Genomic DNA, 140,372 nt, shown 5'->3' on the forward strand with positions numbered 1-140,372 from the left:
AACTTAGCTTACAATTCAGACTTTTTAGCAGCCTTGGCAAGGGTTTTGAAGAGCGTTTGCTGCTCATAATGCCTCTTGCTCTGATGAAGAAGGCATAGCTGTCAACTTTTCCCTTTTCTTGCGAGGAATCCTATTCGGAATAAGGGAATTTCCTTTAAAAAAAAAAAAGGGGGGGAAGTTGACAGCTATGGAAGAAGGGCAAGGTGGCTCCCATAATGCTGGAAGTGGTTACGTTTGCTGTGGTGGCATTGGGCAAAAAACTATTTTAAATGGTAAACTGGGGGGGGGGGTCCTTTGTAGAGGATAGGTAAGAGTGGACAAGGTGTGATGGGAAGCAGGAAGGCGGTGGTCCCAGGCAGACCGATAAAAGCAGCTTCCCATGACCCACAAGAGGAGAGGGGGCTTAATATACAGGCGGCGACCATTTTGGGTGCATTCAATTGACGTACAACCACCACCATCACGTGGGTCCTTTTGGACCCAGAAGGGGGCACAATGGGGGGTGTAACAGGGGCAGAACGTAACGGGGCTTGTTGAGCTGGGCTTACGCACACTCCACCAAGGTGCACAGGGGCCAGGAATGGAACCTGGCACAAAATGGTCGTTGTCTGTATTAAAACTGCAGTCAAATGTGCGTGCACATGCCAAATATTTTTGCAACAAAAAGGTGCAAAGACAGCTCTATCAGATGGTGAAATAAGTGGACAAAAGAAAAAAGGAAAAAAGCGCAACAAATTTTACCAGGGAGGAGTACATGAATCTCTTCCTCCCCCATTTTATCTTCACAACAGCCCTGTGAAGTTGGTTAGGCTGAGACACTGCAACCAGCCCAAAGCCATGGGCTGAGCAGGGATTTGAATCCTGGTCTCTCCCAGGTCCTAGTCCAACACTCTAACTGCTACTTCATACTGGCTCCCAATATACCTGGGAATCATCTGCAGGATTATCTAAAAGCGATTTTGTGGATTCTGCATTTTATTTTATTTTTATTTTTCTCTTTCTGTTTTGTTTTAAAGATTAGTTTGTTTTTAATTTAAAATGTTATGGGGGCGGGGCGGAGAAAGTGATTGTGGCAAACCCACTGGCCATGGTACCCCTGAATGAGTAAGTTGAATGAACTCTTTCATGAAAAAACAACGAACAGGGCAGACAATCACAATTGGCTTTGTTTTCAATTAATTAGGTACTTTTTAAATAATTTTAAAAAACTCACAATATGCTGAATCCAAAAGAAACTGCTCTTCCAAATTTATTGGATTCCTCTTTGCCCCCTCAGAAAAGAGATGCTGGTTGCATCAGCTGTTTATTGGCAGTAACAGCATAGCTCAAGCAAGTTTAATATACATTATTTACATATGCCCCATTGTCGGGGTATGGGTGCTGGAGCTCCTCGTGCACGGCCTTGGACTGGTTATGCACGAGGTACCAGTTGCGGGGAAAGCGGCCAGCGTTCCGCGTGCTTTTGAGCACGGTCGCCGGCCAAGCCTCACAGTCTGAAGGATAATGAGTAAGCCAATTGAAGACTCTGATGGTGTGTGAGTTCCTAGTTGCCTTCTTTAAAGAAAAGTTGCCTCGTGAAATAAAATATATACCCTGACTCTGAATAGGCGGACCCAATTAAAGAAATTAAAAATTTTACTTTACTCCCCCCTTTAACCCCAAAGGAAGACAGACACCGGTTGTATCTTTAGTGGCTTCGGCAGAACCCGCGTAGGCTCGTCCCCTAAGCTAAGTTCTCCTAAGCTTAAAGACCCTGCGCGCCCGATCTTCCGCGAGGCTAACTAAATAAACTAAAACCGAAATATCTTCCGCGGGCCTAACCCTAGGTTAACCTAAAAGAACCTAACTAAAACTAAAACCGAATGATCTTCCGCGATCTAACTCTAACTAAAGAAAAACCCATCCAACCCGTCCAGCCCGCTCCTAGCCCCTTAAACTAAACTTGACTTCAACTAAAACCCAACTAAAAGACATAAACGAACTTCTCCTAAAGAACGTGCGGTCTCGTGCCTAAGCGGGGTGCCTCTGCCTTTTATTAGGGAACAAACGTGACATCATCATTAGTACTTTAACCAATAAAATCACTGTTGCTGCCCTCCAAAAAGGCGGGAAGCAAGTTTAACGCTCATTAACAACTTTGAACATGACCGGATCTACAAAATAAAGGCGGATTAATCTCATAAGTGAACCACACTATTCATACATGCTTTCACTTTCGCTTTTACGCGCAATTATACCAAAAGTAGACCTCGAAAAACTTATGAAATAACCAAATAAATATGAATCCATGGCGGATCCGTGAAACGTATTCCGACATATCATCTTTCTTTTTTTGTTTTAAATTAAATTATTTTTGATTTAGTTATATAAAAAAAGAAGGTTAGAGATATCATAAGCATTTATCTGACACAAACATTACCATTTGTTTAGATATAGAACTCGACATGAAAGGGCAGAGCATCAACAGTGCCAACAGTGTCCACATCAAAACTGTGATATAAACACTAGCAACACCATCAATATCCATCCCCTTCATCGGAGGAAATACTTGTACAATAATGTAGCAATAAAGTCATGAAAATAACAAACCACTAGCCGAACATAAAAAGTGATCGATCCGATACACTGTAAACCTTTAGGCATATATAAATACTTCAATATGTAATGTAACACAACAAATCACCTTATAAGCATGTATACTTTCGCGTGCAGCGTAAAACAACAAATTACTCCCCAAACACAAGAGAGGACCTGATGCAGGTCCAAAATTAAAAATAACGAATAACGACTGCCCAAACATAAGAGAGGTCCCGATCCGGGACCCAAAATTAAAATATAACTAGAGCTGGGGCTATATAGCCTACCCAGACCCCTCCCCCATTTTTTTTAATTTTTATTTGGAAAACTGAGGAAAATGGATAAGGAAACATAAAAGGTGTGTGGCACTGAGGCTACAGAATCGAGGGAACTTTCAGGAAGACAGATTCTGGACTTACCACAGCGACCACAGGTAACGGGGAACTAGGGTCCGATTCCAGAAAGGGGATTTAAGGCACCTAAGTACAAGTGGTTTGCGCCACCAGAGGAGATTTAAGCTACCTATATAAAGGTGTCCCAGCCAGGATGAGGATTTAAACCATCTACGCAAGGGTTTCCAGCGAAACGAGATGGGAATTAAACCAACTACATAAAGGTCTCCCATGAACAGCAGGAAACAAGGTGAAGGGAAAAGCTGGGAACCTGGTTTACTGCCAAAGGTAGCATATAGAGGGGAATTTTTTCAAAGAAAAAGGGGTACCAAGAGGGTAGGATACCACCAGACTTGACATATATATCTTGAACAAATCCGAGAATGACCAATACTTTGACCAAAGGAAATCATTTCAAATAAAGTATATAAATGTTACCACATTTTGAATTGCAACTTTTGCAAGCACAACGAGGAGATTTAGGATCATTGAAATAAAACATATATACATGAATATGTCTATGACTAGAACTGCACAAAGACGATGCTTTGACCTTACATAAACATTTCCATATCATCAAAATTGTGACGCTCTAAATGGAAACCATTTCAGAAAAGCTTTGCATATATAAACATCCATGTCATTAATTATCAAGCTATAAGGAAAACACATGTAACATGCGAGGCGGATATTTCAAGAAGCATACAAAGGTAAATATGCAATTTTTACAAGTACAATATAAAGTACAAGACAGGTTTAGAACTGCAAAATGGTATTGGAGAGGAGGATGAAGACGATGAATGAGTTGCCGGTCGTCTTCTTCTCCGAGTACACACGACCATGTAGAAGAAATAGTCCTGGAACTCAGGAAAAGTTCATGGAGCTCAGGAAAGTACTGAAACATCGAGCTCTGAAGAAACAACGATACCTGTAGAAGAAAGAAGGTTAAGCAAGCAAATCAGGGTGATCTGCTAGTGAATGCAGGTATGGGAGTAACTGGAACAAATCCAGGCAGCCAGGAACCAGAGGCCGCCCAGAGGCAAACAAAAGGCCTAGGCAGTAGGAGGGTAAGGCAGACTGCCCAGAACTCAACTGGTGCTATTAGTGGAGCACTTTTGAAGAGTTACTGCATTTGACACGAAGTTGAGAAGTTAGCGAGTAGCTAACAACCAGAGTTGGAAATCACGGCTTGCGATGAAAAGGGAGCATCGGATTTCACGCAAAGTTTGACCAGCGTGTCTTCTAGAGAGGAACGAATGTTGAACGCACAAACAGGCGTGGGAGGTAAGGGTTTTTTCCACAGAAGCAAGGACAGTCCTCCGCCGAGAGGATTAAGCAACAAGGGGTTGTCGTTGAAGATGCAGGCTGGCAAGTACCATGCAGGGCTACATGACTCGACTTTCAGGTGAAAAGTTCCTTGCGGAAGACAGTACTTCTGAGCACAAGGAGGAACCGTCTGAAGAGCCTGTAGTAGAGTTCTTGGTTGATGCAGGAAAAGATACTCCAAAAGAATACCTGGGGAGATGCGGAGCATATTTGCAATCAGGTAGAGAGCAACAGAAAGCAGGTGAAAAGGGTTTGCGGTTTTGGTTGGAAACAGGTATGCTGCAAGAAGTGATGGCAGCAACCCGTAGGCACGGTGAGTACCATTCAGAATCAGCCAACAGAATGCCCATGCGAAAGACAGCACGGAACATAGCAAGGAACGTCCCATGGTTGGCGATTGGATCACTGAAACAAAGGAAAGTTTCAGCGGTGTGAGAGTGCTTGAAGATACTGCTGAATAGAACTTGTAGACAGGAGAATTCACCTTACCAAGCAGTGAAACTTTCCAGGAGAACTTTGCAATAGGCTTACTGCAAAGGACAGTTTTAAGACTATCAAGGGAACGCTCTAAGGCCAATGACTGTGGAGCTTTATCCATGAGGTACTGACGGAAAGTAAAGGGTTGCATGCGATCCTGGTGTAGTAGCTCTTTGATTAGGGCCTCTGCTGCAGCGAGCTTTTCTGACGTCAGCGCCCATTGGTCGACCCATACAGGGGGTCCTTCCTTCCATGTGAGTGGAAGAGCATGTACTGGCGCTGATGCAAAGGCCCACATCAAAAATGTGTATGGACAACAGTTCTTGCTTTAGACAATAAGTCTCTACCCCAAAGGGTGATAGGCACATCCATAACAAGTGGACGGAGCTGCACCATGGAGCCTGAGTCTGACTGGAAGGTAATCGGATGTACGCTCTGGTGGGCGGGTTCGAAACCTCCGACTCCGAAGACTTCCTGGGTGACAGTCGTTGCCCACTGGTCAGGCCAATCTTTTCTGGCGATCACTGTAACATCTGCGCCTGTATCAAGAAGACCCTTGATCTTTCGTCCACCCATTTCTAAGACGAGATGAGGGCGTTCTTCTGTAATCTTGATTAGCGCCATTGCTGCCTGAGGAGGCAAAGAGTCTACAGGAGCTGTAGGCGTAGAAGTAAGCAAATAAAGTCTGGCAATTTCTAAACCTTTTGTCAGGACACAAGGAACAGTTGAAAATCCTGGAATCAGCAACTGCGATGAATCTGTGATTCGAACTAGGCCTGCAGTCAGTGTGACTGTGGCAGGGAGGCGATCCATCCTAGGCAAAATAAGGCAAATTGAAGTGTCTGGGAATGGACCACGAATGGATGTTGGCAATTGCTGAGCAAACCATGGATTTGAAAAGTAACAGTCCTCTGTTAAGAAGAGTGGTATACCTGGGACAGAAGATTCTTCTTGTTCTTCGTTGGCAGTGTTTGAAGACATCTTTTTGGCTTCGGGTTTTTTGCACTGCTGAAGTTGGCAACTCTGAAGCTGCTTTGCGTTGAGTTGGCAAACTTGAGGTTCTTCCGTTGGTAAGAGTTGCTGATGCTGTCGAACCTGTTGGCATTCAGTCAGTTGTGCATCAAACTGGCAGGATGGAACTTCTTCTTTGATACAAGACAGTTGAAGTTGTTGTCCATGATAATTATTTGGTTGTGGCGGGCTGAGCTTAAAAGCTGGAGGTGACACAAAGGTGTGGACATTGTTAACTGGAGTGATGTTTAAGCTTCCACAAGAGGGAGCTGTCTCACTCACTTGCGTTCTTTGGCCACATGGAAAGTGATCATCAGCTGGGCTGCTACCTGGATATTGCTGTTTCATCAAGGGCAAATGTCCTTCAATGACAGATTGACCTTGACTCAAAGGTGAGTAAAGCTCAGGTGCTGCGAGGTTGACCTCAGTAGGATGTTTTCTCAACGTTGAAGGCAATTCTGCGATCAAAGACTTGACTGTGATTGCTTGTTGTGAAGCGGGGGTTACATCAGCAGGAACTGAAGGGCGGTCAGCAGAAGGTGAACTGAATGCTGTGTTCTCTACTGGAAAGGCAGATGATGAAACCTCTGGAACCTGAATGCTTGATGAGGTCACATCTTTTCTCTGGACATCTGGAGAGTAGATATCTCTCTGGATCACTCTCTTTTCCTGATGACCTGGATAAGGAGTAGCGTTGTTCACCTTTCTGGGACGATTGACCTTCATGATGTTCTTGAACTTGCACCCTATTGTTTTACCGGGGCCGGGGCGCGGCCCGCAGAACCGTTTCCCTGAACTGGAGATGAGGTAGGTGATGTATTTTGTGGATTCAAACGACAGTCGTTCGCCCAATGAAATCCTTTCTGACAGATGGGACATCTCTCTGGCGGCTTGGCAGAAGGCCTTGGCGTTGTTGTGCACTGCGACCGGAAATGCCCATCGCCTCCACACCCATAGCACTTCTTGACTGGCGTAGAGCTGTCTTGACGTGGCATCTGTACCGCAGCTGCCAAGAGCTGTGCTTTGTAGGAGTGGGTACCGACATTCTGGCAGACGCGTAGCATCTCAGTCAACGTGGCATCTGGACGAGCTGCAACTGCTGTTAGGGCATTCTTGCAGTCATCATTGGCATTTTCAAAGGCAAGTTGTTTTGTCAGCATGTTTCTGGCATGACGATCTTCTATCTGGCGTTCCACTGCAACAATCAGGCGATCCACGAAGTCCCCATAAGGCTCCTTTGGACCTTGCCTAACTGCAGCGAATCCTGATACTGAGCTAGCATCTGTGCGATTGGGTAGTCTGCGCCAAGCTTTGACCACAATGTCTGCTATGGTGACAAGTGCAGCATCAGGTATGGCTAGCTGTTGATTGAGATTGGAGTAATGTCCTGATCCTGTGAGCATATCTTCTGTGGCGAGTGGCGTTGCACGTCTGGCTGCTACTTCTTTCCACTCTTGCAGGCACAGAAGAGCATCTGTAGGCGACAGGAAGGTGCGAAGAATCAACTTCCAATCAGATGGCAGAAGTCTACTAGTGGACAGTCCTTCAAGTAAACTTCTAGTATAAGGAGCTTGAAGTCCATTTTCGCGTATGGCTTTTCGCAGTTCACGTAGTGTTTCAAAAGGGATGGCTTGATATCTTGCAGGTTGTCCTCCATTAGCACGAATCACTGGAAAGATGTGCATTGGATCAGCACTAAAGTCTATTTGTCCCAAAGCTGCTTCTAAAGCTTGAGTTCTGCAAATGGGTTGCATTGCTGTAGGGTCTGCAGGTGGCATCAGTGAGTTTAAATCTTCTTGATGCTTTCCAAATGATGAGCCACTAGATGGCGCTAAAGAGTCTTTGACATCTGGATGCCTTGAAGATGGCTGACTATGAAGACAAGATGGCTGACTTGAAGTTGGATGAAGACAAGATGGCTGACTTGGAGTTGGATGAAGACAAGATGGCTGACTTGGAGTTGGAGCATAAGGTTGTTGGCTCTGTACTGCAAGTCCTGGCATCTGGATCATCATTGTTTGGCTTTGCTCTTGTCTTGGAATCTGCAATGGCATTGGAGGTGCTGAAGGGTTGGTAAATTGCTGTTGTGCTGCTTGCATTGAAGCTTGGATTGCTGTTGATTGGAAATCAGCTTGCTGCAAAACTGGAGCTGCTGGCTTGAGCGCGGCCTGCAGGGCAGCAGGGTTTGCTGGCAAAAAGGCTGCTTGCTGCTGCTGCTGCTGGATCGCTGGCAAAAGCGCGGCTTGCGATGGAGGAAGCGGGACCGTTGCTTGGAGCGAGGTCCGCGGCTGCTGCTGACTTGAAATCGCTGGCTGGTAAAAGGCCTGCGATGACTGCTGAGCGACTGGCGGTGGGGCAGTCCGCGGCGGGGCTTGAAAGGCCGACGGCGTCTGCTGCACCGGCACAGGCGGCAATGAATCTGGCAACGACAAATTGGACAAGGGCGAGTGCGTGTACGACAACGGGGCCTGAACTGGCTGCTGCGAGGGGGCCGAAAATGGCACAACCGCAAGCGGCAGCACAGGGGCACTATTAAAAGCAGTATTTCCTAAATTCACTGTTCCATTAAGCAAAACATTTCTTGGAGCGATTTGTTGAAAGCAGTTTCTTACTTTGCTCCATACTAATTGTACAGGAATTCCGATTTTCGGGTTGGCCATAAATTCTAACCCGATCCTTTCCCATGAGGCTAAATCTTTCGTTCCTTCCTTAGGGACCCAGGGACAAATTTCCCCAATAGTTTTAACTAAAAGCTCTACTTCTGATTCAGAGACAGGGTGACCATTTCTTTTCAAAAGGTACAATAAATCTTCACAAAATTTTACTTGAGCAGTTGAGAGTGAGGAGCCCATTTTTTAAACACTTTTCCAAAACTTTTCCTCCCCCACCCGTAGGCTTCTACTAGGGGACACCGGTTCTACCCGTAGGCTTTAACCGAAAAACCTGGCACCCGTAGGCTTTAGCCAGAAAACCTCCGCCCCCACCCGTGGGCTTCTACTAGGGGCTACCGGCCCTACCCATAGGCTTTGACCGAAAAACCTGGCACCCGTAGGCTTTTGCCAGAAAACCTTTCCCTCCCACCCGTAGGCTTTTTCGGGAGACACCGGCCCTACCCGTAGGCTTTGACCGAAAACCCTGGCACCCGTAGGCTTTTGCCAGACCCTGGCACCCGTAGGCTTTTGCCAGACCCTTCCCACCCGTAGGCTTTAGGGAAGACCTTATCCTGCCCGTAGGCTTACACTAAACTCCTTGCCGCTCTACCCGGGGACCCCTTGGGGCAAAAATACACGCGCACAATTTCTATTTACAGTACTTTGGGCAAGCGGTGGATTCGCGCTACTGCAGCGAAATCCTGGATAAACCGGGCCGTTATACCTCACCTCTCAATGTCTGTTTCCGAGCCACTTCCGATATGTTGCCTTCAACCGGAGTCTTCGTGGAAGCGATTTTTGACTACGCTTTGCCTCACACGGGGCACCACTTGTCGGGGTATGGGTGCTGGAGCTCCTCGTGCACGGCCTTGGACTGGTTATGCACGAGGTACCAGTTGCGGGGAAAGCGGCCAGCGTTCCGCGTGCTTTTGAGCACGGTCGCCGGCCAAGCCTCACAGTCTGAAGGATAATGAGTAAGCCAATTGAAGACTCTGATGGTGTGTGAGTTCCTAGTTGCCTTCTTTAAAGAAAAGTTGCCTCGTGAAATAAAATATATACCCTGACTCTGAATAGGCGGACCCAATTAAAGAAATTAAAAATTTTACTTTACTCCCCCCTTTAACCCCAAAGGAAGACAGACACCGGTTGTATCTTTAGTGGCTTCGGCAGAACCCGCGTAGGCTCGTCCCCTAAGCTAAGTTCTCCTAAGCTTAAAGACCCTGCGCGCCCGATCTTCCGCGAGGCTAACTAAATAAACTAAAACCGAAATATCTTCCGCGGGCCTAACCCTAGGTTAACCTAAAAGAACCTAACTAAAACTAAAACCGAATGATCTTCCGCGATCTAACTCTAACTAAAGAAAAACCCATCCAACCCGTCCAGCCCGCTCCTAGCCCCTTAAACTAAACTTGACTTCAACTAAAACCCAACTAAAAGACATAAACGAACTTCTCCTAAAGAACGTGCGGTCTCGTGCCTAAGCGGGGTGCCTCTGCCTTTTATTAGGGAACAAACGTGACATCATCATTAGTACTTTAACCAATAAAATCACTGTTGCTGCCCTCCAAAAAGGCGGGAAGCAAGTTTAACGCTCATTAACAACTTTGAACATGACCGGATCTACAAAATAAAGGCGGATTAATCTCATAAGTGAACCACACTATTCATACATGCTTTCACTTTCGCTTTTACGCGCAATTATACCAAAAGTAGACCTCGAAAAACTTATGAAATAACCAAATAAATATGAATCCATGGCGGATCCGTGAAACGTATTCCGACACCCCATCATTGCTTTTTTCTGGGCAGGGGTTATTAATTTGGTATCAAGTACGTGCTTTAAGGTTTAATTATACCCATTTAATTGTAAAATATATTCCAGTGTTGTGAGAGCCGACTGATGGACAACGTAAGGGGTTTCTGAGAGCCCTCACAACTGCAAAGAGACTGACCCTAGAAAACTAGAAGGAGAAATCCTCACCAACAGATGGGCAACAAACTGAGGACCTGTATTTGATGGTGCAGCATATCAGAGACAGCTGCCACCAGAATAATACAAGTATGTGTGGCCTACAAGGAGAGATATATGTCTACCCTGGCATTCTGTGCTAGCCGTTGTACCATTGTGAATATGTGCATCTCAGGAGCAAGTACCTCTACTCCCATAGAATCCTGGGAACTGTAGTTTCTTGCAGGTACTGGGAATGTGAGGGATAAACCACAGCTTCCAGAATTATTTTGTGGTGTGTGTGCTTTAGGTGTGTTTTCAATGTGCGGTTTGTATGCTACCTGTGTCTGAAGTATCATTGGTATCTGGGAAATGGATATAAAGCCCTATTTCTCTTTCCTCCCCAGTGCCTTTTCCCCTCTCCTTTCCCTGTGTCCTATTTGGCCAAAGGGGGGGGGGGATGAGGAAAAGTATTCACAACAGAGAGAACTGGTGGCTGAGTTTGTTTTTCCTTCTCCTTCCTAATCCCCTTTTCCTTTTGTGTCATGTCTTTCATATTGTAAGTCCGTAGGAAAGGGCTGACTTATTACTGATCTTTTTGTAAGATGCTTTCTCAGCAGAAGAGCAGGGTAGGAATGCTTCAAATAAATAAGTCTCAACCGTGGTTATTATTACATTGGTTGAGAACATGTGGGCTTTGTGATGTCATAGCTATGACGTCACCTCAATGTAGGCCAAGGCTCCTTTTTTCCAACCACAACAAAGCGTGATGCCTTGGCTAGTGTTTTGGCTAATAGCCCAGGACATTGCAGGATCTCATGGATGCCTGCAATGTAGTGCAGATGCCATGGCAGCTGTGAGGGAATTCAAAGATACCTACCTGGACAAGCATCTCTTCTGGAACCCACAGCTCAAAGCAAAACTGAAGGAAGACTTGGATAAGTTCTTAGAAGAGCTCCCTCATCAGGAAATCGATCAAAAAAAATACATGGCTGTTATTGGTATGGCTGCACCCATCCCAGTGCTCCTGCCAGGGAACCCATTTGGGTTTTTTTTTTTCGAATATTAAGAATTCCAGGGTCCAAAGGCACCACCCTGACCTCAGCATACCCTAATAGGATCTGCATGCATATTTTTTTTAGCACTGGAACTTTCATTGTGCAAGTTGTGGGTCGGATAGCATCAGTCAACAAAACCTAGTAGCTTATGGCATATCCTAGATGCTACGAAATAATACAGAGACTGCAGAAGGCAGTTTGGGCTGGGGAGCAAGCCAAGAATCAGCCTCAAAATCTAGAACTCTGAGGGAAATTATTTCCTGCCAGGTAAGGCCTGAATAAAGGCCTCCCTGACAGGTAACCTCACCCCCCCCCCTCACAGACAGTCACTTTGCTAGGAAAGAAGGATATGAATCAGCTAGGATGACTTAAGCAATATATTTTCAGAGTGTGTGTATGTGTGTGTGTGTGTACCAGGGCAGTGGAGGTTTAATTTAAGGAGATGCTGTGTCTACTCACCACCTGAAGTTTGGCAGGTACAGTAGATAGGAGATAGTAGAATATTTCAGTCATCAAAAAATCCTCCCTAGGCAGACCCACCTGGCTTTTTCGTCCTTGAGCTCTTACCGTTTGGCTAAAGAGGGCTAATCCCACAGTTAAGTTGTGGAGGGCAGAGACAGGTGTTCGTGGCTTGGCCTGCCATGTGCCCCCTAAGCTACTCTGATTCAGCTCATTTTATTGGTTTATATAGGGCTTTTTACCAGTATCTGTAATATGTGTCTTTTTGATGCCATGGCCTGTAGGCTACGCAAATAAAGTTTGTTGTTGTTAAGCTAGTCTGTGGTAAATGACTTTGTGTGTGGAACTGAGGAGAGCGGCCGCCATACTGGCTTTCACCTCTGGCGAGAAAGTGTCCTGACTGAGGGCCTTTGGTTTAGTAAATTGACAGTTTGATGACTGGTGGCCATCACTGCTGAATTTTTTATTTTACGGTGATTTTGTGTGTGGCGTGCTTTCAGTCTGGGTTTAAATCTTATTGTTCTTCTCTTGATGCTGTGTTCTAAATCTAATTTGGAGAATTTCTATTCTTGAAAGAAAGATGGGGCGCCAATCTTCTCCAGCATATTCCTACGCCTTTTATTTGAGTCAGAAGAAGTTAGTTATCGTTGAGTTCTTATGCTCCTATAAGAGGCCACGTGATAGCAGTTTATACAATCGTGCATGGCATGGGAAAAGCGGGAGGGACTTTCTCTCCCTCTCTCCTAACATTGGAACTCATGGACATCCAGTCAAACTGAATGATGGACTAGGCGATCCATTGGATCCCTTCCAACTCTGCAAATCAACTCTGCAATGGGGGTATTTTTACCTGTGATTTCCCAAAAGTACTTTTTCACACAGTGCGTAGCTAAACTGTGGAACTTGCTCCTGCAGAAAGCAGTGAGGGTCACCGACTTGGATGGTTTTAAAAGAGGAATAGAGAAATTAATGGAAGATAAGACTATCAATGGCTGCTAGCCACAACGGCTATGTTCTGGTCAGCCACTGTGAGAAGAGCCACTGGCCTGATCCTGCAGACAAACTGGAAGGGGTTAATTAGCTAACCTATATATTTACCTGAATGTATTGTTAGTCCAGTGAATGTATTAAGTATAAAAGTGCCCCTGTTAAGCTTTTCTGTATGAAACTGCTCTGTAAAGCTGTGAACTTTGATCTGCATTGTACTTCTCTCTGGCAAGCTTTGCCTTACTAAGTGTCTGGAGATAAGAACAGTAGACCTTACGCAGAGAGTACTGTAGCTGTCCTTCATTGAGAGGAACTGTTGTCTAGGTCAAGAGATAGGATGGCCTTGCTGGAGTGCGCATGAACCAACTCTGGCTAAATGTCATTTGCCTTATATGTACAACAGGAAATGTTCCTTATATGGACAAGAGGAAGTTTTCTGGGGTGGGAAGAGAGCCAGAGAACTGTCTATAAGAACTGTCTGAAATTTGACTAGTTTTGTACTTGCTTGGCTATCTAAACACCCAGGTACCTCTGCATGCAGAAATTAAATCTTTCTCTCTCTCTGAAGCCAGAAGCCTCAGGTTTTTTTTTTACTTCCATGTTCTCTCACCGGGCGCAACAATGGGAACCCGTAGGGGCAAATAAGGCTCCATAACGTGGTGCATTGGCCGGGAACCCTTCGCTGTTCCCCGGGATTGAGAAAACAGGGAGTCCGAGGCGTCGCTGCACAGCAGAAAAGGCTCTCCTGGTCTGGCGTTTGCTGGCCCCAAGCGCGCTTCCTGCCTGTTTGTGGGAAGGGACTGGCTCACCCCAGGGGGAGAGCCAAACTGCACCGTGGCGACGGGAGAAAGAGAAAGCGGCCGCAGGGGGGAAGGGAAGTAAGATCTGCAGAGGACAGGTAAGCTCCACAGGGGGAGCAGCTTCCCAGGGAAGGGGAAGCGCAGGATGCGATCGATCCTGCAGCGGCCGTGTGCCGTAGAGGGCCGCCGCTAAAATCCGGTAGTGTGCAAGTGGATTTGCCACCGGAGCCTGGCCGTGAGCCATAGAGGGCCGCCAGGAGCCTGGCCGTGAGCCATAGAGGGCCGCCAGGAAGGAGCCAGCAGAGAGCAAAAGAGTGCCGTTGGCTGTGGGGAAAAGAAGGGGGGTGCCCTCTCTGAGGAGAGAGAAGGGGGTTAAGAATTTTTCAGAGAGAGAAGGGGGTTAAGAATTTTTCTGTGATTTTACTCTGTGTATGGGAATGGTGTGTGGGGACGCTCCAGTGGATGTATTGAGTGAATGAGACGCAGGAACTCAGTGTCCCTAGCGAAGCGGAGAGTGTGTGCATGAAAAAAGTCTGGTTAGGTGGAAGGAGTGTCCCACTGTCCCAGGTTGAACCTGAGCTTGCTGAGATGGGGAATTGGAATTTTTGTTGCTGTGTAAAAATTTATGACTTGTAATAATTTTATGATTTTTCCTTCACTATGTGTGTGTTGTATGAGTTCTGTGTTTGCAGTGATTGTGCATTGTGATTTTTGTGAGTTTGTCTGTATCTGTAGTGCCTGTGTGTGTGTGTGTGTGTGTTGGTCCCTGCTTGAGGCTTGCATTCATTCTGGAAAGGTGGGGCAGAAAGCAGCCCTAAAATGTGTGTTCCCAAACTCTGTGTTCCCAAAATTGTTTCATTTCTTGCTGCATTGCCAATGAAGTCTGGGAAGTCTGTTTTTTTCCGTGTAAATGTGGCTGCACAATTTGTATTTGTTGTTTTGTTTTGTTGTCCCTTCAAGGAATCTGTTTGAACCCCAGGGTTTGGTGAGTGTGTTTTGGAAATTGTTTGTGTGCCAAGGTATGTCCCTTCAATAGAATGGGCTGTAAAAGTATTTCTCTGCAATGTTAAGGTGAATGTAAAAGTGTGTCTGAAGCATTGAAAGGAGGGCTGCTCTTGCAATCAGGAATGTTTGTTAGTTTGTTTTTAAAGCTGGTACAGTCTTATTTTGTTTCTTAATTGACCTTTGGTAAAGCAATGAGAGTGGGGAGATGGACAGAAATGGAGAGAAGCCTTAGTTTAAACAGCAAGGATTTTTCTCTTTGCAGCAGTGAATCTTGCAAAGGAAGGGAATTTGCCTCCCACAAGGGGGGGAAAGAAGATTATGTCTTCTGAGCAGTTTGATTGTTTCCAGCAGAAGTTGATTAGAGGGAAAAGTTTTATTTTATATCCCAGGTTTTAAGTTTTTCAGGGAAGGTTTTGAAACAGAAGAAATGGCTTCTTGGCAGAAAGTTATTTGGGAATGTAGATGTAGGTTTGTGGGATGTAGAATGAAGGAGAAGAGAATGTTGAAGTAGAATGGGAAGGGGCTCATGGTTAGCAACTGACAGTGTAGCCCTGACAGTGTAAGTTAGGATTTGGAGTAAGTTTGAACCTCAGGAGGAAAAGGGGGCAGAAATTTTTGGAATGATTGGAAGGAAAATTGATGATAAAGTGAAGGTATACAGAATCATAGAATCATAGAGTTGGAAGGGACCCCAAGGGTCATCTAGTCCAACCCCCTGCCCAGCAGGAAACAATATTGAAGGCAATACACCACAGTCCATGCCAAGGTTGCAGAGCACATCTAGGGGGGTGAATCCATTGTCCAAACCATGGAGAGGACCGCCAGGTTGTTGCCATGGAAGCGTGAGACAATGAGAGAGGCCTGAAGATGGCTCTGCTTCAGAGGTGGTATATATAGTAAGCCCTTCAAAGATTGTTTTAAAAAGACAGGAGTTTTTCCTATTGCCCTGTCCATAATTTGTTGTTACCTAAAAGAAACCTGAAAATTGTCACTATTTGAATGAGCACATCAAGGGTTCAACTCCATTGTCCTAATGAAACACCGTTGTGAGGAGTTAGCAATTTTGCTAAGCTGGCCGCCAAGTGTGAGATGATGAGAGTGACCTACCGATGGCTCTGAAGCGAGATAGGCCAAGTTCTGTTCTGTCTGACAACCCAACTCTGTTAGAATTTGTTCCCTACTGCCCTGTTTCCACCCTAAGTCCTCCTGAGGGTCAAAAAATAGGTTGGTGGTTGTACGTTATTCTTGGACACTAGGTCCTGATAGGCTTGGTGAGGTGGTAAGTAAAAAATTAGGTACTGAGGATCAATGGCTGGTGCTTGGATGCAGGAAAGAGAAGAGGAGGGAAAGTTAGTTTCTGATATGGCTGTTGGAACTGGTAATATAATTGGGATGGAGAAATGGAACATTAGGAAAGAGAAGACAGTAAGGAGAAAATAGCTATACCCAAATACCCTAGATCATTTGTACAATGTTATATTGGAGAGGATTAGTTGCTAGGAGAATGTTCTGAAGGATGTCAAGATAGTGAGAATTGCAATGGCTCTAGTAGTGTGTCTGGAAGGTGATGTTGAAGAAATGGATCTTATTTGGGAAAAAATTGTATCTTTCTGTTCCCTGACATTAGCAGAGTTTTATGTTAAATTGGTCTGAAATTGTGGTGATACTAATGATGATATTGTGTATGATTGTATTGTGTATTTGTTTATATTTGTGTGTATTCTAAGTTTAGAGTGTTTGCATGGATTGGAAAAATGAACTAAATTATTATTCTGGGCCAAAGAAGTAGACCAAGGAGCTATGGGATAATTATTGCGGAAGAATATTGTATTTCGAGGAGATAGTGATTCGGCATGGTCAGTAATATCTTGTGAGTGTATGGGAGGCTGTCCTTATTTGATTGGGTTATTCTAGCTTGCCTCCAACAGGGAGGAGGACTGAGGTGTGATCAATATCGATACCTGTGAGGTTAATCTGTGAGGCAAAAGAAAGGCTGGAGGGGCCCAAGACACCACCCTCCAAGGGCAGATATAATCTCTGTAACTATCTCCTATTCTTTTAGCAGGTGCCCTAATGCCATGTAGCTTTGCTATGCTAGTTTTATCCCTATGCAGAGACTCTGAAACCTAAGTGGCATAGATCCTACAGTCTTTTTGACAACACTGCCAGTGGTGAAAGTGGCTGGTGTCCGCCTCCTCATGTAGAGACAGGACCTGCCACAATGTGCTGAAACATCCCTTGAAGCTGAAGATCCAGGGAAGCAACAAAGGCCAAGAAGCAACAAACCTGCTGCCAATGCACAGGGGAGGGGCCATTGACCCTGTGCACGCCAATAGAAGAAAGGGAAGGAAAAGAACACTGAATGGGAGGACTGAATGATCATATTGCCTTAATTTGTGTTGACCAGTTACCAGATAATGTGACCAGTTGAACAGTTTCTGTAATTAGTGTTAGGAATATTCGAAGTAAAAGATCCTTAGTTGTATTTGTTGTATCTGTTGGTATTGTATCCCCCATTGTTATTTTGCCTTTGTATTTTCTGTTTAATGCAATGCATGCATCCCTTGCTAGAGAATATCAGTCATTTCCCAGGGACGCGCTGGAGAAAGAATTCCAGCGGTCCGAAGAAGAGGAGGGAATGGAAGGGGTTAATTAGCTAACCTATATATTTACCTGAATGTATTGTTAGTCCAGTGAATGTATTAAGTATAAAAGTGCCCCTGTTAAGCTTTTCTGTATGAAACTGCTCTGTAAAGCTGTGAACTTTGATCTGCATTGTACTTCTCTCTGGCAAGCTTTGCCTTACTAAGTGTCTGGAGATAAGAACAGTAGACCTTACGCAGAGAGTACTGTAGCTGTCCTTCATTGAGAGGAACTGTTGTCTAGGTCAAGAGATAGGATGGCCTTGCTGGAGTGCGCATGAACCAACTCTGGCTAAATGTCATTTGCCTTATATGTACAACAGGAAATGTTCCTTATATGGACAAGAGGAAGTTTTCTGGGGTGGGAAGAGAGCCAGAGAACTGTCTATAAGAACTGTCTGAAATTTGACTAGTTTTGTACTTGCTTGGCTATCTAAACACCCAGGTACCTCTGCATGCAGAAATTAAATCTTTCTCTCTCTCTGAAGCCAGAAGCCTCAGGTTTTTTTTTTACTTCCATGTTCTCTCACCGGGCGCAACAATGGGAACCCGTAGGGGCAAATAAGGCTCCATAACGTTATGCTCTTATGTCTGCATAGTTGTGTGAGCTGCCTTGTGGTTTATTTGGAAGGATTCCATAGAGATTGACTGAATAAATATTGACTCCAGTGGGATTTAACTCCCAGGTTTACATGGGATTGTATGCATAATGAATACATATTAACATGCATACATACAATAATAGGGAGAAAAACAATGGAAGGAAGAGGAAAACAAGCTGCGATTGCTCTAAACAAAAACTCCATGTTCAAAGGCAGTATACACCTCTGATCTGTGGAGGTGCCTGCCTTCTGCAAGAAAGCTTTATGGGGAAAGAGGCACACAGCTCTCATTGATTTGCAAGGCAACTCAGAATAAAAAAAGATGGAATGAAGCGGGCTACTTTTTTCCTAATTATATTTCCTCTTCCCCCCCCCTTCCATTCTCTTCAGATGAATTTTCGCTGTCAGACTTAAGTGCCCACTTCAAACGCTGTTTGAAACAGATAATGGACAATGAAGTTAAAGGTAAGAGATATGCTAAAATGAATGGTATCAATGGGCAACAGGAATATATGACTGCTTTCTTCCAAATGGCTGTAATATGTTGCATGTATGTATATTGGCCCCTTCATGGATCACTGCCTTGTCGTGGCGAAGGGGCTTGAATTACTCAGGGAAGCTATGGACAGGTCAAGATGGACAGGTCTTAGTGGAGAGTTTGGACCAAACGTGATCCACCTGGAGAAGGAACTGGCAAGCCGCTCCAGTATCCCTGCCAAGAAAACTCCATGGACAAAGACAACAGGCATATAAAAGATATGACGCTGGAAGATGAGCCCCTCAGGTCGGAAGGTGTCCAACATGCTACTGGGGAAGAGCGGAGGACAAGTACAAGTAGATCCAGAGCTGATGAAGCGGCTGGGCCAAAGCCGAAAGGACGCTCAGTTGCGGATATGCCTGGAAGCGAAAGGAAAGTCCAATGCTGTAAAGAAAAGTATTGCATAGGAACCTGGAATGTAAGAACCATGAACCTTGGTAAGCTGGATGTGGTAAAAAATGAGATGGCAAGAATAAACATTGACATCCTCGGCATCAGTGAACTAAAATGGACAGGAATGGGCGAATTCAGTTCGGATGACTATCATATCTACTACTGTGGGCAGGAATCCCGTAAAAGAAATGGAGTGGCCCTCATTGTCAACAAAAGAGTGGAGAAAGCTGTACTGGGATGCAATTTCAAAAATGATAGAATGATCTCGATACGAATCCAAGGCAGACCTTTTAACATCACAGTAATCCAAGTATATGCACCAACTACCAGTGCTGAAGAAACTGAAATTGATCAATTCTATGAAGACTTACAACACCTTATAGAAATGACACCAAAGAAGGATGTTCTTCTCATTATAGGGGATTGGAATGCTAAAGTAGGGAGTCAAGAGATAAAAGGAACAACTGGCAAGTTTGGCCTTGGAGATCAAAATGAAGCAGGGCAAAGGCTAATAGAGTTCTGTCAAGAGAACAAGCTGGTCATCACAAACACTCTTTTCCAACAACACAAGAGACGACTCTACACATGGACATCACCAGATGGGCAACATCGAAATCAGATTGATTATATTCTCTGCAGCCAAAGATGGAGAAGCTCTATACACTCAGCAAAAACAAGACCTGGAGCTGACTGTGGCTCAGATCATCAGCTTCTTATAGCAAAATTCCAGCTTAAACTGAAGAAAGTAGGAAAAACCACTGGGCCAGTAAGATTCAATCTAAATCAAATTCCTTATGAATACACAGTTGAAGTGAAGAACAGGTTCAAGGATTTAGATTTGGTGGATAGAGTACCTGAAGAACTGTGGATGGAGGCTCGTAACATTATACAGGAGACAGCAACGAAAACCATCCCAATGAAAAAGAAATGCAAGAAAGCAAAGTGGCTGTCCAATGAGGCCTTACAAATAGCGGGGGAGAGAAGGCAAGCAAAATGCGAGGGAGATCATGAAAGATACAGGAAATTGAATGCAGATTTCCAAAGAATAGCAAGGAGAGACAAGAGGGCCTTTCTAAACGAGCAATGCAAAGAAATAGAGGAAAATAACAGAATGGGGAAAAACAGAGATTTGTTCAAGAAAATTGGAGATATGAAAGGAACATTTCGTACAAAGATTACCACAATTAAGGACAAAAGTGGAAAGGACCTAACAGAAGCAGAAGACATCAAGAAGAGGTGGCAAGAATACACAGAGGAATTATACCAGAAAGATATGGAGGTCTCATACACCCCAGGTAATGTGGTTGCTGACCTTGAGCCAGACATCCTGGAGAGTGAAGTCAAATGGGCCTTAGAAAGCCTTGCTAACAACAAGGCCAGTGGAAGTGATGATATTCCAGCTGAACTATTTAAAATTTTAAAAGAGGATGCTGTTAAGGTGCTACACTCAATATGCCAGCAAGTTTGGAAAACTCAGCAGTGGCCAGAGGATTGGAGAAGATCAGTCTACATCCCAATCCCAAAGAAGGGCAGTGCCAAAGAATGCTCCAACTACCGCACAATTGCACTCATTTCACACGCTAGCAAGGTCATGCTTAAAATTCTACAAGGCAGGCTTAAGCAGTATGTGGACCGAGAACTCCCAGAAGTGCAAGCTGGATTTCGAAGGGGCAGAGGAACCAGAGACCAAATTGCAAACATGCGCTGGATTATGGAGAAAGCTAGAGAGTTCCAGAAAAAACATCTACTTCTGCTTCATTGACTATGCAAAAGCATTTGACTGTGTCGACCACAGCAAACTATGGCAAGTTCTTAAAGAAATGGGAGTGCCGGATCACCTCATTTGTCTCCTGAGAAATCTCTATGTGGGACAAGAAGCTACAGTTAGAACTGGATATGGAACAACTGATTGGTTCAAAATTGGGAAAGGAGTACGACAAGGCTGTATATTGTCTCCCTGCTTATTTAACTTATATGCAGAATTCATCATGCGAAAGGCTGGACTGGATGAATCCCAAGCCGGAATTAAGATTGCCGGAAAAAATATCAACAACCTCAGATATGCTGATGATACTACCTTGATGGCAGAAAGTGAGGAAGAATTAAAGAACCTTTTAATGAGGGTGAAAGAAGAGAGTGCAAAATATGGTCTGAAGCTCAACATCAAAAAAACTAAGATCATGGGCACTGGTCCCATCACCTCCTGGCAAATAGAAGGGGAAGAAATGGAGGCAGTGAGAGATTTCACTTTCTTGGGTTCCATGATCACTGCAGATGGTGACAGCAGTCACGAAATTAGAAGACGCCTGCTTCTTGGGAGAAAAGCAATGACAAACCTAGACAGCATCTTAAAAAGCAAAGACATCACCTTGCCGACAAAGGTCCGTATAGTTAAAGCTATGGTTTTCCCAGTAGTAATGTACGGAAGTGAGAGCTGGACCATAAAGAAGGCTGATCGCCGTAGAATTGATGCTTTTGAATTATGGTGCTGGAGGAGACTCTTGAGAGTCCCATGGACTGCAAGAAGATCAAACCTATCCATTCTCAAAGAAATCAGCCCTGAGTGCTCACTAGAAGGACAGATCCTGAAGTTGAGGCTCCAGTACTTTGGCCACCTCATGAGAAGAGAAGACTCCCTAGAAAAGACCCTGATGTTGGGAAAGGTCGAGGGCACAAGGAGAAGGGGACGACAGAGGATGAGATGGCTGGACAGTGTTCTCGAAGCTACTAACATGAGTCTGGCCAAACTGCGAGAGGCAGTGAAAGATAGGCGTGCCTGGCGTGCTCTGGTCCATGGGGTCACGAAGAGTCGGACACGACTGAACGACTGAACAACAACAACAACAACATGTATATTGGAATGTATTCAGCAAAGTGTCTGAGTGCGGCCTCTGAAGTAGGGTTGCCAGGTGTCCACTATTTGAGTGGACAGTCCACTTTTTTCACATTATGTTCACTATTTTTTTTCACAAAATAGTGGACTTTTTTTAAATTCAAAAGCTTTATGATGAAATGGTATTTTAATATGTGTTAAAATGTTTGTAAGAAAATATATAATTTAATTTAATTTAAACCCCCCCCCGCGCGCGCGCGCTTGTCCGCTATTTTTTGGAAGCAGACCTGGCAACCCTACTCTGAAGGCATGCTCCTCGAATGTAGGTCAAGATAACTTTGCTTTGGCTGCCCAGCTCATTCATATATCTGACCAGTTGTTGCCCAGCCTTTTACACTGTAAATCTTTCAGAGCCTTTTACCTCACAATCAACTAGGCACCGCCATCTGGTGGTTTCTTCAATATAGTGCACCACTATCTCCTGGGTAGGTACTGTGTTGACAAATCAGTCTATGAGTGCTTCCAGATGGGACTTTAAAATTCCAAGTGGGTTGTTCATAACATTAAAGACAAGCACACAGAGGGTTTCCCACCGAAAGGGAAAATCTGAATTAAGCAGGGGAGAAATGCAGGCTGGCATCATGTGCATAACATCAAAAGTACTCAACTGAGGTTCAGTTGCCCCCCACCCAAGCAGATGCCTGCCCCCACCCGGAAAGCTGGATCTCTGCAATGGGGGTATTTTTACCTGTGATTTCCCAAAAGAAGCTCAACAACTTTGGCTGCCCACCTAACAAAACTCCTGGCTTCTTCTGAAGCTCAGAACATTGTATGGACACAGTAAACAATGTGCATCGACTAAGAGCTCCAATCTCACAATAAACACATTCATCAAAACTCTGCTTACAGCCCATTCCCACTAGAATGGAGTAGGGTGTTAGCCTGCATGTATACAGACACCTCCTTGGATTAATTTTTGCGCTATTCAGTTGCTCATTTAAATTGGCCTTGCTTGCCCTCGTTGACACCATCATCCAGCCAAATATGATTCATTATATGGCCTCATGACATTATATTCACTTTAGGATTCTTGATTGGGTGGGCTCGCCCCTGTAACTACTCGGGAGGAAGGAGAAAGAAGCAGCATCTTGGGAGGGAGAGTGGGCGCCAGAGCAGTTGCCAAGGGAAACAGCGGATCCGTAAAATGACAAATAGGCACAGAGTCTTTAAAAAAAACCACACTTTTAGAATAAATTTCCACTCCACAAGCTCTTGGCTCAAAAACAAACGAAATTATGACCCCAGTCCTATTTCCCATAAAATGGAGGGTGTCTGTGTAAAATGTGGCTCAACAGGTCATGCTCAGATACATGCATGTTTCTGATCACAGTGGCTGACAGCAGGTTTGTTCATATATATGTAGCTCTGTTGCCTCCTAACTGAATTATAAGCCTTTATTATATAGGCAATATAGTTGTTGGGTGCCCATGCTGGAAACCCTGCTGTTTCTGTTGTTATCTAGGTCTTTGGGGAGGAATTTGGAACTGGAAGAAGCATTTCCTTCGACTCTGCTCTTCCTGCATGCTGTTAAACTTTGTTTAGAGGATAGATCGGATGAAAAACTATGGGGCGGGGCAGAGCACAAAAATGATGCTGTGTGTGTGTCATGTAAGCCACCCTGTGATCTCCAGGGTGGCATATACATTTAATAAATAAGAAGAATAAATAAACAAATTTTTAAAAAAGAAAAACCCGACAAAAGTCTACATTTTAAAATGCGCATTTCCAAACATTCTGGCACTCCCACAGTTGGCCCTTCCTCCTTTTCAACATCACAACTCATCGTGCAAAGGGACAGCGCCAGGGGTCCACATGGTAGGGCATCTGTGGGGGTCTCTGGGCCTGCTCCTCCTCTTCGTCCACTGCTTACTTGTTTGCCCACATCTCTCTATGACACAGAAGTGCTGAAAAGAGGAGGCAGGTGCCACTGCCTGCCTGCATTCTCACTGGCTCTCTGCCTAGCAGGCAAGCAAGTGGTAGCAATTCAGTGGTGGCCGGTGCCCTGTGGGACTGGTGGGTGAGAAGGCTAAGAGCCCAAACAGTATGTGGAGGCAGAGCCAACTAGTCCTAGTTTTGTCCCCATCCTCCTCCCAACTGAGTTCTACAGGGACAGCGCTTGCACCAAGGAAGTAGGAAGCTGATAGGCAGTGCCACCCCCACCCCCCAGATTGGTTATATGTAAGAAGATGGGAAGGGTGGGCAGATTGAGGTTGGTAGGGCAGTGCCCCATTAGCCTGAATGGGCCAGCCTCCGTTGGCAGCAACCATGGGGAACAGAAGGAGGAGCTAGTGATCATGACCGTGAGGAGGTCAGCTTCCTGACAGAGGTGCCCCCAGGGCGGGTGTCTTGCCCAAGGGCCCTATGAAACATGGAGCCCACCTAGACCCCCTGCTCTTACTGTTTGCTTTTCCTTTGCAGAGGCTCAGCTTCATAAAGAGATGGATTCGTGTTTTCAGAAGCTAATGACTGTTTTTCACGAGCTATTGCCCAGAGTTGCAACATGTAAGCTGTGCATGGCCTGGCTGAACTATATGGGTGGGTTTGGCGAGGTTAAGGAGCAGGTGGGTGTTGGCAGGTGAGGCAAGCAAGGGTAGCAGTCCCTAGTTAGTAATAGAAAAATAGAATGAATAGTAGTAGATAGGGGTTTTGGTCCTTCTTTCTCCCTTTGGCCCATGCAAACACCCGCTCGTCCTCTGTAGTTAAATAGATGCTGACTAGATCAGCTGTAAGGGAAGATCTGCAGGGGTCAGGTCAAAAGTTGGCAATCCTAACTGGGTTACTGACAATGGTGTGTGGGCGGTGGCGGGGGGTGTACAGACACACGCAACTGCCAACTTCCTTCCTTCTTTCTCTTTGCAGATCAGTGCAGCAATGAATGTGGTGAGTAAAATGAACTTGGAGAGTTCATTTTTTAAAGAAACTAGTTTGACCTGTTTCCAAAGGAACTAATTCTAGTTCACGTTCAGCCCTTTGCGAAATGAACTAGTTCGGTTCACATACAGGTCACAGTTCAATTCATGTCCATCCACACGATCCTCTGCAATTTTCTCTCACACACCCCGCATTTAGATTTTGTGTGTGTGTGCATGGCCAAAGGCCTTTACAATGTACAGCAGAGAGCAAGGCAAGGCTTTCCTTTGAAATCACACAACATACCCTATAAAAAGTTTACAGCAAAAAAAAATTAAAATTAGAGAGCATTAATATATCCAGAACGGAGCTTCTTAGCTGCCAGAGCAAATTTGGCTACCAGGTGTGTAATCTGTAGATCTTTTTCAGTTAGCTCAACTGTGACCTCCTGTGGGGATCAGCCTGAGAGACAGTCAAGAAGAGGTGATTAAAAAAATTATCTGAGTATTGAATATAAGAGGCAGAGCAGAATGTAATGCACAACATCCTCAACCTGATTGCATCCATAAATGAAAATGTGTTCTATATGGGGAATTCCCAGGTATTTCCCCTCCAAATATGCTGAGGGCATCTGTTGGAACCTTAGTTCAACAAATGCCCTACGCAGCTGCAGGAAAGTCAGTGTCTCAAGGTAACAGGGCCTTGCGTGGTTGATCGTGATTTGAGGGTACCAAATAGAATAATGGGCAGCCATAATGGATGCTCTATCTTGGATGGCATCCTGATCAAAGATCCAACTTCTTAGGTCATGTGGACTGAGGGCTAAATATTTATCCATTTGGAGATTGTAAGCCCTAAGCTTATTGTGACACTTTTGCACCCAGCCACCTGAACTTAGTTGCTCTAACCAGCAGAGCATAGCAGGAATATGGTCCTTGGAGGCATTTAGTCTGTGCCAGTATCTGAGGTAGGCTAGATCGATTCTGCATCCCTGGTGGAAGCCCCAATATCTGCCGCATGAATTTGTTTTGCTGGACTTCTAGTTCAGATTTAATACCACTTCCCCAGATCTCAGTCCCGGAAAGCATCTTTCATGCAATGATGCGTAGATCTTGATGACTGGATTGGTAAACTGCCCCCCCCCTTTGAATGGAAGAACCTGAATAGCTGCCCAATAAAGTGGGCAGATAATAACTTGGTGGCATCCAGGTGGGGTTTCCATGAAAGCTTTTCATCCATAAGTAATGCTAGGTATTTAAACCTATGTACTTGCTCGAGGGTATGATCATCTAATGTCCACTTGGATTTGGAAACCCTCTTAACAAATTCGACAACCTTAGTTTTGACATAGTTAACTTTTAGATGTTCTTTTTTTGCACAGTTGGACAAATTTGGCCAGCATACGTTTAGAATGTTACAAGCTGCTGTTTTGAAGGATGAAATATACTGTACTTTAAAACACTAAGAAACCATCAAAATGCACAAAGAGTGGAATGTGAATTGCTTAATATATTTTCCCCAACAACTATGATCTTAAAGCTTAAAGCGTCGAAAGGATGAGGTGGGGAATACATGTAAGAAAATGAACTTGAAGATGAACTAAAAATTATTCAAAGTTCTACCCCAAAACAAACTTCATTCACATTCAGTTCTCCCGGAAATTGTGGGAACTACTTTCAGGCATAGTTGAGAGATTCTTGAACTAATTCCATGAAACCAAACTAATTCATTCCAAGCAGTGAGTAAATGTCAGTTTGGGGGAAATGTGTGTGTGTGTGTGGAGGGTGGAAGGGAGAGGGGGAAAGGGTTAGGGTCTGTGTAAGGGGCACTGTGTCTGATCAAGACTGGAGAACACATTTTTCTCCGTCTTCCCTCTTTCCAGTAAGTTATCTTAAGCAAAAAATATTATTACTAGATCCTGAACTCAATAACAAGCCATCAAAAACAGCCAAGAGTAGCAGCAACCAGTGCAAAAATAAAATAGCTGCAGAGATTGGTTTTTATTCCCAGTGCATGCCAATATATAATATCTCTTTTAAGTGGAAAAAGGTCTGATATTCATTCTTTAATAAGAGCTGCTCAAAAACCTTTCACAGCTGCAGCCAACTCAAGCAGACGGTTGAATTGTAGGCTATGTGCACACAACCTGTTTCAAGAACAGTTGAAGCACTTCCTCAAAGAATTATGGGCCCCCGTAATTTGTTAAAGGTTGCTGGGAATCTTAACTCTGTGAGAAGTAAACTAGAGTGCCCAGAATTATTTGAGGGGTGAAATGTATTTTGAATGTGCTTTAGAAGCATAGTATGTATACAGCAATATAGCTGGCAGAGAACTCAAAGGCCATTTAGTCCAACTCTCCTCTGAGGCAGAAAATCTGTTATTTCAGCATCCCTACTCAGTGGTTATTCAGCTTCTGCTTTAAAATCTCTAACAACAGAGAGTCCAGTGCGGTCCATCAGCTTGTATAATCAGGACAGTTTTTCTAATTTTTACTTGAAATCTGTTTTCTCAGAACTTGAACCCTTTCCCTTGAGTTTGGAGAAACTGGAAACAAATTTGCTCCGTCATTTGCACGGCAGCCTTTTAATTATTTGAAGACTGGTACCATAGTACCTCTTAATAACCTCTTCTCCAGGCCAAACAGACTCAGCTCCTTCAGGTATCCTTCAAGTGCAGACACACTCTGTAGGGTTCCCCAAACTGTGGTCCATCAACTTTGTTTGGGTCTGTTAAAATACAAATTTAAAAACATACAGTGCATCACAATTGCTACAAGCAGCAGGAAAAGTATTAAGCAGTCCTCCAAGACCCTCAACAATCTTCAGGTGGTCTGTTGGGGGAGAAGGGTTTGGGAACTAGCACACATTTAAAGCACATTCAAGGCACATTGTTTCCTTCAAGGAGTTCAGGGCACTGTAGTCTTCCCCTCGCAGAGTTACAATTCCAAGAAGCCTTTAAACTGCAGTGCTCGTAATTATTTTAGGGAAATAATGTGCTTTCAAAGTATTGTGTGTCTCTGCAGCCATACATCTTCAGGCCCGTAACAATCTTTTTTAGCGGTTTTGACTAAGGAAGTTGGTATGTCCTGGATTTCTGGTTCTCGCCCATACCTGGACAACAAGACAGGTATGGCGCCTCCTTTATAAGGAAGAGATCCTGTTGTAAGTGGGGCAGGGGAAAAGCCATTTCCCTGTCTTTCAAGACTTCCTTATCAGAGAGGGGCTATTGGAGAAGTGTTCTGACTTTCTTCTGCCAGATGTTGGAGGGGGAGGTAACACCTGCCAGATGTCTGGGGTAAATGGATCAATTCCTCCTACCCGAGAACAAAATGGCTGCAAATTGATGCTTACATGCATAGGCTTCCCTGGTTGTAGGAAGCCTTACCTGAGGTACAGTTGTTTACATTCACAGGTAGCAGCTCTCCAGGGTCTCAAACAGAGAAAAGTCATTCATTTCACATGTGATTTGATTGTTCTAGCTAGGCATGCCAGGACCAGATCTGGAGACATCTACATTCAAAGCATGTACTCTGCGATTGAACTATGGCTCCTTCCCTCAGGAATCTCTTGAGGCCTTTTGCTGCCAGAGGCAGAAACCCCAAATGATCCGCCAAACCCTCCCACCTAGTTAATACAGGAAACAAGACCCAGGAGAGTTCTGCGCTGTGCTATTAGAGCCCATAGCTTATCAGCCAGCTCCTGTGGATCTGCCATTAACAGCAACATGATGTTACAGCGTGACTATGTCTACTTATGTAAAGGGATGCCCTTGTCCACGTGTATCCAAGTGATATGCTCAGAGTCAATGCACCCAATGGGGCAAATTAAACTGCTGCTATGGTGATTTAAAACCAAGCAACAAACCAAAGCTTAGAATAAAGAAGGTAAAAAGCCAAAATGTTTTGCTATAAGAATTTAAAATTTCTGTTTTGTTAGTCTCTCTCTCTCTCTCTCTCTCTCTCTCTCTCTCTCACCCACACACACACCCCAGTTGGACTGGTGGCTTTGGGGTTAAATCTAAAAATCCATAGGGATAAGAGGCAGTTAAGTGAGAGGAAGGTGTTGAGTGCCAGATAGACATGAATACAGCTCAGCTAGTTTAGAGTGGGAAGTTAGAACAGAATAGAAGCAGTGCTGGCTAGAAGCAGCATAGCTACCCCGGTTGAGAAATTAGAGAAACAGAAAGGCAGAAACAGAGAGGTGGCAGTGGAAGAAATGGGCACCGAAGTAACAGAGCACAGACTTTGTTCTCAGTACCTGAACTAAGCTCAGCATCCTTTCACCTGAAACTCCATTCCATGTCATTTTCCAAGCGTTCTTAGTCTTAGCAGCCTGATTTAAAGTGGGCGGAAACCCTATTGCTGTTGTTAAACAATTGCAGATCTACTGCAAACCAGCCAAAGGTATGCTAAGAAATCTGCTCACTCTTACCTTAGGTAATGCCAGTGAGTACTAAAGTGACTACACTTGGTGTCAGTGCCTCAGGTGTGGAGCTTTTTCTGCTAGGGCCTTTGAGGAAATCAAATCTAGATGTGCCAAGGATGACTTGGGTGGAATCTACACACATATAAGAACTGTTCTGAAAAGAATGCTTCTTTTAAAGCGTTTTGAATGTTCCATAAGGCTCACCACTGCCATCTAGTGTCACATTGTATATTGCACTTAAAACACACTTAAAGCGTTTTATTTGTTGCTCTATAGCTGAGTCCTTGATTAGGTTTGAGTTTGTTTTTTGTTTTTTTTTTAAAGAATTTATTGGTTTTTACAAAACAAAGAACAATATAACACCTACACAACACCAACCCAAACACAAACCCCACAATCAAACCACAACAAAACAAAACACACCAAAAATTCTTATTCTTGTTTACACAAAAAAAAACCTTTTCTTGTTCAAATCACTTCTTGGTGACTTCCCCCATTTTCTCCCCTTTGGTTCCAAATCTAATTTACTTTAGTAACTTCTCATCTCTAAAATTAAATCATTCAAAAATCTAAACTGAACATACTTCTTAAAATCTTATTTTTACTCCAAAATAATCTATCACTTCTTATTTTACATCAAATCTATTCCAAATATTGCTTCATAATAATTAATAATACAACTTCATAACATCACATATTATTTCTTATATCAAATCATATCAAACATCTTCTTTCACTTAGACTGCTGCTAATAAAACAAAAATTCAAATATCTCTTCTCTAGTTCAAAAGCTTAAAATCTTAACACACCAGCTTCAGGGTACCGTAATAAACCATCCTAATTTTATCCTTAATATATTTCACCCTATCCCTTTTCTAACCATTTTCTTACGCCATCTCGGGGCTTCCCCCCAGATGTTCCTCCATCTTACACCCAAACAATTTTCCAGAATGTCCTCTTTTCTTGTAAGTCCACAAATCCAGACGTAGTCTATTGCAATCCTTGCAGGGAGCATCAGGGTACACAAATCATCATTTTCCAGCATCTCCGCTTCGAAATTCCGTTTATCTTTTGATTGTAGGCGAATAAATCTTTTCCCCATCATTTCTGGGCTCTCACCCCAGAAATTGGATATAAATTGTCTTCTGATCCTGGGACTCTCACTCCAACAGGACTTTTCATCTCTTCGGAGTTGCGAAAACATTGTTCTTTGTACTTCGATAATCCCCTTTAGCTCCCTGCCAAGGGTCTCTTCCATTTTAGCCATGTTCACAATAGTCTGTTTTGTGGGATATAACTGTCTTGCAACATCCTGGTTCAGCAAAATTAATTTCTGGTTCAGCAATTCTAATTTCAAAAAAATAATCCTTTGTTCGTGAGTGAGACCAGAGTCTAAAACCAGCTTAAAGACAAAGCCCAGCATGGTAGAAATGGGCACAGGGTATCAAATTTCAGTATTTGCCATCTTAGTCACAGTACTTTTCCATCTCTGTAACAAATCTCCACAGCCATTTTCCCTGGAGTCAGGGTGAAAAGATTACATTCCATCCATTTTTAAGAAGAAATATTCCCACCAACTTAGATCCCCAAAAGGGGTATAACCGATCTTGCTTGTAAAATTCGAAACATTTATATCCAGCACTGTAACAGCAGTCACCATCGATACAGTTGCTTTCTCTTTCACCAAAGGGAATCGGAACGGGCTTCCTTTCCGTCATATCTCCCGGAGCGCCAAATGTCAAGATAGATCCAATATTAGCGTACTCACGGCCAACGGGCTTCTTCTGTCTTGCTTCTGCCAGGTAGAACGATATCGCTCATCACGAGCGGCGGCCGCCGCTTCGCCGGTCCGGTTGGGGCATGTCTCCTCAGCCCAGCTCCGTGGTCCCTTCACCCCCACTCCCCCTTTACAGGGGGAACGAGGGAAGGGTTCGGAGCTATAGCGGGCTCGCCGGAGAGCCCAGCCGCGGGACGCTCGACCCGCGGTTTACCGGAGCCCCGCTTTGCGGTAGCGGGGCTCCAACCCCCGGGCCAGCCTGGGTCGCCTCGCTGCCGAAGCGACCCACGACCACCCACGATGGCGTCCTCGCCGGAAGTCGATTAGGTTTGAGTTTGGTGAGGGGTGAGGGCAGGAAAGAGAGTGAATTGAGATATATTTAAAATGACAGGCAAGCTGGGTTTTTGTTTTTTTTTGTAACACCAATGTGCTAAAACCAGGATGGCAATGCTTATCTTCACACATGCACTACTTTCCGTTGTTAAAGGTGTAGGAATGGGGCAGACCAGAGGGGTGGAGGCATAGAATCAGTTGGTGACCCCTATGTTCCAGCCTCAAAGCAGTAATGAACAGGAGCTGCACAAGGCCAGTGCCATCATTTGAACTGAATTTATTACAGTCCCAGACCAGACTCTAGTGCCATCATTTATTCCCAAGAGATTTGTTCCCAGGGGAGTTTGCGTTTGCTGTGCTTGTCCTTCTCTTATTGCCACCTTCTACCTGCCACCTTCTCTCCAGTTCGCCCTCTTTCTGCCCTTCTGCCCGAACCCAGAACCCTCCTTCTGGTCCTCTCGTTCTGCAGGTGTGATGAGCTACGTGCTTACTAATTGCTTCACGTGCCTCGTACGGACTTACACGTGCAACAAGAAATACCGGTGTGGAGGTAAGAGTTCAGAAAAGGGAGCAGGCTCAGTTTGGGGCCCACAAATCTGTAGCAGAAGACAGGGTATGGCAGGGTTGAGATACAAGAGAATGATGCCCGAGGCCAGTCTGGACGGACCCACTGGGACTAGTTGTAAGTAAGAAGGCAGGAAGGAAGGGGAGCATTGGCTGGGGAGAGGGGACTAAAGTTGGCAGGGCAGTGTCCCATTCGCCCTAGAGGACAAGCTTCCACTGGGCTTGACAGTGGAATACGGCCATGTTGCCCTTCTCCCCAGGTGAGCTACAAAATTTTTTGGTGAGGGGGGCAGGGAATTCAGAACTTTTGGGAGCAAATGGGAGAGTTCCCCTCCTCCAATCCAAACCTTGCAATGGCTTCTGACAGCCAGTGGAGGGAAGTTGTATACAGCTAGTGTCCTTAGAATCATAGGATCAAAGAGTTGGAAGGGACCCCCGAGGGTCATCTAGTCCAGCCCCCTGCGATGCAGGAATCTTCTGCCCAAGGGATGTTTGTTTTAAAAAACCATAAGACCAGAGAGCAACCATAAGTTTCCTATCCATCCTTAGCAATACCTGGGCAACAGGCTGAACAGGCACGCAAGTCACCTACTCAGTTTTCCCCACTATGGTGAACCAGATTGTATTTCTAATTTGCATCTATTATATAAATGAGCATTTTATGTGAATATGTGATTCTCTCTCTCTCTCTCTCTCTCTCTCTCTCTCTCTCTCTCTCTCTCTCTCTCTTGGTGATGCCCAAGTGACCACTCAACTCATCCTGCCCTGAGAATAAAATCCTAGCTCCCAGATTTCTCCACCAAGCCCTTCACCAATCCTCTTCCTCCACCTTGGACACAATAATCCCCACCAGGGTCCTTCCTTCCCTGCCAGTCCCATTACTACTCAGGTGATGGCTTTGCTGGGCTGTATATCATAGGGACTGTCTTGTTTTGACTATATGTAAGCCGCTCTCTTTTTGGCTGAAGACCAGGGTACAAATACTTTAAATAATAGCAAAAACTAACAACGTGTCCCTGTATCAGTAAAAAAGGTGCCCTCTTAGAGTGCTGTTTGCATGTTCTAACGGTTTTACTTGTGACTTGTGGGGCAATCAATGATAATGTTGCATATGTGGCGAGCAGCAGTGGATTAAATGTTAAGTACCCAGAAGAACAGATTTTGCATACTTGGATTTTGCAGAAAGGAGGATACAAGTGGAAATGGATGAAGATCTGGTTCTGGATTGTGCTCTGCACTGGCACAAGTTTAGCCAAAGTGTGAAGAAATACAACTTCTACCAGGTAGGCAGTGCCTCTAAGAAGTGGCCTTCCCCTTTGCCAGCTCACTTGCCTCCCCAAAAATCTACTGCCACTGACATTTGATCTGTAACTCCCCACCCATGCCAAGAGTTAGCTTATGTGTCAATCGCATTTTCATGCTGCAGGGTTCAGGGCGACATACACGTGCCCCCCTTTTTTTATGCTGACGACAACCTTGTTAAGTGCAGAGTGTGACAGGTGGCCACAACCTCTGTGAGCTTCATGTCTCAGTAGAGACTTGGGTCTCCTTAGACCCTAGTCCAACACTTTGAACCTCTGCACCACTCTGGACCTCACTTTAAAAAGGAAATAAGTTGGAGTTCAAACCTGTGTGAAAAAGATATTATCTGATGCTGATAATGTCTAGTATTTATAACTCGCCCTTTGTCTGTGCAGGAGGCACCCAAAATAAACAAAACCATAAAATACACAACAGTAAAATCACAGAGCGCACTAAACCAACAACCAGCTAACTAAAATGTCTGGACAAACAAGTAAGTCCTAGCCTTGTGCCAGTTGGGCTTCTAAGGGAAGGGCTCTCTCCCACACAACAGCAGCACGCACCTTGCCCAGCGATGGAAGATGGGAAAGAGCTTCCTTTGATAATCTTACAATATGGGAAGGGGAAGGTGACCCTACTGGTATTTGGGTCTCAAGCCATTTAGGGCCTTAATCAGAATTTGGCCCAGAAACAAAAAACCCCATTACTATTATGCTGTAATGGAAAAATCCCAGGTGTGGAACTGCCCAGCCACCTGGCCCTTAGGGATAGGCCCACTGGTTTCTGCGGAGTTAAATAAAAGAAGTCCAGCCACTGGAGCAAGGACAAGACAGGGTTTATTGCGCAATAGGTTACAGTCAAACTGCACACCCAGAACAGTGTTACAAGAACTTTTAAAACTCCTATCATATCCCAGAATACAGTTTGGAAACATCATCACTACATCATCACTACCTCACAAAAGGGAAGGGTTATACATGATTTACATATAGGAAAAACAGGAAAGACAAGATTAGCATATGGGGGAAACAGAGCAATATCAGGGAGATAGCCCTGAGAAGTGTGAATGGGTGTTAAGTACTGGCAAGGATACCTTGAGCACTTATCTGGGAGAGAACAATGGGATTCTGGTTGAGGGATATTAGCCTGAAGCACCCAGAGATTACCTGCTGAGGCATTTCCCTGTGCACGTGGTCTCTCGCCTACTGGATCATGGCAGAGAGATGGGTCCCCTTAAGGGCATCACTCCATACCCCAAATGAGTTTACTCAGGAGGAGACTTTGCTTAGGTGACCCCCCCCCCCATAATTTCCGTAACAATGGGTGGTTGTACAACCGCAGAATCTAGTATCGATTGAGGTTTGGGGTCAAAGGCTGCAGTGTCCTCAGCTATGCAGTCAGTCCAGGTTCAGGGCTCCGAGTCTGATGCTGAAGAGCAGGAGATCACGGAATCTGTGTATTAAATATTCAGGAACAGTCAGAAGCCCAATATAACTTCGTTTATTCAACAGCTCACTTCCATATTAAAACAAGAACACACTCTGAAAGCCCAACAAGAAGAACTGCCAGTTGGCAGTTGACAGTTGACAGAGCTTGCCATTAGAACTTTCATCCACCTACGCTCTGCAATTGGTTAGAATCATAACGTGTTAAACCCAATACATAACACTGTGGCTGACGGACGGGACCCCACTGAACAAGCACCCAGATCGCCAGGGCCTGTAGGGCTAGAGCCAGGGATCCTTTCACACACCTCCTGCTGCATCTCTACCAGGAAGCACCCGGGGAGGCAGACTATGGAACGGAGAAGGTGCGCCCGTCTTTAAGTTATCCACAAGGATGCAGAGCCTGGAAAAGGTAGCCTAGAGGCAGATTATTAGAAGGGCTCATTCTGCTTTCAACTTTTTGTTGAAGCAAGTTGTTCAGTTGGGGCTCTCTGTGGTGCTGCAACTCCCTGCGGGGGCCTGGCATTGGATTTGAAAACTGACCATGGTGGGCTGGAGTCAAAGAGGGCCTTGCAGGGGTTTCTGTCAGCAGGAAAGCACGTACATGCACGAAAAGCCACTTCTTCCTTAACGCTAGCGTTCAAATGCAACCCTCCTTCTTAGGTAGTGAAGGGCAAGCTGATACCGATGAGAAGCAGTATGGATTCCTTTCTGGTAAAGAAGGAGGTGAACGTAAATGACACAGGCAGATACCGGTGCGATATGGCAGATTCAAGCGGATTTGTTTCTAGCTACCTTGACTTCCTAGTACAAGGTAAGTTAAGTGAATATGGGGGAGAGTGGGCTACGTTAAATGGCTCAGATAACATTCCCTCAAAACACACACACACACACACCATGTTCAAAGAACACATGTGACTACATAGGTTAGGCCACCCCCCCCACCATGCCACTCACATGTGAGAAGGGGGGGTCTGCACACGTACTGAGTCACATGCATGGAAGGCTCCTCTATGCAAGGGGCAAATGTCAGCCCGTCATGAGCAGCTCAACTGTGCATGTGCAGAGAACCCCTCCTCACATGTGCCTAAATGAGTAGATGGCAGTGCGTGTTTGGGCGCCAGGGGCATTGAAGTTTAAGGTTAGCCCACATAGTTCGCAAGGCCTCCTCGCGCATTCTCAGGAGGGTGTGTTGACCCCATTGATCCACGTAGCCCAAAACTGTCTACTCCGACTGATAGTAGCTTTCCAAGGTCTCATTGATAAGGGCCTTTCACAGGCTGCTGCCTGACATTTGTTTAAGTGGAAATGGATAGGGAATTTTCACCTTATACGTAATTTTTTTAAAAAAATAAAAATTGAAGCATTTTTTTAAAAATAATTTTTTTTTAACTAAAAGGTCTCCCAGAGAGGCTTGCACTCTAAAGGACATGACATAAAAGGAAAAGGGATAGGAAGGCAGGCAGGCAGGCAAAAAAAAACAAAAAAACCCTCAGGCATTATTTCTCAGCTATAGAATTCTTATCCCATCTGTCTCTGTCTCCAATTCCCTGATGAACTGGCTGCTGGTGAAAGTTGAGGAAAGAGCCTGATGGAGCTGACTTTTCAATAGAGCAGATGGAGAACATGCACTTCATCACACAACCATGTTGCCTGCTGTAGTTATATGGCCAAAGGGATCTAGTAGCCTAGAAGATGAACTAGCTTTCATTTTACAGTACTTTACAGAGCTGTAGTATTGGCAAATAGCCAGCAGGGGGCAGTTGAAACTCAAGGCAAAGTATAGTAAGGCATCCCATACATGCTTATGCAGAAGTACATCCCATTGAGTTCAGTGAAATTTACTCCTTGGTTTGTTTAGGGATGTGGCCTTATTGGACGAATCAAAACTAGATTTAACTAATTATGTCTGCATGCTTACATTTGGCTAAATAATAGTTTTGAATATAAAATGTATTTTAATTTAAGGTTACCAGATTTCTTTCAATGAATCCGGGGACACTTTTCAACTTCCTACTAAACAGATGGATTTTGTCAGGGGACTGACTTGTAAATCCGGGGACTGTCCCCGGGAAACGGGGATGTCTGGCAACCTTATATTTGCCATCCGATGTTGCACATACAGGCAGCGACCATATTGCACACATCTACTTGATGCGCGGCTGACGCAGAACAGGGCGGAGTGGGCTTTTGCGCACTCCACCGACATGCGGGGGGAGGGGTCCAGGAATGGAACCCCTGTGCAAAATGGTTGCTGCCTGTATCTCACAGCAGACTCCATCCTAGGTCCCCCTCCAAACCGCTGTTTCCGTGTGGGTGAATTCTGCAGCATGTTCTTGACACAATGATAGTAGATTCATCCTGCTTTATTATTGGTGGTATAAAAAAGTTACAGGATTTCAGCAGGAAGTTACAGGTTGTGCACTGATTGGAAACGAAGCAGTGCGAGTAAAAAGGACGTCCGGGGGAAGAGGCGTTCTTACCAGTGTGAGAGGGAAAGAGGATCGCCTCATCTAAGATGGCACACATCAGTCTTTATAAGAACCTATATTAAAATCTCTCTCTCTCTCTCTCTCTCTCTCTCTCTCTCTCTGTGTGTGTGTGTGTGTGTAAAAATCATTGTCCATTTAATCAGGGATGCCTTTTAAAAGGTTATTTTAAGGAGTTTTTAACTAATTCATCCAGCTGATATATTGATTGAAGGATAATGCTTACCGATGAGCATTAACATCCATTCCCTGCCTCTTCTTCTCTTTCTAATCTCTTTTCTTCAGTGGTGCCTGCAGTTGGGAAGACCACTTGGTTCCCCCGGCCGTCACACACAACGATGACAGTCCCCCTTGCCTTGGGGATCTCATCCAGGGCTCCACCCCCTCAAGCCGACTTCTCCGTTTGGATAGTGATTGGGGGCACAGGCGGGTTGTTTGTCTTCATCGTTCTTGCATTGTGAGTTGGGGGGGGCTGGTATGGCACCCCGAGGGTGACTGGTAATAGGTTAACACTAGGGTACGCCAGGCCCACCCCTCCATCTCAAGAGCCTCTGTTACCAAATGCCCCCTTTAAGCTTGGAAATAACACAATGCCCTACTCAGTGGGCCAGCTGGTGCCTTTGAGTTTGCAACACCATCCCAGAGGGCTAAAAGATGCACATATGGATCTAGACTGCCATCAGGTGTTTGTGCATGTGTGTGTGTGTATGGAGAGTTACACATATCAGTGTACAAGGCAAGAGTGGAAAATGCCTGGTAAACTCTCTGTAAGGAGATCAGTAACGGCAGAAAAGCTCCCTCAGATCCTATCAAAAGGACAACAAAAAATGTTTGATTACATTCCTGGTGGGAGCCACCTCAGATTCAAGCCTTGTGTCAGGTCTGTTCATGCTAAGCAGCTTCCCAGAATCCTTTGCAAGATATTTGGGGTCCATGACACATACATGAGTGGACAAGGCCCTGAGGAAAGCATTCTCTGAAGCTAGAGAGTTTGAAATCTGCTGACTCTCTAATTCTTTCTTGCTCCATAACCCCTTTTAACTTTATAGCATGTTTGCTTACTTTCGCCGTAAGAAGAGGGAAGAAGATGAGGAAGATGACGACGATGACAGTGATGAAAGTGAGAGTGGATCATCAGAGCTGGTGGCAATGTGAAGTCTCAGTCAAACCCCCCCCCCCTTTTTCAAGTTCTTCAGACACAGATTCCTGCCCACTGGCACTCTTATATTGTACTAGCTGGTCTACTTTATTTATTTAACAGTAATTGATAAAGATAGTGGATGTATTTTATTAGATAAAAGCCTCTCTTGGATTCTGTGGGAGAGTATGAAGATGGCACCAGGAAGACATAACTGTCGGGGCTCCGGGGTTGCTTGCAACCTGTCTGGTGAACATTCAGCCTGAATTATTTGCAAATAAGCTAGTCAGGGTTGAGTTTGCCATTTAACAACATTCATCCCAGTTTGTTTACGGGGAGACGGATGCAACATTGCCAAATCAATCCCACCTTTTCCTGCACGTTATTTGACCTCATTCCTTTATTGCCAGGTCCATTATTTTGGGGGAGGAGGTTTGTTGCACAAGTGCTCCAAATCAGGTTTAATTCCTTAGCCTGAATTTGCTGGAATGTGATTGAATCCCAGCCCAAGATTGTTGACAGTCTGCAACTGTGTGCTTACTGGGGAGGGTTAAAAATTTGGAAAGGGGGAAGCCATTGATCCAGATGGAGCAATGTAGGAAGCACATAATGTTGCTTTTCCCCCGAAGAACAGTAGCTTTAAGGAGAAACGGTGGGTGGGGAAGATGTGCCCAACCCTTTCCCCTCTGTTTTTCCAGTCTAAATTCCTCCTCATAAATATAATGCTTGGGGCAGGGGCAGAGAGCAACTGAGTCTGTGTGATTGGACGTATATATTTACTTACTGTATTTAATGTTTTATGGGAAAGGAAGGCAAACCATGGCGAGTTCTATTAAGACAGATGTGGGGCACCTGTGGCCCTCCAGATGTTGCTTAATTACAACTTACATCAACATCCAGAGGGCAAAGGTCCCCCATGCCTGTGTTATTAAGGGGACTGAAAGTCAGAATTTGAGTTCTTTGAAAGCAAGCAGGAAAGATCTACAGAGGTCTACGGTACAAAGAGCCTGGAAACCAGGGCTATCGAAAGACCTGGGTGCACAGGGAGTGCAAGTCCCAGCAGGATTAAGACTGGCCCTGGATGGAGCTGAAAAATCTATCCAAAGTAGGACTGGAACAAGGATTCAGGCAGGCACCAGAGCATGGGGCTTGTGGCAGACTAGAGCAGCAAGACAGAAGAGAAAGCACTTATAACAAGGACACCAGCAGGCTATCTGAGGAGTGGAACAATAATCAGACCTGGAAAGACTTGGAAAGATTATATGGAGCCTTCTTTTTCCATTCTCCTGCCCCATGCACTCACCCATAAGACATGGCATTGCAACAGACCAGGGGGCTGCTGCCTTTTTTCCTGGCTGACCCCAATACTTAAACTTCTTGGGTGTTGTGCATGATTTCTCCAGGCTTACTGAGTTTCTCCTCCACACATGCCCTGTACGGTGCCTTGAACCAACCTAAGCCAATTTCATGAGGGTATTATAAAGTACAACAACAACAACAACAATCCACCTGTATTTGAGGCAGTGAGAAATGGTGTTTTATTTGGAGACAGCAGGCGATAAGAAGGTGATGATGGTTACCAATGCTGAAGGTCTCTGTGTTGGAAGAACAGGGTACACACATGGCTATCTTCCTTGTCAGGCTTAACTTGGTGGCTCTTTCCGTGGCAGCTTTTCTGCTTGTGGAGAACAATCAGCTGGATGATTTTAAAATAAGCAGAACCCCACAATTCTGCATGCTGAATGCCAAGGACCCTGCCCCCCGCGCCTTACGACTGGTTTACCCTAGCCCATCAGTTGCCATGTCACACACCCATGCCACACATTCCATCCCCACAAAAAGAATCCTGGGAATGGCAGCTACAATTCCCAGTACCCTTAAACTATGGTTCCCAGGACTCTTTGGGGGGAAACCATGTGTGTTAAATGTATGATGTTACCAGGAGGGCAAAGTCACAGGCAGATCCCTTGTGTGCACTGTTGGCTCTCGGGCAACAGGAGTACAATGGAACCTTGGTTCTCAAATCACTCCGTTCCTGAACGTTTTGGCTCCCAAACATCGAAAACCCGGAAGTAAGTGTTCTGGTTTTCAAACGTTCCTTGGAATCCAAAAATCCGACGCGGCTTCCGATCTGCAAACAGCCTAGCTGTCAGCCAGTCGGAAGCCGCACCTCGGAATTCGAACGTTTCAGAAGTCGAACGTCCTTCCGGAATGGATTACTGTATGTGCTTTGAAGCTGTGAGCGTTTCTTTTTTTTAATGCCTACACTCTCAAACCGCCTTCACTTTCGTACAGTCCAACTTGGCAAGTCAACAGTGTGGACAGTACAGAAGTGAAAGTGTTTTACAGCTGAAATGGCTGGTGCAGCAAACTTTTCTGAGGTTACAGACAGAGATACATAAAAAAGAGGACCCGGCACTCTTTGGCCCCTGCAGGGGGAGAGCTCAGCTTCCCTCTGCCTTTGCTCTTCAAATTATGGGGAACGCAAATTTTCTTGCCAGTTTTGGCCCTCTCCTGCATGCTTCCGATATACAGTGTCTTTTTTTTCTTACGACAGATATACAATTATACAGTATCTGTATGTGTGCATGTATGCATGCATTAAAACCTGAGGCTGAAAGGCTGCTCTGGGGAGGGGAAGCTATACTTATGATGTCACAGGTGCCCAGCCAGTCAACACTCTGCACAGTCCCTTCTGCTTCAAAGCAGTAAAAGTTATTTCCCCTGCACTTGGTCCTCAAGAGAGTGTCGTTTGTGTGAGACAAGACTGGGGTGAGTCAACAGAGTGGGTCCTGTTTTTATGTAGGTCTAGAGACTGTAGTTTGAGAGTGTAGCTGCAGCAGGCACACCCTAATAGCCTATGTATGCTTTGAAACATCTGGCAATATTATTTTAGTTTAACTTGTCATACCTTCTTCCAAAAACTCCAGAGAAACACAGGGCTCATCCACACTGACCAGGGTATTCTAACAGAGAATTTCTATCGCTCTCACCAAGCTAAGGACTTATTATTCACACTTCTGTTTGCCCCATGATTTCTAGGCAAGGGTCTGGGTTTTTTCCCCCTTTAGTCTTGCCAATTTCCCCAGTAAAAACCTGATGTTCACTGCTGAATCGGAACAAATGCCAATTGGGTTTTCAGCAGATTGACTTTGTTCTGATTGGGCAGTAAACAGGGCACTTTGCTGGGGAAACCCACAAGATGGAAAAGACAGATTTCAGACCCGTGCCTAGAAATCATGGGGAAAACAGAAGTGTGAATAAGTCCTTAGCTTGGTGAGAGCGGTGGAAATTCTCTGTTAGAATACCCTGGGCCAGTCTCACAGAACCACAATTTTCAGGGATTCCAGTAAAGATGGAATGGCTACAAATTAAAGCAGAATTAAGCCTTTGCTTAGATGTTTCCACATGAGCAGTTTCTATAGCTGTGCCCGGATCCTGCGACAAGCCCATTGGCCTAAATGTCCCAGCAACCTTTGGCTACTAGGATCATCTCCCTTGTGAAAACAGATCCCTCCATATCCAGCTCCCTTTGGGAGCTTTCCCACCCCCGCACCCCCAGACCAAAAAAAGAAGTGGTCCTGAGCCCTGTGTCTGCATATGCACCCTCTACTTTGCAACACCAAGTAAGAATGACAGCAAGGGTTAGAATGGCACGAGCTGTTGAAGCTGCTTTTCGCCCTTCCAATCCCATCTCTCTTTGAGTGGCCACAAAAGATGGTTCGGTCCCCAACACAGATGTTTTCCTCCCTCCCACTCTCTCCCCCCCCCCACTTTCAGTAAAACATGAGGTTGCCACTGCTGGTGTAGCCCATTCAGGGCAGCCCCAGGAAATCTTAGCTTCTCCCCCATTGTGTCAGGGGCTTGAGATGGCACAATCCAAATTGTTTCGGAGCTGGCACTTCCTCTGTTTAATTCAATAAAACGATGGTATCTCCTCGCACCAAGGTAGAACCTGCATTTCTCATCCTAAGCCAGTGTGCATCTTGATCTATGAGGCCACACAGATGTGTGCAGAGCTGGTGTTGTTCTCATGGTTCAACTGAGCCAACATGACCTCTCGAAGATGCTTTGAGGGTAGACCATGGCACTTCCTGTTCTATTAATGGCTTCTGGAGTTGAAACGATGCAGGCATCCAAGGTTCAATGTAGCGTGACCCATATGCCAAAGCTTTCATTCAAGATGTTAAGAACCCAGGTTCCAGGGAAGGTGGTGTTGAAAACTGGTGCCCTTCCAAACCTTTTTTTTTTTAAAGAACTGCTTCACGGTGGCATGGCAGAAAGGCACGCATTTTAATTCATCTCCAACATTTATAAAGGTCCTTGATGTCTTGAACCATCCCGATGCAGCAGGCTGGCTGGACCACTGTCCTTGCAAAGATTGGTTTCATCCATCTCAAGCTAGAGACATCACTGAGGACAGCAAAGGGTTTCTGGGACTGTCAGGCCATTGAAGATGAGGTGCCTGGTGCTGACACAACCCAAACATCAGGGTGCTTAATTCTTCTAAGAGAGCAACTGGACTTGCCATGAACCGAAACAAGACCACCCGTGAGAATGCTTGATGTTAAAACTGCTCTCTCATTCTCACCCATTCAAGGTGGTACCCAGTGCCGGCAAGGCCTTACAGGGTACGCAGAGGATTCTCCCCCTTTCCCTCCAGGCCTTGGGGTCTCCGAATGGGCTGCTAACACCCCACCTACCACTGCTCCACCATTAAGTCTATCATGTGGTTGACGCCAAGGTCGGTTGAATCAAAGAAGTCCGTGCAGAAGATGCTGCCCCCAACAGGACTGGTGGAGCCGAGGCCTGATGCTGAGCCCGAGGTCAAGGCCTCTAGCCAATCGACCGGGTCAAATCCAGCACGGGCACCGTTTCCTTGCCAGGCATCTGGGGGAGATGGGGGCATCTCCAGAGAGTCAGGGGAGAAAACAGAGGACAGTGAGTCCAGCGACGCAGAGGAAGAGGAGGCCGTCGAGAGGAAGTCGTAGGGACCAGGAAAATCAAAGATGGCGGAGGTCACCAAAGGAGGTTCGCTGCTGGGCCGCGGTTTCTTTGGTGGTGACGGTTCTTGCGGGGATGGGGCAACTCGATCAGGGACTTCTGGGTTCAAGGCAGGTGCTTGAAGAAGGTCACCTGGAGCAGATGAGGAGAAACGGGATCTACCTTGGCACAGCAGCACACCTAACATGCCCTCCTAACCCTGAGCTCATTCAGATCTAAGCCGCATAACCTGTTTCTGTGTCAGGACTTTGCACTGGAAGGCGTGGCTGACAATGGCTTTGGGCATGTGCAGAATGCCTGCTGCTCACCATTGAGTAACCAACAATCCTGCCCCACCTGTCTGGGGTTCGGGGGTTATATTTCCAGGGCAGAGAATATGATTCTGAAGCAGGTTTTGAACCCCAGATTCCTAGTCTTCTAAAAAAAAATGTATCATTGCCACATTGGCTCCATTCTTGGAGCTTCTCCAATAGCAAATTGTGGTTTATGGCTGCCCCCTACCAGAAAGCTGGGTTACTGGGGCCATTTCCTCACCTGAACACATCAGTGGTTCCTCTAGGATATCTTCGATCGATTGGCTTGGCACCAGCTGCAGACAGGGAAGGAAAAAGAAGAGGAGTTATAAAGGGATCCCTCACCAAGCCCAGCCATTCAGCCAGCTCTGGGGCAGGGTCCTTTTTTTGTACAGGGGTCTTCTAAGCAGTGATGATTTTCAGGCAAGGGGTAAACTCAACATGGCCTAGGAGCTCATCCCATAAATTTGTTTTCAAGACTTGTGGGATAATTATAATTAAAAAGGAGAAGCGTTCCTCGGTGCATGTGCAGAGGTTGGAGAAGCCCAGCTGGGCCTCCTTACCCCCACAGTACCTGAGCTTTCTGGATGGCTTCTTGGAGCTCCTCCTCCAGGGAACGGGTTGCTGGGGCTGGGTCCGGGGGGCTGGCTGTTATTTCAAGGGGCAGCTCCATATCAGAATTAATCGGCTCACAGGAGGCAGGGCACAAAACCTAGCAGCAGGAAAATGGAGGAAATACAAAGTCTAGCGTTTTCTGCCCTCTCTGCTACCAACCCAACCAGGGCTAAAGCAGACTTCTCTTAAAATGTCCAATGCTCATTGGTTAATAGCTCATTGGGTGATATGCCCCACAAACCCCCAAACTAAGCACTGCCACAGGAAAGGTGCATGCAAACATGTGCCTCTGTGGCAAGGATTTTTTTTTGCCTAAGGGCTGCCAGCTGTTGACCTTTAATGTACAAGTTATCTGAGGCAACAGGGAGACAGTTTGGTTTTTGCCCCCACCCCTTGCTAGGAGACACCATTAGCAGAAGGGCCACCCCTACTTATTTGTAGGAGTGGCCGTTTTGCTAATGGGGAAACAAGCAAACCAGTACTCCCCTAGCAGATAAAGAAAAGCCCGGTTTGTTCATCTTAATCCTGGAAAATACAAACATGCAGTTCGTAGGACACAGGTCTGTATCAGCTTCTCTAGCTGTAATATTCTCTAGAACATTTGGGGGGTTTTAATTTAGAGGACAGATGACAGCGGTGGGGGGTGAGGCCATGACAAAAGTGCATACTATGCCTGTTATGGAGAGGAGGTGTTTCTCTCTCTCTCCCATAATACTAGAACTCAGGGTCACCCACTGAAACTGACTGGCAGTAGATTCAGGATGAAATAAAGGAAGTCCTTCTTCACACTCACACAAATGCACAATTAACTTGTGGAACTCCCTGCCACGGGATGTGGTAATGGCCTTAAATACTTTAAAAGTAGATTAGATAAATCCATGGGTTGTTCCGCGGCTATTAACCGTGCTGAAGCCTAAGGTTGCAGCCTAAAAGGATGGAGTCTCCATGTTCAAATGTACCTGAATCCAGGTGCTGGGGCAGCAACAGTGGGAAGAGGGGCTGTTGCACTCTTTTCCTGCTTCCTAGAGCATCTGGTTTGCTACCATGGGAAGCAGAATGCTGTGGAGGTTCTTATAGCCCAGCAGCCCTCTAGAATTGCAAATCTCAGGTGGCCTCTCTCCCAGTGCTCTGCTCTAATCCATTGGGATACCCTCCTTCACACAGGCAACCCAGGAATGACTTCCCCACCCCGCCGGCCCCTCACTCTCTTTTGGATCATCTGGAGAATGCTTGTTTGCTCACCATGAAGCCATCTTCTGTGCCTCCTCCCTCCTTGGCGCATTCTCTCTTGGGGACGTAGGGCGGAGGTGCCCCCTGCTGGCCGTGGGGCGGTAGTGCTCCCTTGCGGCGGTTCTTGATCCGTTTGTGCATCTCCAGCTCCACTCGGAGGTCATCGTCATGGTGTTTCTGCTCCCGGTGGAGTTTCAGCGCCAGGCTCTCAGCCACCCGCTGCTTCTCCCGCAGGGCCTGGGCCTCCTCCTCTAGGTCGGAGGGTGCCAAGCGGGCGCTGGAGAGCGGGACAGGTGGGGGCTTGGCCCTAGCCACCTGGTAAGGCTTGAGGCGCTCCAGCAGGGCCGGCTTGGTGCCAGAAACAGGGAGGCCCCGCTTCCGGAGCTGCTGGCGGAGTTCGGAGACCTGGGAATCAAAGCAGCGGCCAAAGGAAATTAAGGCTGGATCTACACTGATTGTAAAAGCGCTATAAAAAACAAGCAATAATAGCTCTTAAGAAAATTTCCAATTGACGATGGATTGCTGCTCTTCAGCACCCTCTGGTGTCACATTTTTATAATGCATTTTTAACATTATAACTGGCCTGTGTAGGTTTGCCCTACAAAAGGTACTATAGAATATTACACAAGACACCAGGAATGGTCAAGTGTCAGGCGTGTGGGATCTACTTTGCTTTTTATAGGACTCTTCCTCACCCTGCGAAGATCCGCCAACAGGAGCATGGTGCAAAAGACTGGCATTCAGCATTAAAGAATTCTGAGCCTGGGAATTTGTTTTGAATGCCAGAATGGAACGGAGTCCACAGTCCTTCCATGCAGGCAACCCATTCCTGGTTTTCTTCCTCGCTTTCACTATTCAGCAGTATAATTTAGAGTGCAGGCCTAGGGGTCAATTTGTTGCAGCTATTGTTAAACAACTGGCAGTCAGGAAACCTTGCCGATCCATTGCAAATCACACAGCCTACTGCCAACCCCTAAAACACACACACACACACACACACACACACAGAGAGAGACGGGGGGGGGGATCGTTTTATTGTTACATGTTCCCTTCCCTGAGCAATAAAAAGATCCATGACAGCATGCTACCCAGGCTCTGCTTGCTCTAGGTAATATTAATATTAACATGTGTTTATCAAGTAGTGGGATAAGTGAAGGCATGTGCAGCATGCACACTTTTGCCAGGTGGCAGATCTACAAGTCCCACCACATTAGATCTCCAGAGAGAAGCACCCAAAGAAATACCTAGAGATGCTTCAAGCTCTCAGTTAACTTAGATCTCTCTCGATCTCTCTCTCCTCTCTTTCTGCCCCATTCTGTCTTCCTTTTGTTTGGAAGCAGAGAAGTCCAGCCCTTTTGGGGGGAAACTGGGCACTGCCCCACTGACCTTAGCCAGCAGAACTCAGCAAAGAGGAGCAGGAGGATGGGGGGGGGGAGAGGGCAAAACTTAGTTATCTCTGCCTGTCCTTGGCTCTAGCTCCACCTACTCCCAGCCTCTCTGGCTGTGGCACCAGATGCCAATAGTTGGGAGAGAATGTGTCTCCCCTTCCAAGCTCTGAGAGTTCCTGGGCCACTCACCAAGAATCTGCCAGGTGAAAGGAATGGCTGTCCAGCAGCCTTCAAGGGGGTGGTTATGAAGTTGCACATACTGTGCAGTCTCATCTGAGAAGATCAGGAACTACCGGTACCAACGGGTATAATTCAAGGATGGAAGCTCCCCCAAAGTCCCCTGCCTTCATAACTCCAGATGTCCATCTTTCTTTCTTTCTTCCTTCTTATCTTTCCCCAGCTACCATTTTATTTCTTGGCTTTTGCTTGTGGTTTTTTTTTTTTAAGTCCTAAAGTCTAAAGTGGCTTCCTAACAAAAAATAAATAAATAAAAATAAAGCAACCACCACCAAATACAAACAGAATCGGCAGGAAGCAGTGGGAAAATACCACTGAAACAACAGCTCTAAAAAAAGAAAAAGAAGGCTTGGGGTTAAAAAGAAAAATAAAGTCTTAGCCTGGTGCTTAATTCTAATCACTACCGTAGTGCAGGGACCAGTCCATAATTGGGGCACCAGCACTGAAATAGCCTTTGCCCCCTCTTCACCACTTCGGGAAGTTTTTAATGTCTGGCATTTCATTATGTTTTCATACGTATTGGAAGACGCCCAGAGTAGGCAGGGTATGAATAGCAATGTTGTTGTTGTTATCTCGGATGGCAGGGGGCAATCAGAGAAAGGGTTTTGGATGCAGATCTTAACTCATGGGAAAGGAGGAGACCTGTCCTCCTCCTAGTCGGAGAGCCTCAGGCGCAGGGCAAATAAAGCCCCCCCCCTGTCTTCTCCATCTGGCCCTTGGCAGTTCCCTCCCTTTGGCCCTGCTCTGCTCCTTCCCAACAAGAGCTTTTGCCTGGCTGGACCATGTCCTTGCACTCTGATAGTGCCTCTTGGTCAGCCGGATGGAGGGGGGTTCGGGGGTGAGATTATGTGAAGAGACCTCTGGCTTTTGTGTGTAGCCTGCTGAAGAAAGGAGCAACACCCATTGCTCTACCCGCTTGCTGCCTCTGCCCCACCCACCTCGGCCATGTGGCCCTCAGAAAGTTGCCCCCTTGTGCTGATGATTACGTCCCCTCCTCTAGATCTTCCCATCTAACCAGGTTCTTTGGAAACCTGGCTCTCACCGCAACAGAACTGCTGAAGTGGTTATTTGCAACTGGGCTCGACTTGCAGAAACCATCTCTGAGAGCGGGATTCCGTCCACGCAGAATCCGATGTGTGATGGCTGGGAGTCCTCCTTCCTCAACTCACCGTTAGCTCCTCCAAGTTGGCAGGCAGCAGTTCCGGTTTGGGCGGCGAAGGGGAGGTTGGCGTGGCTGGAGAGGGGAGCGGGAGAGGCCCACTTGGTGGCGCAGGCGTCCCAGCGAAGCTCAGGACCTGCTCTGGAGCACTGCTGGGCAAAGGGATAAAAGAGAGGAGTTGACGCTGGGTTTCCCCATCCCAATCTTCTCTCCGGCCTCGCTAGTGTGCTTTTGTCTCGGAAGAGCGTTCCCGGAAGCAAAACAGCTCACCTGGCTGGAACAGCGTGCACGGCTCGGACGCAGAAGGTGGCTGGCGATGTCGGCGTGGGCTGCTGCTGGCTCATGATCTGGAGCTGCAAGAAGACCTGTTGCTGCTGGAGGACACGGGCGTAGGCCGCATCCATGGGCACCGGCGCCTGCTCCCCCTTCTGGTCGGGCGGCATGTACTGGTGGTACTTGAGCTTCTTCACTTTGGGGCGCGGCTCCTTGGCCTTCTTGGGGCGCGGGGGCTTCCTGGTCTCAGGGACCTTGGATGGGGCCTGTGAAAGGCATCAAAGTGTGTGAAAGAGAGCAGTGGTGCATAGTGGTTAAAGCAGGGGGCTCTCTAGAGCTAGGTAATGCTGCTACTTTGGGTCCCTACCCCTTGTCTAAATTCTTGGGCCTTCAGCACACGGGTTAGCAGCAGAGGGAGAAGCCAGCCTCCAACTGTCCTCCCTGCCGCAAAAGAACATCTGACTCTGTCCTTATGCAGGAGCAAAGGTAGGGAGTGAAAACCAGCCACCTGTTTGTTTTTTTGCATTGGGTTATATAGATTCACTTTTTATTAGCCTCCCAACTAAAGTAGGGATGTATAAAAGGCAGAAATATTCATGGACCCTCAGAACAGGTTTTGTATGGCGGCAGCACAAATGCCAATAAAACCATTTCGGTCAGTGAAAAGCCGCAAGGCAGACTTAGCTGGGCACCTGAATGGCAATAAAGATAGCAGCGGACATGTTCTGTTCAAAATAGGCAGCTATCTGGATTCGGCCTGCAATGCATCCTGCACCAATTCACGCTTTTCTCTGATAAAAGACAGAGCAGTGGACTTCTGCTTCCTCCCCAACCTCCCTCACCCCCCCCCCCCCGCCCACCTGTTGCTGCTCTTGATTGTCTCTACCTTGAGGAGTGAAACGGAGGGCTTGGCAAGGGGGCTCCCCCCTTGGGGAGGGAACTCAGCCTCAGAGGTGGATGACGGCACAGGAGGCAGCTGCTGATCCAGGATCGGAGGGAGGTCCAGCTGCAGGGAGGAGAGGGAGAAAATGGAGCCCAAGTACCCTCCTAGCTCCCAACTCCTGCACTCCCTTCTCTAAACTGGCAGCCCCCAAACTTTCGTTTCCTATAAAGCCAAGCCTCCTTCCCTTCTGAGAGTTAAGCTTTCAGCTTAACCATCAGCAGGCATGCCCCAGTTTTCCCTCTTGTGTATAATTTCAGCTGACAAGGAGAAGTCACCTGCAGCAGTGGGAACAGCGAGAGGCAATGTTTCTGGGCAGAAAGTGGGGTAGGGCTTTGAAGGAGGTGGTAGGGAGCTGGGGAGGCGACGGGGGGGGGGGGCTGGTTTACTATACCTGTCCACGTCCAGCCTTAAAACCCTACATTCTGTCCTGAAGCCTAGAAGGGGAATTCTTTGGCATGTGCACAAAGACTTACGAAATCTAACAGCAGTTGAGGACAGCCCCAAATCATGGATATGGTTAGTGACAGGGCAGAGTGTGCTGCTGCTCATGCCCAGTTGACGGCTTCCTACAGGCATCAGGGCAGCCATTGCAAGGAGAACAGGATGCTGGACTAGATGGGCCTGTGGCCTGATCCAACAAGCTTGTCTTGCGCTGAATGCAATCTTGGGGCGGGGCGGAGGCAGGGGGAGCACAGCACACAGGTAGTGCTGGCTTCAAGATTTGGGCAGTGTGAAGGATAGAGGGGCTGAGTGCCCAGATAGCACCTCAGAATAAGGTCTTCTGATAAGACGGGCAGCATTATTTGTTAATACTGGGAGTAGTAACAGTCACGTTGCAACCAAAGGTCAGTGTCATCATTCCCACCCAGAATTGCTGCCCTGGAACAATCTCTCTCTCTGTCTCTCTCTCTGTCTCTCTCTCTGTCTCTCTCTCTCTGCCTCCAAAGGCTTGTGACCTCCTCAGTGCCCCCAACCCTCTCTAGAACCAGGAATAATTTGGGAGTGTGTGTGTCCTGTGTGAAGCTGGGGAAAGCCGATGATGGTGTCAAAGGTTTTGGCCTCTAAGTGAATCAGAAATGACTCTTGGGGTACAGGATTCTGTCCTTCCATCCTTGCCAGTTTAGGCCTCGGTAGGTCGCACATGTATGGGTTTGTTGGGAGTGGAAATCGAGGTACTGAAAGTGTCAACTCTAACCTGAAACTCCCCCCACCGCAAGAGCAGCAGACTGGCAGCAGGTGTAGTTACGTTAACTACTGATTAGTCCTGCTTTGCATAATTTTTTTTGGCAGGGGGTGGTGGTGGTATTATTGTGTCCTGGAAAAGGGAAAAGGAGCCAACACCTCACAATTCACTCATTGTGATTCTTACGTTCTGCAATATTCAAACATGCCCTGTAGAGGGCAGCACAACCACATATACCAGTGGTGGCGAACCTATGGCACGCGTGCCAGAACTGGCACGCAGAGCCCTCACTGCTGGCACGCGCACCATCGGCCCAGGTCTTGACATGGCCGCTGTGGTGCAGCCATCCCTCCGGCGCCCCCGACGTGCCGTCTCTCCGCTGCCTCCCTCCCGCGCTTGCCGCCCCTCAGGAGGGGGGTGGGCAAGCGGGGGATGAGGGGCGTGGCACTGGAGCGGCGCGGGGCTCTGCGCGCCCTTCCAGTGCTTCCGGGATGGGAGGCGAGGGCGGGCAGCTCGCGCTCCCGCTGCCGCCTCGGGTGAAGGGGCGGAGTCGACGCTGGCAGCCAGAGGTCGTCGCCTTATGCAAGGGCTGAGTGAGTGAGGGGGAAGACGACGAAGGAGGCGCGCGCGCAACAGCCTCTCCACGCCTTCGCCGGCGGCGCTTTCCTGGGACGGCTGGGAGAAGTCGCTGCCGCTGCCTCAAGTCCTCTGAGGGAACGAGGACCCTCCGCTTCTTCAGGGGCAGCAGCAGGTGCGGGGCCCGAAGCCCCTTCAAAAGGAGAGCCGCTGCTGCGTCTTCATCTCCTTCGAGCGGCGTCCGCCCGCGCCCTCCCTCCGCTCCCGGCTCCTTTACGAGGCTTCCCGGGCGCCTCGGGTGACTGGCTCCTCCCCGCTCCCTTGGCGAGGCGGAGGCGTGCGTTTGTTTGTCCGCCTGTTTGGTCTCCCGAAAAAAGGCTTTCCAATCCGTTTTTTTTTTGCCCCGGCCGTTGTGCTCATGTTTCCCTCTTGGGCGACGGGAGTGGCGGCGGTCTCATCTCCTTGCACTTCCTCCAGAAGCTCCCCCAAAAAAGCTCAACAAGTTTGGGCACTTTGTAATAAATAAGCGGGTTTTGGTTTACAGTTTGGGCACGCGGTCTCTAAAAGGTTCGCCACCACTGACATATACAGTGGTACCTCGGTTTAAGAACAGTCCGGTTTAAGAATGATTTGGTTTACGAACTCTGCAAAACCGGAAATAGTGTCTTGGTTTGAGAACTTTACCTCGGTCTAAGAATCTGGAATCTGAACGGTGGAAGGGCACCAGCGGTGGGAGGCCTCATTAGGGAAAGTGTGCCTCGGTTTAAGAACGGTTTTGGTTTAATAACGGACCTCTTGAATGGATTAAGTCCGTAAAACGAGGTAACACTATATATTTATTTTACTTACTTGGAAAGAGAGATACTATAGATTATTTTGATTGGTTGGTTGATTTTACAACTTTGTTTTTCCAATATTTACGACCCTTCATATTTCGGAGTGCATGTACAGTGGTACCTCTACTTACGAACGCGATCCGTTTCGGGGTGCCGTTTGCACCCCGAAAAGTCCATAAGTAGAGCACCACTACTGCGTGTGCACAAAGCGCGATAGAGCGCTTCTGCATGTACGTTTGCCGCGTTGGTAACCTGAAAAGCCACAACGTGAAGTAAATGTAACACGAGGTATGACTGTACTTGGAGATAAACTCATGAACGAAACCTTTAAGATCACTCCAGATCTCTTGCGAATTCACTAGGCTTTTTTGACAACCCAGTTTGTCCGATGTATTTCTGTGTGGAGCTGGACCATAAAGCCAAGGAAGGTGTGGGTATCAAGGGGTGTTCTTAACGAATTGGGGATTTCTAACAGTTCTCAGCACACTTAACCAACTACAGTTCCCAGAATTCTTTGGGGGAAGTTGTGACTCTTTGCAGTAGCATGGTATTGCTTTAAACGTATAGTGCAGATGGGGCTGGAGTCAACTTATTCTGGTCTCCCCTCCTTTCTCCTCCCTTTCAAAGATGCAGTGCCCACTTTAAGCAATGCTCAGACGTGAGAATCAGATATTTAATACTGAGAGGGAAAGCTGGACACCTAGAAAACGTTACATTTCCAGGAGTATGCACCAAGCGCCCTGTTCTTATCCTCTGTTCCCCTTTCATCTCATGTCACTTCAGCATGTACAGGTGAGTTCTACGCAGTTGCTTACCTGAAAGGCTGCTGCTGCGGTGGAAGGGTTCCCATGGGCACTTCCAGGAGACAGTGCAAAGCACGGGGAGGAGGAGGAGGAGGAGGAAGAAGAAGAACTACTGAGATCTTCCTCAAAGGTGAAGGAATCAGGAGCAGCGAGAGTTGCATCTGCAGACGTTTCGAGTGAGAGAAAGAAGGGGCGGCATTATTATAGCAGGGTGGAAGAAACAACTGTTATTGTTTCTCACATAATTTTCACACCATTGTTAGTTTTTCACACTGTAAAATCCAGGGATGACTTAGGGGCCTGTTCTATGTCATTTGCCCAAGTGCAAGGACACCCAGTTCTGGCCTTAATCCTAAACATGTGACCGGAGGATGGGGGGGAGGGGCAGGGGGGCAGACAAGCAAACACACACAAACAAACAAACACACACACACACACAAACACACCACTGTCTTCATCACCTTCAAACTTGTGGAAGGTGGCTATCTGCAGCAGGGAGCCTGTTGACACAGTCTTCCCATATATTTTAGAACCCTGAAAAACCAAGAGTTCTAGAAGGCGAGTCCCCATGTATACAAAAGGCTCCTTGCTGCGGAAGCTCACCATAGCTCACCATCCACCAGCCGGAAGGCAACTGAGAACTGTGACTGGGTAGAGCTTGTTTGTTTATCCTTGCAGCCTGGCCCTCGCCCCCAACCACACTCGTTTGGCTGATGCATTGCCTGAGGAGGGAGGGAGGGTGATTTGATGGGTGCTAACAGAGCAGCAATTGGAACCCTGCTCTGCACACATTCCATCCAAGGAGCCAATCGGCATTGGCTAGTCCCAATTAGGCAGCCCTTTTGCAAACCTTTTGCAAAACGCTCCCCCAATTTCCATCACGTTTCTTCTCATAACAACCTCGTGCTGCCAATATCCCCATTTTGCAGATGAGAACGACTGCGTGCCAAGCTTGGGACAGAGGCAGGATCCAAGCTCACTTTTCCAAATTCAGCTCCCTAGCCCTCACTGGGATTTGCTCTACCCTGTTACAATCCCTCCTGCTGGGATTGTACCAGAGTCCAAGTACTTTCCATTAGAGCCTGCCCTTCCATAAGCAGCCACTGGATCCCTCCTCTCTCCAGGGCAGGATTCCCCGTTTCCACTCCATGGGACAGGAGGATTCCCCAGTAAGGTGAATGCCAAATCAAGTCCTTACCTGCCACAGCATCCTTGATACCTGGATCCAAGGAAAGGATGTTTTTCTTCACCAGCTCAAGTGGTCCAGGGCGGTGTAGGATCTTCTCACTCAGGTCTTCAGCCAGGCGAGCCTTTTTGTCCTGCAGCTCAGAAGGGTCCCCCGGAGACACTGCAGTGAGAGATTACAGGAAGCAGAGCAACTATCAGAAGAGCAGGCTTGTGGGATCAGACAAGAGGACCCTGCAGTCCAGAATCCTACCTCCCAAAATGAGCCAGCCTGATATTCCTGGAGCAAACTCCGCAAACTATGTTTGAGGGATGTAGTGACCTGGAAATCCAATTGGAAATCCAAGGTCCATTTGCCTTATTTCCACATCAATTTGTGATTTTTTTCATAATAGAAGTCCACACAAAAATCATATGCACATTTCTCCTAATGTGTGTATTTTTAAATGCTATTTTGCCTAATGTTTTGCAAACAATTTCCCCTAATGTAATCCTTGTACATTCTTTTTCGCTAATTTGTGTGTTTTTGCACATACTTTCCTCCTAATGATATGCAGTTTATCTGCTCCTTTTGGCCAGCGACCTGCACCACAAAATTCAGAGAAGTGCTGTGAGTCCTGGAAGGCCTGCTTCTTGCCCTGCAGACCTTTCCCACCAGGCCTGGGAGGGCAGGGCCAGGACGGACTCCAGCTACGAAAGTTGAGGCTGCAGAACAGATTCTTGAGCTGCAGTATTGCTTAGGGGTTGTTCTTGCTGTTATTTGATACTAATTTTTTGTATCTTTATTTTAGACCTGATTATACAGTAATTTATGTGGAAAGTGTTCGATATGGTTGTGTATTTTTTGATGTCTTACTTATTGTTTATGACTATTTTTGTTGTAATTATGTGTGTTTTTCATGTTGTGAGCTGCCTTGAGCATGGTTTGATTTATGGAAAGGTGGCATACAAATGAAATGGTGTGTGTGTGTGTGTGTGTGTGTGTGAATTTCAAACAATAGCTGCATTTTGGTGAATTAGGGAGGCTCTCATTAAAATGTAAGCCAAACCAAATGCCTCCTAGGCAGAAGTGGCTCCTTACCTTCTGACAGCTGGCCCTTAGCAGTGCTGGTCTTGTGGGGCCGGGGCGAGACTTTCAGCTTGGCAATCTCATTGGCCTGAGGAGAAAGAAGCAGAGGAAACTTTAGCATCCTTAGCCAGGTGCTCAGGTAGAAGAGCTAGGAGGCATCTTTCGCTCACTTAGGCTCTGGAGAACCACTGTCAGTCAGAGTTATGCCTTCCGACTTTTTTCACACCCAGGAAGACCCTACTTGAATTGCAACCCTGCAACGTGAGATCCACATTTAATTTTTCAGCTATGCATGCCCACGGCCAATGCACAGAAGAGGGAATTTTGATTGCTGCAGCTTGCGGGACTAAAATAACAAAAATCTGCCCCCCTACAAAATGTCTTTTTTTTTTTTAATAAAGGTCCAAAATGCCTGCCTTCCATTGCTTCTGCTCTCTCTCACACACCTCTCTCTCACACACCTCTCTGTCTGGGGCTGGGCTGTCTCCAGGCCTGAGCAAAGTGACCACTAGTAGTGGCTCTCCTCCTCCAGTGGAGGGATATAAATGCAGTAAATAAAATAAAAAGCACCTGCCATTTTAGATATGCCTCTGTTGCCGTGCACGAATTAGTCATATACTGCACTGTGATTAATATATTTTAATGTCTTTTTATTTTACAATAAATGGTGGTGGGGTGGGTTTTTTTTTGCATTTGAAAGTTTCGTCTGGACCACGTTCCTGCTTGCACACCTCACTCAGGTGTACCCAGAGCAGTGGCTTCTTGCTTCCTGCAAAAAGAAGTTGCTTCTCGCTGGGAGGTGGGTGCTTAATAAGAGTCAGTGAGCAGTGGAGCAGAGTCCCATCGGACCCTCGTAGTGCTGCTTCCCACACATTGTTCAAAGCCTTGAGCCCAGCTGGTACTCACCCTGTTCTGGCCCTGGGTCCCATTGGGCTGCGAGAAACTTGCAAGGGGTTTGTTGAGCGCTGGAGGGTTGATAAAGGGGAGCGTGTTAGCAAACTCTAGAAGAAACTGCCCTACCTGTTGATTTTGGCCTGCCATTCTTTTGTTGCTAGTCCATAAAGAAACAGAACCTTATCTCAAGGTTAGAAGACCAGCTCTTCTTTCCTTAGCACCCACCCACTCCTTCATCCATGCAGAAATCCTCTTTGCAATGTGACTCCCTTCACTCTTTGCAAAGAGGTGCAAGGGAGGGGCTCACCTGGGAGTAAGTGGCGTTTGGAGAGCTGTTCTTGGGACCGCCGGTGTTCCATGCGCAGCTGCAGAACTGCAAGGGAGGTGACAATATATGAATAATGGTAATGACTTTATTTGTCTCAGCCAACAAGCAATAAAAAAGCAGTGAAAAATTCAACTCTTAAATCATTCGGCGCCACCCACCCTCCCACCACAAAGCTAAAATGAAGACAATAATTGATATATAACTCCAGATTACTAATGTTGACAAAGTTTGTAATCACTTGGGCTGAGAGTTGTTTGGAGATTCCTATTCACCGCCCAGAGCTAACAACTCTCACTACTCTTAACAAAATAGAAAATTCTTTCCAGTAGCAAATATCTGAAGAAGTGTGCATGCACACGAAAGCTCATACCAAGAACAAACTCAGTTGGTCTCTAAGGTGCTACTGGAAAGAATTTTCTATTTTGTTTCAACTATGGCAGACCAACACGGCTACCCACCTGTAACTACTCTTAACAAACTAAAGCACCTAGAAATTTGTTGGAGGGGGTGGGGATCCGTGGCTGCTGTTTAAAGTAGGATCACAGAGCTTTAAATGTATGGTGCAAATGTGAACAGGCCTATTTGCCCAGCTCCTGCTGCTCAGCTGCATTATGGATCTAGCACGGATTCCCCTGAAAGTTCTTCTCTGGCTCAGAATGCGCAGTTAGATTTCTCAGGGGTTTGTAAATCCCAAGATCAGTATTCATACGAACTGTTGTTGCAATTGCTGTGTTATCTTTAGAAATGAATGGTTCACTGTGGTTGTGCTTTGATACGCACCCCCTGCTCTCATCTTGTTGTGAGCTGCTTTGGCCAGTCCATGTGGATGAGCAGCCTAAAAACCAAAGTAAATAATAACTACTACTGCCACCACTGCCACCAACTAAAGCCTGCAGCTTTGCAGGCGCATGCAGAACATTTCTTTGCTGTCAGCCTACTTCCTCTCAGTTAAACCCTTAACAACTTTTTGTGATTACCAGCAGCTCTCCTCCGCAGCTGATGCTGAGAACTATAGCTCCCAGGGGGGGGCAGTGCAGAAAAGTGCATATGCACAGCACAACCATTACAAGGGCAGGAGGGAGCCCTTGGGAAACAAATGAGGATGGGCTTTTTTTCTGAGTGTGCACAAAAGACGCGTGCAATTATCCACCCCTGAAGTGAAGGGAAAGGAGTCTGCACTCTTCATGATTTGAGATTTTAAAGTGACAAATAAAAGCAAGCTAATGAATACATGTTAAGCAGAAATAACTAAAACAGATTACACCATAGAATTAAGGTCTTTCATGGTCTTAATCTGGTTTCAAACATGCAAACCAGCAAGGATCAAGATGCTCTGGAGTCTCAGATGTTCAGTCCAGCAACCAACTGAAATATTGGGTGCTACTTTGCTTTACCTTTGACAACTGTTACTTATTCAGGGCTTGCTCCAGTGAGTGGCAAGGCTGGGCATTTGCTGGGGCCCAAAGAGCAGCAGAAGGCTCGCCGCCCCAGCACTGCTACAATTTCCAGAGAATATCCAATAAGATCAGATGCAGCCAGATGATTTTCTTATCTCCCACCTCTTCCAGATTAGGGGCCACCAGTGAGGGTGTCATGCCCATAGCCCCCCAAATCCTGGTGCTAGCACAGTCAGTATTTATGTATACTGCATCACAGTGTACATGATGTTACACAGGCAAAAACAGACAGATCGCTGGCCCCAAGAAACGAAACTTACAATGGGAGATATGAGGATATGAGGGCAGGGATGGAAAAATGTGGGTGCTGCAGTTGAGACTAAGGAGAAAAGTGAAACCCCTGTGGACAGGTACCGTATATTTTGAGGAGGGGTCTGAAGGAAGGCAGGGAGGTGGCGCCACATTTGATTCTGGGGAACTCAAGACTGTCCACAGTGCACTGTATGAGACTGGGCGAGATGTCTGTTGACTTGAAGAAATCGAGGGAAACTGGATTGGAGAGTTCACCCTATTCAAGAACCCAGGATGCATCCAGGTTTGCAAAGGAGTGAGGCAAGGTAAGGCAACACCATTTTCTCTGGAATTGCTTTTCAATAAAACAAACTGGGAACAAAATGCATCAAGCTTTTACTGACTGCTGTATGATACTTGGTAATTTATACTGTGGAACTGGAAGGGGAAGTTAAACGGGGGGGGGGGGTTACACAAAACTGGCCTGGAAATGAATATATAAAAATGAAATGGATGCAAATTGAGTATTGCCCGGAAGCCTCCATTTAAACAAACAAAGAATATGAAAAACTGGGAATTACATCTTGTTTGACCAACAAATGACTACATCCAGCCCTTCTGGAGGCAAATCCCAGCATCAGAAGAAAGGTCTGCCTTAACGGAATAAATTCATAATTACTTGTCAATAAACGGCAAAATGAAAGCTAAAGGAGAAATTTACAACTCAGCACTGAAACCTCCTGTGGATATATGCCATATAGTGTGGTGTAGAAATCTGCTATATCTATGGTTGGTTGACAACATTAGTTGATGTAGTATGACAACATTAACTCGTACATAAAAAGCTGTGGAACGATGTATGCACATAATGTTTCTTTGTTCCCATATGCCATGGGAGAAACATGACAGGGGATTGGTGTAAAAGAACTGCAATACGAGGTCATCTATGATATCAAGTGTAGAAGGGCCAGCTATTTGGTCTGCCAAGCAAGACAACAGGTGGACTTTCCCACCATACAGAATAGATTCCCAGGGATCAAGTGCATCCCCTTGGCAGAAACAAAATGTGATGGGGTGATCCAATGACGAACCCGTTTGGTTCCCAGTGGAAACAACATGCTCAAGATGGAACGGAATGGCGAGGCGATTCTGTACATTCATGGAGGAGGAACGAACGAGGAAGAGCCAGATAGGATTTGGACAAGGACAAGAACAAATCTGCAACCTCCTTGGTTAACTCTGTCTCTTTTACTCCCAACAGTGGGTGGGTGCCCCTTAGCATAACAGAGTTAATGTTTTCCAGTATCTGGGTTATCCATTTGTTATCTAGTCGTGTCCATTTACAAAGGGCAATTGAATGAGCGATGGGGCAAATCCTTAACCATGGCAGTTTGACAAGGCACAGGCCAAAATATTTTTCCGGGCATCATGTGGAATCTAAATGTTTGATGAGGGTAATAATAATAATTACAAGGAAGTGAATCAAAAGGCACCCATCAAGGAAACATGGAAGGCATAACTGTATGACAATCTTGTCTAACTGGCATGCTCTCTCACATACCCTGCACAAACGCAGGGTGGCTAGGAACCTGGGAATTATAATTTTTGCAAGGATGTTGAGAATTCTCTAAGTGTCTCCCACATCACAGGGAGCCAGGTAGAATTGGGAGGCTCCTTGACACCCTTTAAAGCAGGTGTAGGGAATATTCTTCAGTCCAACGGTCACATTTGCTTCTGGGCAACCTTCCGGGGACCACATGCAAAGTGGTGGGCAGGACCAGGAGCAAAGTAGGTGGAGAAAGAAATGCGAATTTTGCCTGGGTACAGTAGGCTGGTTTCATACACCCCTCTCCATACAGCCAAGCAAGAGGCATTGTTCAAGGACATGTTCCAACCAGGGGAAAACATTTGAGAAGGATGCAAAGCGAGGGCAGTGAGGGGTGTGGCCTGGGGAAAGGGGGTGTGGCCTGGAGACAGTCCTGAAGGCCAGGTGAGAGGCCTGGAGGGCCACATTTGACCCCTAGACCCAAGTTTCCCCACCCCTGCTTTAGTGCTATGTCCTATGCATCAAGTGTCAATTAATTTAACTGGTAATAAATCTGCCCCTTTCTCCACCCAAAATCCTTAGCATTTTAATTCTCGAAGGAGGCCAGGAAGTTGGGATGTCCAACAGAATTCTCAGCACACTTAGAAAACTGCAGCTCCCACTGGGAAGGGAGGGGAGCCATGGCAATTTGAAATGGAAAGTGAATCAAGTAAGCCAGACCTGGACCACATTCACACCACACATGTCATATCACCTTAAACAATCATGGCCCCACCTGTGGGAATACACTCCGTGGGTGCGTTTGCACCTGTGATCATTTGTACCTGTTTAAATGTCAATTATGTGCACTATTTAATGTATACTTCCGAGTTAAAGTGAAAGTGAAAGTAGGATCCAGTGGGCGTCTTGCCGCTGAGATCCCTCCGCTAAGACTTTTTGGCTCTAAGGTTTAAACTTGTTAATGGTCAGTTAATCTGCTTCCCGCCCCTTTTCAAGGGCAGCAACAGTGTTCTGATTGGTAAAAGTATTGATCATGACGTTGTCTGTTCGTTGTCAATAAAAGGCTGCGGCTCCCCGTGTTGGGCAGATAGTCGGAGTAAAAGAACGGTCAGGTTAGAACGTGGGTTGGTTGGTTTAGAAGAACGCGCAGGAGGTAGAGAGGGTTAGATCGCGGAAGATATTTCGGTAAAGGGCTTAGATGGTCTTAGAGCGGACAAGCCCAGAGAGAAAGTTGCGTGGCAAGGTACAGAGAGAAGAAACAGCCCACGCGGGTCAGCCAAAGCCATCCAAAGAAAGCAAAGCATGGTTGTCTGTCTTCATTTCATTTAGGTTAATTTTTTTACCGTTTATTAGCACATTATTTGGCCGAAGTTTTGGCCGCCCTTTATTTGAGTACTTTACTTTTGGGAACAACTTAGGAGGTCGCAAGTGCTTGCAGATACATCTACGAGGCACTCATTCATCCGAACGACTCACGCATCCTTCAGATTCAGCCTGGCGGACAACTTTCTTCACGGCGCGGTGTGAGCTGGGCTCCGGAATTACCGGCCGTCCCGTCCGCAGGCTTGGCCGGTGCCCGTGCAAGGACGCACGTGAGGCGCTGGCCACAGATCCCCCAGCAACTGGTATCCCGTGTGCAGTTGACCTTGTCCTGCACGCGGGAAGCTCCAGCGAAGAATCCCCGCACCCCCCCCCCCAAAGAATTATGGGAGCTGTAGTTTGTAATGGGTGCTGATAAGTTATTGGGAGGCCCCTATTCCCCTCACAGATCTACAGTTCCCAAAACTCCCTGTGAAGAGGGATTGACTGTTAAACCACTCTGATAATTGTAGCTCTGTATGGGGATTGTCGGAGTGGGGTGCAGGTCACCAGCACAGAGGAACAATTATAAAATAAGTCCAAATGCACTGGAAACTTAAATGAGTCTTGCCATCCCTGACCTTGGAACAGAAGCAGTTTTCAGGGCCCTTTAAAAACAAGCAAAACAAAAACCATGTATATAAGCCCATAGAAATTCAAACGCTGCTGCACAGGGGAAATCTCTGGGAAGGATAACCTTGTCCAAGGAAGAGCACCAAAGGGATATGGCTGAGGGGGCGAGCCCTCCCCTTGCTCTGCCGTCAAACAGCAGGCACGTCATACCTTTGGAGGGTGGGACTGCTGCAAGCGTTTCTATTCCTGTGCCCGCTTCTCTCCTGCCTGGGCATTTGTCCCGTTGTCAGCAACAGCTGGGGTGACGCCATTTGCTATTTATTTAAAAGGCTGGAAACACAAGATGCCCCAAACTCCCAGGCCAGTAGATGGCTGCAAGGACTACTTGTGGGGAACCCACCACCAAGTAAAGACCCCCCAAGTGTCCCTATTTTCCAAGGACACCCCAAATTTACAGAAGCCGTCCCAGTTTTTGATTTGATTGCAGGTCCCGCTTTTCCTTAGGATGTTCCTATTTTCATCGGAGAAATGTTGGAGGGTATGGAGTTATGTGACCTCAGAGCCAAGGAGATGATACAACATTTAGAAGACATCTATATAGTTTTACTATGTTTTTATATGTGTTGCCACCCAGAGTATTGTTACTATTATCATTATTATGGAATAGGATGTGCCTATTTTCTTTGGAGAAATGTTGAAGGGTGTGCAAATACTCAACATGAGGGGCAAGACCTGGGGGTGTTTAGTGTTTCACCGCTTTGGGGAACTGTAGCCAGTTCCAGGCCCTCAATATGAGAACCTGCATACACTACACAAACTGTACTTAAAGCATCCTGGGGGCTGTTTTAGGGCCAGTTTTGCCCCTTTTCTAGTGACTTCCGGGTTCAGTGTGATGTTTGCGTGTGTAGTCACGCACATATTGAATGCGCATAAAACGGTTGTTGCCTGTAATCAATACTGTACACTGGCTGAATGTAAAACACATTTTTGCATCAGTGCTTCACTGCAATAACCTTTTTGAGAAACTGGAGGAAGCAGGATAATTTACATGTTAAGAAACAAAAGCTGCCACTGCACATATACTGTGTAAAAGAACGAAAGTTTACTACCCCAGCCTTCTCTTTCCCTGCTTCTCTTCTTCCCCAACCTTATACTGTCTATAATATTAGCGTCTCAGATTGAATATAACACATCTGCAGAAAAGATTCTATGAACGGAAAACTGAGGCATTGTGTGTACTTTTGTAATTCAAGAAAATCTTTGATAAAATCTTTTTTTAAAAGAAGTTGTCACACATTATTCCTGTGACTGTACTCTGTTTTTAACTGCTTCTAATTCTAAATTGTTGTAACCTACCCTAGGACCTGCTGGTGAAGGGCCAGTGTCCCTGAATGCTCAGTGGGCCCTCCTTGATTAAAAATGGTCCCTGCAAAAGCTTTAGCAAACCTACCAATCAAAAGCAATGCTGATTTTCGTATGTCCATAAGCATTGCACCAGCGGGAACTATATGTGTGGAGAAATTATGAAAAGGGTGGTTTGTAACAGGAAAGAAACATGTGAGGCTGAGAAAAACACCATGGTTGCCACTGAGGAATGCCTATGATGCCACAGGCAGGTTGACTGATTACTTAGACTGGCTGGGCCTGAACAAAATGGCTGCTGGACGCAAGGGTTAGGTTATGAGGTACCAACAGAATGGAAAAGTGACAAGTGGTTGTGAGGAAGAGCATGACCCTGGGCCTTACAACTCATATGGCTGTCACACACCATACATTTAAAGCAAATGATTTTCCTCAGATAATCCTGGGAAATGTAGTTTGTTATGGGTACTGGGAATTGTAGCTCTGTGAGGGGTTGCTCTGTGCTGCACAGTGCTTCCCATTGCCCAGCCTGGTCAAGCAAGTGGTAAAGTGACACATTTATTGGCTGGGCAGGGGAAAACCTTAAATGCATTCCTTTTTTTAAAAAAAAAAAACTTTAGATTTGAAGGTAATCCAGAAATATTCAGAATCAGGGCTGGTGCGCAAATCTACATGAACAACCATTCAAAGCCTGAAGATGTATTCACAAATAAGTATCTGAACAGTAACTGAACAGGAAGAGCAAACAGTATCTCATGGGCTATGAATTTCTGAGGGGACATTTACTGAGACCTTTCGCTGGTGTCACAGGAGAGACACTGGCATATGAAGGTGGCTTGCTGGCAACTTTTGGTATAAGGCCCACATTGTGCACCTGTGTGGTGACGTAGGAATCGAGAATATCATCAACCACATTGACTTCAGAGATTGTTTCAGCCTCGCAGAAACGTAGCTGAGATGTGTTCCATTAAAATCCCCACTGATGGGGCCCTGAAAGGTTTATTTTGGAGGGAGGTGACACCCTCCAACCTTAATTCAGTCCCCTGACTAGTGGAGTGGTGAACTGTTGTTACAAAGGGGCAAAAGGAAAGCACTCTGCACACGCCTATAGACAACTCCTCTTTACTTGCTCCTAGAGCAAGACCTGACCACGAAAACCTGGCTCAAGTTAAGATTTGGAGAACTGGGCCTATGTTGTGGCTTCACACAATGCAGTGCGGTGAGCCAGTGCAGTGGTTTAAGTGTTGGACTAGGACCTGAAATACTAGCATTTATATCCCCACACAGTCATGAAGCTCCCTGGGTGACCTTGGGCCACTCTCTGTCAGCCTAACCTACCTCACAGGGTTGTTGTGGGGATGAAATGAGGAGGGGGGAAAAAGGCGGGATATAAATGCAATCAGTCATAGGAACCAAGATCCTATTTGTCCGTCCGTCCGTCCCCCATAAAATATTTGAGGGGGCTGAGCCTCCCCAAAGTTGATGGGCATTGCCATTCAAATGGTGCTGACACATCTGTCCCTTGGGGCATAATTCACCACCAGCAAGGTCTCCTGTGCAGGTCAGAGACTTTGCTTAGCTTATTGACCTTTCCTGCAACTAGCAGAAGCTGGGAAAACCATAAGCAAATCTGTTTCCAACTCTATCCATCTGCATCATTTATTTTCTTATGTATATATAAGAAAATATATATATATCTTATATATCTTATGTTGATCCCCCCCCCCAAAGGAGCTTACAGGATAACGAAAACATAAAATGATATTCAAACTGTCTTGAAAACTGCAGCAGAAAATGTAGAAGCAGCAGTAAAACTACACCGAACACCTATGATTTACGCACACATGGGAACTTGCATGACCTTGCTTGTAGAATGTGTCTTGCCTTGATTTATTTATTTTTATAACCCCAAGCAACAAAATGCAGCGTGGGCTGTTCTCTTAAGAGGACAGGAAGGTGCCTTGTGCTTAGTCAGAACTTTGGTCCACCTAGCTCAGCACTGTCAGCTCTGACTGGCAGGAGCTCTGCAGGGTTTCAGGCAGGCTTGTCTCTCACAGCTGCCATCTGGAGGGGCTGGGAATGGAACCTGGGACCTTCTGCATGCAAGGCAGATGACATACTCCTTGAGCCACAGCCTGTCCCTTACATAGTAGGATATCTCATGAGGGTTCTGAAGAGAATGATTTAAAAATAAAATAAATGGAAGGTGAAACAGTAGGCATTGAGGTCCCTGTCTTTGCCTGCCACAATCACCACCCTGCAAAAAGTCTATTTTAAAAATTTAATAGCACCAACATGCATGCACAAAAGAGTAAAAAAAAAAACAAAACCCTAAAGGCCCACTCAGATCCTACTTACCGGAGCGGAATTTGCTTCGGATCAGCATGGATCGTTCAGAAGCCAGGAGTGTCATCTTTGGAGTCCTTGCAGGTATACAGTAATCCCAAATCTGAGGTAGGCCCCATGGATATTCAGAAGAGGGGGAAACAGGAAAATAAGGAAGATAAGTAAGTGATGAAGAAATCTCCAACTAGGATCTAGAGAAGCCAGCAACAGACCTCTTCAACAAGAGTGCCTGGGCCTAGGGATGCAAAGTTGGATATCAGCAAGAGTGGGGACCAGGGACACCTGAGTTCAAATCCCAACACAGCCATGACTCTTTCATTGTGACCTTGGGGCAGTAAATTTCAGCCTCACCTGTCACCTACCTCACAGGGTTGTTTTGTAGATAAAATGGGGGGGGGGAGGAGTCATGGATGCCACCCTGAGATTCTCAGAAAAAAAATGTAGGCTTAAAAATGCAACGCTTAATAAACTAATCTACCTCACTGGGTTGTCGTTGTAAGGCCAATGCTGTGTAATGGTTAGCGACTACTGGACTAAGATTTGGGAAGTCAGGATTGTTCAAATGTCTGCTCAGCCATGAGGTTCACTGGGTGACTTTGGCCCAGTCACTGTCTCTCATCCTAGCCCACCTCACAGGGTTGTTGGGAGAGATAAGTGTGATATATTGAGCACCTCCGGGTGGGGTGGGGGAGTGGGAAGGTGGATATAAATCTAAACAAATATTTAAAAAAAAATCGAGGGAGGGGCAATGGAGGGAGGAGCATTCAAGTCCTCCTGAGTTCCTTGCCGGGGGCGGGTGGAACAAAATAGCAAAATTTTAGGAGCAGGCAACTAGCAGAAACGCAGCAGCAGGTGGAGCAGTTCCGTCGCTAAAGATGCAGTTGGGAGACGGGGCTTGACCTGTTGAGTTTTTGCCCTGTTTAAAGGGACAGGAGCCCAGCTGGCGGCGTGTGTGAAAGAAAGAAGAGCGAGAGAGATGATTTTACTGCTGATTTTTTTTTTATCACCTGCTGTCCGCATGCACCTGCGATGCCCTCCTCGGGGAGAAAGCCCAGGAGGAGAGTGCCCTGCCTCTGCCATCGCCCTAAAGCCTCTCTCAAGGAACCCAGGAGTCCTGGCTGTCCCTTCCGCCTCCCCGCTACTGCCCTTTTTAATGCCAGCCCCTTCCCCAAAGTCCAGGGGGACCCAGGCGCCCCGACTCACCGGAATGGACGGTGCAACCCTTTTCCTCCTCCTCCTCCTCTTCCTCCTTCTGCTTGGCTTGGGGGGCGCTGGGAACCGTCCGCCCCCGACGGCTTCTCCGGGAGGGTCTGCCGGCGGCGTTTCCGGGGGGGAGGGGGTGGCGTCCTTCTTTTCCTCGCTGCCTAGGTGAGGATGGCAGCGGCGAGGGACGGCCAGGCGCACGGACCTCCGGAGGAGAGGGTTGGGCCGACGGCTCTGCCCCCCGCCTGGAGGTCGGACGCCACCGCGCCCCCCTCCCCGTCCCCGGGCAGCTGGGATGTCCCCGTGCCTCTGCCATGCGCCCCCTCCCCTCCCCGAGGGTGCCACCTGCCGCGACACCCGACACCGGGAACGCGCTGCTGGCTCAGCAAGGACCACCCCCCCTCCGCCATCCTCCCCGTCTTCGTCCTCCGCCCCCTTCTCCCCACAGATCGCCACCGTCCCGCCTCCTTATGATGGCTAGGAGATCCTCCAGGCTGCCCAGCAGATCTTGCTGTTAGGGACATCCAGGAGTCCTGGCAGCATCCCTTGCTAGCACCGAGGGTTGGTACTTAGTAGTGGACCCCCCCCCCCCGCGACTTCTTCAAGGAACCCAGGTGTCCTAGCGCCCCCGTCCCGCCGCACGCTCCCTTATTTATTTATTTATTTATTTATTTATTTATTTATGCATACAATTTATATCTCGCCTTTTATTCCAAGGAGCTCAAGGTAGAATACAGCCCCCCCTCATTTGATCCCCACACAAACAACCCTGTGAGGTAGTTTTAGGTTGAGAGGCAGTGACTGGCCCAAGGTCACCCCACCTGGTGAACTTCATGGCCAAGTGGGGATTTGAGCTGTGGTCTCCCAGGTCCTAGTCTGACACTCCAACCACTACACCTCACTGGTTCTCATCCACCCCTAAGCACCGTCACCGCCCACCATTTTTTCTCTTTCTCAAGGAGCTCAGGAGTTCTTTCCACACAACACCCCTGGGTGTCATCTCACAGTCACTACGTCTTTTCCAAGAAACTCAGGAGTTCCCAGGAAACACATCTGCTGCTGAGGTTGGAATCCTCAGGCCCTGGGTGGGGGTGCATGCATAGCCCTCTGGGCCTCTCTGTCTGGTCCATGGGACTTTCCCTAGACCATACCCATTCCCTTGGTCTCAACCCCTTATTTCCCCTCCAATGCATCCTCCATAGCTGTTTTCGATTGGCTGCAATGTGTCCTGGAACATTTCACCCCGCAAAAAATAAATAAAATAAAAATAAAAAATGCTGGGCACTGTAGTTTTATCCCTTGCAGAGTTAATTCCCAGCAACCCTTAACACACTACAGTGCCCAGAATTATTTGTGGGAGGGGATGTGCGTTGAATGCGCTTTCAAGGTAATAGTGTGTAGTACACAGCAATAATGCATGTTGCTTGCCCAGATGAAGGAGCAGTATGTGGGTGGGTGCACAGAAACCTCTGACTTTTTAAGGGGGAATCGTCCCTGTTGTAGAAAGCTTGCTCTATCCCATCTTTGTCTTTGGCCCCACCTGGAATGAGAAGGTGGCTTGCTCATGATTTTCCTAGGGAACCCAGGAATTCTGACTTCTCCACGTATCCCTTAGCACAAGCATGGGGATTTTAGAAAAATGTTTGCTGGGGATACCAAGTCAGATTAATCTGAAAGACTAGAAATTTGGGTGGTTTCCATCAGGGCCATCTTACCCATAGGCGCTAGGCGTGTGGGGCAGGCAGAGAGTCTGGGGCCCGAGAGTTGAATCCAGGGAAGAGCCTGCCTGTCAGTTGGAGCGGGTGGCTCTGTGCCGCAAGTTCGGGGGCGACTGAGCCAGTGAGACGCTGGCCCTCCTGCGTGCCTGGGACTGAGCAACCTGGGGGGGGGCGCGCCGGGCAGATCTTTGCACCCCAGCACCGCATATGCTTAAGACAGCCCTGACTTCCGTACACACCATACATGACTTCCCCCAAATAATAATGGCCACTGTGGTTCATTCACAGTGCTGGCAATTGTAGCTATGTGTGTGGGGGGAACTATAGTTCCCAGGATTATTTAAGGGTTGGGAGCCATTTGCTTTAAATGTGCTTTAGATGTATGGATGGCTTTTTTGCTGACAGATAATTCGGCAGTGTGCGGCCTCACCTTTTAATTATAGCAGTTGTGTGCTCAATACCGGAAAGGCATTCGGAGGCAAGGTGGGGAGGAGAATAAAAGCAGTTTTGTTTGTTTATTTATTCATTGCATTTATATCCTTTCTTCCCTCCCAGGTGCAAAAGGCAGCATGCATGGTTGTCTCCCCTATTTCATGCTTCCCACAACCATGAGAGGCAGGTTATCCTGAAAGATGGTGAGCTGTCATCCTGAGGTGAATTTGGATCCAGATCTCCCTAGCACAAGTTCCACACTCTAAGCACTAGACCAACTCTTGGTGCGCATTTGTAGTGATGTGAGTAGAGAGGGACTTTTGATCCATGAGCATCAAAGCAGCACAGAACATCTACAGTATTTGCGCATTCGTGGGGCAATCCCCATAGTTTGCCAGCAGTTTGGTAAACAGCTATCCCTTGGCAGCTTGGGAGGGCTTGCTGAGCCAACATTACCTTAATAGTTCTGTGATGGCTGCATAAGCCATCTGCACTACAGTGAGGGGGTGTATACTTTGCACATGCACAGAGGCCATCACTCCCTCCAACAGCAAACTTAGTGTTCCCAGGTGAAGTTAAATGGAGCTGAAACAGGGGCACTGAGAAAGAAGAGTGACAGTTGGAAAAGAGAAGGTGAAAACCAAGCAAGGAGGGAGGTGGGTGAATTGTCTTGCTTGAGACCCTAGCAGCTTCTGCAGGAAGGCATGGCTGGATAGAAACCCTCCTCTTGGCAAATGTGCAGATACAGTGAATTTTTTTTGTGGGAGGTCCCACCTTTCTCTTTTTAAAGTTTCTCAAGAGGGTTCCTGACCTGAGCCCTCCTGGCTCTGAAAATAAGCCCCTGGTTCTGTTTACAGGACAGGGAGCTTCCTTGCTGGAAACAGAAATGACCACCCTGTGCAATTCCTCCAGGTAGCCCTAAATGCAAACTGAGCAGACCTCTGTGTCGCTGCGCAGAGACTGGCGATCGAAACAGGGGTCCTCTCATCATTGAGCCCGGCACTGCAAAAGACCCAGAGTGACTGAGGTGGGCGCTCACTGGGTCCCCTTTGCCCTTTCCCTGCGGCTGCTGTCGGGCCACAGAGAGCGTTTCTTCACACAACAGGTGTCACCTGTTGCCAGCCGTCAGGGGCCCGCGCTGGATTTCACTGACGCGGCGGATCAGGTTCTGACCAGGGTATTTAAAGTCAGACATGCTCCCTGTCCTGCCCCCCTACTTTGGGCCCTGCCCCTTGGCACCACCCTTCGGCCCACCTTCCTCTGGAGCCCAACCAGCTTTGGAGTTGGAGCGAAAGGTCATGCGTGTGTGCATCCGCGCACACACACACACGCCAAGGGAAAAATGTGCAGATGTGTGCCCAAACTTCACTGTGGTTGGTATGTGCAGGATGGAATGAGCATATGGGGGTGAATGGATGATCAACACTGACCCCTCCTGGTTTTATGTGGAAAAGGACACCCTCATGGGGAATGCAAAAGCACAGGGCCGGGAAAGTGAGCGAAGCAGACAGAGAGGACAACGGGGTATTGTGGCATGCATGCACCCGTGTGCAAAAGGGAGAAATAAAAAAGCGTGCTTGCTATAATAGATTTATACAGGATGTATAGCCATATATCTCAGTAAAACATTTTGTATGAGCGTACGTTCAAATATCCGTGTGAAAAGGGATGCAGATAACGAAGAGCACACTCTGCTTTTCTCGTTAAGCATCAACACAAGCCCTGGCCCAGTTCTTTCCTCCTCCCTGTGCATTTTAATGAGAAACTTGGTGATTTACAGCCTTAGGTGCCCTTCAGGGCAATATAGGTGTGTTCTTCCCCTTCTGGTGTCTGTAGGGTAACGTGAATGACTCCTGCAAGTTGGAAATAGCAAGGAAGCAGATTTTGGCTGGACATTAGAGGCGCCTGGGAAGAGCTGTTTATCAGTGGTGCAGGCTGCCTCAGGTGGTGATGGGCTCTTCTTCAGCTGAGGTATTGAAGCAGACTAGGCAGCTGTTCCTGTCAAGGCTTCCTTGGTTACATAATTCCCGGTGGATTGTGCATTAAGCGCCCTTTCAGGATTTTAAGCGTATCACATTCTGAGCGATACCCTCCAGCCTCCCCAAGGACCGGGCTGTATGTGTGCGCCAGTCTCCCGATATTGCTGCATTTGGCATTCGGACAGTACAGGGAAAGAGGCTTCATGATTCAGAGCCGAAACACCCCATGTATGTCTGCTGAATTGGCTGCTCTTTCCCTTGCCCTTCTCTCCACGCCGGCCACTGCTGCGTCTCAGGTGAATGGCTCTGGATTCTTACACCTTGGCTGCGATATCCTTGGATCACTCCAAAACCAGATCCTGGTACGATTCCTTTGCTGGGAGCTGCATATGGTGTGGGTAGTTGGCTGGGTGGACGGGGTGAGCTCATAGGTCTTTCCCAGGCTCAGATTTCAGAGATTAATTCCAGGAGCAGCCGTGGACCTGACGCCACCGACAAAGATAGTACTTGTGGCCTGGGACAATGGGAAAGAGGCACGTCCCAGAGACAGCGAGGCTTGTGTGGAGAAGACACCAAAGAACATCTTTTCTCCCACTCCCTACAACCTAGTGTTTCACATGCAGACACACACACACAATCAAAACCAGACAAATATACACCCACGAGGAGTCCTGTAACCAAGACACTCTCCTCCTTGCACTCCTAATATCCTCCTGTCCTGCAACACTGTGCAACTCCCCATTTAAGCGTGTTCAAGGCACATGTGACTGTGCATACGTCCATTGTCTCCCGAGACAGATGGATGTCAACTGGATTTTTTTTATGGGAGCTTCCCATCACATCAAAATATCTGTCCAATGTTTTTGTCACAAGTTAATAATTTTATTGCATTTGAGGAAAAAGCACTACATACAGGTAGCTTTTGCTATAAACAATATATGCTTTTCGCGGGGCTGAAAAATAACAGTGAAGTTTGGGTTGGGGAGAAGCTTTGATCTCTCAGAGAAGTTTCCAGGCTTCTGGTCCTTGAGATCAGTGTCTGCTACCAAGTTTCGGCAGTGGGTACGAGGCTCTCACATTGTGGGATGTCACAATGACCTTTGACCTTCAGGACAATCCTGTATTCAGACAAGCAATAACTGGTTTGGATGATTCCACCCTTCCGAAATCAGTTTGGGGTTTCCGCCTGTCCACTGGCAAGAGTTTCCAGGGGTTCAGGAGCCATTTGATCATTGTGGTGGTGTGTGCCCTGCTTCTCATTGGCTGGGATCCAACCCGTACACTGCCCTTTGGTTGGCTGGAAGAGATTCGCGCTCCAGCTCCCAGAGGAAACGTCGCAGGCGTGTGAGTTGGCGATGGAGGGTGTCGTCTGACACAGGCTCTGAGATGCGCAAGCGGAAACCGTCACATGGAAGGATCAGGGGCGGGTGGTCTGTGAAACTCTCAAATATGTCACCTGCGGGAAGAAAAGGCATTTCTAAAACAACAGGTGTGCTCAAGCTGCTCTAGAGGCTGCTGCACCCAGGGGATTAGCTGGAAATTTCAGTGTCCTGAGTAGATTTAAAAATGTGAGGCCCACCCTGTCTGTCTCACACCCGTCTCCCCGCTCCCAGCTGCTCCCTGGGCAACTGCACCAGTAGCTCTACTCTAAATGACACATGGATCACACCCTCTGGATAAGAGGTAGGGACAGAAATGGCTGCAGTTTGTGTGATTGTTTGTGGTCAGGTGTGGAAATCAGGAAAGCAAATGCGAGAAGCACTTGTTGTTCTTGTCTTTTTAGTCTGCAAATGACACGTTATTAATGACGTGCCCCCTTCCCCCGGGCTTTCTGGTGTTTTCTTTGCACTGAAATGGTGTGGAATTGTATATTAATTATGTCATTAAAATTAAGGACATTAAATTTGGCGATAGCAGACAGAGATGAAAAACATATTTTTTTGGCAGAAGCCGAACTGCAGCAGAAACAAAACAGTGCTGATTGTCACAGATACGAGTCCAAACAAAAACAGCACTGCCTTCATACATTCCTAGTAAGAGACTATAGGAGAAACTACTAATAACATGAGATGTGAAATGCTTTCAATGTTCCGATTTCCACATTTTGAGGGCAGAGAGAGGGATAGCAGGGTTGGGTGTTGGGTGTAGGATGTGGCAGGTCCCCAACGTGGAGTTAATGCAATGATGGGGAAAGCTTCACTTGCTGAATTTCCGCCTGATGAGGGCACAGAAATCCTGCCAGAGGTGGTGGTAGTTTAGCCCTGTGTGGGTCAAAAACAAAGCACCTCCTTGACTTACTATGTGCAATCTCATCTCTTTCCTTTTCAGGTGGGCTCCAGCATTCGGGAGACACCCGCCCAGGTCCCAGCTGGTAATTTGTGAGCACGTGGTGGAGCTGAGCCGGGGTCAGTGCCGGATAGTCATTTCTCAGGCGTGACCAGGAAGTCTGTGTGCAGCAGGGAAAAGAGAGGTTAGCAATAAACCCTGGAAGAAAAAGACCCACGAAACACCCATTCTTCCTTAGCGGCTGCCATGACTGGCTAGCTCTTTCTCTATTCCAACCGCAGCATTTACCTTAATAGGGGCAGAAACTAGACTTGGTAAATCATGTGATAATTGACATATTAAAAGAATTACATTTCCTTATGAATGGAAAAAATAGCCCTGAAGGAAGAAACAAACTTCCTTTCTAGAAAAACAGCACTGGGCAGGAGGATGCCTCTTCTAAGATGGCAGCTGCCATCTGCAGTTTTGACAAGCACACACTTTTTTTAAAAAAACAAAATAGAAAATTCTTTCCAGTATCTATCAACTATCGACTATGCACATAGTAAGTCAAGGAGGTACTTTCGACTATGGCAGACCAACACGGCTACCCACCTGTAACTGGAACTATGGAAGGCACCACATTGAGCCACATGAAATGGAATTTTTTAGTGCTACTGGAAAGAATTTTCTATTTTGTTTCGACTATGGCAGACCAACACGGCTACCCACCTGTAACATTTTTTTAAAGGAAAATTAAGATGTTGGATGCTTAGTGAGAAAAGCCTTCCCTTTCTCAGTCAAGAGATTTTAATTAAATTGATTTAAGCAGTTTATTGGCAAAACGCTTTCCAAGTGTTAGCAGCAAGATACAGAAAGGTCACTTCATTGCATACCATGCCTAGCTATAAGGCACAACCGTTCACCCTATACCTGTAGCTTTTGCCTCTGTGACAGTGTTAAAACAACTCAATCCCAAACCAGAGTGTACCCCAAGCAGATACAGGGTAGGAAGGCACTTACAGAGCCAATGAATCCAGATCGGCTCAGACAAACATGAATACTATTCTGCAACAAGATATGTGGGATTCTGCAACTTGCATATTTTATGCAAATTAGTATATTTGTATGTTGTTAAGGGTGGGTTTTTTACATGAAGTATTTGACCTCTGTCAGATATAAGGAGGCATCAGCAGCAGGGCTGGCAACATAGCCAACACATTTGTACAAATGTCATGCGTCTGAGATGACTGCACACCCCCTTTTGCATCTATTTCCATAGGGACTAGAATTTTTTTTTTAAGGGAAACTGAGAACCTCAAGTTACTGTTTTCTGAACCCAACTGGAAAACCTGCACTGGTGTGGACTTGCAGAAACCTGCACCTGTGTCCATTAAATCAGGCCTCCTCCTTGAACACAAAGCTTCAAAATGTTGTTCATTTTTAATAGTCTCTCCAGCACACTCTCGTCTTAAAGAAACAGACCATAACAGAGGAAAGGGGGAGAAATGAAGTTTCCCTCTTCTGTGCCTTCAGTCACCTCTTCCCAGATAAAAACGGTGACACCTAGTATTTGTGGTGTGTGCATGCGTGATTCTGATGCCCAAGAGTTGAGCCGCTGCCACCCTAACCCTCAAGCCCCAAGAAGGGGGAACAATCACCTGAAGCAAGCTGGTTTTGGGAACACACAGCAAGTTGGCCGTGGTGCTGAGCTTGCGGAAGAATTCAGTTGCAATATCCCCCAGGCCCACCCCTTGTAGCCAGTCCAGCACCAGGTCCAGGTTGGTTCGGATCTGCACCGCCTTGGCCCACTGGAATAAGGACTGGTGGGAACTGCCTGGAAAAAGGGGAAAGCATGTTAAGAACATAGAGCCTGGGTGATCGTCCACCTTCCTCAGCAAACCGTCTTGGGATCCCCCCCTGCCCATCCCCCTGTGTTCTGCAAATGCTGAATGAGGGAGCCACCGCCCCAAGCCAGCCTGCTTGTTTCCTGTCCTGCTTGGGGGCAGCCCTGAACTCTGGGACAGGCAGGAAACAGCCTGCTTCCACCAGAGACCAGGACAGAAAATAGGAGGAAACAGGAGAGGGAGGGGGGAGGGTTGCAAGGGGATTTGTTCTTCTCACTGGTCAGGGGCAATGAAGAGAGGTTTCAGGCATTCTCCCTGGACATTTTTGCAATGTTAATAGTGAAACCTCTCCTGTTTGGAATGCTCACTCAAAAAAAAGAAAAAGAAAAAAGATATAAAAGAGTTGTCTCTCCTACTTCTTTTGCTTTCTCAGAATGTAACTTACAAGTGATTTATGCCTCACTGTGAAAACATTCTCAGATCTAGCACATATTATAACTCACTGCCTTGATTCCCACACACCCTGTGTCTCACTGGATTGTTCTTGCTTCTCAGAAGACCCAGGAGTCCTAGTCTGTCGCACACTATCACTATTGTTCCATTTAGCTCCTCCACACTGTAATAAGAAAAAATCTGCCCTTATTCCCTTATAGGGTACACAAGAGCCCTTGCAAAGTCCTTTGCAGGTTCTCCATTGGTAGGAGTAAAAAACAGAGACCAACCAGAGAAGTTTCTGAAGCAAAGCAGCTAGTAAGCTTGATCTTTATTGAAGCTGTTGCAACAGATTTTTTCTTATTACAACATACTCAATAATCGCTTTCATACAACCTGTTTCACAGTGCATTCATCCTGATCTATGTACAGGGAAGCTGTGTGTGACAATGTGAGGCTAGGCGGCATTAAGGCACAAGAGGAGCCTGCTGGATCAGGCCAGCACACCTGTCTAGCCCAGCATCCTTTTCTCTCAGTGGCCAACCTGATGCCCGTAGTAAACCCACAAGCAGGACACATGCAAATGGGAGTGATGGCAGAGCATCCGCTAGTGCCCTGCTCATTCACAAAATGGGCTATTGAGCCTTTCTTCTAGTTCCCACCCCGAGAAAACAGGAGCTTATTCTAGGCTCACCTCTCTCCATGAGAGTGTTAAAGAGTGAGGCATTGGAGAAGAAAAAGAGATATCCAAAGGTCTGCGAGACAAGGTCTGGGTGCAAGTCACAGTCACGGGTCAACTCAAGCGTGGCCTGGTAGATGGCAAGGGTCCCCTGGATTCCTTCTGGCATGCTGCTGAGCTCCGGCACGTGGGACAGGTCAGCTGTGGCCGTGAAGGGGTTACTGTCTAGCAAGGCAGGAAGAGCCGAGTAGAGAGTCTGCTGGGTGAGGAGATGAGAAACACAGGCTACTACAAAGGGTGGGTGGGAAGAGAAGGGGAGGCGGGGGGGGGGGGCTTGATCGTCAAGAGTTTGCTCACCCACCTTAGTGAGGTAGTACACAGACTGCTGAAATGTGGACATGATGACTTCGTCCAAGACCGCCATTGCCTCATCACACGTCTCCAGGTCACTGGAGAGCAATGCATTGTGGGAAGCTCCTGCAGAGAACGGGGAAGAGAGCGAGTCTGAGGGTGCAGCTACATCACAGGAACGCAAACTGGTCGCACAGTCATTTGCTCTCCGATGGGAACTGTAGCGCATCTTTACTGCAGCATTTTCAGCATCCTCCTCAAACTGTAATTCCCAGGATTCTCTGGGGGAGGCCTTGCCTGGCAAACTGGCATAATGCCTTATTCATCTGGTAACAGTGGAGTGTCTTGAGAGTTCTGTGATACGTCCCTCACATAAGGCTCCACCACAAAGCTTATGCAGAGGTTGGGCCATGTCCTGTCTTTATTGAGCATTTGTTTTTATTGGTTTGTGGGGAGGTTTTGTGACAATGAGCATTCATCCTGATTTGTTTGTGGGGTGTTTCCACGTCTTCCCAGAGATTATTTGCTCCTCCCGATACTTTTTAATGCATTTCCCTGTCACTTTAATAACTGTGAAAAAATTGTTCAATGTGTATTCCTTGTGCTAGCACAACAAGAGTGCTTCGGTCCATCTGAATTGTGCAAACCTAAATTTCCTGTTACGTGCTTGAATCTCTTCTGCAAAATACTGACCTTCTGGAAAAGAAACAAAAAGAACAACCCCCCACAGAAACTATAAGCTCCCTTGCTGTTTGAACCCTTCCCCTTTCTGGAAAACCCAAACAGCCCTCAGTCATCAAGTTCTAACCCTTAGGGTCTTCCTTTATCTGTCTCTTCTTGGCCCTCTATCCTAGAGAACCCTGGTATCCTGACGAACAGCTACCCTTCAACTCTCATCTGACCTCAGGGAATATTCAGGATTCTTGGCTCACCCTCCAAGTCCAGGTCCTTCTCAATGTCCAGGACTCTTTTCTGCACTAGGTTGAGCAGCTCCATCGCGTTGGCCATCCAGAGCATCAGGGGGCGCAAGTCGGCAGCCACTTCCTCAATGCTGAGATTTCCCGATTCTCCTTTGTCCTGCTGGCTGTAGGGATCAGACAGCGCAAGGGGGATTAGCGCACTGCCAAATGACAGGAGGGTGCTCTCACCTGCTGCCCAGAGGCAGCTGACTCTTGGCTGGGGCATTAAAACAACAGCTGGGCTGACTACTTGGAATTCAATCCATTCCACAAATTTTCAGAGTTCACACCGAGTTCAGGATTTCTTGACATATGTGAACTTTGCTTCCAAGGGACTTAGGTCTTCATTACTTGTGGATTTGCCTTCCACGTTTGCAATGTTGCTATTGCACTGGCTATATTATTAAGGAGGACTTACTAATATGTTGTTACCTATGGATCTTTCTGGATGCATTACAGTTGTTACTCATTTCTGCAGTGAGTACAAATTGCCTTCCCACAACTGAACTAACGCAATGGAGATGTTGCATTTTCACAGCACCCTTGACTGAACTATCTTTTTTCCATCACAGAAAATGCAGTTTGTTCCCAATTACTGCATGCTTCTTCCTCTCCAGCAGCGGAGCATACACGTGCCGTTTGTTTGTTTTAATGGTGAAAATAATACTGATATTCTCCTTCAGAAAATCTGCCTCCTCCTGCCACCCCATATCAGTTATGCTCCCCCCCCATCAAGTTATCATGCTATTGATTTTCGAATGGCATTTGCAGAAAGATCTATCATACAAAGGCCAAAATTAAAGTTTTTTCATAGAATTGGATGGAAGGAGCTGACACATGGGAGGTAGTAACTTATACAAGAGTGGGAAGTGTTAAAGCTGCAGAAGACTGGAAGGAACTAAACCAGGGAAGGGGGAGCCTGTGGCCTTCTAAGATCAGAGTCCTTCAACCTGGATCCCTGGATGTTGTCAGGCTACAACTCCAATCATCTTGTCAGCTTAGTTTAAGCAATTGCCACCTTAAAAGGTAAAGGTAAAGGGGCCCCTGACCATTAGGTCCAGCCGTGTCCGACTCTGGGATTGTGGTGCTTACCTTGCATTAATGGCCGAGGGAGCCGGCGTACAGCTTCCGGGTCATGTGGCCAGCATGACAAAGCCATTTCTGGCGAGCCAGAGCAGCGCACAGAAATGCCGTTTACCTTCCCGCTGGAGTGGTACCTATTTATCTACTTGCACTTTGATGTGCTTTTGAACTGCTAGGTTGGCAGGAGCTGGGACTGAGCAACGGGAGCTCACCCCGTCGCGGGGATTTGAACCACCAACCTTCTGATCAGTAAGCTGTAAGCTCTGTGGTTTAACCCACAGCACCACCCGCGTCAGGGATAATAAGAGCTGTAGTCTAACAACATCTGGGGACCCAGGGTTGAACAGCACTGTTCTAGATGTTGTTTGGACTCCAAATCCCCAGCTTGGAGGGCCAATCATCAGGGACAATGGGAGTATCTTGTTCAGTTCCCTCATGCCTGAACTAAACAATGCAAGGATGTCTTCACCTGCAAGATAATTTGTCATGCATCACACAATATTTCTTCAGTTGCCTGTCACCTAACTGATATTTGTCTCTTTATGTCAAAGGTAACTTATTCGCTAGACCACTACATCAAATAAAGCGGAGCAAACTGAAGCTTAGAATGTCTGTAGCTCCCTCAGAGACAGAGAAAAGGGGTCTGGCCCCCCGGTGTTAAATTGAAAATGCCCATTGTGCTGTTTGCTGTAGAGGCATCACTCTACCCCTACACCTGTATGGTGAAAGCTCCAAGTCCCTGGCACCAACCCCAACCCATTTTAATACCAGAATGTGTCCATGAGGACTGCATTCAGACAAGGCAACTTCAAGAATTCATCCTAGGAAACAATTTAACAGTTTGACGAAAACTAAGATACACTCCTCAGATTCTAAGTATAGCACCTCTCAAACATCTTGCAAGATGTGGAACAGCACGTTCTGGAAGCCAAATATGAGACATACTTTAACTCTTACTTACTTTTCCGGCTGTCTATCTCCAATCTCTTTTATCTTCTCCTGGGAAGAAGGATATGAAAAAATAAAATGAATTATGGAGGTTTGGAACCCAATACAGAGTAGCCTTGAACCCTTTTCATGCCTGAAAGCCAGAGGGAAAGAAGTCCATGGAAAACAGGTACTGAAGGAACTGATGGGGAAAATCTATTTCCTTTCATTACATTTACAACTTCCTCTTAGGAACTCAGAGTTTCCTACATGCTTTCTCATACCAGCTCCAATGCTGCTTAGCTAGAACTACTTTAGTTGCCTTCAGGGAGACCTTAAGGGCTAGAAGGATCCATGTTTTTACAAATGCTGGATTTCTTCCATGCCATGCCTGATTATCAATTTCATCTTATACACAGACCTACATAAAGGGCATCAGAACTGGATATGGAGGTAGAGGGAATACAAGGGAAGGACGTCAAAGCGGCGCAAAGGTCATGAACTGAACTGCGAGTCACTTACCCAAACAGCCTCCTTGACCTGCTGAGCGATTCTAGCTATCAACCTGGGAAGGTGTCCTGGCTCCAGCTCCCGGGCGGCGTGTTCCAGGCAGAGCCCAAAGAGGAAGGCAGGGCCCAACCTGCAGTTTGGCGCCTCCTGCAGCCTCACAATCTCGGCCAAGAGGGCCTCCTGCTCCTGGGGCCGGTAGCGCAGCTGAGGTTCTCGGCTTTTGAGGTAGGCCCGGAAAGCTTCCTGGCGCTCCTGCAGGGAACGGCCGCAGGCCTGGCATGCCAAGGCCCCCACCAACCCTGGGGACACCCAGGCCTTGGGCAGCCAGGCCGGCGGTGCAGCTGCAGCTCGTGGGTCCTTGTACATGAAGAGGAAGTGCTGCCCCATTCCCAGCAAGTCTCCGGGAGCCAGCTCCACCTGGCGATGGAGTGGAGCGCCATTGTGGGTTATCAATGCTCCCCGGAAGGGCCGCACCATGGCCGAGCCCCGGGGCTGGCTGGGGTCTGCAGGGGGCACCGAAGACACAACACAGCAGTGGCGCGGGAGGATGTCTGGGGCGCTCAGGAACGTGTCCACATAGTTGGATTGGTCCGGAGCCGGGCAGCGCTCAGGGCGGCCAAAAATGTGTCGGCGGCGTGTCATCACGTGGATTACAAACTCCTGTTGGTGAAAGAGAGAGAAGGGGAATAGAGCAACAAAGGAAGAAAAGATCAGCCGCAGTGGTTGCCATTCCTGCTAGTGGCCCTGAGCTACCCCGAGCGCCATGTGTTGGGCCAGTGGGGCTCTTGGCCGAAGCATTGGCCCTTTAGGCCAGGGGTGGGAAACTTTTTCAGTCCCTTCATGGGCAACTTCCTTAGGGGTGGGTGGAGCCAGCGGCAAAAGGGATGCAGCAACAGATGCAACAAATGAAGGTGAGGCTTTGGAGGGGTAAGAGATCCTCTGGGTGCTCAAACAGTCACAGGTCAGCTGTAGTGTGGCTGATGCAACAATTAAAAGATCCACTGTGGGCTCATTCACACATCCTTTTAAACACAGGTCTGGGATTTCCAGGTCTGTGCCTGAGCAGGTTTTATTTTGCCCCACAGCTTTCCCCAGAAAAAGCTGCATTTTACCACTGAATCTGCAGAAAACCCACTTGCTGTTTGCTCCAATTCAGCGGTAAAATGGTGGTGGTGGGGGGTGTCCCCCAGGGAAAACAGCAGAAGTGGGGGAAATGCTTGGACACAGACCTGGAAATCCCAGTCCTGTGCTTAGAAACTCAGCACAAAAGGAAGTCTGGATGAGCCCTAAGTCACCACATCAGAGGTTTTTATACTGGTGGCTCAGCTGTGGCTCACTAGGAAGGAGGCGGCTTCCCACCCACCCCCCCGTGTAAATGCATGGTAAATATTGCTCCCTTTCCTCTAAGAGGTTGCCTGAACTAAACTTGAAGAAATTCAGTGGATCATCTTGACTTCACTCAGGATTGGGTTACACCTGAATCTGAATGAGGTGGTAGGCTGGAGTGACAGCATTCTGGGCTGTACCATTTTCAGACCGCATCTGTATGTGTGTGTGTTTGCCTTTCCCTGTGGCCTGATACTGAAGTGTCCTGCTTGGGTCATTCATTCCTGTGGATGAGTCTTGTCAATTTCAATTTCTCCCAGTTTCTTTTCTTTTTTTGCATTCTTAAGTTCCTCTCTCCACATTTCTGCAATAGTTTGTGATTTTTTTTAAAAAAAAGCCTTCACAAAAATTGTCAGCATTTGAGTGCACGTTTCTCCTTATATGCAGTTTCCATTCGCAATTTCCCGTGAGATACACAAGATTTCACCAGAATTTTTGCCAAATATAAAGCTTGCTTGCTTGATTTATTTATTTATTACTAATATACACTTTTTTAATACCTTCCCTTTATAGACACATGCTTGTACACATTATTTGGCTAAAGAACTGCACCACGAAATTCAGACAAGTGCAAATTTTGAAGGATAGCTGTGCTTCAGTTTGCATGTAGTTTCAGAAAGTGTGAATCTGTTAGGTCCGCATTCAGATCCAAAGTGGATTGAATTTCTCCCCTACCCCCTAGGCAGATCCCTCTTTATTTAATTCTGCTGTCTTTTCCTGGCAATATGGGATAATAAGAGAGGGCAAGAGTGGCTGACAGGGGTGGGGGCGAGGGCAACCAACCTTCCTTCAACAGAAGTTTCTAGTATTTCCCAACTCTGTGTTGACATGGAACCTGAAAGACCCTGAACCCCACAGTCACTCAGCTTCATCAAAACCATAGAGTTGGGAAAGACTAGAACTGCCCCAATCTTCCAATCAGGAAAGTGGACCTACCTGCTTTTCATTGTAGCCCAACAACTGTAGGAAATAGGGGTGCTCTGTTGGTGGTTGTATGAGGCACTGTGAGAGCTGCTCCAAGTTGGTCACATCCATGGCCTCTGCTTCAGATGCTGGAGGAGCCGCTGTGCCCTCGGCCCCCTCCGCTGCCTTCAGTCGTGATTCTTCAGCCGGACCTGCTTCCTGTGGTTCCCCAACCGCCATGCTCAGCACTCCTTTGCGGTCCCTGCGGCGTTTTGTGCTGAGATTCATCTCGCTGATGCTGCGACGGAGGGAAAGGTTGTCCGCCCTCTCTTTGGGGGCTACATGGCCTCCTGAGGCGGCCCGAGAGCGGCGAGATTGCTGCCGACGGGCCTGGGAGATACCTACAAGAGGCAGGGAGAGAAGGCAGACAGACAAATCTAATCTATGTGAATAGTCGTGCAAAATAAAAGCAATACCCTTACCTAACCTATATATTTTGAAAATTATCCCAAGTTGGGGGCCCATGGAAGGGAAGGAGTACTGGGAAATATCCAAGCAGTTTTGGGGGAAAATAATTTTGTCACACTTCCCCTTTGATATCTTTGTATACAAGGAGTTGGAATTCTGTCTCCCATTCAATTAGTTAAGGACTTTTGCTCCATTTACATCAGGGGTAGCAACCTAAGGCCTGGGGGCCGGATGCGGCCCAATCGCCTTCTAAATGCAGCCCGCGGATGGTCCGGGAATCAGTGTGTTTTTACATGAGTAGAATGTGTATTTTTATTTAAAATGCATCTCTGGGTTATTTGTGGGGCATAGGAATCCGTTCATATTTTTTTTCAAAATACAGTCCGCCCCCCCCCCCAAGGTCTGAGGGACAGTGGAATGGCCCACAGCTGAAAAAGTTTGCTGACCCCTGATTTACATGTATGGAATGTGTGAGAGGGGACCACATTAGTCTGTAGTCCCTAGAATTCGGTTTCCCACTGCAGCTGCCTGTGTGCCCACATTCCAATATAAAGAAAATTGTTCTTGTGAAAAAGGTAATGTGTGAGTACTTAGGAATCCAATGTATGCAATGCATGTTTGTTGATTGGAAAATCATAAATAAAACTGAGAGAGAGAGAGAGAGAGAGAGAGAGAGAGAGAGAGAGAGAGAGAGAGAGCACTCTTACTTAGCCCCCTGTATCTGGTACTCAGAGGTATACTGCCCTTGAATATACTTTCAGCTCTCAGAATTAATAGCCATTAACCAATCTGTCCTCCATGCATTGGCCTCAGCCTTTTTAGAAGCTAACTAAAGACCATCACCACATCATATTGCGGCAAAACAAATTCCACATGCTAATTCCACAAGCACTTGACAATGAAGATTAGCCTCTTTGCAGTGGCAAAGCTTTTTGATCTCTTCCTGACAAATCATAAGGTTTAGAAACCTAACTGGATGGTAAATGAAATGAATGAAAACCAAGCTTCTGAAGAACTTGAAAACACCATGAAACCCTAGAGCAGAAATTGAGACCTAGGACCCAGAAGAGCATCTATTGGCGGTTCCCTGGAAGCTTTGCCCGCTGCCAACAACCCCGCATTTACCAGACCCATCGCCATCTTCGCCTTCTGCCATCCTCTCCACATCACATCGTCGGCGGATCTCAAAACGGCGTGTGCAGCCAGTCTTGGGTTTCCACACATCCTGCAGCACAAGCGGGCGTTCAGAATCGCCTACTGCACGGAGATACTGGGCCTGCCAGGAGCCATCTGTGCTGTGGATGTTGCCAACCACGTCGCATAAGACATACGCATCTTCGGCATTGGCCTGCGCCACGCCGTAGCGGTCGAGCGCCTCCTGCACCAGCTGCCGGGCAGTGGAGCGCGCTGTGGCCAGCACACTCTTGTAGTTGGCACCTGTGGAGATGTCGCCTCCATAGATTTTCAGGATCCCTGGCACTTCTCCCTGCAACGGGGGCTCAACTCGGTCTTCGGGCAGTGGATCAATGAGATCGGCCAGTTTCTTCTCACTGGCCCAGCGACCTTTGCCTCCGCTGGTGGGCACTCCAGTCCCACCCCGCTGGAAGAGCGTTGAAAGCCTCTTGTGTCGACTGGCCTTATTCTTGGTGGCCGGGCGCATCTCCACAGGCTCACTTCCACGGCTGGCCGTATCCGAGGATGTCGATCTGTGAAGAGGATAGACAGACTCAAAGAGACAGCAAGGGTGGCACCACAATGACAGGATGATGCAGCGGCCAAGCTGTTGGGTTCAGAGGCGGGAGATCTACCGTAACAAACTTACTCTGCCTCAAAACTTGTTTGGCAAGTCATAAGTGTATAACAAGAGCGTGCAGGATCAAGCCAATGGGCCTTCAAGTCCAGCATCCTGTTCTCACAGTAGCCACCCAACACCTATGAAAAACCCCAAAGCAGGCCCCCAAGTACAAGAGCATTCTCCCCTCCACCCCCCTGGTTTCCAGCAAAGCCATCTCTCCCCTTAAACAAGTCACCATCTCTCTGGCACATAGTCAGAAATTTTATAGACAGGCAGCCTTGGAGGACAGCAGGAAAGTTTCACAAGGATAAGGTGAGTTAAATTATGATGTAACCTGCTCAAGTAGAATCATAAATAGTGATGGGCCCAAATGCCCTCCCCAACTGTGTCACTACAAGACTAGGAGGGAACATTTCAGTAATTTGGCAAAAAGGAGCCAAATAATAGGGTAAACTTACTAGAGGGTTAGTACTCCAGGTTGCTGGTACATGCCTCCCCCCCCCCCAATTTACTCACCAGCTTCATGATGACATCATGTATTAGTTGTCATAATGAAGCCAAATAAGAGTGAGGGCAATTCTTCCTGCCCTCACTCTGGAGTTTGGTGGGTTAAAGAAAAATGGTGCCCACCAGCAGCTGAAATTCCTGGAAGTGTAATCGCTGCTGCTGCCAGCATCAGGAAATGACTGGTGCCAAAACAAAGGTGAAGGGGGACAGTTTAGCAATACGTAGGCTTGCCATATTTCAAAAAGTTAAATTCCTGACATCCACAAACTTGTTGAGCTTTTTTTTTTTTTAGAAACCCACACATACGATTCGGCAAAATTCCCCTGACGGCACTTTTACACCTGAAAACCAGGACATCTCAGGAATTTTCCTGATGTAAGGCAAGCCTAGCAATACTTTTCTTCACTTCTGAGTAAAAAGGTTATGAGAAGTTCTTGCTCAATTCTGATTGCAAATTAGTTTTTGTCTGTTTTGTTCATTTTACCCAAGCCCCGGAGAATGTTCGTTCATTGCAGTCCCCATTTCATTAGCACAGATCACACATTTGTGTTCTGCTGTGTACTTTGCCTGCTAAAATATCCCATACGATTTCTGAATGGATTAACTTTGAATTAATTCCCCACCCCCCTGTAACGTAGCCCTGGCAACCCCACCCCATAGTGGTGGTTTGGAGCACATGATGCTTCCCTGAATGCTGCATAACCAGGCAAAGGCTACAGTGCATGTACACGGCTTAGTCTGAGGTGAGAGCCAGTGGTGGCATGGAATGCACAGCTGCTAATTGCCAATTACTGCTAGGGATTGCAATTATGCAAATAGATGTGAGAACTGGATTGGTGTGATGTCAGAAAGGCACAGAAGTCCACATATACAGACCACCCTGCTATGGTTTTCTTCTCTGTAATTCCTGAGAGGTGATTTCTCATGGATGGACCAGTCCCACGGCTGCGAATCTTCTTAACAGTTGCCCTATTTCATGGTGCCTCTTTTGCCTGAATGAGTAAGTGTTTTAGGCAGACCGACAAGCAACAGAACGGCCTATGTACTAACAGTGAACTCATTCTCCGAGTACCTATTCATATATAGCCGAAATGGCACCATCCATGTTGGAGGAGGAGGCATCAGCGGGCTTGTGGAATCTTTAAGGTTTGCAAAAATACAAAGAAATCTTAATTGAATAAACCCTAAAGAGAAGGGGACAGGGACAGGGGAGGAAAACAACAAGGTCCGTGATCAGTCTAGCTGGGCCCCACAAGGCAGTCACTTACTTGACAGACCCCACACTAGGCCACCTGCGTCCCAGCTTGGCGAAATGTTTCTTTGGGGAGTTGATCCAAAGGCCAACAGGAAAGTGAAGCTTCCCAAAGCGGGGGCTCCCGTCTTTCCGCTCATCCGAGAACATGGTCACAGGGACCTAGAGCCTTTGACAGGTGAATATGCGGCGGGGGGGGGGGGGGAAGAGAGAAAGGCATAGAATAAGCAGACCCGTGCATCCTGTCCATCTACAACATTTGTCACGAAAAACATGTGAACATTTCAGCTTTAATTGATTGTATTTTCTTTTTAAAAAATAAAAATAAAACACACAACCTCAAACAGCATTCTTCTTCTAGGCTTTATTTCCAAGTGCCCTGAATCTGGGGAGGGGAGAACAAAATTTCTATGCGCCACCACTGAGCCAAAGGAGGAGATGACAGCATGGCCCACCAGAGATCTGAAATATGAAATTTCAACTGGCCAGAGCAGATCACATGATAAGGTCCAACACCTATAAAAGCTTCCAGTCAGGTTGGTTCTTTGGTTTGAGCAACAAGCTTGGTGGTGTCCTGTGCCACAGACTTCCTCTTTCTCTACCTTTCTCTTACCTGGCCACACCAAGCCTTGTTTTGACTTGCTCCCTGGATATCATTAAGGCCTGCCAGGCCATATATTGTAGAATCCTAGAATTGTAGAGTTGGAAGGGACCACAAGGGTCATCTAGTCCAACCCCCTGCAATGCAGGGATGCCCAATACTGGGCTCAAACCCAAAACCCTGGGGTTAAAAGTCTCATGCTCTACCAACTGAACTATTTTTGAGGAGAGAGAGCCTAAGGGGGCAGGGAATAGTTTTAGAGCAGCCGAAATGTAAACAGTTAGCCTAAAATTATATGAGTGGAATCTGACCCCTGGCCAAAGGAACCTTGGGGCCACTGCCACATTCACAGCCCTGTAGTTCATGTCAGTTGAGGCAGAAGGCGGGGAGCAGGCAAGCAGAGAGGATTTTGTTTCCCAAACAAGGCGGAGAGCTTTAAAAGCTATTTTTGCATTGAGTTTTTGTCGGAATACGTTGCACGGATCCGCCATAGGATCCACATTTATTTATTTGTTTAATGAGGTTTTCGGGAACTACTTTTGGTATTACTACGCGCAAAAGCGAAAGCGAAAGTAAGAATGAATAGTTTGGTTCACCAATGAGATTAATCCGCCTTTATTTTATAGTTCCGGTCATGTTCAAAGTTATTAATGAGCGTTAAACTTGCTTCCCGCCCTTTTGGAGGGCAGCAACAGTGATTTCATTGGTCAAGGCATTGATCATGATGTCACGTTTGTTCCAAAATAAAAGGCTGAGGCTCCCCGCTTGGGCACGTTTTTATCGTTTTGCTTTAGTTGGGTTTTAGTTGAAGTCAAGTTTAGTTTAAGGGTATTGGGAGCGGGCTGGATGGGTTGGATGGGTTTTTCCTTTAGTTAGAGTTAGATCGCGGAAGATCATTCGGTTTAGCCTTAGTTAGGTTTCTTTTAGGTTCAGCCTAGGGCTAGGCTTGCGGAAGATATTTCGGTTTTAGTATTATTTAGTTAGCCTCGCGGAAGATTGGGCGCGCAGGGACTTTGAGCTTAGGAGAACTTAGCTTAGGGGACGAGCCTACGCGGGTTCTGCCAAAGCCACTAAAGATATAACCGGTGTCTGTCTTTCTTTGGGGTAAAAGGGGAGTAAAAGGTTTAAGGTAAATTTTTAATTTCCTTGAGTTGATCTATCTATTCAGATTCAGGGTATCTTCTATTTCTCGAGGCAATATTTTATTAAGAAGGCAATTAAGAACTCATGCACCTTCGGAGTCATCACCCGGCTTACTCAGCTTCCTTCGGATTGTGAGACTTGGCCGGCGCCCGTGCTCAAAAGCACGCGGAACGCTGGCCGCTTTCCCCGCTACTGGTACCTCATGCATGAGCAGTCCAAGTTTGTGCACGAGGAGCTCCAGCACCCAAACCCCGACAAGTTTTCCCAGTGTAAGAAGAGGTTTTAATATTTCCACCTTGCTTGCGTTTAATTTGAGGGATTTCAGCTAGTGGCCTTCAACCGTATATGCTTGAAATCGTGCAAGTTAAATGCGCTTAAGATGCAATCATACTGTATTAATTTTCTTTTCTTTTAATGTTATGCTTTTGATTGGCTGTTTTCTCATGGCACTGTAAGATGCTGTGGATATAACATACAGAAAAAGCAAACTAATGAATAAAATCCATATACTGTATATAAGTATGTGTATATTTGTACAGACAACACACAGCTCAGCCCTGATGCCTGAGAAGCCTTTCCCCTCCCTGTGGCTTTATTTTATTTTATTTTTGTCCTTGCACTCCTCTTTCAGGCCAGGCACTCTCCTTGCCTAAACCCTATATAGAGAGCTAGATTAATTTCCCAGAGAACACACACCACTGCTCACTTTGCTTCATGGGGAGAGCTGCCTGGTGGAGTTCAAACCCAGATCAAAGTGGCAGCAGAGGCACCAGGCCTGTACTTCCACCCTGACCACGAGGGGTGAGTCAGAGGCCCTGAATCAAACAGTTACGTCAACAGGAAAAGCAGAAAGAATGAGTTGAGGGGTTAGGATAGCTTGAAGCCACACCTCACAAAGGTACCCCCTAAGCTACTGGGTTGTTAGGAGATGGGACACAATGAAGGAAAGCAATAAACACATGAACCCAAAGCCCATTCCCACCCCACCTCCTGCTTCTCCATCATAATCAGTAGGTTCCTCTCCAAAATACTGAGTCCTAATTCTTTAACCCTCTAGAATTCTGGTGTCTGACTTCTTTTTGTCTCCCCATAAGAAAACCCATGAGTTCTGGCTCTCATCACCTCTAACTGTAACCAAGGACAACACAAACCCTTCTTTGGTGCCTGAGGGTGAAAACCTAAATGGTGCTCCACTCCTCCACTCCCACCCCATCTATCCAACAAATAAATAATCCAACATCTGCTGCTTTATAAAGGTCCATCTAAATCTGGCCCTCCAATCAGAATACTTCATCCTGCCTAACGTTAGGGCCGGAGCGGACTGTAAAATTGCACATCTCGCAGAGAACCGAAGCATCTTCAAGTTCTGTGTCCTTTCTCCACACTATCAGGAGCTTTCTAGAGGCAGAAAGAAAGAGAAGGCAGGAAGGCCTGAACACTTTAGATTCTGAAATAGAATCTATCAAGCAGGTAAATCAGAAGCAAGGAGCCAGGAGTCCTGGGTTCCCTAAGAGGAAGTTTGGGGCATAAGAAGGAAGGCCAAAGACAGATCTCTTTGGGTTCTCTTTGCATGAGATTCAATGGGCAGAGGAGGAAACGGGTTCAGCACACATTTCCCCACCTGTTTAATGTCCCTCCCCAGTTTTGAATTCTGTAGCTTTGCCGCATGTTTACCTGTTCCACAGGGAGTCCCCAGGTGCTGCAGTCTCCCACTGTCACCCACTCTCACGCATCCAGCAGGCCAGGCTGCATCTTCCACTGGGGTATGGTGGCCACTCTCAGCTCTGGCGTTCCTGAGTGTGATGTGTGTGACTTAAGTCCAGCGATGACTGCGCACGGATTTCCCGTGCCTCTGGTCATTCACACACAGGAGGTGGGGCAGGAAAGAGGGGGGGGGCAGGAAACTGACTGGGAAGCAGGGCCTCTCCCAAGAACCGGGGAGGGCGCAGGAGCAGGGAGTGGGGCAGACAGGCTAATAAGACATCTGAACTAGCAAGAGCAGGAAGCCCCAGGCAGTTAAACAGAGGTGGGGAGGGGAGAGATTAAAAAAATTAGAAGTTGGGGTGTGCGGTTTTTGACATTTGATGGCTTTGCTGCCATCAAACAATGAGGCCTACAGGCAGAGCCATTTGGCCTTGAGGGAAGCTATGTGAAAAGCCTGCATAGTCTGGCTCCTCAGAGCTGGTTGTATTCCTCTGCTACCATGTGTAGGATTCAGCTTTGTGGCATGCTGCTAAAGTTGCCAACATTTTAACCAGCCACTGTAGTTGTGCCTATACTATGAAGATATGTGCAGATTGGCAAGATTCTCGAAGCGATTTACAAAAACTGTAAAACTGAATGCAATAAATGCAGTAGTAAAGATCAAAATAGGGTAGATACCTTGGGGAACAGCCCTAGGGACAGCCTAGTGAAGCCTTCCCTAACCTGCTGCCTTCCAGATGTTTTGAACTACCCCTCCCATGATGACTAGTGTGTATAGGAGGAGTTGGGAAGGCCCTCCATACATTGTTGGACTCTGATTTCCGTCAGGCCCAGCCAACATGGCCAAAGGGCGGGTATTATGGGAGTCATAGAAATCAGGAGCCATATGCTCCACTTAGATCCCCGCCTTTCAGGAAAAGCAAAAGTAATTGCAATTGCAAGCTAAGGAAAAACAGTGTGTTGTCTGCATGCTATCATAGGCGTGTGAATGTTGTGGGCAGTATTCTTGGCTCAGATATGGCATATGGGTGGGAGAATTTGGCACAGTATTTGGCAGGGGCCAGGGCATCGTAGCTTCATGAGTGCTGCCAACCCTCTGGACGCTGCACGTGCGTAAATATATTTCCCACACCTGTTTCCTTAGTCATTATTCTGGGCGGAGATTTGCTTCCCCTTTGCCACACTCCCCTTCAAATGCACTTTCACCCACCCGCTTCAGCTGTTTTACAGGGTGTGTGTAGCTTTCCCCGACCCCAATCATTTTTTTCAGCTGGGACTTGGGGTGTGTGCTTGCTCAGTACATGAGCCCACATTTCCCCTACACCCTTTTCCCTGGTCCTGTAGGCTTGGGTGTGGGCAAGGGAGTGGGTGTTTATGACCTGACTTCACACCTTTCATTTGTTTCCAGTGTATGTTGGGTGTGCCTTTAGTACGTGCTCGCAGGACCTTGGCTTTCTGCAAATTGCTGATCTAGGTAATCTTTGAGTCACTCTGAGCTCTGTGATATTGTGATTCTTCAAGCCTCTTGTGTCCCACATGGTCAGATGACAAGAAGTACTGACCAGTTTTCTTATATTCTTCTTCTTTAAAAGACACAGCAGTGGGTGGGTGGATGGAATTCAGACCATGACCATATCACTGGAGGGGATTTAATCCTAATACTTTCTTACTAGATCTGCTCCCCACCCACCAAATTAAAAGCACCTCCATCTCCCTGAAGTTGTTGTTTGACCTGTTAGGGAAAACTTACCTGTACAGATTTAAATGAAAATTAAATATACCAATTTTCTGTGGCTTTTATGTTCAGAGTTCACAGGGAGAGATGATTGCAGAAACGCTCAACAGTTTCGAAAGCCACCTCAGGATAATGGAAAAGGTCTAAAGTTCTAAACAATATTGGATGGAGATAAATCAAACATTCATGCATAAGAATGAGGGAGGGGGTGAAATAAAGGAAAGAAAATGACCTGAACACTTTCATTTATAGGAACAAATTTATTGAGAATGATTATTCCCTCAGCTTGTTTTGAATTAACATTTTATGTTGTTTTCCCCCTCTTTAAACATACCAAAATAACCTTAACTCAGTGTCACATCTGCTGAGGTAACTAACAGCTTGACTACCGGTAAGTTATTTCAGATGGTCTGCTGTGGGTCCATAAGGCAAGGGGAGGTTGAAGTTTATATCCTACCAGCAAAGGTTCCCTGTGCACGCTCACTATCCCAGCGTTGTATCTGAAGGGAGAGAAATAGAAAGGAGGTTGCGGAAGCTTAGTCAACAGCCCCAGACATTGTAGTACTTAGGGCAAAATAAATCAAATTACATATTCCCACAGTAATGAATAATATCATCAATGTTATCATAATTCACAATTTTCACTTCTCAAACAGTATTCCAAAATCTCCCACCTGAGGGAGAAATATTGTGATCAAGAACAATACAGCCCTTTGCTGTATTTTTTAAATTTTAGAATAATCTGATTAGGCCAGGGATGGGAAACTCCAGGTGTTGTTAGGGTGACAACTCCCATTATACTATCCCAACCATTGGTTTTGTTGGAGCTAGCAGGAGTTGTGGTCCAGCAACAGCTGGAGAGCCACAGGTTCCTCATCTGTGGCTAAGCAATCCAAATTCTATGCTGAGAAAACTGGATTTTGTGACCCGTATAAATTATGCAAATTTAGAAAATGTTTCGCATAGCTTGATACTGTATTTTTCAAAATTCTGGTTTTTCTAGTCCTGAAGAGCTAGTGGCCTAGAATCTTGGGCCTGGTCTATGCAGCAGACTAAGATAGCAGAATGATCCTGAGACAGAACAACAACACTTCAAACACTAGGTGTGGGATACCATTCTTGTGTGAAAGTCCTCATAAGAAAATAAAACAAAACATTCAAGGCAAATCTGCTGTGTTAGTTTTCTTCTTACTGGAAGTTTTTTTTTTAATGCAAGGGAGCACTAGCAGTCTGAAGTGACTTTAAAGATAGTGTGCATACATATATTTCTGCTTTTCAGCCAGCATATCTTGCAATGTTTCTGATTGTGCTCCAAGGATCCTCTGTGATAAAGGATTTTGCATAAAGATACTAAAAATTGCCCCAAATGCAGGCCATGACTTGAGTCTTGGCAAAAAAAATTATCATTTGCTACGTTTGCATCAAGCTGCCCCTTTTTAAAGGGGTGGAATTTTTAATCAGGCAGGTTGTCACCCCCCTCCCCAAGGCCGAAATTTGGTTCAAGGTACAAAATAAGCCCCATTTCATTCCCAAAACGTTAAGCAAAAACAAAATGAAACCATATCTGTTGTTTCAACTCCATGTTGGTTACAACTTCACAGACATTGTTGAAAAGAAAGAGTGCAGCTAACTTGATGCTTTTTTTTACCTACCCAGGAAATGGGACACAGGGATTTGAAGACCCTGTGGTACCATTCACACACCTTGACGTCCTTGCCGTTGGCTTTTACGGTCTTCACACAGCGGTAATAATCTGCAAGGAAGGAAGGAGAAGCAACATGTCATCTTCTAAAGTGTCATCACTCCTGTTTCTGCACTGGTGGAAATTTAATGTCTGCTTAACTTCCATATCAGCTGTAGCTTTGTACCAGCCAGCAGGAGTCATCCTCCCAGTAATGATTAAAAGTTCCTCTAGCCAGCCGTAATACATTCAAATAAGATATCTCAGTCTGAACCTACCAACAGAACACCCTGAAGCAGAAGAGCATGTGGCTCCTCTTGGCTTTGGCTCCAGGGACAAAGCTATGCATGTCTAGTCAGAAAAAGTAAGCCCTATTGAGCTCAATGGGAGTGTGAAAGATCTAGTGGAGGGGGCTTTTGCTTACTGGCAGACCCACCCATCCTTTCACTAAGGTGAAATCCCAAACTCTCCAGGAGGTGCTAGTGAGCTACAGTGGAATATAGTTTCATTTAAAAGACAGAGTGCTACTTCCAGATGGGGAGAATTTTGACTTTTTGGTTTATGTATCAGAATGTATTTAAAGCAGCATTTGGTTGAAAAGGGGGGGTCCTCCTGATACCGAATTTCCTTTTTTTGCCATTTTCACAGGCATTTCCCCCAGCTGCCTTGTTGTCTGAGCAACAGAGTCAAAACTTTATTAGCAATGGGTCTTTATTACTTCTGTATATAGTACACCACACTACTAAAGCTATACTATATGAATAATAATAACAATACATAAAGCTGTAGAGCAGGGGTCAGCAAACTTTTTCAGCAGGGGGCTGGTCCACTGTTCCTCAGACCTTGTGGGGGATCAGACTATATTTGGGGGGGGGGTGAACAAATTCCTATGCCCTACAAATAACCCAGAGATGCATTTTAAATAAAAGCATACATTCTACTCATGTAAAAACACCAGGCAGGCCCCACAAATAATTCAGAAGTGCATTTTAAATAAAAGGGCACATTCTACTCATGTAAAAACATGCTGATTCCTGGACCATCCGCGGGCCGGATTGAGAAGGCGATTGGGCCAGATCCGACCCCCGGGCCTTAGGTTGCCTACCCATGCTGTAGATGTTAGGAAGGGCATCTAAGCATATATACGATGAAAAGCCTCTGACAAATATCAAAAGTGGTTTAATACCATGCATGAATAATCTTGCCCAATGCAGCCATATTCCCCTCTTTTACCCACCCAGGTAGTTCTGGTAGCAGTTCCTGGTCTGGTTGGTATTTGGAAAGCGTGGGTCAAATGGGGGTGTGAGATAGTCACCCTGTTTTTTCTTCAGTTGGTTAATATCTTCTGCTGATGGTGGAGCAGCTGAAACGGTCTGCATTTCTGAGAGCGGGAAAGATGAGAGACTCAAGTAACCTGCAACACTGCCCTTTGTCAGAACAGACAACCACCCTAGCTCTCAGCTACATCCTAGAGAACTTAAGAGTTCTCGTCAGAAATAGCATTTAATTCCCAGTTCCTTTGCTCTAACAGCAGGGTTGCCATATTTCAAAGAGTAAAAACCAAGACACCCCAAAGTCGTTGAGCATATTATTATTTTTTACAAAAACGCGATTTTTTGATTGATCCTGGACATCAGTTCCACCTTTGAAATCCCAGTAATGCATGGGAAAATTCCGACATATGGCAGTCTTATCTAACCATCCCAAGGCGCTGCAAGATTAATACATCTCTGTTTTTCTCTTGGCGTAGTGTTCAACCCAATCTGGCCCATGCTTTAGCCTAGCAGTTCTCATATTCCTTCCAAACTCTTATTCCCCTCCTTGCAACATCTACTCTTCTCTTTTAGTCCTTCCTTTCCACAGATGTCATATTACAATGACTCGCCATGGGCCTCTTAACTCCTAGTTACCAGTAACTCCTAGCTGTTGCCATCAGAGGTGTACCTAGGCTCCCTTGCACCCTTGGCAAGGAGCTGTATCGGTGCCCCCCACCCCCGATCCTTGCCCTCCTCTGCCAAGGTGCCTAGAGTAGCCTGTGCTACTCTGCCGCTCAGAGCAGAATCAAAGACTTGTAGTGTTAGAAGGGACCATGAGGCTCATCTAGTCCAACCCCCTGAAATGCAGGAATCTTTCACCCGGCGTGGGGTGAAAGACACACTCTGGGATCAGACCAAAAGCCCTTTTAGTCCAGCATCCTATTGTCACAGTGGCCAACCGGATGTGTCCATATGCAGGACCTGAGTACAATAGTACTCTTTCATTCACAATCCCCTCACGATCCTGCTCCGTCCTCACTGGTGATTCCTAGGGCATTCATAGGCATCCTGCCCCCCCCCCCAACAGCATGGACAGGGCCCTAAAGCCTCTCTGCCTACCAAAGCGCTGAAGGAAAACCAACCCCGGGATTATGGGTTGTATGGCAGCTGCAAACTGACAAGGACTGAGGTAGTGGTTTCGTTCTGCCTTTTCTCTTCCCCAACCCCCGCATGGAGTAGCAGCCCAATAAATTTCCAGAAGGTGCTGAAGGGAAAGCCCTTCAGCCAATCAAATGGCAGATACCCTCCTCCTGGCACAACTGATGGTGGGTTGGGAATAACTGCCACGGAATATTCTGGAAGGCGTGCAAAGGGAAGAATGGACAGTGGTGTGTCTTAGCAGTCACATAGGGCAAAATGTTCCCACCTCTGCCAGAGAAGAGGCCACTGTTCAATCCTGTATTTTCACACACACACACACACACACACAAGCTGAGGGAAAAAATGATGTGGAATCTTCCTGATTCAAATTAGAGAATAGAAGTCTGTCCATCCTGCCTCCCCACGCCCCCTTTTTATGACCCCCAACGATGGATGCTGCCAAATTTGGAGAGGGTATTTTTTTAAGGGGGAGGGGGGGTGTAACTGTGGTGAGTTTGGTGTTTGCATAAATCTATGCCATGTCCTTTCCCTGGAGAGTGCCAATGTCCCCAAAAGAAAGCAAAGCAGACACAAGAGTTAGGCACAAAGCAAATATGTTTATTGTTCAGCTGAACAGATCTAACCTGCAGCTCACACCAGAAAGGCAGGGTAGACAACTTGCATCCACCAAGACTGTTCCCTAAACAGATAGCTCTACAGCCTTTGCTCTTCTGTTGTCAGCTATAAGTGGAATTGCAGTTGGCTTTCCACACTCTCAGTAGTCCAGCATTTTTGCCTTGGCCAGAAGGCTCCACTGCCAACAACAACAACAATTTATTATTTATACCTCGCCCATCTGGCTGGGTTTCCCCAGCCACTCTGGGTGGCTTCCAACAGAATATTAAAAACACAATAAACCATCAAACATTAAAAACTTTCCTAAACAGAGCTGCCTTCAGATGTCTTCTAAAAGTCAAATAGTTGTTTATTTCCTTGACATCTGATGGGAGGGCGTTCCACAGGGCGGGTGCCACTACTGAGAAGGCCCTCTGCCTGGTTCCGTGTAACCTCACTTCTCACAGGGAGGGAACTGCCATAAGGCCCTCAGAGCTGGACCTCAGCATCCAGGCTGAACGATGGGGGTGCAGAATCTCCTTCAGATATACTGGGTCAAGGCTGTTTAGGGCTTTAAAGGTCAGCACCAACACTATGAATTGTGCTTGGAAACATACTGGGAGCCAATGTAGTTCGCGCCCACTCCCAGTCACCAGTCTAGCTGCTGCATTCTGGATTAGTTGCAGTTTCTGGGTCACCTTCAAAGATAGCCCCATGTAGAGCGCATTGCAGTAGTCAAGCGGGAGATAACTCGAGCATGCACCACTCTGGCGAGACAGTCCACGGGCAGGTAGGGTCTCAGCTGGAGTACCAGATGGAGCTGGTAGACAGCTGCCCTGGACACAGAATTGACCTGTGCCTCTGTGGACAGCTGTGAGTCCAAAATGACTCCCAGGCTGCGCACCTGGTCCTTCAGGGGCACAGGTACCCTATTCAGGGCCAGGGAGTCCTCCATACCCACCTGCCCCCTTAAAACAGTACTTATGTCTGGTCAGGATTCAACCTCAATCTGTTAGCCGCCATCCATCCTCCAACCGTGGTGCCATTGTCCTGTGGAGTTGTAGAGAAGGTTCCTTTTCTTTCTGGGATGGACTATGAGAAGGGGGGCGCCCCTGCTCTGGAGAGAGGCTTAAAGGGGTCTGTGGCCTGCTTGGCTTTTGGGGGTTTCATGTTTGCTGTCTGTATAAGGAGCTGCTCCGATCCCAACTCCCTAGTGTAGGAGCAGCCAAAGTGGCCAGTTTCTCAGAAGTTACTTCAGCTAGCTGGCTGGCTGGCAGACTAGCCTGGTTGGACAAGATGCTGCTGCCTTAGCACACTCCACTGCAAAAGGTCCAGCAGCTCCTGCGGTCAGTGAGCCCAGCCCTTGACTCTCCTTGGCCCGAGTAACTAAATAACAGTGGAATGGACTTTGTCAGGAGGTGGTGGGTTCTCCTTCATGGGAGGTTTTTAATAAGAGATTGGATGGCAATCTGCTTTAGTTGAGATTGCCTGCATTGCAGGGGGTCCCTTTCAACTCTACAATTCTCTGATATGATTCTAGGATCCAGGTACCCTGATTTTGGATGCTCCTGCCTCTTCAATGTAAAAACTCCTCCATAATGTTCTCCCTCCTCGCTCTCCAAGGCCAAATAGTCTTAGTTTAGCCATGACATCTCAGCACTTGGTGCTTTGGGGAAGCAGCTGAAAGTTGGCACCTCTGGCGGCACCATTTCCCCGCCCTTCATCTCAGGTGAGCACGTGTGTGTGTGTGTGTGTGTGTGTGTGTGTGTGTGTGTGTGTGTGTGACTGCAGCTGCAAGAGTATGCATAGCACTACCCCTGGTGGCTATTTCTGGAATTCACCTTCCTCAGAAGACCCACTCCTCAGAAGACCCACTCCAGAGCTCAGATCTCTTCAGGCTGGGAGAGGGTCTCCTTCCAAGCCAGAGGCTTGTTGAGGCTGCTCAGTTGAGACAAGGGGAGCCTTCAGTGCCTCAGCTGAGCAGCTTAATGAGGGTCTCCCTGCCTCTCTGGGAGGCTGAAGAGCCTCAGCAAAGCCCCTTTGCGCCTTCGGCTCACAAGCAGACCCTCCCTGGAGCCTGAAGGGAAAACCATCTATGGTCTCCACAGACTATCTCCTTGCGAGCCAGAGGGGCTTTGCGGAGGCTGGTCAGGTCTCTCCCCTCACTTTGGGGCCCAGCTGAGAGGTGCCAGAACACTGTTCCAGCACTTTCCAGCTGAAAAAGCCCTACTTTTACCACCCATACACTCTGTTTAGGTAGTTCCTCATAATCTCTTTTTGTTTTACTTACCACGGAACAATTTAGTATCATCAGCAAAATTGGTCATCTCACTGACCATTCCTAATTTTAGTTCATTTATGAACAAGTTTGACCAAACTGCAGGAGGTAGTGGAAGACAGGAGTGCCTGGCGAGCTCTGGTCCATGGGGTCACGAAGAGTCGGAAACGACTAAACGACTAAACAACAACAATGAACAAGTTAAAAAGCACAGGTTCCAATACTGATCCTTAGGGCACTCCACTTTCTACATCTCATCATTCAGAGAACTGGCCATTCATACATACTCCTTGCTTTTTGCAGCTTAACCAATTTCTGATCTACAAGAGGACCTCTCCTCTTCTTCCTTGACTGCAAAGCTTACTTCAGAGTCTTGGGTGAGACACTTTGTCAAAAGCTGTGGATTTATCCACATTTACCTTTTGCCCTGAGCTTTCTAGGCACAGGTCTGCACTTGTGTCTCAGCACTTTTTTTTTGGCACGAGCACTTTCCCTGCAAAAACTTGCTCTTTAACACTAAGTTGGAACAAACAGCAATTTGGATTTTCCAAGCTAGCTTTTTCCTCTGAGGGAGAAAATTTAAATGGTGCTCCAACCCTCCACCTCACCCAACCACCTATCCAACAAATTATCCACAAGTGGAGTGATAACATTTCTTCATTTGACAGGTCACACTTGAGCATGGGTAGGCAAACTAAGGCCCAGGGGCCGGATCTGGCCCAGTTGCCTTCTGGATTCGGCCCGCGGACGGTCTGGGAATCGCCGCATGGATTGGCATGGATCTGATCGTTTGGGCTGCACCAGCACACGCATTCGGCGACGTCTCCTCCCTCCCTCCTCCTGGTTTCTCCCTGCCCTGGGACTGGGCTTTGTTGGTGCCGGCAGCAGCATTAGTGCTTGAGTGGCTGCCATTGTAAGCAGGCTCAATTCGGGCTTTGTTGCTGCCAGCACCTCTCCAGAGCCCTTTTGCACCGTCCCGCTGTTGCCAGCTCCTGCCGCTCGCAAGACACAGGTAAGTAGCCACCAGGGCTCATCCGGTGCTGTGGAGAAGGGAGGGGAGAGTCGGGGGGGGGGAATGGCTTACCTGAGTAGAATGTGTCCTTTTATTTAAAATGCATCTCTGGGTTATTTGTGGGAATCCGTTCATTATTATTTTTCCAAAATATATTCCGGCCCCCCACAAGGTCTGAGGGACAGTGGACCAGCCCCTTGCTGAAAAAGTTTGCCGACCTCTACACGTGAGGGTAACCATCTGGCTTACAGTCACAGGCATCAAAGCCTCTTTTCAACAATCTGTGAGTTCTGGTTGGGTTTGGCTGTAACCAGAAAAGGAAATAAAACAAGACCTCCTCCTCCTTCTTTTTCTGTTTATTAAAAAAATAGTCTGATACTTGGCATATCTGTAGCAACGAGTTGTTCCAATTTCTTCATATATATATATATATAAGTAACCTTTATTGAGTAGTATCCTGGCTCACTCATCACTTCAACACGGGCTGTGACGGGAACCAAATGTGCTGTGGACTCCCATCAAGATAAGGTCCTTTCAAAGTGGTTCAGCTACAACTTCTGAAAGCAAGAGCAGGGGAGCACAATGTGTTACAACACGCCATCTATTTAAGGTGGTCCTATCCTGGTTTGCATTTTAAAGCCCTCAAGGCAGCTTACCTAACAAATGCAAACGATATAAAACATAGTTACAGGTAGGTAGCTATGTTAGTCTGCCGTAGTCGAAACAAAATAATTTCCCCTCCCCCTTCCAGTAGCACCTTAGAGACCAACTAAGTTTGTTATTGGTATGAGCTTTCGTGCATGCACACGAAAGCTCATACCAATAACAAACTTGGTTGGTCTCTAAGGTGGTATTGGAAGGAATTTTTTTAAAATATAAAACATAACTATCAAAGAGCGGTTGTCCTCTTTGTCACTGCTTCCCCTACATCCAGGATCTCAGATACCATTAAAAGCTTGGGTAAGTAGAAGGGGCCTAAAGGATACTAATGATGGTGCCAGGCAAGCATGACTAGGCAGAGAAACCCTCTCCCTGTTAGCTGTCTACTAGGACTGTTCCTAAGCAGGTTCTCCTAGGAAAATACAGCCTTTGCTCTTCTGTTGTAAGCTATAAGTGGAACTGCAGTTGACTTTCTACACTATCAGTAGTCCAGCATTTTTGCTCGGGTCTAATGTTCTGTCCACCCTGGTCTTCTTCTTCTTCTTCTTCTTCTTCTTCTTCTTCTTCTTCTTCTTCTTCTTCTTCTTCTTCTTCTTCTTCTTCTTCTTCTTCTTCTTCTTCTTCTTCTTCTTCATGGCCTGGTGGCCATGATGTAGCTGCAATGGGTGGGGCAGCACACCTTTCCCACAACCATTGTGATTTGTGTCATAGAATCATAGAATCATAGAGTTGGAAGAGACCACAAGGGCCATCCAGTCCAACCCCCTGCCAAGCAGGAAAAACCATCAAAGCATTCCTGAGTGAAGGCTGGCACATGGGAATGGGCTATCACAGATCATCACCTCAAATGCACATTTTGCTGTCTCACCAGTACCATCCATTTAATACTGCTCTTTTATCATGGTCTCATGGATAACCCTGGCAACTGTAGTTTGCTCAAGGTGCTGGGAATTGTAGGTCTGTGAGTTCCGCATCCTAAGCATACTACAGTTCCCAAGAATCTTGGGTGGAAGCCAAAATCTTTAAAGTTGCATTAGAGTACTTCAAATGTATGGTGTAGGTTAGGTTTAGCATCTTACATTAGGGTCCTGTACCTTGTAGTCACCCTTGCCTTTCAGTCTCTCCAACGATGAGGACAGGACACTATAGATGGTTATGAAAGTAGGGCTGCTTCTTTGTCTTGCTGCAAAGCAAATGGAGCCATTAGTAGGTGCCTGGCTCTCAGTGAGCATGTTGGTGGAGGATATGGGAGCTAAGCATTGCTGTAGATCACTTAATTGGCATTTCGTCTTACCTGAACTCAGAGCCTTTCCCAATTTGTTCATGGACTTATTGCTCCTAGTAAAAAAGAAGTTTAATTAGTTCAATTTGTACAAGGAGTTAAACATAAAGATACAGCTATTGATTCCTTAGTATTATTATTCCAAGTTTTATAATGGCCTGAGACCATTTACTGGTCCTGCTTGGAATCCCAGGAATCAAGTTTTAGTTAAAAGAAGTATGTGTCTGTGAGATCATATACAGTATAACCAACATGCTTGTGTCTAATTAACATATGAAAGAGTTGTTGAACTTTTTCAAAAAAAATGGTTGAGCTTTTTTGGGGAGATCAGGGACATTTCCTTTAAAATGTAAAGCAAAACAAACCAAACCTGGGGAAAAGCTTTTGTTGGGGAGGCAGGCTTTTTTTTTAAGGGGACATTTTGGAATTCACTTGAAAGGGCATATTTTAAAGGTCTAACAGCCTATATTTCCATGCTTTACTTTGCTGCACATATTGTGACTTTGAATCTCTACCGGGGTTCTCTCAGCAAAAAGTACTTGCCACACCCAAACTTGGATTTTGGCATCCAGGAATTCTCTTTTCTATATTATTTTTTCCTTGAACCAACACTTTCTAGGCAGAAGTGAGAAAATAATATAACTGCAGACATTATTGAGTGTTATACAGAACAGAAATGAATGGACATGGGGGATGTTAGGGTGGTAGGCTGGTCCCATGTGCGTTCCTTGGAACATACAGAGAGCCCTGTATGTGCAGGATTTCTGATCATAGGAAGAAAGGTTCTCAATGCCAGTTGCCAGTTGGTTCTCCCAGCTTACCTGGGTGGTTTCCCTGTGGCACTTCTGGACTGGATCTGCTTAGCTAGATCTTTACTTTGTTTTTCTGTTTCCAGTGCTTTGCTCTGCGGTCTTGACTTTTGGCCACCCACTTTGGAGGGGCTCACACCCGCATTATCCCAGCCTTGATCAGAAGGTCCCACTGCCAGCGATGCCTTTGTCCTGCGGAGTTCTAGAGAAGGCTCCTTTTCCTTCGGGGATGGACTCTGAGAAGGGGGGCGCTCCTGCTCTGGAGAGGGACTTAAAGGAGTCTGTGGCCTGCTTGGCTTTGGGGATCGGAGTTGAAGAGAAGGCTCCTTTTCCTTCGGGGATGGACTCTGAGAAGGGGGCTGCTCCTGCTCTGGGGAGGGACTTAAAGGAGTCTGTGGCCTGCTTGGCTTTGGGGATTTTAAGTCTGTGCGGAGTTGTAGAGAAGGCTCCTTTTCCTTCGGGGATGGACTCCGCGAAGGGGGGCGCCCCTGCTCTGGGGAGGGACTTAAAGGAGTCTGTGGCCTGCTTGGCTTTGGGGATCGGAGTTGTAGAGAAGGCTTCTTTTCCTTCGGGGATGGCCTCTGCGAAGGGGGGCGCCCCTGCTCTGGAGAGGGGCTTAAAGGAGTCTGTGGCCTGCTTGGCTTTGGGGATTTCACGCCTGCTGTCTGTGAACGTGAGGGGCTGCTCCGATTCCGACTCCCAAACTTAGAAGGAGCAGCCAAAGTGGCCAGTTCCCCAGAAGTCATTTGATCATGCCAGCTGAGTAGCCTGGATGGGTTAGACGCTGCTGCCTTAGCACCCCCTCCACGAGGTCCAGCGGCCACTGAGGTGGTGGGAGACCTTGGGGCAGAAGTGGCTGGTGGTGGTCTGGAAGTGTGCCCCTAGAAAGGAAGAAGGAGATGCTATCCTCCTGGCCTAGGTGGGGAATGGAGTCCCAAAAGGCAGGGAAAGATAAAGGCAATCATCATACCTTTGCTTCCTAGGAAAGCTTGGCCCACCCACTTCTCGATGAGCTAGAGCTCCTGCTTTCTGAATCCATTCAGGAAGGTGGTCACCTGAGCACTGCCAGCTGAGCGCTTTCCAGCTGTTGGGTGGGAGAGTCCACTAGACTACATGGGCAGGGGACCATGTAAAAACATTTTGCCTACTACAATACAAAACATGGAGCATCCCCCATCCCGATCTTTTGCTTTTAAACTTCTTGCCTGAAGAGGAGTTCTGGAGAACTCAAAAGCTTGCACACTATTTTGTTATATTTTGGTTGGTCATAAGAACACAAGAAGAGCCAGCTGGATCAGGCCAATGGTCCATCTAGCCCAGCATCCTGTTCTCACAACTGCCTACCAGATGCCTACAGGAAACCTGCAAGCAGGTCCAATAAAGGTATTGTCTGAATATGGATTGTAGAACATGGACAGCATTTGATTTCTTGTGAAGAATTGAAACTCTGCTCTGCTCCCAGGCTCTGGCTTCCCACATTGGTGCCATTTTTTGTCATAAAGCATCCTGAGTCTGACAGCCAGTGGGTCATCTGTAATGGCATCTACAGAGTCGCAGAAGGAAACGTTCAGATTCTTTAACTGTCCTTACCTCCCTGGCTGGGATTCCACGTGTTTCTTGAGCAGAGCGGCCAGCAGCACCTTTAGAGGGGGGAAAGGAGAGAAGGCAGGAAGCAAGATAGTGAATGCTGTGGAGGCTCCAAAGAGACCTGTTGGTGAAGAGGGGTCTGTAGAAAATAGTGAAGGGGCACAGGTTCTAGGGAAATACACCCCTGCTTCCCCAGCTGCTTCAGACACTCAGCTGCATAAAAGCTGACATTTAACCTGAGTGGGGCCCCTGACTTCAATCCTTCCATCCTTACCTGATTTTCGGATGATATGTTTTGCAACAGGTGCACTTTCCCTGCAATGGAAAGGCTGGAATGAAAACTGCAACAACAACAACAACAACAAACTACCACAGTTTGACCAGAGCTGAATCATTGACTCCAGCCTTCCCTAACCTGGTGCCTTCCAGATGTTTTGGACTCTAACCAGGGCTGGGCCCAGGACACCTTGCCACTTGAGGCATCCCACCTCGACTCCCTGCTACTCTGCCTGTGTGGCAGTGGAGTATGTCACACAGACACAGCTGTGGTGTGGGAAGGACATGTTTGTAGATGAGGTGGCAGATGAGGCAGCACAGCCACAGAGGCAGTGACGAGACCAGTGCGCTCCTCGGTCCTGATCTGCTACCTGAGGCAACTGCCTCACTGTGCCTCATCCTGACTGTGCCTCATCTCCCATCACCCCTAGCCAGCATGGTCAAAGGTCGGGGATGGTGGGAGTTGTAATCCAAAACATCTGGAAGGCAGCACATTGGGGAAAGCAGATTTACTCACTTCACAGAGATGGGAACAGGGACACACTTGTGCTACCTCTATTCTCATTGTAAAGTTTGCTAGCAAGGCCTCTCCTCTGCCACTACTCCTCACCACCCCATTGCATATTGTTGAAGACTCAGTCCTCCCCCCACCCCATAGGACTGGAGCGGCCTGACCACCAACTTAAGAGCAACAATTGTGTTTGTCCTTTGGGTTAAAGAGTAAAACACAGGTGCCTGACAATGTGTTCTCTCTACAAAATATTCTTCCAAATACCCCTTGATTGTGAACTCATTGCGTTTCCAGAGTTGGGTCGTTAATCCATGTTCATGTGACGCTATCCAAAATGCCTATGTCTCCTGGGTTTTGTTATAAGATACTACTGTTGGGTGAAATGTTTCTCAAGCCAACTTCACACTGATTGGAGTGCTGAAACCATTCCTAATTTCTAACCACTCCTTCATGGATCACTGCCTTGTCGTGGCGAAGGGGCTTGAATAACTCAGAGAAACTATGAGCTATGCTGTGCAGGGCCACTCAAGATGGACAGGTCATAGTGGAGAGTTTTGACTAAACGTGATCCACCTGGAGAAGGAACTGGCAAGCCACTCCAGTATCCCTGCCAAGAAAACTCCATGGACAAAGGCAACAGGCATATAAAAGTTATGACGCTGGAAGATGAGCCCCTCGGGTCGGAAGGCGTCCAACATGCTACTGAGGAAGAGTGGAGGACAAGTAAAAGTAGATTCAGAGCTGATGAAGCGGCTGGGCCAAAGCCGAAAGGTCACTCAGTTGCGGATATGCCTGGAAGCGAAAGGAAAGTCCAATGCTGTAAAGAAAAATATTGCATAGGAACCTGGAATGTAAGAACCATGAACCTTGGTAAGCTGGATGTGGTCAAAAATGAGATGGCAAGAATAAATATTGACATCCTGGGAATCAGTGAACTAAAATGGACGGGAATGGGCGAATTCGGATGACCATCATATCTACTACTGTGAGCAAGAATCCCGTAAAAGAAATGGAGTGGCCCTCATAGTCAACAAAAGAGTGGCAAAAGCTGTACTGGAATGCAATCTCAAAAATGACAGAATGGTCTCGATACAAATCCAAGGCAGACCTTTTAACATCACAGTAATCCAAGTTTATGCACCAATTACCGGTGCTGAAGAAACTGAATTTGACCAATTCTATGAAGACTTACAACTCCTTATAGAAATGACACCAAAGAAGGATGTTCTTCTCATTATAGGGGATTGGAATGCTAAAGTAGGGAGTCAAGAGATAAAAGGAACAACTGGCAAGTTTGGCCTTGAAATTCAAAATGAAGCAGGGCAAAGGCTAATAGAGTTCTGTCAAGAAAACAAGCTGGTCATCACAAACACTCTTTTCCAACAACATAAGAGACAACTCTACACATGGACATCACCAGATGGGCAGCATCAAAATCAGATTGATTATATTCTCTGCAGCCAAAGAAGAAGAAACTCTATACAGTCAGCAAAAACAAGACCTGGAGCTGACTGTGGCTCAGATCATCAGCTTCTTATAGCAAAATTCCAGCTTAAACTGAAGAAAGTAGGAAAAACCACTGGGCCAGTAAGATACAATCTAAATCAAATCCCTTATGAATACACAGTGGAAGTGAGGAACAGGTTTAAGGATTTAGATTTGGTGGACAGAGTGCCTGAAGAACTATGGATGGAGGCTCGTAACATTATACAGGAAGCAGCAACGAAAACCATCCCAATGAAAAGGAAATGCAAGAAAGCAAAGTGGCTATCCAACGAGGCTTTACAAATAGCAGGAGAGAGAAGGCAAGCAAAATGCGAGAGAGATAGTGAAAGATACAGGAAATTGAATTCAGATTTCTGAAAAATAGCAAGGAGAGACAAGAGGTCCTTCTTAAATGAGCCATGCAAAGAAATAAAGAAAAACAATAGAATGGGAAAACCAGAGATCTCTTCAAGAAAATTGGAGATATAAAAGGAACATTTTGTACAAAGATTACCATAATAAAGGACAAAAATGGTAAGGACCTAACAGAAGCAGAAGACATCAAGAAGAGGTGGCAAGAATACACAGAGGAATTATATCAGAAAGATATGGAGGTCTCGTATACCCCAGGTAGTGTGGTTGCTGACCTTGAGCCAGACATCCTGGAGAGTGAAGTCAAATGGGCCTTAGAAAGCACTGCTAATAACAAGGCCAGTGGAAGTGAGGATATTCCAGCTGAACTATTTAAAATTTTAAAAGATGATGCTGTTAAGGTACTACACTCAATATGCCAGCAAGTTTGGAAAACTCAGCAGTGGCCAGAGTATTGGAGAAGATCAGTCTACATCCCAATCCCAAAGAAGGGCAGTGCCAAAGAATGCTCCAACTACCGCACAATTGCGCTCATTTCACACGCTAGCAAGGTTATGCTTAAAATTCTACAAGGCAGGCTTAAGCAGTATGTGGACCGAGAACTCCCAGACGTGCAAGCTGGATTTCGAAGGGGCAGAGGAACCAGAGACCAAATTGCAAACATGCGCTGGATTATGGAGAAAGCTAGAAAGTTCCAGAAAAACATCTACTTCTGCTTCATTGACTATGCAAAAGCCTTTGACTGTGTCGACCACAGCAAACTATGGCAAGTTCCCATACACATGAAAGCTCATACCAAGAACAAACTTAGTTGATCTCTAAAGTGCTACTGGAAGGAATTTTTTAATTTTTTACTTTGTTTTAAAGAAATGGGAGTGCCTGATCTCCTCACCTGTCTCCTGAGAAATCTCTATGCGGGACAAGAAGCTACAGTTAGAACTGAATATGGAACAACTGATTGGATCAAAATTGGGAAAGGAGTATGACAAGGCTGTATATTGTCTCACTGCATCTTTAACTTATATGCAGAATTCATCATGCGAAAGGCTGGACTGAATGAATCCCAAGGCGGAATTAAGATTGCCAGAAGAAATATCAACAACCTCAGATATGCTGATGACACAACCTTGATGGCAGAAAGTGAGGAGGAATTAAATAACCTTTTAATGAGGGTGAAAGAGGAGAATGAAAAATATGGTCTGAAGCTCAACATAAAAAAACCTAAGATCATGGCCACTGGTCCCATCACCTGCTGGCAAATAGAAGGGGAAGAAATGGAGGCAGTGAGTGATTTTACTTTCTTGGGTTCCATGATCACTGCAGATGGTGACAGCTGTCACAAAATTAAAAGACGCCTGCTTCTTGGGAGGAAAGCAATGACAAACCTAGACAGCATCTTAAAAAGCAGAGACATCACCTTGCTGACAAAGGTCCATATAGTTAAAGCTATGGTTTTCCCAGTAGTGATGTATGGAAGTGAGAGCTGGACCATAAAGAAGGCTGATCGCCAAAGAATTGATGCTTTTGAATTATGGTGCTGGAGGAGACTCTTGAGAGTCCCATGGACTGCAAGAAGATCAAACCTATCCATTCTGAAGAAATCAGCCCTGAGTGTTTACTGGAAGGACAGATCCTGAAGCTGAGGCTCCAATACTTTGGCCACCTCATGAGAAGAGAAGACTCCCTGGAAAAGACCCTGATGTTGGGAATGATGGAGGGCACAAGGAGAAGGCGACGGCAGAGGACGAGATGGTTGGACAGTGTTCTCAAAGCTACCAACATGAGTCTGACCAAACTGCTGGAAGCAGTGGAAGACAGGAGTGCCTGGCGTGCTCTGGTCCATGGGGTGATGAAGAGTCGGACATGACTAAACAACAAATTTCTAGCCGAGATAAGAACACCTTTGCATAGGGTAAAGACATCCCTGCACCATCAATGCCCCCTGCTGTGTTCACAAGCAGAAGCTAATCTGACAGTAATGAAGCTGTGCTGATGTGAACAGCTAGTGTAGCTGGCCAGGTACAAGACCATGGTGCAAAGCATAATGAATAAATGAAATGCAACTCCTTGTACACTCCAGGGCAGCTGCATTAGGCACACAGGGTGAAGGGGGGAAAGTACTGCCTAAATGGACTAATGAAGAGCTTTCCAAACATTTCATGTTGGTGACACACTTTTTAGACATGCATCATTTTGCGACACAGTAATTCAGTTTTACCAGCAAACTGGAGGTTAAACTAAACCCTTTCCAGCCCGGAGAGGAGCGCGGGGAGGGTTCACGCAACACACCTACACACTGCAGCCGACGCACTAACTTGTCGCAACACACAAGTTTGGAAAGCCCTGGACTAACATATCAGGGCCTGTCCAGCTTAAATGTTCTCATCAGCATCGCAAATACAATGAGCTAGGCTGCCATATGTGATGGTGCTTTCCAGGAAGGGAGGTGGGCCTTTCCCTCCACTCCCTGGAGGCCACCTTGTCCTGGGCTATGTGTGTAATAGGTGTGTTTGTGACTAGGGCTGATGCTGGAAGCTGGAGGCACAGAAACAGGTCTGCTCCGTGCTGGACTTGGGGCTCCCCTGGAAACCAAGTAAGGAAGCAAGACCTGTTAGGATGCTAATACTTTGGCCACCTCATGAGAAGAGAAGTCCCTCCATCCTATGCTCAGGTTGTATATCCTAAAGACAACAGTGTCTCCACTGGCCGTCATTTCGAGGCAATGAACCCTAGGTAAGCACAGGCACCCCTGGAGTCTCTTGCCACTTGGAGACTAGGGCTGCATGCAATGATATCATGTTTAGGGTTGTTAATCCCAATACAGATGAAACACATACATGGATCTTGACGTGCTCTTGACCAGGTTGGCTTCACGCAGCTGCTCCTTCACTATTTCAGTGGAGTCTTCTTCAGCCATGACAATTGCAAGCCAATGCTGATGGAGAAAGACAGCAAGTCATGCACATGTATAAGGAGACAGTAAGGATGGCAGCCAGGGACTGGGATGCAGGGGGGGTGTAGGCACCCATAACAAACTACACTTCCCAGGATTCTTTGGGGGGGAAAGGCAGATTTTAAATGTATGGTGCATGTATGCATCCGAAACAGAGAGACCGATGGGTTGGCCAATGTGACAGGCAAAGGTGGTAGACTTTGAGGGGGCTTTGTTTCATGAGACTGACCTTCTCAGGCGTAGCACGAAAGCTAGCGCTCTTCCATATCGTGTGGAGCCCGGATTGCTTTGACGTAAAGCTGATTGGATCACTGATCCTGCCATTGGCCACATTCAAGACATAAATAAGACGCAGCCAGCGCTGAAAGATGATGTCCTCTTTCCCTTCAGGGGCACAGAGTTGGAGATAATATTTCCGGCCATTCGCCATCTTCACTCTCAGCTGCCGTTCATTCATGCTATGTACTTGAAATGCCACCAGGTTTAAAGAGATCAGCCTGCGGGCAGAGGAAAGACTTAGCCTAGGAACCCCCGAGGTGGCGGTGGTGGTTTCTCTGGGAAGGTTTTGGGGCGATGGAGAGCGGGAGCTGCGTGGCTGTGCTAGTCTCACCTAGTGATTTCCAGGTCTTTAGCCTTTGCCTCTATATCTCTGATGCCTTTTCTCACCCGGGCAATGACCATCATGTCTGGAAGTAGCAAACCTGGACGGCTAGACAAAATGCCAACCATAACTAAATTGGGTTGGTTGTGGATCACGGCATATTCACCCGTCTTGGTTAACTGCATGGAGAGAGGAGGGTAAGGAGTCTGCTAAGAACGGAACAGATGCAGGGGTGATGGGCACCCCAAACAAGCTGGAGCACCTGGAACTGATCGGGCAATGCAGGGGGTGACTAACAGGACATTTCCCCAGCTGTTCCTTAAAGGATGGCCTTCTGCGGGCCTGGAGTCTCTTCAACTCGCTATCAAAACCGGGTGGAAGGAGGCACAAAATGGTCATTGTTTGGGCTCTCTGACTCTCTGCCCTATCAGTCCCAAAGGGCACCAGCAGTGGCAGATCTTGGGGTTTCACATTTCAGTGGTGCCCTGTGCAATGCCAAAATTTGGTGCACCCCACCTCTCACACTCCATTCTAAATCATAGTTGTTGCATTCCTTGGGTGGGCTCAGCCCTATCAGCTGCATGTTTTTTTGGGGGGGGGGCTGAAGTCACCTCAGCCCTTAGGAGTTGGCGCCCCTGCTCTGACAGGGAGCCATGCAAGAGAAGTATCTCCCTTATGTATGAAAAAAAACACCCACTGCCTGGCCATGACCAATGGTCCATCACCTGTAGAAAGGTCCCCTCAAAGATCTCCCCTTCTCCTAATGGAGAATACTCCGGCCTCCGCAGCACCTGCTTGAGTCTCCCTGTTGCTGAGGACCGGCCCTGCGCAACCCGTTTGCCTTTTGGGGGTCTACGTGGAGCCTTCCTCCACTGACGTTCTAGGAGACAGACAGGGAAATAAAAACAAACAAAAATTAAAAAATAAATCCCACCTTAACTCCTCCCCCAGACTAGAGGCATCTCCCTTAAAATCACAGACTGAATGCACACACCGTACGTTCAAATTGAATTCCTCCAAAGAATCCCAGGCACTGCAGTTTGTTAAGGGGCTGGAAACTATAGCTCTTTTTAAGGGGGTAAATACAGCTTCCAGGATTTTTCAGGAGGGTGTGTTACTTTAACTGTGGGGGTAATTCTGTGGTCTCTGCTTTTAGTAGTGATGTATGGAAGTGAGAGCTGGACCATAAAGAAGGCTGATCGCCAAAGAATTGATGCTTTTGAATTATGGTGCTGGAGGAGACTCTTGAGAGTCCCATGGACTGCAAGATCAAACCTATCCATTCTGAAGGAAATCAGCCCTGAGTGTTCACTGGAAGGACAGATTCTGAAGCTGAGGCTCCAATACTTTGGCCACCTCATGAGAAGAGAAGACTCCCTGGAAAAGACCCTGATGTTGGGAATGATGGAGGGCACAAGGAGAAGGCGATGGCAGAGGACGAGATGGTTGGACAGTGTTCTTGAAGCTACCAACATGAGTCTGACCAAACTGCGGGAGGCAGCGGAAGACAGGAGTGCCTGGCGTGCTCTGGTCCATGGGGTCATGAAGAGTCTGACACAACTAAACAACAACAATTCTGTGGTGACATCTTTTGTGTTTTAGTTAACATTATTTGAACTCCAATTGTTTGTTAACCCTTCTGGATCTTCCCTACAAAAATAATCAAGAAGGAAGTTTGAATCCTTAATTCTTATTGTGATTTAAAGGATGTGGCCAGTGTAACAGTTCTGCAACCTTGATAATTCATCTGGAACCATGATGTTCTCTCTAAAAGTATGAATTTGGGGGCGGGGGTGGGGAAACAACCATCTGTGGCAATCTATGTAAAGAGCAAACATTTCATGGGTGTCAAAAATATGGTAATGTTCATTAGAACAGTTTTTAAAGTCTTGTTTTCCCTCTGCCTGCTCTGTTGCTGAATGGAGCTGGTACTTTCACTCCAGGTTAAGACACACCAACTTTCTTTACACCAGTTTCTTGTACATCTTGTACATAATAATTATTAAATACTTTGGGGGGGAAATCTGACAGTCCTCAAAAGAGGTTTAAATGACACACATGACAACACTTGTATGCTATTCAAGTTGCACCATTGTGGCGTGACTTTGGTCACAAGAGGAGCTGCATGTAAAAACACTTTTCAGTTAATACCGCATTTTCTTAATACTACCTAGCTCAAAGAAAAGAATAAAGTTAAAACATGTAGATCTTTCTGTTATTTTTTTTGGGGGGGGGGTATATGTGTTTTTGTGACCAATGTAGAAAACTCAGTCAACATATGTAAGTTTCATTGTTCTAAGTTCATCAGATTTCATTCCTAACGTAACATTTCTTGTCAGTACACCAAGAAAGAAAGCAAAACTATCAATATAACGAAAGGGCTGTGAACTGAACTTCTGAACAAAATTAGAGAAATTCTGAGTTGCCTTGCACGTCATGCTTCTGGTTGTTTTGCATGTGTGTAAAACGCCTTTTCAAAAAACTGGGAAATTATCTTTAGAATGCTGTAGAACCTGTTAACTATATATGTAAATCAAAAATGGAGTCTGTAGGTTGACATTTTCATGGAAGTAGCTTGCATTTTACACACCCCACCCAGCTCAACAACTTGGCATCTTAGCTCCTCCTACCTTGAGGGTGTTTGTTCATAGCTGTGTTCCTAGGATCACAAAATGCTGCCTTTTGTGACTTAAAGGATCAGTGTTCACGAACACCTCTTGTCTTTGCAACTGGTTCACCAGAAACTGTCAGGCACCCCTCTCCCAGGGTAATATAACCTCCACATTGTGACATCAGCTGCCCAACAGGGGCCAGGCTGCTCAATTGTTATCAGGCAGCTGAATGAATAGTAAAAGGGGACAGGGTCAAACATGAGCATGAGCAGGATTTATGATGGGGGGCAGGAATTATGTTGGGGGGAGCAGAAGTGAGCTTATTGCAACACGGTTGGTCAGTTAGTTTTTTTTAATTTATGTACTTAATTCAGGGGGGGGCAGCTGCTCCCCGCCTCCCCCCTTGGCTACACCCATGGGATCAAAATGTAGTGGAGCGAGACCAGAAAGTGTGATAGTTGTGCGTCCTGCTCTCTCCCTTTAGCAACTTGACAGAAGGCAGCACCGTAGAAGTGTATAAAATTATGTGCAGAAAGCAGACAGGGAAAGGTTCCGCTCCCTCTCTAGTATGAGATCTACACCACACATTTAAAGCACACCCAGTGCACATTTGAAGCCCACGATGTCCCCCACCCCCAAAAAAATCATGGAAACTGTAGCTGAAAACCCGTTTACTCCGACTAAGCGTGAAAGAGTGGTTTTCCCCAGTGGGAAAGAGCAGCAGTGAGGATAGCCCCCACAGTTCTTGAAAACTCCTCCAGTCGGTGATGCACTTTGAGGCCTTGTCGGTGCTTAATGGCGGTAGTTGCGATTATCGCAAGAGCAACCGTCCCATTTCTCTGTAGGACTCGCCTGCTGAAAGTCGTGCTGGTTTTATCAGTGTCGGTGCCCATGCCCTTTGCCGGTTCTACTATGTGAGTTGTGTTTCTGGCCATCCCGTAGGAAGGAAAGCCCTCATTTTAGTAACGTCTGAACATCTATCGAGAAAGGAGCAAATACACACACAAAAGGTGTGTGTGAGAGAGGAGGACACCGTTTACAACAGATGGGGAACTTGTGGTGGGAGAAGCCAACAAAGACCCAAAATCCAGTCCGTGTGCAAACAAGAGGATGACCTGATGATGATAATAGTAATAATAATAATTAAAGCTTTATTAGAAACCAACCCACAGAAATAGACCCTGAGAGGCCGCCAGAGACCCTCACCCTTGGGTGATACGGACAAACAAGGAACAGCAACCCTGAGAAACTTAACAGTGAGCTGTGTGCCCCGGCCGGCCCTAGCATCACTCCAAAACTGGAGCCAGGATCTGGTCAGCTCAATAGCACCGGGAATCAATTCAATCAATATTCCGCTTCCAGATCAAAAGCAGCACAGCAAGGAGAGAGCTCCCCCTTCAGGCCTCTCTGAGTAGTGCTGCCTCACAGCCTTCAACAAATCCATGCCTGTAGTTCAAGATTTTCCATGTCTTCTCCTCATGTCTCAACCCGTAGAATCAAAAGTGCATCAAATAATCACACAAGAAAGAAGGACGGGGTGGTGGTTGTAGCTCCAATGCGCTTGGATGCTGCTCCTTTTTCCAGATAAACCCAGGAGTCCTGGTTCTCGGCCTCGTGCGCTCTAACTCACCGGATCTGCTTCTTTCATTCCCAACTGGTAACAGAGGCCTCTTCCCTTCTACATGGCCCAGGTAGCTGCATTCTGGCTCCCAATCACCTGGCCACTAAGAGGGAAGTTGCTGGTGCTATATAACACAGGGAGGCATGGACACAGCAGGATCCAACAGGGGTGTAGTCCGTATCAGAGCAGGTCGACTTACTGCAAAGCGGCACAGTGCTCCAATTCCTTAGCAGTGGAAGTGCTTATTTAGAAAGGGGTTGGGGGCAAGGAACTACCCGTTGCAGATCCCCTCACCGTGCAGATTCACAAAAAACAGATCCTGGCATCCAGATGGCTTCTGCTACAATCATCGGCCTGAGAACACTGCAAAAAGTCATTGCCCCAACCCTCAGACACCAGAGGGTTAAACACTTGGGGAAAGAGGGCAGGAGAGAGAGATGGGAAGCCCACAACCACCAGCGTCTTATCTGTTCACGGTGCAATTCCCTCCTAGGCTGGAGCTGTGCCACACCACCCTGAAGTAGTGACTGTGCCCATCACCAGAGCCTCAGGCCTGCACCTGCCAGACAATGAGGTGGCTTCGCTCGGCTCGGCATAAGCGTGGGTTCGGGAGGAGCAGGTCACCGTAGCGGTCGTCGGTGTCATCACCTGGGTAAAGAGAGGGAAAAAACCAGAGGGCCAAAAGAAGTCAGAGAAGACATTGTACCTGGTGCTGGGATAATGGGGTGGGATGCCTGTATCCTGTTCCCACGTCATTCCCTCACACCTGTAAAGTAAGATGCTTACCTATCCGGAAGTTGATATATCCCTCCCCTCCACTTAACACCAAGCTGCAAGGTTTGCTTGGTGCCTCTTGGCCATGCGATTCCTTGGTGCTCTCAGAAGAGGATGGGTTCATACACCCTAAAGTAAGCAAAGAGCAGACAGAACTGAGGTTTGTATTTATCTATCCACCATTCTCCTCTTGTGGATAGTGAGAGTCTGGCCACAGTGATCCTTGCTCCAGTAACATTCCATTTGGACTACTGTACTGTAAGTTCCTTGGGGCAAGGACCTGTCCTCTAGTACTCTATAAACTGCACATCATCGGCATTATCCAAAGAATGGTGGCAGCAGCAGCAGAAGCTTTGGATTCCATGCTCTTAAATTCTTTTAATCCACTGAATTCTTCCCCCAAAGAACCGAGGAATGGGCATCGATTCCTCCGTGCTGGTTACCTGGGACTGAGACGAAGAAGCGAACAGCATCGCGGTGTGCGTGGTAGCTGATCTGGGCTTGCTCCAGAGCACAGTAAGGGATGCCAGTGGAAGAAGACGTTTCTGAGCTCCCAGCAAATTCTGTGAGAAACCAAGACAGAAAATTCACAGAAATAGCCACCAGGGAGCTCTGCTATGTATACACTTGCAGCTGCACTCGCTCTCCCTCTCCCACCACACACAGGTACCTGAGATGAAGGGCAGGGAAATGATGGTGCCTCCAGAGGTGCCAACCCACAGCCGTTTCCCAAAAGCGGCAAGTGCTGAGATGTTCATGGCTAAACTAAGACCGTTCGGCCCTGGAGAGTGAGGAGGAAAAAGAGGAGGGATTTTCCATTAAACAGACAGGAGGTTCCAAACCAGGGTACCCAGATCCTAGAATCATATCAGAGAATCGCAGAGTTGGAAGGGACCCCCAAGGGTCATCTAGTCCAACCCCCTGCAATGCAGACATCTCAACTAAAGCAGACGGCCATCTGATCTCCCATGAAGGAGAGCCCAGCTGCCCCATTTGGTGAGCTGCTGAACTGCAAGTGGCAGCTTCAGAGTGAGGCCTTCCTGTTCCAAGGTCTGCCTGCACTCTGGCCTGCTTCTGTATTCTTAGGTGCTGACTTCTGGCTTGCTTTTGTCACTTGCACACGACTACTGTGGTGGGAGTGCACTGGAACCAGAGTAAACGGCAAAATAGACACAGCCTTTCTCTTTGGTCCCCCCTTGGGACTAATGGCTGGTTCCCAGCTCCTGACTCACCTCGGACTACTGCCCATGACTCAGCCCAGATACTGATGCACAGGAGGGAGGAAGCAGCAGGATGCCCCTCTCAGGCCACAACTGGCCGGGAACCTTCTATTAAAAGCTTCCTGCCCTCAGAAAAACCCTCCTGTCCTGGACGTTCTCCCTGTAGCCTGCTTCTTTGCTCTTCTCTTCCAGGGCTTGTTTGTGGCTAATCCAACAGCTTTGTCTTGCCAACTTGTTCCCGGAAGCTGCACTGTCCCCGCATTCTGCTCAGAGTCCCACCCAAAGCCCCAAAGTCATGGTGGCTGCTGACACTCACCAAGCATGCGGCTGACATAGGGCCCCAGCTCCACTTCCTGCAGCGGCTGGCCAGTCTCGGGGTGGAGGAGGCGCAGAGTGGACTCCAGTCGAACCGAGACCCAGATGCCGTTGCCGGCGGCTGCCATGTGCCGCACTTGGCTTTCAGGGTGCGAAGTCACCTCAAAGTACCTCTGGGGGGGGCGGGGGAGGGAGGAGAAAGCAGGTTGCTACAGGCAGCCTGGATTCAAGACCCTGTCCCCAGACCCACGTCCACATCATTGACATCTAGATCTTGGATCTCAACACTTCTCCAAGTTGTGCCAGCTAGCAGTTGTTCCTTGGGATCTACCCATTTCAATAGGAATGGCCAAAATTCTAGACTTTCGTAATGCGTTGGTGCTTTTGCCCGACAGGCTTGTTCTTACACCCCAATTAATTTCACAGTTTTATCTGTCTTGTGTTTCAATTCTTTGTTCAGAGAGAGAGAGAGAAGAGAACAGCCAAAATGAATTCACTGGCTAGTTCTTGTAGCGATACTGTTCTAACACCAATAAACAGAATGATCCTGGCCATCTCGAACTCCCGTTTTTACACATAAAACCAGCCAAAAAATTCTCCATGGGTTTCAGCCACCGCCTCAAGTCGCACGAGGGGCACACTCACCTGGATGCGAGCAGTGCGAGGATCCAGCACATAGACTCTGTTCCCATATCCACACCACAGCCGGTCAAGCACGGGGATGGCACAACGAATGGAGCGCCGTGGCCTCCCCAAGTCAAGCAGGCGTGGGGAGCGCAGGTCCCAATTCCGGGCTGTGGAAGACAGGGATTAGGTGAAACTGAGGACCTGAGCTGTGGGGAAGCCAGGGCAGGGAGGAATTAAAAGGAGCAGGACGTACCTGTGTCTCGGTGGAAAATGGCCAGAGATCCGTCCCCTAGAGCAGCTGCTACACGGCCCTGGGTGTGGCTGAGACAAAAAGAGCAGAGTAAGGCCCCATCTGCACTACTGTATCATACCACTTTAAATAGCCATGGCTTCCTGCAGAGAATCTTGGGAAGTGTAGCTTGTTGAGGATGCTGAGAGTTGTTAGGAGACGGCCTATTCCCCTCACAGACCTTCACAGTTCCCAGAGTGGTTGAACAGTCAGTCCCTCTTCCCAGGGAACTCTGGGAACTTTAGCTTCCTCCCAGCACCCTTAAGCTTAGGGTTCTTTGGGGGGGGAACCATGGCTGCTTACAGCAGTGTGACATTGCTTTAGCATAGACAGGGGGCCTAAAACTAAGGAAAGTTGCAACAGCACCAGCATGGGAAGGCAGGCGACACCCAAGAGGGGTAGGCAGTGGGGCTCCGCAGCATTCAGAGAGAGTGATGGGAGTCCGCATACTCACACAATACAGTGGACGGCATCCTTCAGCTGCACTTTGCCCTGGCAGCGGCGCCAGTCAGTCTCGGCGGAGTGAATATAAATGCTACCGGGGGGGGGGGGAGAGATGCGGTCAGCCTCCAAAGGTGACACCACCTGAGCCCTCCTGGTGACCAGCCCAACCAGCTCCAGGCCTGCTCCCCCATCCCTCCCTTGCATTAGCTGCTCTCATCAGCCACCAGTATTTTCAGTTCCGGCTGCGCGTCTCCCGAGGATGCCGGGCACGCTCAGTGTAAATAAACCTGGCAGAACCCATGGGATTGTCAAATATGACAGCCGAAGTGATGGTGGCAGCAGCAGCAGAAGAAGAAGAAGGGCAGGATGCTGGTCCTGGTGGTTGGAGTTGGAGGGAGTAGGAAGAGGCAGAGGTTGGCCAGAGAAGCTCAACAAATCTGATGGCAATCCATTCAGGAACGGGGGTTTACCCCCCACCTCCCATTTCTTCCCCCGTTCAACCCTACTGGGTGTCAATTACCAGCCCTCCTGGGTGCCAAACCACACGGTGGGCTCTGTGCCAACCGCCTCCATCTCCAGCACTTCATCCTCGCTGTCGGATCCGGGTGCCAGGGGGTCTTCGAGGATCTCTGGTTCTCTCTCGGGACTCTCGACACCAGGCACAGAGAGGCCTATGGAGGAGGAATGGAGAAGGCAAAGCGGCCTTCCTCAGGGAGCACAGAAACAGCTGGAGTCCCTGCTTAGGAACCCTACAAGGCAGGGCCGGGGAGAACCGTTTTGGCACAGCAGGTGAAATCTTTATCTAGCTGCACACAGGCCTATCGATCTGCCAATCATCTGGTGTGATAATGAGGAGTCCCGCCCAGCTTTCAAAGTTGGCCTGTAGGACTGCGGGGAGATACTAACCAATAAAGCTGCACCAAGCAGGATTGAAGTCTCCACTCACCAGCTGTTGAGTGAGAGAGGTTGCTTAAACCCTGCTGCTTTAGCTTGTGTATCCCTGGTCCCTTTGGGGAACTGGTGGGTGCAGACAATACAGGATTGAGCCCTGCCCACACCCGTCAGCTGATGTCGCCCACCCATCGCAGTGATATCAGATGATTGAGAGATGGATGTGGTTTTGGAAAAATGGCACCGTGAACCAAATGTGATCCCCTGGAAGGGCAAGTTTTGCCCTCCACCAGGCCAAAGTTTTCCCACCCATGCTGTAAAATCTCAATGGACACACAACTTCAGTCCAAAATCTATAGTGCTTGCAGTCTAAAATATGTATAGCTGGGAAAGTTTTGTGTACCTGATACTTGGCTACAGCTAGGAATAAGGATTAATAGGATGAAGTCACGGGGCGAAGTGGAAAAGGTGTGTTTTGAGATGCGATAGAAGGAAGAAAGAGGGGTGGCACCAGGTGGAAATCTCAAGGAGGGAGCTCCACATGTAGGAGCAGCAGGAGAGACAGAGTCATTGCCAGGGGCTGGGTTGCGAGGGTATCAGGAGCCATGAAACAAGGCAGCAACTAGGACCAAAAGGCAGAACCAAAGCACAGGACTAAAGAACAAGCCAATCGGCCTAAGGGCCTAAGTGTGCATTTGTGTGTATTAAGAGCCTGTATAAAATGATAAGATTCTCCTTCCTTGCACTGACCAGGGACGCATGCGATGGATAGGACGTGAACTCCAGGCAGCACGAAATGTTCCAGGAGCTGGTTTGGGTTCTGGGCATCAAACAGAGTCACTTCGCTTGCAGAGTGGGTCCCTGAGGCCACCCACAGCCGAGAGCAGTGACGAGAGGAGCCCTGGAAAAGAAAGAACCGGAGGGATCAGCAAAACATTGTGGGCCTCGACCAGCCTCCCTCCCTTTTATGTTACCGTGCGAGCACACACACACACACAGACACACAAACACGCCCTTGACAATCCCTAAACTTCAGCCTTTGTAACCTGTTTTGTCACTTCAGCTGGCAAACACACACATGCCTAGGCTTTCCAGGCAGCCAGGCAAGGAAATTTACATAACCTGGGGAAGTGTGTCTCCTTCCTACCCCTGCCCCCATCCCATCCTGTGTTCAAGTTCTCCGTGCACGGCAGCAGGTTAAGCATGTGGGTGGGCTAGGAATGTTTCTGGACTTAAATCTGAAGGGGCATCATAGAACGGTTGAGTCAAGAACCCCAAACTGCAACCATGGCTTGTTTGCCAATATATAAATTACCAAAAAAAACCAGAACAAAACAAACCGCTGAAGTGCCTTACAATTTTATCTGTGCATGATTATAACAATGAAAACATGAAATAAATTGAAAACAGCATCAGAACAAAAACAAAACGCTGAGAAAAGTCAGAGGATAAACCACTAACTTATTGAAGGGGATACACATCATTTCTCATGTGTTACCAGCGCTGGATATCTGTTCTAGTCACGACTTCTTTCTTGCTAATGGTTCCCTGCCCCTCTAAATGCATTAATCCCAGCCTTTATCATCAACTTGCTGCTACAAAAATGTGACTATTTGGTATATATTTAAGCTCCAATGATCACCGACTGTAATTCTTGAATGGCAATCTATATACTTGCCGCTTAACACATCTGATGAAGTGGTCTCGAGTCCACAAAAGCTCAAGTCATAATAAATTTGTTAGTCTTTAAAGTGCTAAAAGACTCTTGCTGCAGGAGACAAACATCTCTCTCAACTGAAAAAAAGGTAAAGGACCCCGACAGTTAAGTCCAGTCACAGATGACTCTGGGGTTGCAGTGTTCATCTCGCTTTACAGGCCAAGGGAGCCGGCATTTGTCCGCAGACAGTTTTTCTGGGTCATGTGGCCAGCATGACTAAGCTGCTTCTGGCGCAACAGAACACCAAAACCAGAGCAGCGCACGGAATCGTCGTTTACCTTCCCACCGGAGTGGTATCTATTTATCTACTTTCACTGGTATGCTTTCGAACTGCTAGAGTGGCAGGAGCTGGGACCAAGCAACGGGAGCTCACCCCGTGGCGGGGATTCGAACCGCCGACCTTCAGATCGGCAAGCCCAAGAGGCTCAGTGGTTTAGACCACAGCGCCACCCGCGTCCCGCTCTCTGAACTGAAGGTCGTCCTAAATGAGCAGTTTTCACTTCACATACACCAAAACAACAAACCAAAAAAAAAAAAAAACCTGAAAAGGGAAGGAGCTTAAGTGAGAATTCTTAAGCAAGAGTAAAACCAATAACGATGATGATGATGATGATACTTACGGTTTCTGTTTCTTCTTGAGTCTCAGCGCCAACTGATGCTGCAGCACACCAGAGCTACAATGAAAGAGAGGCAGGCACGACATTGAGATCTGCTGGCCCCCTGGTAAAAGGAGTCACTTTACATACAAGAATGACACCCCACCCTTCCCAACTGCAGTCAGAAACCTTTGCCACAGGAACTGCAAATGTGCCACTTTAATAAGCCTTAAACTTCTTCTGAGCCTGCCACTGTACTTGCCCACACAGGAACTGCCCAGAGTCTCTGCAGGGTTTGGTCTCCTTCCACTCACCCTTCAGAGGGGCTGAGAACTCAGCTGATGCCAACACCACTGGATCACGTGAATCGCTCCCAAAGCAGACATGCAGCTGGGTAGCCTGTCCTCAGAGGAGGCTGCCCGCTACCTCTCTGGACGAGTCCCTGCTCTGAACTCAGCCACTCTTACTCCTACACCTACCCAAACTACCGTACTTTTCCATGTATAAGACTATGTTGTTTTCTTTAAAAATCATTCTAAAAAGTGGGGATCATCTTATACATGGGTAGTGCATAGGGTGGACGTTTGATTTGTTGCTGCCAATGCTGTCAGCGGCTGTTGTGCGAGTTATTGGTTGCTGCGTCAATGGGTGGTGCTGATTGGCTGGCGCTCCGGCAGTTGGGTAGCCGACTGGCAGCTTCTGCTAACGATGGGGCAGAAGGGAGGCGGATTTAGCTCAACAACTGTGGGCAATCCTCCACAAAAAAGTTCAACAAACACTGTGGCATCTCCCGCCATTTTCTTAAATTTGAGTCACCCGAAATAGGGGGCGTCTTATAGACAAAAAAGTACGGTAACCCCTTTTGGGCACTTTACAGTAGGAAACCAACACTATTTTCCTAGAGTGGCCTCAGATTTCAATTCAGTGGTGCAGTGGTTAGAGTGCCACTGGGAGACCAGGGTTCAAATCCCCACTCAACCACATGAAATCCACTGGGTGACCTTGGGCCAGCTACCTCACAGGGTTGTTGTAAGGATAAAATGGGGGGGGGAGGGCAGGTGGAGAAGCACCTTGAGCTTCTTGGAAGAAAGGTGGGGTAGAAATGCAATAATAGTAATAATAACAACTGAGGGGGAGGGGGGGGGGGAAACCACCCCTAGCTATTCAGCATTTGGAAATCTCTGCTTTGTTACCTTTGTATTGGGGTCCTTCTGGTCTAGCATCCGTAATTGTGCAAGCACAGGTACGTCGGCGGCCCCTGAAAGGGGGTCAGGCCCCTGCAGAGAAAAGGTGGCTGGATTTTAATGTGTGGAGACTCGCTGCAGGAGTGGCCAGTTCAAAACTAAGGTCAGATCCCATGACTGGGATGGAACAAGGCAAATGTATAGTCTAAAGCACCACGCTGTTGGGTGACTCAACAGGGTCGAATTCAGTGGGCTCCATTTGTTTACTTGTTATATGCCAAAAACGGTTTCTAAGCAGTTCACAACTATGAAAATCAGTGTGTGAATTGAAATACCCAACAACAGATCCATGGGGGCAGTAAAACATCCTTAATAAAAAATATACAATAAAAACAAATTGTCAGGGAACTGCCACCTGGCCCGCTGAGAGCCCCGACACCAATTCAGCAGCAGTACCTCTTCCAGCGGGGGAAAGCCGCCACACCTCCAGTGGGGAGGAGAGGGAAGGAACCAGCCAGGCGAGGAGGGGGCTTAGGGATGCCACTGAGAGCCCCAGCGCCTCTTCTAGCCAGGAGCCACAAGCAGGGAGCATGGCGGGGAGAAGGCTTGGGGATGTTGCTGAGACCCTGCGCTCACCTCGCCCAGCTGGTCAGGAGGAAGGCATGCCATTTTCTGGCACCCCAGTTGCGCAGAGGGGTGAAACGCAAGCAGGGTAGGAGGAGACTTGGGGTGCCGAAGTTCTTATGCTGGGGGAGAAGCCAGAAGGGGCCACTCCCGGATTCTGCCAGCGACTGAGACAGACATGCTTTTTGTAGCTCTGCACTGTAAATAGTTTGCACATTAAAACTGCAAAAGACTGTTAGGGCCCCTGCTCCGTTTACTCGTGAAGCACCTTCACGCGAACCTTACGCAAACGAACAATCAAAAGCCCAACAATGAAAAAACAGTTCAAGCAATAACATCAGGAGTTCAGTTCTGGGAAATGGTTGCCCAAACAGGTGTGTCTTCAGGAGCCGGCAGGATGCCAATGCTGATGGCGATCGTCATTTATTAATTTTAGACCATCACTCCATTGTCAAATGTGGGGAAATTGTTGCACACTGTCTGGTGTGATAACACACACACACACAATGCTGCATCTACCGGTACATTTTTCCTGCCCTGGTTTGAAAAGACAGTACTTGAAGACCTACCCCTTATTTGGCATGGGATTTCCATAGGGTCAGGTACCTGGATGCACGAAACCTTGGTGCCCCTGCTGGAATGCTCACCTGGAGAGCAGGCGGCTGGCTCCACCCATGGATCTGCGCCCGACCATGCTCCTGCCAGATGTGGGAGCGGATCTCACGGTACAGCTCTCTCCGCTTCTGCTGAGGGGAGGCGTCGGCTCTGCGGATATAAAAGCCGGGTATAGTAGGGGGCAGCAGAGAGCTTCCGGTGACAACCCTGCGTCCAGTTGCAACCAGGGGAAATGCTCAGGTTTCAGTTGCATTTACCCAGATCGGCCTGCATGCAATTGTTGCCCAAAGCGGACTTTTGCCGGAGACCCTGAACAGCTGCTGTCAGCCTCTGCTGGACTAGATGGATCCAATTAGCAGCCCAACTCCGTATAAAGCCTCTTCATTTTATGTCGAGTGAGCAGACTCTGAAAGCGGAAGGCTCCAGGGTTCAAACCAGGGCATGTCCAGTTAATAAAAAGGAAGGTATTGGGGTTGGGTGCCTGGAGGCGGTTGGAGGATGGATGGCGGCTAACAGATTGAGGTTGAATCCTGACAAGACAGAAGTACTGTTCTTGGGGGACAGGAGGAGGGCAGGTGTGGAGGATTCCCTGGTCCTGAATGGGGTAACTGTGCCCCTGAAGGACCAGGTGCGCAGCCTGGGAGTCATTTTGGACTCACAGCTGTCCATGGAAGCGCAGGTTAATTCTGTATCCAGGGCAGCTGTCTACCAGCTCCACCTGGTACGCAGGCTGAGACCCTACCTGCCCGCGGACTGTCTCACCAAAGTGGTGCATGCTCTGGTTATCTCCCGCTTGGACTACTGCAATGCGCTCTATGTGGGGCTGCCTTTGAAGGTGACCCGGAAACTGCAATTAATCCAAAATGCGGCAGCTAGACTGGTGACTGGGAGTGGCCGCCGAGACCACATAACACCGGTCCTGAGAGATCTGCATTGGCTCCCAGTACGTTTCCGAGCACAATTCAAAGTGTTGGTGCTGACCTTTAAAGCCCTAAACGGCCTCGGTCCTGTATACCTGAAGGAGCGTCTCCACCCCCATCATTCAGCCCGGACACTGAGATCCAGCGCCGAGGGCCTTCTGTCTGTTCCCTCACTGCGAGAAGCAAAACTACAGGGAACCAGGCAGAGGGCCTTCTCGGTAGTGGCGCCCGCCCTGTGGAACGCCCTCCCATCACAGGTCAGGGAAATAAACAACTACCTGACATTCAGAAAAAACCTGAAGGCAGCCCTTTTTAGGGAAGTTTTTAATGTTTGATATTGTTGTATTTGGTTTCTGTTGGAAGCCGCCCAGAGTGGCTGGGGAAATCCAGCCAGATGGGCGGGGTACAAATAATAAATATTATTATTATTATTATTATTGGGCAACATCTCTACCCAAGACACTGGAGCATGGGTAGGCAAACTAAGGCCCGGGGGCCAGATCCGGCCCAATCGCCTTCGGCCCACGGATAGTCCGGGAATCAGCATGTTTTTACATGAGTAGCATAGGAATTTGTTCATCCCCCCGCCCAAAAAAAATAGTCCAGCCCCCCACAAGGTCTGAAGGATAGTGGACCGGCCGCTTGCTGAAAAAAGTTTGCTGACTCCTGCACTGGAGGGTTGTTGCCAGTCAGAGTAGACCAGGCATGGGGAACCCTTTGGCCCTCCAGATGCTGCTGAACTACAACTCCCATCAGGCCCAGTATGTATGGCCAATGGCCAGGGGTGCTGATTGCCGTAGTTTGGCAACATCTGGAGGCCCAAAGGGTTCCCTATGCCTGGAGGAGGCAATACTGAGCTGGACGAACCAATGGTCCAACCTGGCATCAGGGAGCTGCTGTCAGCCTGGGCTGGACTAGATGGATCCACTAGCAGCCCAACTCCATATAAAGGGAGCATCAGGTCCCCAAGAGGTGCCGGTGATGGGACTGCAAAATCAGCTTATGCACTCTGTGGCTCGTACCTCTCCCCCTGCCAAGCAATTGCTGCACAACTTACTCGTTCGGTGAGGTAGCTCGTGGGATGTATCTCAAGGCTGGAGACAGCTGCCCCCCATTCCTTCCCAATTCATTGCGGCCGCTGGGGCTGGACCGGGCCCTCCCGGGTGGCAGCGGAGATGCAGGAGCCCTCTCTGGGGAGTCCGAGGGGTTAAATAAGCGGTCAAAACTGCAAGAGGAAAACACAATGCGTTCAGGGGAAATGAGGAGGAAATGGCAGAGGGCACCGTCAGTACTCGGTTCTGAAAAAATAAATCAAAAATCGAGAGAAAGAAAAGGGGGTTTTGCACCAAGAACGATGGAACTGTGATCAGACTAAAAGGAGCTTGCTTGCAGAGTTGTTTGGTCCAAGGCAGGGCCATTGCTATGAATGGCAAGGAAGGTTCTCTCACAAGGACCTGATGGATCAGGTCAATGGCCCATCTAGTCCAGCATCCTGTTCTCACAATGGCCAATTGGATGTCTATGGGAAGCCTGCAAGCAAGAGTTAAGTGCAACAGCCACCCTTCCCCACTAGTGATTCCCAGCAACTGCCTCTTGACAGTGGAGAGAGAGAGAGAGAACACAGCCATCATGCCTAGCATCTACCAACTAGTACACTTCACTAGGCATTGCTCCCTTGCACGCTTTCAAACTAATCCATGCAGCCATAATGCCTTGCTAAGAAAGAAAGAAATTTCTCAGGATGCTAAGTTGTATGCCCAATATCAAATGTCAAAGCAGAGTATGCACAGCTGCAGCTTCAGGGGCAGATCTCAGACGGCACCTACATTTTCCAGAAAGAGGATTTTTTCATCTGAACAGCTTGTTCCTCCCGCGAAGCCCTGGGAAGAGAGAAACAATTGCTTTAAGGACGGCCACCATGCAGCCATTAGCTCAAGGCTGGAAAAAGGGGAAACAGGCAACCCAAATCATTTGCACAACTGGCTCCCTGATCCTCTGTTAATACTCAGGGAAGCACTTCACTTGCTACACCTAAGAGCCATTTGCCTCCTCTTGTCCGAGTAACAAACCTGTGTTTTGAGTCTATAATCCTCTGTTTAACTCTCACCTCTCCACAGTCTGTTTCTATAAGCCAATTCTCTCCCGGCCTCCATTCCTCCCGCCCAGTTTGTACTATGGGAAAATAAACCACAGAGGGATTGATTGTCCTGAGCAGCTTCAAGGATTGGGATAAGGAACCTCTGGCCCTCTGAACACCGATGGATCACAGCTCCCATCATCTCTGAGCATTAGCCATTGCAGGCTTGGGGCTGATGGGAGCTGGAGTTCAGCAACATATGGAGGGACACAGATTCCCCAATTCCTGGTTCCTAGGGAATGGAATGAGCAGGTTGCTTGCAGTTGCTGGCTTCTCCTGAGAGGGGAAAGACTCTGCCAGTAGTAGTGGGGTGGGACTTAATGGATAACATGGTGTCATTTGTGATGCTGCTGAGTATCCTGATTCCCTGTCTCACAACACAAGCCTCCGTGACTCGTCCTTCTCACCTCCAGGGCTTTTTTTAAAGCCGGAACTCACAGGAATCAAGTTCCGGCACCTTTCAGGTGGGTGCCATTGCCATTCTAAGAGAACAAGGCAGGCGTTCATGGTGAGTTCCGGCACCTCTTTTTCTAGAAAAATAGCCACTGCTCACCTCCAACATTAAGGGGGAGCATTGAGACCCCTCAGAAGTACTAATTCCCTTACTTACTGCTGCATTGGCAGCAGAGAGAGAGTCCTCTCCCTTCTTCTCCAGTCCTAACTCCCTGGCACTCGGGATGCTGTTTGGGAAGGATCGCCAGAAAGGAAGAGAAGCCTCTCGCTGCTCTGCTGCTATGGCGAAGCAAGGAGGGTTGGGGGAGGGATTTCGATTTCCCATAATGCCCCTGGTGCCACATGGCAAGCTCCAGCAAGGCTCGCAGTCACTGAGCTGCTCTCAGACAATTCAAAAAGAAATTGGCTCAGCGGGGCAAATCCAACCTCACGTCAAGCTGAGGGAGAGGGCAGCCTGTCACACGGAGTCATAGGTTATGGGGTCACAGACCCATCTGCCTCAAACCCCCTCCCAGCCCCAAACCGTAAACCTCGGCGCCACTGACCTTAGCAGCTCCGTGCGCCGAACAGCTTCCTGCAGCTCCATCAGCCTCTCCTTATAGAGGTTGCGCTCCATCACCACACGAGCCATCTCGGCCCGGGTGAACCGCTGAGGCCGGGACAGGCCTCCTTCAGCCTGCTGAGGAAGAGGGCAGATCCTGCCTCAAATGCACACAAATGCCACTCCCGGAATCCAGACCCCCCCCAAACCCACCCCTGTTTAGTTACAGCCCTGTAGAAGACCCTTCCCGCCCCACCCGCCCCCGGCCCTCAGCCTTCAAGGGAAAGCCGGCCCCTCTGGCCTGTCACAACATCCTTGCAGAAGGTGCTGTGGTTACCTCTCCGTCCTCACTAGAACGTCTCGATTCCTGAAACTCCTGCCGTATCCTGGAAAGAGAAAGGCGAACGACTGAAATTTGGGCTCACTTGTTTCTTTTCTGAAAAGAATTCATTGTAGGCCGATGTCTCAGGGAGGGTGGATTCCATCTTCCCTTCTAACTATTAAATGCTCACATTGTTGGTCAGATATAAGAACATAGGGAAAGCCTGCCAGTTCAGGCTAATGGCCCATCTGGTCCCGTATCCTGTTCTCGCAGTGGCCAACCGGACGGGAAGCTTCTAAGAAGGACCTGAGCACAACAGCAATCTCCACCCCCCACCCCTGCGGTTTCCAGAAACTGGCATTCAGAAGTAAAGACAGAGCGTAGCCATTGTGGCTGGTGGTTGATAGCCTTATCCTCTGACCAGTTCAATACACACACACACACACACACACACACACGGGTTTCTTTTAATGCATGCCAAACAAAGGTTAGGTAAAGGTAAAGGGACCCCTGACCATTAGGTCCAGTCGTGTCCGACTCTGAGGTTGCAGCACTCATCTCGCATTATTGGCCGAGAGAGCCGGCGTACAGCTTCCGGTTCATGTGGCCAGCATGACTAAGCCGCTTCTGGCGAACCAGAGCAGCGCACGGAAACGCCGTTTACCTTCCCGCTGGAGTGGTACCTATTTATCTACTTGCACTTTGACGTGCTTTCAAACTGCTAGGTGGGCAGGAGCTGGGACCGAGCAACGGGAGCTCACCCCATCGCGGGGATTCGAACCGCCGACCTTCTGATAAGCAAGCCCTGGGCTCTGTGGTTTAACCCACAGCGCCACCCGCGTCCGCAGTAATTAACCCGATAGGTACACAATGATTTGTTAAGTAATTCGAACAAAGCCCCAGCATTTCTTGAGCTAGGCTGCACTTGTTCGGAGGAATAGGCTAGTGTAGAAAGATTCGGGTTTGTCTGAAGTGCTTAGGCAGAAACACACAAATCCATAGACTACCGTTTTTATACTGTAGTATTATTAATCATTATTAGCAGTCTTGCTACGGTTATTGTTGCTGTCAGATACATGGCTCTTAGTATTGTAGCTTTGCTACTTTACAGCAGTGTCGCTCCAGCTGTTTTTGAACTACAGTTCCCATCACCCCTGACCACTAGTCCTGCTAGCTAGAGATGATGGGAGTTGTAGTCCAACAAGAGCTGAAGACCCAAGTTTGGGAACACACTGCTTCACAGCAATATAATCCTAAGAATACAAACAACACAGGCTGTTAAAGCATATAACACAACCTGCATGAAGAAAACTGGGCAGAATCTTCCAACATTAGCTATGTATTGGCTTAGAGCAGGGGTCGGCAAACTTTTTCAGCAGGGGGCCGGTCCACTGTCCCTGGCCTCAGACCTTGTGGGGGGACGGACTATATTTTGAAAAAAAATATGAACGAATTCCTATGCCCCACAAATAACCCAGAGATGCATTTTAAATAAAAGGACACATTCTACTCATGTAAAAACACGCTGATTCCCAGATCATCCGTGGGCCGGATTTAGAACGCGATTGGGCCGCATCCGGCCCCTGGGCCTCAGTTTGGGGACCCCTGGCTTAGAGCATTTATAATATACCTCTTAGGATTTGGCTCTCATAAGGCAGCATATAATGATTTCATAAATGATGCTCTTTGTTGGAAACCGCGAGTGAGCGGTAATGTCCAGAGTGCTGGGGAGGATCAGGATCAAATCCCTACTCAGCCACAAAGCTTACTGGTTGAAATTGGACCATAAATTCTCAATCTCTCTCTCTCTCTCTCTCTCTCTCACACACACACACACACACACACACACAGTCTAACCTACCTCACAAGGTTGTTGTGAGGATAAAGGGGGGGGGGCAGGCATGTGACCTCTGAAAGAATGGCTAACTCAAAACACATTGGGATTTCTCTGCATTCCCTTCATGACTTTGTTGGGGAGGAGTTGTTGCTGTGTACTACTAACTTTGAGGTGCCCCTCTCCTTTTTTTTTGCCAGCGAAGCCAGCAGGTGGTGGAATCAAGATGGCTGCCAAACACGAGGGAGGGCAGTTTACAAGGCCTTACCTGATCAGTTCCAGCTCAGCCTCCTTCAGCTGGGCTTGGCAGCGGCTCAGGGCCCCCAGTGTTCCTTCACGCTCCAACCGTAGCGACTCGCGCTCTTCGGTGAGCTCCTCTACGCGGGCGATAAGATGGCGGCGGGCTGTATCCAGAGCAGTCCTGGAGGTGGGACCATGAGGAACAGCAAGACTTCAGCCTGGGACTGTCTGCAACGGCCCAAGAGGGAAAGCGGGCGGGGGCCAGCGGAGAGAAGGAGGCCAGGCCTCGGCCCATTTCTCTAACTGCCTGCCAAGTAAAGCACCCTTGACAAGGACCTTCCTTTCTAAGAAGCTCCCATCAAAATATAAAGACCCATAAACAGTTCAGGACCAGGTAAATTGAGAGGTGGCTTTCTCCCTTATACACCCAAGCAGGGTCACTGCATTCTGCAGGAGAGTTTCTCCTTCAACTTCCAAAGGGATCAGAAGCTGCCCCTATCTGTACTTTCTGGAACCAAATGAATGCATTTATTCGTTTTCTTTTGGCAAGCTTTTCCAGTTGGATGCAAAAAGTCTCTGCCTTAGGTTTCAGAAACAATACAAAACCAACACCTACCTTGAGCTGTTGGGAGCATTTTTGTACCGTTTTTATAATTATTTTCAGCTGGTTTGTAAGGCGCCTTGGCACACACGTAAAAGGAGATTCATAAATCAAAACAAATAAACAAACACATGTTAACGCTTTAGGCTGGTCGCTCTTACCGTGCCTCCTGTAGCTGAGTGTTTTCTGCCACCAGGGTTTCCAAGGCATCCCCTGAAAAGATGGTCAAGCATGGACACTGCTGAGCTACTAGGACACAGGAAGAAACCTTAACTCCCCACAGGCTGGGGAACTATGGGAGGCAGGTTTTCTGGATTAAAATTGGTGTTTGGGGGGGAGCTAGGACTCCTGGGTTCTCTAGGAAAGGAATAAGGTCCCAGCAGGACAAGGAGGCAGAGGGAGGGGGAAGGTGGGAGTTTCACCTACCCTGCAAATCGGCACCGCCATCCATATCGCTGAGGAGTTCAGGACTGAGGCCCGAGACCTCGGCGAAAAGGGACACCGTGTTGCGCTCGAGGGTGTTACTCAGGGGGCTGAGAGACAGACAGACAGACAAATAGACAGACAGGAGTACCCACCCGCTCCTAACCTGGCAACAACACACACCCACGTCTGACGTCACAGTAGACAGAAACCAGGGGTGGGGCTTTTTTTTTTTCTAAGGAGACAATGAACACAGAGAAGTCTTCCTTGGCTTCGTTTGCCATCCTTTCACAATGGCAGTTTCAAAGGCAGGTGTGAGGAGAAAAAGAAGTTGGCTATCTGCTGGCTGGGAAACTCAGTGATGTGTGGCCCTTCAAAGCAGTGAGCAGGATAACTAGAAGAGCTAACTCTCCCGAAATTAAAACACCTGTGGGGAAGCGGGGAGGGACCCTGGAGGATTAGAGGACAGTGTGGGCATGCTGTGGTCGGAGGACACAAGAAGGAGGAGCCTAGCTGTTTCTTCACTCCAGTGAAGGAGCATCCATGTTAGGCTTAATAAGTAGACACATCCCTCTTACCTGCTTGGCTGCTTTTGGTCCAGTCCCAATTCTGGAGTGGAGCTCAGGAGATCGTCCAAGTCCAAGCGCCGCTGCAGAGTAGGAGAGGCTGACAAGAGAAGAAGGTTGTGGGGACGCAGACGCAAAGCACATTATTGTTTCTAGATTATTATCCCTTGTTTGTTAACCTCTACACAGTCCTTTCCATACTGAAAATAATCTAGAAAAACAAGAAAAGCATTTCTCCTTTGGGCAAGGGCCTATCTGGCATTTTGTTTGTCTGCATGCAGATAAAATTCCTGTTGTTATAAGAATAAAGAGGGCCAGGCAGGTCCCTGCCCCGCAAGAGCTTAAAATCTAAATGTTGGCAGTGGTGGAAACGACTCTGGCAGGGGTGTGGAAGAGGCACAGCTTACAAGGAACAGAAGCCCAGTGAAAACGCAAAATATATAGCACAACTCTAGAACCGGCACGCTACTAACTCATTAGGCTGCAGCAGAGAACCTGAGGCCCAGAGGGAAAATATGGTCCACCAGTCCTCTTCACTTGGCCCTCGGGGCTTTCCCTTGGCCACACCCACACCCCTGGCCACACCCCCTCACTGCCCCCCCCATACCCTCCTCAAGTTATTTTCCCTGGCTTAACCACATCAAGACAAAACAGAGGCTCCCCCTTCATACCATCCTGTTCCGGCTGCACCATTTCTTGTGCCAAGGGGAAATCGTTTCTTTCTGTCTCCCTCTGGGGAGCCTTCTCTGTGCTGGGAAGCTCTTGAAACTCTGCAGGCTTCTGAAGAGACAGGTGGAGGTGGGGAGAACATAAAAGGCCATTCATTCCTGGCTCCCCTTAATGCCTCTGCTTCCCCGTCCACCACTGCTGCTGTTTGCCAAGGGCCAACGAACAGTTCAGGGGCTTGAGCCCCACAACACCAAGCCACTTACCCCTGGGGAATGAGGCAATTCAGGAGACCCAGGGTCCGAGGTGCTTGAGAGGAACTTTGGGGGTGCCTGGATTGGTGGGGGCTTCAACCTGAGCAGGGGGAGGAGGGAGAGAAAAATAATCTGTTTTTATTTCCTTGTTACTGTACATGGCTGGCTGATTGGCTGCCTTGGAAAAGACATGCCTGTAACTTCCCGCATTGTGCCTTCGACCCCTTCAACGTCTCCTTCTCTCAAAAGGATTCTTACTCACCTTTCTTCCCTGCCTCAACACGCAATAAAGCCCTCAGTGTGGCTGCCAAAGCCAATCGCCAACATTACACAGAAATTAAAAAGAAATCACTACAGTGGACTGGGGGGGGGGGACGTCAGAAGATAGCCAGTACAGTTCCATTTTCAAATGCTTGAAACGTGGGAATCTTGGAAGCTGCCTTGCAGAGCCACAGCAACCCAGTGGTCCTTGCTCAGAGGTGCCTGCACTGACTGGCAGCAGCTCTCAGACAGGACTCTTCTGCCCTGGCATACCTAAAAATGCCAGGAACTGAACCCGGTACCTCCTGAATCAAAAACCTGAGTTTCACCAAGGCCTATGGCCAACATTCAAAAAGTATCATGCGGTACTATATTTGAGCCAGGCATTTCCGGGGAGTGAAGGAATTCTGTAACGGGGGCACCACCACTAAAAAGGCCCTCTTCTTCCAAGAAACCCATCAAACCCCTGAAGACAATTGGAGAAAGGGTTCATGTTTCCTCGCCCGTGGCCCCACACCACACCCCATTTCCACCAGGTTTGCCTTGGAGCAGCTTGCCCTTGTCAACCTTTCTTCGCCTTGAGGCAGAGGGAGATTAGATTTGAACCTCAGTGCAACCCCAACTAACTATTCTGTCACACGCAGCCCTTGGTGGATTGCCTGGCAACCACCGGCCGGAGTCCCATCCATTCCTGCCATAACCCAGATGTGGTACTTGGCTGTTGCTAGGCAACCAAAAATGACTTCTACCTTTCCCCATGAACAAAACAAAATCGAAAATTCTTTCTAGTAGCACCTTAGAGACCAACTGAGTTTGTTCCTGGTATGAGCTTTCGTGTGCATGCACACTTCTTCAGATACACTGAAACAGATACACTTTCCCCATGAAATGAGTGGAAACAGTTTGTGGTTTGACAGCTACTGTGGTAAGGAACAGAAGAAGCTGGAGTGCACAGCAACTGGCCATACAGCACACTCCGCAACCTCAGCAGCTTGGGCAAAAATATCATTATTGGTGGCACCGTGCCCCTAAGCGAACCCCTGACACACACAAACCCCACTGCCACCCCACAGGCCAGCTTCCTCTTCCAAACCTTTTCGTTTCTGTAGTCAGAGATCCAGCTTGACTTGTAGCAGCCAACGCCACCCTTTGCGATTTCAATTCCTTGTAGTTTTGCACAATCTGTAAAAGGCAGAAGACAAAATGAGATTGTGGCCCAGCTTGGCTTAAGAGTGGAGAAAAGAAAAGAAAGCAAACGAGGGAAGGCAGCTGCAGGCTGACGGTACCTTTGTGTGGCTCTGGCTGAGAGTTGAAAGCTCCTTTAGGAGTGAAGATTTTTGTTCTTCCAGACCCGCCACTGTGAAGAGAGAGCGGGGGGGGGGGCAGGGAGGCATGGTGGTATGGTTTTGATGTACATGCAAGAAACCTAAACTAGTTTTACATTAGTCTTAAGGGCATCTTGTGCACTATTTGTTTTGTGTACAGCGAAAGCAGGAAAGAGAGCAGGCAGGGCGTCCCCCTCCCAAATCCATGCACTGCAGCCAACTGGACTGGCAGTAGAATCAATAACAGACTAGGGGGCCCAGGAAACTCCACGTGGCAACAGAAGGGAATTGCTGGAGGCTCAAGAGGAATAACCACAGGCTGCTCCTGAGCATCTATAGCCCAAGGCAGTTGCTTCACTCTGCCTAATGAAAGGGCCAGAAAAATTCATCTTTAAATGAAGACAAATTTGCATTGAGCAGATTCTACCCAATGCAAGCTTTGCAGTGGCAAAATAGGCCAAATGAATAATAATAAGAAAAAATTCAAGCCTCATGGGTAAGAATACCCTAATGTCTTTGATTCACACAAAGAACACTGAAGCTGCAATCCGATACTTACCAGAAAATAAGTCCCAATGAATGCAATGTTTTCATTTTGTGAGGGTATGGAGAATTTTGTTAGAGATACACTTTGATGGGGTATGCAATTCGTTTTTTCTTTTTTAAAAGGATGAGGGGAAATGAATCCTGTCTGGTTGCAAAAAAATGTCATTGTGTGTATTGGGCTGGGACCTTTTTAACAGCACTGAGAACAACTTTTTTCATGGCAACTTGTGAATAGGTGGGCATAATTAAATTTAAAGATAAGCAGCCCTTATAAAGGTGACGCCGGTGGCTGTGGAATGGATCATTGGCAAGCGATATTAAATTAGCTCTTCAGAGCTAGTGGTAACAGTCAGGTAACCTGGGTGGTTTGTGGTCAGGGTCTAATAGCATCAATAAACGTAACCCAGTCCAGATAATAGCAGGTCACAGAATTGGGTTGCGGACTCTGCAAAGCAGCTGAGAGCTGTTGGTTGGAGGGCAAAATCCAACATCAGGTAATTATAACTAAGACCCTTTGAAAGAAATAGTACAGGTGACGTGTAACATTATGGGTGGTAGTCTGGCAATATGCCCTGTGATGTTGAGTAGAGAAGATGTGGAGAAGGAATTTAACCTTTTCCTCACCTGCTGCAGTCCTGAGAAAAATCTCTCTTCTGAAGCTGGAATTCCCCTGCCTCCCACCACCAGAAAATATCAGCTTCAGAACAGGAAATTCCCTTCCCTTCGGTGGTTCTAAAGAAAGGGTTACATTCGCTCTCCAAATCTTGTCAGACTCCATGAATTATGACATTATTGAAACTGACATAATTTGCCAGTTTATAAAAACTTCACATTAAGAGTCAAAGATGCACCTAGAGTCACATACAGTTTTGTCTCAGCTTTTGCTAAAGCACCTACAGTACAAGCCCTGATCCCGTATGTATTTACCCGTATATACTCGAGTACTGTATAAGCTGACCCAAATATAAGCCGAGGCACCTAATTTTCCCACAAAAACCTGGGAAAGCTTATTGACTTGAATATAAGCAGGTTCACCTTTGCCACTGTGGAGGAGGAGAAGGAGGAGGAACGAGCAGCCCAAAAGCAGCCCTTTGGGCTGCTCCTTCCTCTTCCTCCTTTGCCGCTGTGGAGCTCACCCCGTCGCGGGGATTTGAACTGCCATTCTTCTGATCGGCAAGCCCTAGAGCTCTGTGGTTTAACCCACAGCACAATGTTCCCTTGTGTTATACAGAGAAGGATGGGATCCTGTCCTGTTTAAGCAGGAGCCAGGGAAAGTGAGCACCTGTGGGTTTTAATACTTCCTTAACTGATAGGCTTTCTGCCTTCTGGGGTCTAAAGTTTGCATTTATGTGAGCAGTTCAGGAATGGAACAAGCTGCCTGGGGAGAGTAAAGAACCGCCGTTCTTGTACGCTTCTTAAGGAATGGTTGACTGGGGTGAGCGGGCGGCAGCGGCATGAGCAGAGAGAAAGGGCTTCTTTCTCGCCGCCCCCACCACCTGCCTCACCTGAGTATAAGCCGAGGGCAGCTCTTCAGCACAAAAAATGTGCTGAAAAACTAGGCTTATACTCAAGTATATAAGTACTTGGAATCAAGCCCCACTGAGCTCAATGGGATTTATTCCCAAGAACCTGTGTGCAGGACTGCAGCCTAAGATACTCAGATATTGACAGGTACTATCCCTACCTGTGAATTTGTCTATTTCCTTTTTTTAAAAAAAACACCACCTAACCCAGTGGCTACAGCCTCATTTGGTGGCAGGGAATTCCATGATTTAATTATGCATTGTGTGAAATAGTATTTCCTTCTGTCTACCCTACATCTGCTGCCCAGCGGTTTATGTGGAGCATTGCCAATCCTAATGTTATGGGAGTGGGGGGAAATACAACACCTCTCTGTCTTTTCTCTGCTTCTTGCATAATTTTATAATCCTCCATCATGTCCCACATTGTATCTCCCCCCCCACCTGAAACTAAAGAGAGCCAGACATATATGTGTGTGCATATCACAATTGTGACCAACAGTTGCCCTATTTTGCAAAGAGCCCAAAAGATATATGATGAGATTGTACTGCTCCCCGCTGCCTTACACCCCAATCTCGGCAAACTTGATAGACCAGCCCAGCCAGAACTTCCCAAAAGCAGAGTGGGGGAAAGATGGGAGGGTGCAGGATAGGGCATGCCTGTCGGTGGGAGGGGCATGGGTGGGCGGGCAAGCCATCCCGTCCGTGGGAAGATGGGAAAATAGAATTCATCCAAGGCCACTGGCTAACTGGCTTCCTCCCAGGCAGAGAGATAATTTCTTAAAGAGTGTCCATATCAAACGCAGGCTCTCCAAACAATCTGCAGGGGAGAACCTTCGGCACTTCTGATTTCAAAGGCATAGGATGCGAAGGAACCCGCCCCTCTCACCCTGGTCTGCGTAGCTGCGTGCTTTGCCTTCCAGGGCACGGCTCTGGCCCTCCAGCCGGCTCACAGCCGCTGCATGTGCCTTGCGCTCCTGCTCCATCGCGTCCTCCAGCTCCATAAACCTCTGCAGGAAGAGAAACCCGAGAGTCCAGGAGATCCCAACATCCTCTCCCACCCAGTCCCAGTCATAGCTGTCAACTTTCCCTTTTTTTGCGGGAAATTCCCTTATTCCAGCGCCGTTTCCCACTGCAAAAAAAGGAAGGTTGATAGCTATGGTCCCAGCCCTGCTGCGGTTAGCAGCACTTTCTTTCAAACCCGTACAGGGCTCCATACAAGAATCACAGGAACTGTGGTTTACCCCTTAACAGTGCTACAATTCCCAGCACCCTTAAGAAAGCAAAGTTCCCATTATTCTTTATTTGGGGAGGGGGGGTTGCTCTGAAAGTGTGGTGTGTATATACAGCCTTGGGTCTCTTTCATTTCTTTCATCGCTCCTTGTCAGCTTCATCGGCCCTGTGCTACCCATTCCAAGTCTCAACATGCTAAAATGGGCCGTTGAGATCATCGAATCGTAGAGTTGGAAGGGACCCTGAGAATCATCAGACCCCTGCAATGCACCCATTCCTTACACTCAGAATAAAACAGGTGGGAGGCACAAGGACCATTTTCCTTATCAAGAAAGCTTGCAAACTGCTAATACTTTGAAGCTTTGCAGTGGCTAAATGGAAAGGTGGTGACAATGTAAAGAAATCTCTTTAAAATCTTAACTGACGCACAAAGGATGAATAATTTCCTCCTGCTCCTTCTCTATTAGAGCATGAAAGCTCAGGGGCATCCCCTGAAACCGACGGGCCACAGGCTTAAGAAAAAGCAAAATAAGTACCGGAACTTCCTGATAGCAACTATAACCAGCCCATGGAATGCCTTGCCACAAGATACTGCAATGTCAGCTCACATAAACAATGGTAAGATATATATATATATAGAGAGAGAGTGTGTGTTTAGATGACTACATGAAGGATGGGGCCCATTGGTACCTACTGCCTGTGATACACAGAACACTTTCAGGTTCATAATACAATTGCCCTTCCACTAGCAGATGCCGAGGATTAGCAACCGGGGACAGAAACTGCCATCCTCCCCTGCTTGCAATTTGAGCCTAGATTGACTGTTACTTTCTATTTCTGTTATCTGGGTGTATCTTGGTTCCATATAACACCAAGACCTCTAGAGAAAAGTACATTCACAAGAATGGCACCATACAGAGAGAAAATCCCTCTCCGTTGCTGCTAGTTCTGTAGCAAAAGTGCTGTTCGCTAAAAAGCACCAGCCCGGTCAAGCACCAGATTGGAGAAATGAATACCAGATTTTCTAAGCGTGAGAAGGGAAGGAATATGACCCCCGCCTTCACTCACCGTGTTTTGGCTCAGATTGGTGTGTCAGCCAAATCTGGTAGTTGCCAACCAGTGTTGTAAAACCTTTGGCCCGAGACTGTCACCCATCTCTGACCTGCGCAACACACAGCTGAGACTAAGGCTGCATACACACCATATATTTAAAGCACCACCCCCCAAAAAATACTGCTGGGAACTGTAGTTTACCCACAACAGAGCTACAATTCCCAGCATTCTTAATAAAATACAGTTCCCAGTATTTTGGGGGACAGACGGACTGGAATGTGCTTTAAATGTATGGTGTGTACACAGCCTAAACAAACATTTAAAAATAGTAGTCATAGAAAACAAGTAGAAAGAAAGCGGCACCAACCTCCTCTGCCCGCTTGCGCCCAGATCGCTCCCGCTCATACTGCTCCAGAAGCCGCAGCCGGTCATCCCGCAAGCGTTCCAGCGCCTGGTCCCGCTCTCGCACTTGCCCACAAGCCCCTTGCAGCGACTCCAGGACGGAAACCAGTTGCGGCAGGAGTCCTGAAACTGCACCAGGCCCATGGGCCCCTACAAGCCGCTCCAGTTCCCCATACAATCCGCCGGCCATCGCAGAGACCAGCTCCTCATAAGGAGCAGGGTTGGGGTCTCCATCTCCACCAAATATCTCCTCAGGGTCATCCATCATAACCTGCTCTAACCACTGCCCTCTCCAGCCTCCTACTTCAGACACCCCAGGGGTTTCCTGGCTCCTTGATCCTCCTCCTCTAACCCACCTGATCCCACCTTATTAAGCACAAAATATCTTGCCCCACTTCGGCTCCTTGATCCCTGAACCTAGGAGTCCATCCACTGTTCTAAGCTACTCGGCGCTCTCTCTGAGCAACCAGGACCCCTGATTCTTCCTGCCCCTGAATTTTCTCCAGAGTACACAGGATTATCGACCCCCCCCCCCAAAAAAATCTATCCACCCTACCTGCAGCCAGTTACGCCCTAACCCCCTTCCCAGTCCCTTCCAGCACCAGGCACTTGCACGCATATACAACCCCCTTGCTATAGCCACTAGGCAGCACTCCCCTTACACCCTGTCTCAATACGCCCATTTCCCTCTGCCAGGACTTTGGCTTCCAGGCTCTGTGCTCTAACCACTAGGATCCACACTGCCTAGAAACCCAGGAGTCTTGCCTCTCCCTCCCACCCCCCGTACCGAGGGATCGCGGGGGGATCTCTCGATCCCTGCCTCGAGTTTTGGGCTCCCCTTCCTTACGCCTCCCCACCCCGCGCACAGGGAACCTCGAATCCTCCGCCCGGCGCAGTCGACAGCTGCGATCCTAACTTCATGTCACTTTCCAAGAGGGAAGAGAGGCGGAGCCAGAAGCCCGTAAGGCGACCAATGGCAACGCGGCTTTCGTGAGTAAAGCCCCGCGGGCGGCCAATAGCGCCACGAGACAGGCTCCGATGGCCAATGGCGCGCGGGGGGTGGTAGTCTTCCTGCAAAAGGGCTGGCAGGAGACGCAGGGAGGGGGGGGCAATGAAGAAGCAACAGCAGCCGAGGGAGAAGAAGTATTAACTTTCTGCACTCACGTGACACCGGGTCATATGACATGTTAAAGCTGGTTGGGCGTGCCTGCCTGTAGATATATAGATACAGTATATGCACGTTTCGCGTCTGAGGTTGAGGTTTATGGTTCTTCTCCCCGCACTTTGGATTATTTGATCAGTTTTCAGTTCAGCTTCCCTTCAGAGTCACCTGTTGCTTTAGCCTGTAGCAGCAGGTGAACCCCAAGGATGGAAGGATCCACAAGATCCTGGTGTAGATCTCCACCACCCCCCCGCCCCCGTTCTTGATGCAGCTCTTCTCATCCCCTTTCCCTGCCGGGGAGTGGGCTGCCGTTTTGTGGTTTGCTTCAGGTGCCAAAATGCCTGATCAACCCTACCTTGAAAGGTTTCACCCTCCTGGCGTAGGAGCCAACTCATAGGGTCCGAGGGATTTTCGTCTCCCCTCATAAAATATTGTATTTGAGGGAATGCTCCCCCCCCCCCAAGAAGTTGCCATTCATATACCGGTAGTGTGTGTGCACTGTGTCATGTGATCGATTATTGAGGGGGCTTCGCTGGGCCTCCCCAAAATTTTATTCAAGTTGGAACACCTGCCTCCTGCTACTCGGGAGGGTGGTTCCCCCCCCCCCACTCCACCCCGTCCACTGTACCAGCTTGCCTTAAAACAGACCGGTAATGTACTTGTTGCGGTGTTGTTTCCTGAAAGGAAGAGGTTTTGTTTGTGTTTCAATATATTTATCTTTCTGGTACTGACTCAGACCTTTTTCACAGAGATACCTGGTTTGCCTTTATGGAAAGCAGAATGCTGGGCTAAATGAATATTCTGGCTGTTCCTGTCCTGCTCCTATATGAACCTGCCTGACCTTAAAAATGGGCTATGGAAGCCCTGCTCTCTGTCCCATCTGTGTGTAACATCTGGTGGGCAGATACAAGAGTCAGGGCCTTCTTTGTGGAGGTGCTGGGATTTGTGATGATCCCATTCCTGTATGTGTCCAATTGCAAGTCCCATTGGGTCTGAAGGGGCTTCCTCCCAGGGTT

General features: G+C 47.4%; 6 protein-coding genes across 9 annotated transcripts; 1 reads left to right on the forward strand and 5 right to left on the reverse strand.

The window, feature by feature from the left end:
• Positions 1-11,151: 11,151 nt before the first annotated feature.
• Positions 11,152-37,528, forward strand: IZUMO1 (izumo sperm-egg fusion 1). The gene is made up of 8 exons (XM_033168382.1): positions 11,152-11,383; positions 18,326-18,400; positions 24,178-24,294; positions 24,619-24,639; positions 31,613-31,693; positions 32,890-32,990; positions 35,118-35,268; positions 37,229-37,528. The coding sequence occupies exons 1-8, from the start codon at positions 11,152-11,154 to the stop codon at positions 37,402-37,404; spliced, it is 954 nt and encodes a 317-aa protein (XP_033024273.1). The 3' UTR covers positions 37,405-37,528.
• A 2,802-nt stretch (positions 37,529-40,330) lies between these two features.
• On the reverse strand, positions 40,331-66,463 carry LOC117058346 (myocardin-like). The gene is made up of 14 exons (XM_033169472.1): positions 66,175-66,463; positions 64,984-65,074; positions 56,077-56,142; positions 55,782-55,840; positions 54,888-54,963; positions 53,820-53,969; positions 52,634-52,782; positions 49,167-49,286; positions 48,278-48,546; positions 48,018-48,159; positions 45,236-45,628; positions 43,953-44,090; positions 43,620-43,674; positions 40,331-43,217 (listed from the first exon to the last, which is right to left on the reverse strand). Exons 2-14 carry the CDS (start codon positions 65,036-65,038, stop codon positions 42,781-42,783), a joined length of 2,109 nt encoding a protein of 702 aa, XP_033025363.1. The 5' UTR covers positions 65,039-65,074; positions 66,175-66,463; the 3' UTR covers positions 40,331-42,780.
• A 4,757-nt stretch (positions 66,464-71,220) lies between these two features.
• On the reverse strand, positions 71,221-89,450 carry RASIP1 (Ras interacting protein 1). The gene is made up of 12 exons (XM_033169700.1): positions 89,086-89,450; positions 85,684-85,836; positions 83,239-83,819; positions 81,679-82,046; positions 79,369-80,016; positions 78,881-78,918; positions 76,810-76,961; positions 75,888-76,003; positions 75,542-75,782; positions 74,230-74,405; positions 72,602-72,749; positions 71,221-71,759 (listed from the first exon to the last, which is right to left on the reverse strand). The coding sequence occupies exons 2-12, from the start codon at positions 85,815-85,817 to the stop codon at positions 71,560-71,562; spliced, it is 2,802 nt and encodes a 933-aa protein (XP_033025591.1). The 5' UTR covers positions 85,818-85,836; positions 89,086-89,450; the 3' UTR covers positions 71,221-71,559.
• A 1,814-nt stretch (positions 89,451-91,264) lies between these two features.
• LOC117059381 (cytochrome c oxidase subunit 6B1) lies at positions 91,265-95,229 on the reverse strand. 2 transcript variants are annotated; one of them, XM_033171070.1, is made up of 4 exons: positions 95,091-95,229; positions 93,769-93,912; positions 92,503-92,603; positions 91,265-91,350 (listed from the first exon to the last, which is right to left on the reverse strand). In XM_033171070.1, exons 2-4 carry the CDS (start codon positions 93,908-93,910, stop codon positions 91,297-91,299), a joined length of 297 nt encoding a protein of 98 aa, XP_033026961.1. In that variant the 5' UTR covers positions 93,911-93,912; positions 95,091-95,229; the 3' UTR covers positions 91,265-91,296. The 2 variants fall into 2 exon arrangements, with proteins under 2 accessions (XP_033026961.1, XP_033026960.1); XM_033171069.1 differs by lacking the exon at positions 95,091-95,229 and adding an exon at positions 94,930-94,984.
• A 5,124-nt stretch (positions 95,230-100,353) lies between these two features.
• On the reverse strand, positions 100,354-112,017 carry FAM71E2 (family with sequence similarity 71 member E2). The gene is made up of 10 exons (XM_033168383.1): positions 111,999-112,017; positions 110,094-110,248; positions 109,378-109,547; positions 108,997-109,264; positions 108,652-108,749; positions 103,445-103,485; positions 103,174-103,223; positions 101,596-102,464; positions 100,787-100,830; positions 100,354-100,675 (listed from the first exon to the last, which is right to left on the reverse strand). Exons 1-10 carry the CDS (start codon positions 112,015-112,017, stop codon positions 100,560-100,562), a joined length of 1,830 nt encoding a protein of 609 aa, XP_033024274.1. The 3' UTR covers positions 100,354-100,559.
• Positions 112,018-113,107: 1,090 nt separating this feature from the next.
• Positions 113,108-138,714, reverse strand: LOC117058206 (C-Jun-amino-terminal kinase-interacting protein 4-like). 3 transcript variants are annotated; one of them, XM_033169217.1, is made up of 27 exons: positions 138,160-138,714; positions 136,396-136,516; positions 133,402-133,472; positions 133,209-133,297; positions 131,867-131,954; positions 131,606-131,711; positions 130,947-131,034; positions 130,372-130,478; positions 130,107-130,158; positions 129,373-129,525; positions 127,286-127,334; positions 126,953-127,086; positions 125,644-125,697; positions 124,875-125,042; positions 122,930-123,047; positions 121,668-121,751; positions 120,499-120,552; positions 118,912-119,062; positions 117,791-117,941; positions 117,281-117,361; positions 116,791-116,858; positions 116,556-116,704; positions 115,912-116,083; positions 115,046-115,156; positions 114,819-114,938; positions 114,388-114,504; positions 113,108-114,249 (listed from the first exon to the last, which is right to left on the reverse strand). In XM_033169217.1, exons 1-27 carry the CDS (start codon positions 138,460-138,462, stop codon positions 114,149-114,151), a joined length of 3,060 nt encoding a protein of 1,019 aa, XP_033025108.1. In that variant the 5' UTR covers positions 138,463-138,714; the 3' UTR covers positions 113,108-114,148. The 3 variants fall into 3 exon arrangements, with proteins under 3 accessions (XP_033025108.1, XP_033025109.1, XP_033025107.1); XM_033169218.1 differs by having other exon boundaries at positions 126,953-127,083; positions 131,606-131,714; XM_033169216.1 differs by having other exon boundaries at positions 131,606-131,714; positions 138,160-138,713.
• Positions 138,715-140,372: the final 1,658 nt, after the last annotated feature.

The sequence above is a fragment of the Lacerta agilis genome, chromosome 14, assembly GCF_009819535.1.
Source record: "Lacerta agilis isolate rLacAgi1 chromosome 14, rLacAgi1.pri, whole genome shotgun sequence".
NCBI lineage: Eukaryota > Metazoa > Chordata > Lepidosauria > Squamata > Lacertidae > Lacerta > Lacerta agilis.

What these genes read in the sequence shown, in the direction of transcription:
- LOC117058206 (XM_033169216.1), bottom strand. Translation starts at nt 138,462, where the DNA reads ATGATGGATGACCCTGAGGAGATATTTGGTGGAGATGGAGACCCCAAC. An exon ending in TGGCGGTGCCGATTTGCAGG is followed by an intron (nt 130,159 to 130,371) that starts GTAGGTGAAACT and finishes CCATCTTTTCAG; the next exon opens with GGGATGCCTTGGAAACCCTG. An exon ending in AGAAGGACCCCAATACAAAG is followed by an intron (nt 120,553 to 121,667) that starts GTAACAAAGCAG and finishes CTTTCATTGTAG; the next exon opens with CTCTGGTGTGCTGCAGCATC.
- IZUMO1 (XM_033168382.1), top strand. Translation starts at nt 11,152, where the DNA reads ATGCCTTGGCTAGTGTTTTGGCTAATAGCCCAGGACATTGCAGGATCT. An exon ending in AATGGACAATGAAGTTAAAG is followed by an intron (nt 18,401 to 24,177) that starts GTAAGAGATATG and finishes TTTCCTTTGCAG; the next exon opens with AGGCTCAGCTTCATAAAGAG. An exon ending in TCAGTGCAGCAATGAATGTG is followed by an intron (nt 24,640 to 31,612) that starts GTGAGTAAAATG and finishes CTCGTTCTGCAG; the next exon opens with GTGTGATGAGCTACGTGCTT.
- FAM71E2 (XM_033168383.1), bottom strand. An exon ending in AAAGACCTGGAAATCACTAG is followed by an intron (nt 109,265 to 109,377) that starts GTGAGACTAGCA and finishes CTCTGCCCGCAG; the next exon opens with GCTGATCTCTTTAAACCTGG. An exon ending in GTGGAATCCCAGCCAGGGAG is followed by an intron (nt 102,465 to 103,173) that starts GTAAGGACAGTT and finishes CTTCCTTTCTAG; the next exon opens with GGGCACACTTCCAGACCACC.
- LOC117058346 (XM_033169472.1), bottom strand. Translation starts at nt 65,038, where the DNA reads ATGACACTCCTGGCTTCTGAACGATCCATGCTGATCCGAAGCAAATTC. An exon ending in GGACCCAGGGCCAGAACAGG is followed by an intron (nt 54,964 to 55,781) that starts GTGAGTACCAGC and finishes CTTTCTCCTCAG; the next exon opens with GCCAATGAGATTGCCAAGCT. An exon ending in AAGCCATCCAGAAAGCTCAG is followed by an intron (nt 43,675 to 43,952) that starts GTACTGTGGGGG and finishes CCCTGTCTGCAG; the next exon opens with CTGGTGCCAAGCCAATCGAT.
- RASIP1 (XM_033169700.1), bottom strand. Translation starts at nt 85,817, where the DNA reads ATGTTCTCGGATGAGCGGAAAGACGGGAGCCCCCGCTTTGGGAAGCTT. An exon ending in CCTAGTGTGGGGTCTGTCAA is followed by an intron (nt 83,820 to 85,683) that starts GTAAGTGACTGC and finishes TCCTCTTCACAG; the next exon opens with ATCGACATCCTCGGATACGG. An exon ending in AGGTCAAGGAGGCTGTTTGG is followed by an intron (nt 78,919 to 79,368) that starts GTAAGTGACTCG and finishes CCTTCTTCCCAG; the next exon opens with GAGAAGATAAAAGAGATTGG.
- LOC117059381 (XM_033171070.1), bottom strand. Translation starts at nt 93,910, where the DNA reads ATGCAGACCGTTTCAGCTGCTCCACCATCAGCAGAAGATATTAACCAA. An exon ending in CTGCTACCAGAACTACCTGG is followed by an intron (nt 92,604 to 93,768) that starts GTGGGTAAAAGA and finishes CCTTCCTTGCAG; the next exon opens with ATTATTACCGCTGTGTGAAG. An exon ending in CCCTGTGTCCCATTTCCTGG is followed by an intron (nt 91,351 to 92,502) that starts GTAGGTAAAAAA and finishes CTCTCCCTTCAG; the next exon opens with ATACAACGCTGGGATAGTGA.